Below are 144,179 nucleotides of genomic sequence, written 5' to 3' on the forward strand. Positions count from 1 at the left end.
TTCCTAACATTGGGAAGGGATTTCCCACATTGTCAGTCCATTCTCATTTGCACTAGTCTTCGACACACACACACACACACACACACACACACACACACACACACACACAGACACACACACACACACACACACACACACAGACACACACGTCTACATCATACTTCAGATTTCAGACACTCCTTAAACACATGTGTAGATACTAAAAGTAATATATGTTCAACATAAATCAAGTGCCAATCATTATATTCTTACATAATCCATGCTGTAGGATGTCTCTGCTGCATTCCAAATCACCCATCTGTGTCCGCGTTCTCTATTAGTCATTGCGCATGTGCTAGCAGATAGGAAAGGTCAATGAACTTCTTACTACTACATTACGCAAGCGCAACTAACGTATTGCAGTATATCGTGATCCTGACAGGCACCTATTAAGCCCTGCCTGAGGCAGGGCTTAATAGGTGCAGAAATATGGCGGACCTGGGGGCCTTCATTAGGCCCCCAGGCAGCCATAGCAACCATCGCCCCGCGATTGCGTTGCGGGGGGGGGGGGGCGCGATGAGCTGTTAGAGGGGGTCGCTCCCCTCTTTCTAATGATTTAAATGCTGCAGTCGCTATTAACCGCAGCATTAAACGAGTTAAATGAGCGGGATTTGTAACAAACAGCTGACACCGGCATCGTATGGCATCCGTACTTCCCCTACCCAACTTTGGCATATGGATATGTCAAATGTCGGGAAGGGGTTAAAAATAACTAGCCTACAAAAAGACTCTAATACCGCCATATGATGTCCATAATGTTATTTATTTTCAATACACAATGTCCCTAAATGGGGCCAGTTTGGAAAATTATTGTCAATATTGAGCATATGTCAATACACGCTTCTTGATCAGTTGGGTCAAAATGAAGCAGCATCCCGACATCCTTAAGCATGTGTGGTGTCTACAAAAAATGAAATAGTCATTAGAAACATAATTAGTGAGTGTTATTTACCCATTAAAAAAACAGAGCGTAAATGCAGCAAGAATTGGATCTAAATGCAAGTACCTATGGCATATCCTAAATTGAGACCCTTAGGCTGCAGACTGTCTAACTGGAATGTCCATTTCAATTCCTTTTTCTTCAAATGTCCTTGTCTATCCCCTCTTTTACGCAAAATCGGTATGTGATCTATCACTCTATATCTCAATTGATTAAGTATTTAGATTTTATAAAATGTTTAGCCACTGGCAAGTCTATCTGTTTTTTACGTATGGTGCTTTTGTGTTTATTTATGCGATCTGTCACCTCATTGATCGTTTCTCCCACATAGATTACACTACACGGGCAGGTAATCATATAGCCCACAAAGCTAGTGGCACAAGTAAACCTAAAAGGTATACACATTTTTTTTCTGTATATGGATGGGAAAAGTTGGAACCTTTAAGAAGATTTCCACAGCAAGAGCACACCAAGCAGGGAAAATTGCCCTTCTTAGGAGTATATAAGTATATCTGTATAGAACCCTTGGATCCCCTATATCTGAACGCATTAGAGAATCACTCCGATTTTTACTATGTCGATAAGACATTATTGGCGGTTGATTAAAAGAAGGTATGTTAGGACATCGTCTCCTGATCACTGACCAATTCTTTCTAATGGCTTGTTAAAATTGTCCACTCATAGGACCTTATGTAGAAACAAATGGTATTCTATCTGTACTGGTCTCTTAATCTTTTCTAGTAAGAAGTGTATCCCAATTCATATTTCCGATCGTATGCCTATGTTTGGAGACCAATCTGGTGGTATATCCTCTTTCTAGAAACTTCTTGCACATCGTTTCAAGTCTTGCATTCAATATTTCCTCACTATGCACTATCCGCTTAACTCTGAGTAATTGACTCTGTGGTAGAGAATCCATCATTTTTCATAAATTGTTGTATCTAGGAATTGGATATTATTATCAGACCAACATAATGTGAATTATAACTCAACATACCTACTATTTAATTCCTGATGGAACAAATTTAACTCACCTAATGTGCCTTGCCACACTAGGAACACATCATCGATGTACCTAAGCCAGCATCGGACATGTCTCCAGTATTTAGAGGCGTACACAAACCTGTCCTGGAACGCGGCCATATAGATGTTAGCGTATGTGGGGACCACATTGGACCCCATGGCTGTGCCGCAGATCTGTAAATAGAGGTCGCTTACAAAAACAAAGTCATTTTTCCTGAGGCCAAGCTCCAACAGCTCCAAGATCAGGTGTGTACGCCCTGGGGACATTCCCGAGCTGGCCAAAACCTGAGTGACCACTGATAAGCCTTTGTCATGTTCTATCGATGTATAGAGGGAAACTATATCCAGAGAAGCCAATATACTCCTTTCACTGCCTTTTATGGTCTTAAGCTTATTTAAGAAATCAGTAGTGTCTTGAACAAAAGATCTAGTATTCATAGCAAATGTCCTCAGTATGCGGTCTAAAAAGATTGCTAAATGGTTGAAGGGGGAACCCCGGCCTGATACAATCGGACGGCTCGGTGGATCTATCAAGCTTTTATGAACCTTATGTAAGATGTGCAAGATTGGTATAATAGGGGATGGCAAAACTAGATAATCGGCCAAAGCTTCATTCACAATGCCATCCAACCTAGCTTCCTCTATAAATAACCTGAGTTCACAATTCAATTTGGAAGTGGGGTCTACTGACAATTTCTCATACACACTCATATCCATCAACTGTCGATGTACCTCTCTAACATATTTTTCTGTGTCCATCACTACCAGGGCTCCTCCCTTGTCGGCCCTTTTAATAGTGATGGACTTTTTAGTTGACAATTCAGAGAGATCTTCTCCAGTTACATTGGGTCTCACTAAATACGACATTTCTGAGTCCCTCAATTTTTTTAATTCCTGTTGAGTAAATTGAATATATGTCTCAATACAATGGTTATCTTGTGGCGGTTGAAACTTGCTCTTAACATACAGGCCAGTTTCTCTCAGTGTAAAGGGGTAACAATCATTGCTGATAGTGGATGTTACAGTATCATGTACCTTAGCTCTATGTTGTCTAATATCTCCCTGTGTCACATCAGGAGAGCCAATGCTACTGGAGAAAAACTATTTCAATCTCAATCTGCGGAAAAAAGCAAAAGAGATCAAGTTCCATCTGGAACCAGTCTTTGTTAGAAATAGGACAAATGATAACCCTTTAGACAAAAGATTTGTTTGTACCGGGGATAGAGAAAGAGAAGAAATATTGATCACAAGATCTAATTTGGGGGTTTCTTGCCCATATATCTGGTCTGTCTGATGTCGTTTTACTTGTGTTGTCCGCCGATGATTCCACGGGGCAGACCTCCCCTTTATCCAGAAAAGGTTGTCTGGTGATGTTACTACTTGAATCATCCGTAGATTCTGATTCAGGTGTTGTAAATCCAAAGTTGCCTCTGGGTTTTCGTCTGGGTCGTCCTCTGGGTTGTGCCCTTCTCCCACTTCGTCCGGTAGAATAAGTGGTCTCCTGTGGGGGAACAATAATGTCCTGGCCAATTGAAAACTCTACCATTACTGTAAACTTCTGTGTCTCTAAACCACTTGATTATTTTTGTGTGCTCTATATCTTTACGGAATTTGTCCAGATGCTGATCTGCTTTCTCTTTATATGCAATCCAATCCTGATTGGTCAGAATATTAGTCAGCTGTTGCTCCAGATCCTTGATTATTTGGTCACAATTTTTATTTTCTTCACCAAGAAACACGATATTCAACGATATTATGTCGAAAGAATATTTATAAGAAATACTTTCAAACCTGCTACAGAATTGCGCATTATTAGGAAGCAGATTTGGCCTCAAATGGGGTTGCAGCCCTCTGGGAATCCTTCTCACTTTATAATACTCTGTAAGAGTGGAAATATGCAAATCAGGGGAGGTGGAATGTTTTCTCTCACCTTCCCATTTTCTTATTAGCATCTCCAGGGAATGAATTTTTAATGAGTAAATAACACTCACTAATTATGTTTCTAATGACTATTTCATTTTTTGTTTGCACTTCACACATGCTTGAGGATGTTAGGATGCTGCTTCATTGTGACCCAACTGATCAAGAAGCGTGTATTGACTTATACTCAATATTGACAATAATATTCCAAAATGGTCCCAAAATGGCCCCAAAATAAATAAAATTATGGACGTCATATGGTGTTATTACGCTGGGTTCACACTGAGTTTTTTGCAGCCAGAAAATCTGCATCAAAATTCCATTTGTAATTTTGAGGCAGATTTTGCTCTGCCTGCACGCCGATTTTTGCGGCGTTTTTCGCCCGCGGCCAAAAAACGCAGCGAAATACGCTTTCTCTGCCTTCCATTGATATCAATGGGTGGGTAGAGATGTAAACACCTGAAGATAGGGCATGCGGCTTCTTTTTCCCGCGAGACGGTTTTTCCGTTCACGGGAAAAAAACGCCTCCGCTTCCCATTGAAATCAATGGGAGGCATTTTCGGCCGTTTTTTGGCACGTTTTCCGACGCGGTTTCCGCGTCAAGAAACTCAGTGTGAACTTACCCTTAGAGTCTTTTTGTAAGCTAGTTATTTTTAAACAATGCTATTTTTAAACAAATTATAATGTAATAGAGAATGATGTTCCCTTGAGAATTAAAACAGTGATATTTTTCAATGGATGTAGGAAGGTGAGAGATATATTAAACAGTATTGAGGCATAGGTGAGATATATTTAGATTCTTTATAAATAATCATTTTTGTGTTGATACTATGAAGGTTTTTTGCACACTCCACTCGATGGTGATCTATGATCGCCATCTAATGGTTAAATGTGCGCTACTGCTTGTTGCTCGCACCATAGTAGTTATAAATACTAGCTTTTCAAAGTATTTCTGATTAAACACATAACGATCTATATATTTATATATATATTCCTCTATACTAGCTTTTCAGAGTAGTTTCTATTAGATATGTAATGGTCTTTATATTAGTAGTGTCAGATTTGCCTACGTCACTTCCTCTAACAGACAAGCTTATATTATTATTCTTGCCTTTTTGTATAAATTAATATATCAATAATGACTAAATCTATCCACTATTGATAGCCAATATTTGATGATAAACTTGATTGCCATGTGTGGATTTATTATCATGAGAAGATCGTTATTTACAGCTTCTGACGATTTAGAGTCCAGTGCTTGGTGAATGGGGTTGCTAGGCCACCGAATATTGACATTGTGAGCCTCCCCATTGCGCAGACGCAGCTATAGTGAGCGGGCTTTAGCCAGAAGTAAAGATGGCCGCTGCGCTTGCGTAATGTAGTAGTAAGAAGTTTATTGACCTTTAATATCTGCTAGCGCATGCGCAATGACTAATAGAGAACGCGGACACAGATGGGTGATTTGGAATGCAGCAGAGACATCCTACAGCATGGATTATGTAAGAATATAATGATTGGCACTTGATTTATGTTGAATATATATTACATTTAGTATCTACACATGTATTTAAGGGGTGTCTGAAATACTATTTTGGTTTGGATGTATTCACCTTTGGGAGGTGTATTTATAACCCACATGTTATAAGAAAAGGTACAATGCACACCAGAAGTCGTTATCCAAAGATTGATTTTTAATATTAGTAATTATGCCAGTATAAGTGCGACGTTTCGGTCCTGTCTCTGACCTTCATCAGGCACTATAAATTCCTGGGTGCTGCGTAATGGCGCCTAGTGTATGGCGGCTTGCCGCATGTGGAGGCGCATGAATTTTATGCTTGAGAATAACTCCTGCGGAGTCGAAACGTAGCTTTTTTATATATATTTGAGATGTGTTAATAAACACCAGTACATTTTTGCCACATGAATGCTGTCCTCAATTTTTTGTATCAATAGTCCGTCCGGATGGGATTACTGGACATGGAATTTGCATCTTTTTAAATTGAAGTGGAGAAATCCCGATAAAGTGATTGATGTGGATTTACTTTTTTACATCATATTTCTCGTCATAGTCCATATTTCTCACTGCAATGTTCCTAACTGTATTAGTCTTCATCATCACTAGAACAATCACTCTTCTTGTCAAAATCTATGCCTGCATACACATACTATTCATATCAACTTCCTTGTAACCACCTTCTTCAACGTTCATTGACACACTCATCCATAGCTCTGCTGTTCCATTCTTGTTCTATAAAAGTTTTCCATCATGAACGATCGAAACAACTTCCCTTTGACATTCCTGCTCATTTTAACATTCTGTCACAACCTTCTACCGCCTCCTCTCCTTCTCTAGTGGCAACTATATCAACTGCTAGATGGTGCCCGTGTTAACTTCAAGAATTTTCCATTTGAAGTTCTTATTAATACCAGTTCCCAGAATTTGGAATTCTATTCCAGTCAGTACTTTTTATAGTCTTTTCAGTCTCTCTAAAACAACAAGGTGGTATGATATCTTTACTGGCCACTATATAAACCGCTAGATGACCATCGTCCCCCGGATGGTGTTTACTTGAAGAACTACACTTTTGGAGTTCTTCTTAACTACCAGTTCCCCAGAACGTGGAATTAATGTCACTTTCTAGCCAGTACTTTTTATAGTCTTACAGTAGGATATCTGTCACGTTGGGTACGTGGACCCACTGGGCCATACCACCTTAACGGTATGGCAGCTGGCCAACAGGACACAGGTCACAGTCTATAGTTCGTATAGGTGTAACTGGGGTAGCTCAGACAGTAGCAAGACAGGCTCAGCTGGGACTAGGCAGCAGGCAGGCACCAGGCGTGGTGTAGCAGGACATGCGTGGTACTCAGCGCAGCACGACTCCAACTCAATACGGCACTTGGTCCGGGGATAACAGGGGATACAGGTTACAGGTAGCAGAAACTGGAAACACTGGGAACTGGAAAACACTTAGGAGACTATTTGCAAAGACAGACTAGGGTAACGACAACAAAGCTCAGGCAATGCAGGGAGGGGCAGAGCCCTTCTTATAGTCCAGGGTGATCTGGGAGCAATCAGCTCAATCTCACACATGTGTGCGCGCTTTAGCTCCTTATGGCTGGACTGATCTCCCGAGCGCACCCTAGTGGTGGCTGCGGACAGGATGGCCGCATGTGCAGACATCTCTGGAGAGAAGGGCGTCGACGGGATGGGAGGAGTTCGTGGTCAGCGAGCACGGACGTTACAATATCCTTTTCTCTTGTCTCTTGTGATCTTTATCATCAAACAGTACAAACAGAAAGAAACAACCTCCAAACAAGACAAATGCAGACACACACAGTCAAGGGTTACAAGAGACCAATTCTGATCACAGCACATCACATTCATACCGTTCCGCAGGCTGGAGACTATAGGACCCAACTCTGGAAACAGTCCACTGGCTAATGCCACAGGCACGAGGGATGCGTAAAACGGTTTGTAAGAATCAAATGCTCTTACTTACCGTGGTTTTGTAGTTTCACAGATCCTTAGTTTAGCAGAGAGCGACCGGTTAAAATGGCCCGTTGTGGGTCCCGGGTTTGGGCACCAATGAAATGTCGGAGAAGCCTGGGTTTGGGAGAGCTAAAGGTACTATAAGAATCCAGCCTTGGAGTCCAAATCAGATAATATGCCGAATTCCAGGGTTAAAAAATGAGCATTAGAATGTACAGAAATGGAAAAAACTAATTTTTACTTTTCTATGTAAGACACCTATAATAATCACTAGTAAAGGTACTATAAGAATCCAGCCTCGGAGTCCAAATCAGATAACGATGCATTGAAGAGATGACACAGACAAGTGCTTCAGTATCTTATGTGACATTCTCTTTAGAGTGATACCGTGTTCAATTTATTTATACAGGACAAGATGCCAAAGAGAGATCACATACAAAAGCCAACCGAAAATAGACATGATTACAAGTATATACTTAAACGATGAGGGAGCCTGTCTGACATACCCTGAGCCCCCACCTTTGGTAAAAACAAGTTAAACTGAACTTTAAACTTTCCTGGGGGTTTTACAGATCAGGTACACAAAAACAATCATTACCTCTTTATCTCATTCTCATAGTCTGAATTATACAGGGTAAACCACTTAACGGGGTTGGCCACTACCAGACAACCTATGCACCGCATAGGACATCATTACATGATCTGTGGGGGTCCGACACCTGGACCCCGCACCATTAAGCCGCTCTGGCTGCCTCGGTGCACCCGATGTAGATCCCGGAAGCAGGTGGCTCTGGCCACGGAATAGCAGCCGAGCTGCAGTACTGCAGCTTTGCTCCTATTCAAGTGAATAGGAGCAGAGCTGCAGTACTGCAGCACGGTCGCTATACTATGTACGGAGCCAACTGCTTCCGGCTTCCTACATCGCATAATGGGCAATAACATCCAGTGCCCGTAGGCCACTGTAGCGGCTGATCGGGTGTCGGACCTGCACCGATGATATACACCGGTGGATAGGTCATCAGTTGTCCAGTAGTGGACAACCCCTTTAACCCTTTGGTTACTTTCATACAAACTTTACAGAAGCAGAATCATGGACTTATATTTAGTGGTTTTTTATTTATGAGAAAATGCTTTGGGAAAGAGCTGCTAGGCAAAACCGTTGTCCACTGAGTCTCCATACATTGTATTATTGGCTGACTTGATAACAAACTCTCTCTTTTCAGCACACCTGAACCTGTGTATGATTATCCGTACCAAAAAACTTCCAGTTCCCCATCTCCCAGAGGCTCCCCAACTTCTCCCAGTATCTCAGAGAGGCTTCTTCTCACACAGAGCGTCTGGCTTCATCTCAGTGTAAACTCAGCCACTGCCCTGCACATACTGCAGAGGGAGCGACCCGGGGTAAGTACCGGTCATCTGGATTTGCTTACTATAAAATATACTTTTCACACTGAAGAAATCCTGATACATGGGATAAAGACTGGATATATGGGATTAATTTAGGTAGCAGAAGCATTCATAAGGGACCAGGGCCCCGTAGCAAAGAAAAAATGAGGCCCCTTTCAGGAGTCACTTCACACCACCACACTCCAAACCTCTGGTGCCCCATAGCATTTTCATGACTCAGAAACAATGAAATGTAAAATTTATTAAATTTTTCAGACCACATCTCTGTCTAGGTTCTTACTATCCATTAAAATAGGGATGAGACCAACCTTAAATGGGACCCATCTCTCTGTAGATGTCCCTCAAAAATGGTGAACTTTCCCTAACCATAGCATCATACCTCCCAACTTTGAAGTATATTAAAGACAGACAACTGATGCTGCAATTTTTTTTCCTTTAAGCCGCGCCTCTAGCCCCGCCCATACACACCCCATTCAGCCCACACATTATCATGCTCCCATAGTGCCTTCCGACAGTATCATGCTCCCATAGTGCCTTTCCGACAGTATAATGCCCCATGACGGGGTTTAACAGGAGCACAAAAATGGCAGACCTGGGGGCCTTCATTAGATAGCGTTGTGGAGGGTAACACTTAAATTATGAATGTGAGTCCCCCCATACAGTAGAATACCCCATAGTGCCCCCACACAGTCTAACCCCTCCATAGTGGCCTCCACACAGTTTAATGCCCCAATAGCTGCCCCCATACAGTATGATGCCCCTATAGTGCCTCTAACACACACAGCATAATGTCCCATAGTTCCCATAACGCAGTATAAGGCCACCATAGTTGCCCCCACACAGTATAGTTCACCATTGTGCCCTACACACATTATAATGCCCCTATAGTGCCCCCCACACAGTATAATGCCCTATGGTATCCATCACACAGTATAATGCCTCATAGCACCCCCATGCAGCATAATGCCCCCATAGCAGCCCCCACACAGTATAATGCTCCAAAGTGCCCCCCACACAAAGTGAAATGCCCTATAGTGCCCTCCCCACACAGTATAATGCCCCTATGGTGCACCCCACACATAGTATAAAGCCCCATAGCTGCTTCCACACAGTATAATGCCCCATAGCTACCCCCGCACAGTATAATGCTTCAAAGTGCCCCCTACACAAAGTAAAATGCCCTATAGTGCACTCCCCACACAGTATAATGCCCATATAGTGCTCCGCACACAGTATAATGCCACATTGCTGCTCCCACACAGTATAATGCCCCATAGCTGCATCCACACTTTAAAATGCCTATATAGTGCTCCACACAGTTTAATGCCCCTATAGCTGTCCCCACACAGTATAATGTCTCATAGCTGCCCCCACACCCAGTATAATGCCCACATAGTACCTAATAAAAATAATAATAAAACAAATACTCACGCAGGCAGATGTGATGTCGTCACTGCATCGTGTGTGTTTGCACCAAACCACTCACATCTTGCGTTATATAGTGAATGTTGGAGCAGGGAGCTGACGGCTCCCTGCCCCACCATTGGATTCAACTGTATCTGCGTCATAAGGATGCACATATAATTTAAACTGGAACAAGCCACCGCTCCAAAGTTAAACATTCACTTTGGAGTGTCTGGCTGACGCCATAACAGGACAAAGACATCCTTCTCTTATACAGCGATTGTGACAAAGGCCTGGGATGGGCCGAAATGTCTTTTGAAAATCGCCTGACAAAAAGACAAAAAACAAAATAACAAAGAGTTGAATTACTTTGAATAAAAAAACCAATGCACTTCAAATAGTGCTGTGCCCGGGGAGTCCTCGGCGAGCGCAAGAGCTCCCTATGCTCCACCGCTATGAACTAATTCTGAAGCAGGGAGCTGATGGTTCTCTGCTTCAGAATTAGGTTGACCGAGGGACATACCCCCTGCCAACCCGGACAGCGCCTGGAATCCGGGACTGTCCTGCTGAATTCGGGATAGTTGGGAGGTATAGTTATGATAGGCTTTGTTAGAGGGGTCTCTGTTGTGTTTAAGGGGTTGTCTCTGATAATACAACCCCTTTATTGGTGGAATAACTACTACTGATATGAAGTAAATCGCTGCTTTTCCAGAGTATGCACAAGAGTCATTTAAAGATCGGTACAATTATACATATGCAGAAATGACAATGTACAGGAAATCAACAATGTGCAGTAAATGAGTGATATGAGCATGGTACATACTGTATATATTACACATAACACCCAGATAATGATATATTTTGGCAGGCACCACATGCAGCAGAGCTTTGCGTAAACTGTTCCCTAATGTGCTCTGATTTTATCTCAGTGTGAAGTTTATGCCTAATTCCAGGGTTAGAAAATAAGATTTAGAATGTACAGAAATGGAAAAAAACTAATTTTTACTTTCTATATAAGACACCGATAATAATCACTAGACTGACCACATACGATATATTGTGCAAAGTTCTAGGCACCAAATTACAAAAAAGATATAGTACAGCTTGAGCGTGTTCAAAGGCGGGCAACCAAAGTAATAAATGGAAATGATGGACTGCAGTACCCAGAAAAATCATCAAAATTAGGATTATTTAGTTTGAAAAAACCCCTCCTATTTTTCAACCTTACTAACTATGATGCTATGTTACCAATAATCCATTTTTATTTTAGGATTTTTGTTATTGTACATTTGGGTGTACATACAGGAAAGATCAACAAACAATGGAGAGCAAGACCCAAATAGTTGGCGGGCAAATTAACGTTCAATAGAAATGGATGCCTCCAGGCAAAATAGGCCCTTTTTATCAACTATAAGTGAAATAAAATTTTATTATGCTATTGAAGCAAAAGACACACTACATAGAAATTAACAGATCCATGTCCACTGCTAACATTGACCAGCGTAGTGTAATGTGTAACGGTGAGGAAATACAGAGTGTCAGCGGCTGCAGCACGCTGCACTCAGGCCAAGGTTCAATATCAGAAGTCAGCAGTTAACAAGTATTAAAATTTCAAGAAAGCCCCCCCGACATGTTTCACTGCAGATGCAGCGTCTTCAGGGGTATCGGGGCTAATGACGGCGCGCCGCGGATTTCTCAGCATTAAATACACGGGAGATTGGCTGCAGCTGTGACCTCGTTAGGGTGGTTGGCCGATAGAAGTGAGAGCTGACGGTCGAGCCTCCACATCCAGGATGGACATAAGAAGGAACGAATAGCAAGTACAGTATAAGGCAGCCAATAACGTGTAGTCTGGTGGCGCATGCGTAATGGCCCAGTACAGGGAAATAGAATATCGCAGTCAGGAGAGGAGTCCTGCTGAGCGCATGCGCAGAAATCAGCATTTATGTGCCGGAAGAAATCAAGCTTTGCCAACTGTAATGAGAGTAAACATGACCCTCCGTAAGGACAGTAGTGTCTAAAATACGAATGCGGACTAGATATTCCAGCAAAGATCGCAAATAGATAGGAGGAAGCATATTTAGTACTAACATCGTTGAGATAGAATTATTACGATTATGTCATTAGTGACATATATCAGTGAAGACAGCAACTATCAACAAAACCCGTAGCAATAGCCATCAAAAAGATGTAGTGATACGTGTCATTAGTCATAGACAAAAGAGATTATACTGTAAAGATGTAGGGAATGATGGGAGGAGGTAGGTAAGTTTTATTCACTGCTAATCAAGCAATGTTAAGGAATATCAACCTAATAAGTATTAGCGTGTTTCCATAAGGAAAAAAACACTTACCATGGCTGGCCACCAACGGGTGATCAGACTTTGTCAATGCCATGTTCGTAATGGTAACATAGTAGGACTATAGTGGGTGATAAAAACCAAATGTCCAAAAGGTCAGAGAAACGCCGCAAAGGTGAACCCCTCATTGAGACCACCCGGGCTGAGGGTGCCCAACTGGTGGATCCAGCGGGCTTCCACCTGTAGCAATCTACGATCCAGATTGCTAGCTCTGGGTCTTAATTTAATCTGAGTGATGCCCAGGAATTGTAAAGAGCGGGTATCACCCCCATGTGTGAATCGAATATGTCTAGACAATGGTGTGTCTTCTTTCTGGTTTACGGTACTCAGATGTTTAGAGATTCTTCTCAATTCCTGGACAGTTTTTCCTACATATAGCTTAGGACATGGACATTTGGCGATATAAATTACCCCTTTACTTTGGCAATTGATGAATGTCTAATTTGATAAGATCTACCATCAAGTGGGTTGATAAATTGCTTAACAGTAGGCATCAAGTGACAAAAGGAACAGCGGCCACAGGGATGGGAGCCCACAGTTGACGATTTGAGCCAGCATTTCGATGCCACAGTAGGTCTAGAGTGATGGTTATGTACCAGTATGGGGGTGATACTCGCTCTTTACAATTCCTGGGCATCACTCAGATTAAATTAGGCCCCAGAGCTGGCAATCTGGATCGTAGATTGCTACAGGAGGAAACCCGCTGGATCCACCGGTTGAGCACCTTCAGCCCGGGTGGTCTCAATGAGGGGTTCACCTTTGCGGCGTTTCTCTGACCTTTTGGACATTTGGTTTTTATCACCCACTTTTGTCCTACTATTTTATCATTACGAACATGGCATTGACAAAGTCTGATCACCCATTGGTGGCCAGCCATGGTAAGTGTTTTTTTCCTTATGGAAACACGCTAAGGCTGGGTTCACACACACTATTTACGGACGTAATTCGGACGAAAATGCGGCTCAATAGCGTCGGCAAACATCTGCCCATTCATTTGAATGGGTCTTACGATGTTCTGTTCCGACGGTCATTTTTTTACGCCCCGCTGTCAAAAGGCGGGGCGTAAAAAAGACGCAGGCGTCAAAGAAGTGCCTGTCACTTCTTCAGACGTAAATGGAGCCGTTTTCCATTGACTCCATGGAAACACAGCTCCATTTACGTCCGTAATGGACGCAGCGAAAAGCGCCTCAACATGCCATTACGGCTGAAATTACGGAGCTGTTTTCTCCTGAAAACAGCCCCGTAATTTCAGCCGTAACGGACGCTGCCGTGTGAACATACCCTCATACTTATTAGGTTGATATTCCTTAACATTGCTTGATTAGCAGTGAATAGAACTTACCTACCTCCTCCCATCATTCCCTACCTCTTTACAGTATAATCTCTTTTGTCTATGACTAATGACACGTATAACTACATCTTTTTGATGGCTATTGCTACGGGTTTTGTTGATAGTTGCTGTCTTCACTGATATATGTCACTAATGACATAATCGTAATAATTCTATCTCAACGATGTTAGTACTAAACATGCATCCTCCTATCTATTTGCGATCTTTGCTGGAATATCTAGTCCGCATTCGTATTTTTGCACACTACTGTCCTTACGGAGGGTCATGTTTACTCTCATTACAGCTGTCAAAGCTTGATTTCTTCCGGCACATAAATGCAGATTTCTGCGCATGCGCTCAGCGGGACTCCTCTCCTGACTGCGATATTCCATTTCCCTGTAGTGGGCCATTACGCATGCGCCACCAGACTACACGTTTTTGGCTGCCCTATACTGTACTTGCTATTCATTCCTTCTTATGTCCATCCTGGATGTGGAGGCTCGACCATCAGCTCTCACTTCTATTGGCCAACCACCCTAACGAGGTCACAGCTGCAGCCAAACTCCCGTGTATTTAATGCTGAGAAATCCGCGCCGCGCCGTCATTAGCCCCGATACCCCGGAAAGACGCTGCATCTGCAGTGAAACATGTCAGGGGGGCTCTCTTGAAATTTTAATACTTGTTACCTGCTGACTTCTGATATTTAACCTTGGCCTGAGTGCAGCGTGCTGCAGCTGCTGACACTCTGTATTTCCTCACCGTTACACAATACACTACGCTGGTCAATGTTAGCAGTGGACATGAATCTTTTAATTTCTATGTAGTGTGTCTTTTGCTTCAATAGCATAATAAAATTTTGTTATTTTACTTCACTTATAGTTGATAAAAAGGGCCTATTTTGCCGGCATGCATCCATTTCTATCATACAGGAAAGATGGCCCAGGGCAAAAATCAAAATAGGGCATTCCTCCTTGTAGTGCCACAAATCTAGGTGGAGCAGGCACCTATTCCAGAGGCATAGCTAGGTTCTCCAGCACCCGGGGCAAAGATTCAGTTTGGCGCCCCCCCCCAACCTCTTTCCCGACATCGCCTTCCCCCTCGCCGTGTTTGTTTCCTCTACCAATCAATGACGTGTCATTTCTTTTCCTACATTTCTTTTTATGTAACTCAAGCATAAAAACATTTGTACATTTTACAAGCAATATAGTTCTATACACAACACCAGAACCAAGCTCAGTACATATATACAGCCCCAGAACCAAGCTCATTACATATATGCAGCACCAGCACAAATACAGCTCAATTTAGTGCAACCCCTGCCGTATAGGTATGTACGGCGTAAAAAACTACAGCTCCCAGCATGGCCCGAACAATGGTAAGGATATGCTGGGAGATGCTATTTCACAAAAAATAAATTATATCATAATCATCTTGCTGCAGATCATACAGTGACTACAGTGCTGATTAGAGGCAGAATAAACATTTACAGTAAGTGACTCACCGGTGACGTCTCAGATTCTAGTTCTTTTCCTCCATCCGGTCCAGACCTCTATGATGACTTCTCCCGCTCACAGCCCATTTCTGCAGTTTGCCGCTCAGATGTCTTCAGCTTCTCACTTTTCCAACATTTCTACACCTATAAATAAAGATAAAGTTATTATTATAGTACACACTACGCCCCCTAAATATAATAGCGCCATACACTGCACCTCTAATTATAATAGCACCATACACCATGTCCCACACACACACCATGCCCCCTGTAGATAGAGCCCCCTGTAGATAAAGCCCCCCGTAGATAAATCCCCCCGTAGATAAATCCCACCGTAGATAAAGCCCCCCCGTAGATAAAGCTCCACCCCGTAGATAGAGCCCCCCTTGTAGATAATGCCACACACTTTTTATTACAATAAAATAAACAATTTAAACTCACCTTAATCCCGCTCCCACGCCGTCCGGCAGCCATGGAGACCTGCTCTCTTCTGCGCAGGTCTCCTGGGGGTTGAACGAAGCGTCTATGAAAGGCGCTGATTGGCTGGGCAGGATGACTTTCCCTGTCACTCCGCGCCTTTCAGCGACGGAAGCGCAATAGCGCTTCTCTGGTACAAAAGAGCTGAATAGCTGGGAATGGAACGTACCCGTCTATTCATTGCTTCTAATTGTACCTGTGTCCTATAGACACAGGTACAATTATAGTGCAGGAGGAGGTGGCGCTGGCGCCCCCCTCTAAGTTGCGCCCGGGGCACATGCCCCGCCTGCCCCCCCTTGCTACGCCCCTGCCTATTCACCCATCTTCCTTCCCATCGCTTGTGGGAAAGATGGATGGTGTTTTACCCTGGCCAATTCTCCATCTCTTTTGTTTGCCTACATGGCAGTGCTTGTCACTGAGAGTGAGTTGTTACCACTCGTGGGAATGAGATCAGTTAGTATTATCTCCCTGTGTTTGTTTGGGTTTTCTTTGGGTTCTCTGGCTTCTTCCATACTCCAAAAATATACTGATAAAAAAAGGATGATGAGGAAAAGGGAATGATGGGAACAGCGCTGCAGAATATGTTGGCACTGTATAAGAAACAGTAAATTAACCTCCCTCCTTCCCCATGACTGCTTAGACAAAAACATGCAAAATCTTTTATTTTAAGACATTCCTTGTGAGAAGATCAAACACTCGGCAGCAGTTGGTCCTGTGCGTGCGATTATCAGATGATTGTGGACCAAGTTTCATTCATCAGTCGTACATACATGAAGGGCCCTCAGGTAAGCTAAGAAGCAGATTTCCAACAATATCTGACGATGCATATTTTATAAATAGCCACGTACAGTTGCTGGGGTGCACCCAGAAATCTGGGCTGGAGGGGGTTGTCTGTAAAGCAATGCTAAACATTTGTATACTTGAGCACCACATTCATTTGTATCTGAGTCCTCAGGACTCAGATACAAATTAATATTATAGGCTGCAGGCCACGTTAGGCCTGCAGCCTATAAGGGGCTGGGAAGCCTCCATGCGCAGGTCGGCGTGATGAGGTACTGCATCACGCTGGTCTGCGCATGCGTCTAGTCTGGAGGATTCACATGCATCCAGCTGGAGCGGCCGCCACAAGGCAAGGTAAGTAAAATATATATTTTTTTTTTCGGTGGGGGAAGCGCTCTGTATATATTCAAGGATGGGGGGGGGGGAGTGCTCTGTTACACTATATACAAGGGGGAGTTCTGGGTGGCTCTATATGCAAGGGGGAGGGTAGCGCTGTGTGGGCCTATATACAAGGGGGAGGGTAGCGCTGTGTGGGCCTATATACAAGGGGGAGGGGAGCACTGTGTGACACTATATACAAGGGGGGAGTGCTGTGTGGCCCTATATACAAAGGGGGAGCGCTGTGTGCACTATATACAAAGGAGGAGTGCTGTGTGCACTATATACAAAGGGGGAGCACTGTGTGCACTATATACAAAGGGGGAGCGCTGTGTGCACTATATACAAGGGGGGAGTGCTATGTGGCTCTATATACAAGGAGGGAAGCACTGTGTAGCCCTTATATACAAGGGGGGGAAGTGCTGTGTGACCCTATATACAAGGGGGGAAAGGAGCGCTATCTGGTCCTATATACAAGGGGGTGCGCTAAGTGGCCCTATATGCAAGGGGGGAGCGCTAAGTGGCCCTATATGCAAATGGGGGAGCACTGTTTTAAACTATATACAAGGGGGGGCGAGTGCTGTGTGACTATATACAAGGGGGGAAGGGAGCGCTGTGTGGCACTATATACAAAGGAGGGAGCGCTGTGTGCACCATATACAAGGGGGAGCGCTATGTGGCCCTATATACAAGGGGGAGCGCTAAGTGGCCCTATATGCAAGGGGGAGCGCTGTGTGGCCTTATATACAAAGGGGGAGGTCTGTGTAGCAATATATACAATGGGGGGCTGTGTGGCGCTATTCACAGTGGTATGTGTGTGCCGCTCTTTACAGGGGGACTCTGTTATTTACAAGAGGGGGAGGGCTGTATGGTGCTATCTATAGGGGGCTGTGTGTAACGCTCTCTACGGGGGGGGGGTGCTAGCTATAGGGGAGATGTGTGATATATACAGGGGGCTGTGTGTGGCACTACGTACAGGGGGCTGTGTGTATGTGGTGTTTTACAGTGTATGGTATTATTATATTCAGGCGCGCAGTGTTTGGCGGTATTATATTTAGGGGCACAGTATGTGGCACCATGATAGTTTTATTTTCGTTTATAGGTGTGGAAATGTTGGAAAAGTGAGGAGCCAAAGACATCTGAGTGGCAGATTCTGCAGAAATGGGTCATGGCCGGGAGAAGTCATCATGAGCTCTGGACCGGATGGAGAAGAAAAGAGGAAAAAAACTATGTCGTTACCTGTGAGTCACTAGATTTATAGAGAATCTGTAACCTGTCCTGACATGTTTATTATAGGAAATCCTTGTAGTTCGCAAAAAGTCTTTTTGCAGTCCATGACTGATAGACAATTCCCCTTGTCAGGAGGATGTGTCCCTGCACATAGTGATACTGTCAGTATGTAGGGACACAGCCCTGTGACCAGGGCCGGCTCCAGGTTTATGTGGGCCCTTGGGCGACACAGACTTAGTGGGCCCCTTTGCGAGGGAACACACGGCGGCAGTAAAATGCCAAAAATCTTCACTTTGTGCCCCCATATAGACGTTAGGCCCTATTTATGCCCCATCTAGAAGTTAGGCCCCCAGTTTGTACCCCCATAAATTTAGTGCCCTCTGTAGATAGTGCCACACAGCCCCCCCTCCCAGGTATATATGGACAGTGTTGTCAGGAGCAACCCCAGATCCATAGTCCCAGGCAGAGCACTACTAGCACTCTGCCTGGGAGTGGTGTAGCTAAAGGCTCATGGGCCCTGGTGCAAGAATTCAGCTTAGGCCCCCCTACCCAACACCACCAGACCCCTGCGCACACCTATGCCCAGCTGCCTTGCCCGACAGACCCCATGAATGCCCCTACAGTATAATGCCCCCATAGCTGCCCCCACAGTATAATGACCCCCCCATAGCTGCCCCCACACAGTGTAATTCCCCTATAGCTGACCTCCCACAGTTAATGCCCCATAGCTGCCCCCCACACAGTATAATGCTCCACATAGCTGCCCCCACACAGCATAATGCCCCCATAGCTGCCCCCACACAGTATAATGCACCCTATAGCTGCCCCCACACAGAATAATGCCCTCATAGCTGACCACCACAGTAATGCTGCCATAACTGCTCCCACAGTATAAATCCACCACACAGTATAATGCCCCCCATAGCTGCCCCCACACAGTATAATGCCCCTATAGCTGCCCCCCACACAGTATCATGCCCCCCATAGCTGACCACCACAGTATAATGCTCACCGTAGCTGCACCACACACAGTATAATGCCCCTCATACCATATAATGCCCCCCATAGCTGCACCATACAGTATAGTGCCCCCATAGCTGCACCATACTGTATAGTGCCCCCATAATAATAATAATAATAATAATCTTTATTTATATAGCGCCAACATATTATGCAGCACTTTACAATTTAGATGTAGCTGCCCCATACCATATAATGCCCACCATAGCTGCACCATACAGTATAATGCCCCCCATAGCTGCACCATACCGTATAATGCCACCATAGCTGCACCATACAGTATAATGCCCCCATAGCTGCCTCATACAGAATAATGCCCCCATAGCTGCACCATACAGTATAATGCTCCCCATAGCTGCACCATACAGTGCAATGCCCCCCATAGCTGCCCATACAGTACAATGCCCCCCATAGCTGTCCCATACAGTATAATGCCCCCATACAGTATAATGCACTCCATAGCTGCCACATACAGTATAATGCACCCCACAGCTGTCCCATACAGTACAATGCCCCCTGAGCAGCTACAATAGCTAGCCTCCCATACCTAGTATAATGCTCCCATATGTACCTAATAGAAAAATAATAGCATAATTACTTACCTACCCCCCGTTCCCACGACGTGTGGAGGATGCTTCTTCTCCTCTGCATTGTGCTTTGAGTGGCTCGTCGCGGACAAGCACGATGTAGTGATGTCACTACATCGTGCCTGCCTGTGCCGAGCTGCTCACGGCACAGAGAATGCTGGAGCGAGGCTCCAGCATTCAAACCAACTGAATCTGCGTCCTGCAGACACAGGCTCAGTTGGAGGCGGGACCAGCGCGGTCGGGCTGGGACACTGCTCTGGTCATGACATCGATGTCAGGGGCTTTGCTCTCCTTCTTACATCACTGTCCATATATGGACAGTGATGCCTTAACGACGGCAGCGTCAGCACCCTGCGGCCGAGTGGGCCCCCCCCAAGTGGAGTGGGCCTTGGCACTTGCCCGGTTTTGCCAGGTGCTGACGCCGTCCCTGCCTGTGACAAGGGGAATCGTAACACCCATTTGTTAATGCTTGCCCAAAAAGGTGAAATATCAGTAAAACCCCAAACAGAACTACTACCAAGCTAAATCTGCACTCCAAAATTCAAATGGCGCTCCCTCCCTTCTGAGCCCTACAGTGTGCCCAAACAGATGTTTACATCCACATATATTTCATTACCGTACCCGGGAGAACTTGCTTAACAGTTCATGAGGTATTTGTTTTCAGTAGCACAAACTGGGCAGTACATATAGCACACTAAAATGGCATATCAGTGGAAAATAGGCATTCATTTCAAGTAAAAAAAAAAACAACACGTGTAGGATCAAAATGTTTGCTAAATATGCATTGAGGGGTGTAGCTTCCAAAATGGGGTCACTTTTTGGTGGTTTGTTTTACTATTCGACTTCAGAGCCCTGCAATTGTGGGCCAATACTGTGTAAATCTACAAAATAGTCCTCAAATGTGCATGGGGCTTTTTCACCCCTGAACCATGTCATATGTCCAGGCAAATGATAAATGCCTTAGGCCCCATGCACACGACCGTGCCCGCAATTGCGTGCACGGCCGGCCGCCGACTGCCACCCGCATTTTCGGGCCGTGCTCCCATACAAAGTATAGGAGCACGGCCCGTAAAATACAAAAAATTGGACATGCTCCATAATTCCCGGCACGGTTCTACGGCACGGACACCCATCCGTAGCACTACGGAACGGTGTCCGCGTTCAATGAAAGTGAATGAGTCCATTTTTGCGGCCCGCAATTGCGGTCCGCAAAAACTGAGTTTTTTTTACGGTCGTGTGCATGGGGCCTTAATGGGTATACTTTCCAAAATGGAGTCACTTCTAAGGGGTTTCTACTGTACCTTGGTACCTCAGGGGCTCTGCAAAAGCGACATGGCGCCCGGACACTAATCCATCAAAATCTGCGCTCCAAAAGACGAATGGCGCTTATTCCATTCTGAGCCCTGCCATGTGCCCAAACAGCAGTTTATGGCCACATATGGGGTATTGTCGTATTAGGGAGATATTGAGTAACACATTGTTTGGTGTTTTTTCTCCTATTGAACTTTGCGAAAATTACAAATTGGTAGCTAAATCTACATATTTTCTTCTAATAAAATCTATGAAACACCTGTGGGGTCAAAATTCTCACTACAACACTCTGCAAATGCAAAAACCAATCCAGCAAAATAAAGCTCCTACCTTTCTGAGCCCTGCTGTGTATCCAAACAGCAGGAGAAATTGCTTTACAAATATTGGGGTGCTTTTTCTCCTTTATCCCTTGTGAAAATGAAAAAATTCTACATTATAGTGGAAAAAAATGTTGATTTTCATGGCCTAATTCCAATAAATTCTGCAAAACATCTGTGGGGTCTAAATGCTCTATACCCCTAGATAGATTCCTTAAAGGGGTTTGCCCATCAAATACATGTATGGCATATCCACAGGTTATGGCATTAATGTCAGATAGATGCGGGGCCCAACTCTGGTACCCGCACCTATCTCTAGAACGGGGCCACCTAATTTTCGACTACGTAATCAGAAAACAGCTTAACTCGCTGCGCTACACAGTTTCCGTAACTCCCATAGAAGTGTATAGCAGTTACGTGCTACGCTGCTTCCGTAAATACCATTCACTGCTACACTCAATGTGAGCAGGGCCGGCCTCAGGATAAATGGCGCCCCGTGCAAAAATATCTTTCAGCGCCACCCCCATTATAAAAAACAATCCCCCATAAAAAAGTATAATGCCCCTTTAGTGTCCCCCATACAGTATAATAATAATAATATTTCATAATAAAATATATTATAATCCTTTAATTACACCGTATTTTGTCTTCTAATTGTGCCGACATAGTATTATGCCCCCTAAGTACCACACCCAATATATTGCCCCTTGTAGTGCCTCCACACAGTATAATGCTCCCCTCCCCTGGCTACCACACACAGCCCCCCTGTAGATTGTGCCATACAGCCTCCCTGTAGACAGTGCCATAATCCCCCACCTCCTCCCTACAGAGAGTGCCATACAGCCCCCATCTCCCACTTGTAGACAGTGCCCCCCCAAACAAAAAAATTGTACTCACCTAGGGCGTTCCGACGACGAACTGAGCTGCTCCACAATGCCGACGACCGGATCCTTGTGTAGGCCGGCGTGATGCTGTAGCATAGTACAGAGTTTCCCAACCTTTTCAGACTCGAGGCACCCCTGGAAAAAAAATCAACCCCCAACTCACAGTAAAATGACCATCAGCCCCCCCAATGAAGTGACAATCAGCCCCTCACTCACAGTAAAAGAACCATCAGCCCGCCACTCACAGTAAAATGACCATCATCCCGCCACTCTCATTAAAATGACCATCAGCCCACCACTCACAGATGCCCCTTGTAGATAGTGCCACACAGCCCTCTGTAGATAGTGCCACACAGCCCCCTTGTAGGTAGTGCCACACAGCCCCCTTGTAGGTAGTGCCACACAGCCCACTTGTAGGTAGCACCCCCCATTCCTGTAGATAGCGCCACTGTAGTTCCCTGAAGGAGCGGAATCCCCCTGTGGCCGGGGATTCTGCTACTGGATGGAGCGCTTGATGTCTCTGTCCATATATGGACAGGGACATTAGTGGCAACTCCTGAAGCAGGATGCCCATTCACAGCGTTTTCGACCCTGTGACCGGGGATTCCACTCGAGGAGAAGTCCCTGACGTCTCTCCTGGAGAGGAATCCCCAGTCACAGCGTCGGCAACGATGGATGGGGATTCCGCTTCAGGAGTTGCCCCTGATGTCACTGTCCATATATGGACAGAGACATCAAGCGCACCGTCCAGAAGCGGAATCCCTGGACACACGGGGATTCTGCTCCTTCAGGGAGCTACAGTGGCGCTAGTAGACCGCAGAGCGGGGAGATACCGCCCTGGTCTGCTATAGTGTTTAATAGTATTTGGAACGGGTGCCCTCATGCCCCCCGGAGTCGCCGCTAGCAGCCGCTATGGCTGCTACAGCGGTAGCGACGCCACTCAGAGAAGAAGCGTCCAGATGGAAAGTCAGCTGCTGAGTCGCCGGGCCCTTGCGCTTCTGAAACACAAGCAGGGGAAGGGAGCCAGCGCAGCGCCCCCTTTCATCTGCTGGAGTGATGTGTCCTGTGCAATGGCACAGGTCACAAACCCCTAAGGCCGGCCCTGAATGTGAGTCTCACAGGAATGTATAGAGAATGACTTCTGGTCCACACCGCAAAGGCTGTATGAATCGGTCGGTCACATGACTGCATTGCAAACCGGGATATTTCTAAAACAAAGCGCCGGTAAGAGAATAGCCTGTCCATCCTTTTACCAGGTGTACTGTACAAACGGTAGCAATAATATAAAAAATAAAAAATAAATCGCTGGAGTGTCTCTTTAACCCCTTCACGACTGAGCCTGTTTTGGCCTTCGGGACGAAGCCGATTTTTCAAATCTGACATGTGTCACTTTATGTGGTAATAACTCCGGAATGATTTTACCTATCCAAGCGATTCTGAGATTGTTTTCTCGTGACATATTGTACTTTATGTTAGTGAAAAAATTTGGTTGATAAATTCAATATTTATTTGTAAAAAACACCAAGATTTGGAGAAAATTAGCAAAAATTAGCATTTTTCTAAATTTAAATGTATCTGCTTGTAAAACAGATCGTAATACCACACAAAATAGTTACTAGTTAACAGTTCCCATATGTCTACTTTAGTTTGGCATCGTTTTTTGAACATTCTTTTATTTTTCTAGGCCGTTACAAGACTTACAACTTTAGCAGTGATTTCTCATATTTTCAAGAAAATTTCAAAAGGCGATTTTTACAAGGACCAGTTCAGTTCTGAAGTGGCTTTGAGAGCCTTATATATTAGAAAGTCCCCATAAATCACCCCATTTAGAAAACTGCACCCCTCAAAGTATTCAAAACAGCATTCAGAAAGTGTATTAACCCTTTAGGCATTTCACAGGAATTAAAGCAAAGTAGAGGTGAAAGTTACAAATTTCATTTTTTTTTACAAAATTCATTTGTAATACATTTTTTTCTATACCACAGAAGGTTTTACCCGAGAAATGTAACTTATTATTTATTGCCCAGATTGTGCAGTTTTTAGAAATACCCCACATGTGGCCCTAGTGCGGTCATGGACTGAAACACAGGCCTCAGAAGCAAAGGAGCACCTAGAGGATTTTGGGGCCTCCTTTTTTTAGCATATATTTTAGGTACCATGTCAGGTTTGAAGAGGTCTTGTGGGGTCAAAACAATAAAGACCCCCACAAGTGACCTCATTTTGGAAACTACACCCCTCAGGGAATTTATCTAGGGGTATAGTTAGCATTTTGAACCCACAGTTTTTTTGCTAAATTTATTTGAATTAGTTTGTGAAGATGAAAATCTACTTTTTTTTCTGAAAAAACGTAGAAATGTTTAATTTTTTCAAGGAATAAAAGAAAAGAGAAAACACACCCCAACATATGTAAAGCAATTTCTCCTGATTATAGCAATACCCCATATGTGGTAATAAACTGCTGTTTGGACCCACAGCAGGACTCAGAAGGGAAGGAGCACCATTTGGATTTTGAAATTCTGATTTTGCTGGAATAGTTTTCAGTGCCATGTCGCGTTTGAAATGCACGGGAGGGAACAAAATAGTGGAAACCCCCGGAAAGTGACTCCATTTTGGAAACTACACTCATCAAGGAATTTTTCTAGGGGTAAAGTTAGCATTTTGACCCCACGGTTGTTTTGCTGAATTCATTGGAATTATTCTGTAAAGGTAAAAATCGACTTTTTTTCTGAAAAAAGGTAGCCATTTTTAATTTTAACAAGGAATAAAGGAGAAAAGGCACCCCAACATTTGTAAAACAATTTCTCCCGATTACGGAAATATGCCATATGTGGTAATAAACTGCTGTTTGGACCCACAGCAAGGCTTAGAAGGGAAGGGGCTTTTGGAGCTCAAATTGAGCTGAAATGGTTTTTGGGTGCCATGTCGCATTTGCAAAGCCCCTGAGAGGCCAAAACAGTGGAAACCCCCCAAAAGTGGAAATTACACCACTTAAAGAATCTATCTAGGGATATAGTGGGCATTTAGACCCCACATGTCTTTTGCAGGATTTATTAGAATTAGGCCGTGAAAATGAATATCAACATTTCTTCCACTAAAAAAAAAGCAATTTCTCCCGAGTACGGCTATACCCCACGTGTGGTCATAAATGGTTTTTCATTAGAAAGTAATTAACCCTTTCTGGACTGATCCATTTTTTTCTTTTCCTTTTTAGTTTTTTCCTCCCCGCGTTCCAAGAGCCACAACTTTTTTATTTTTCAGTCAATAGAGCGGTATGAGGGCTTATTTATTGAGGGACGAGCGGTCGTTTTTATTGGTACAATTTTTTGGTACATACAACTTTTTGAGCACTTTTTATTACATTTTTAGGTAGAGCCAAGGTGACCAAAAAAACAGTGATTTTGCCGTTTTAAATTCTTTATTTTTCACGTGAGACGCTCCATACATCACCCCCCACACTAAGACATGCTATGTTGTGGTGCGCGAAGGGGTTAATGTGCAGCGCATGGTGCGGAGTGAAAATTAAAATTTTCCACTCATATGCCATTTTAGTGCACTATATGTTGTGCCCAGTTTGTGCCACTGAAGACAAATACCTCATAAAATATTAACCGGGTTCTCCCAGGTATGGCGATGCCATATCTGTGGACGTAAATTGGTGTTTAGGCACGCTGCAGGGCTCAGAAGGGAGGGACGCCATTTGGCTTTTGGGGCGCAGATGTAGCTTGGTAGTTGTTCTGTTTATAATGTGGGGGTATATGTAATCTGTGCGGGGTACATCAGGGTATAATAAGAGGGTATAATAATGCAGTAAATAAATAATAATCCGCAGATATGTGGCCGGTGTCGCACTGATAAATGGCGCCCGATCTTACCTGCTTTTGGAACACTCTGCACGTTTTCCATCGCTATATTCTGAGGGCCAGAACTGTTTTATTTTTTCTCCACCGGAGCTGTGTGAGGGTTTATTCTTTGCGGGACAATCTGTAGTTTTCATTGGTACCATTTTGGGGTACCAGAAATTTTTTTGATCACGTTTTATTCCATTTTTTGGCAAGCAAGGTGACCAAAAACCATCAATTCTGACAATGTTTTTTATTCTTTTTTTTATGGCCGTCACCCTGGGCTATAAATGACCATTATACTTTATTCTGCGGGTCGATACGATTACAGCGATACCAGATGTATATAATTTTTTTATGTTTTGCAGCGTTTGTGCAATAAAATCACTTATTTATAAAATAAATAAATTTTTGTCACCATATTCTGAGAGCCATAACGTTTTTATTTTTCAGTCAAAAAAGCGGTGTAAGGGCTTGCTTTTTGCGGGATGGGATGTAGTTTGTATTGGTACCATTTTGGCGTACATGCGACTTTTTGATCACTTTTTATTGTATATTTTGGGAGGGTTGGTAACCAAAAAATTGTGATTCGGGCACTGTTTTTCGTTTATTTTTTTCGCGGTGTTCACCTTGCGGGAAAAATAATATTACAGTTTTATAGTTGGGGTCGTTACGAATGCGGCGATACCAAATATGTGTACTTTTTTTAACGTGTTAATATTTTTCCTATAATAAAAGACTTATTATAGGAAAAAAAGCATTCTTTGTTTAGGTCACTTATAACTTTTATTTTTACACTTTTTAAAAACATTTCTATTATCTTTTTTTTACTTTTTTTACTTTTTTTACTTGTCCCACTAGGGGACACTTAGACTTGCAGCTCTGATCGCTGCTAGAACACATTACACTACACACATAGTGTAATGTGTTCTAACTGTCATTGTGACGTGACAGTCACACTGACAGGAAGCATCGGAGGACCGGCCAGAGGCTGATCCTCCGAGGCTTCCGTACATGGCAACCCGGAGGTCATTGTCTGGCCTCTGGTTGCCATGATAAGGATCGCCAGCCCCCGCAAATTCATGTGGGGGGCTGCCGATCCGCTGTAAACCTCTTCGATGTGGTGATCGCAATCAACCACCGCATCGAAGGGGTTAATTGCCGATTTCAGCGGCGACAGGCCGCTGATCGGCAACGGGGAGAGCAGGGCTGACACCCTGCACAGTTACCCGCTGCAGCGGTGTAGCGCCGCGTGGCGGTTAACTGTTAAAGCGCGGACGTAACTGCACGCCCAGGTGCGCAAACTTACTGCTCACATGGACGTGCATTTACGCCAAGGTGCGGGAAGGGGTTAACATGTCTATTGATCCTGTGATTTCCACAATTCCAAAACTTTTCCTTCCTGGTGTTGCAATTTCAATGTTGAGGAGTGTATATACAAAAAAATACATCTGACGTGCAAAATGAGTTGTGAAGAGAGCCTAAGGCCTTATTCACACGACACTGAAAAACGGCGGTGTGACGGTTGTTCTTTTAACGGCCGTCGCACGGCCGTTTTCAGAACAATGATGTTCTATGGGTGTATTCACACGCCCGCTTTTTTAACAGTCCCTGAATAATGGGCGTCAAAAAATAGAACATGTCCTATTTTTGGACATTTTGGCCTGACGGCCCCCATAGAAGTCAATGGATCTGTTTTTAACGGCTGTCAATACATGTAACAACCATTAGAAACGGATCTGTGACATGGGGATTGGCAAGGGAACACCTAGTTCCCTGCTGGCTATCTGCGACGCGATGACACTCACCAATGCAGCACCGACCTTTTCAGGTGTGGTTTCTCGTCTTCCCGCGTTCTGCGAAGGCGACGCGATGACGTCATCGCGCCGCCTTCTCAGATCTCGTGAAGACGAGAGACCACTCAGGAAGACGAGCTGCATTGGTTAGTGTTATCGCGTCGCCGCAGATCCCGTGAAGACAGTGCTGCATCGGTGAGTATATAGGGCATTCATGTCGGGCTGTGTGGCATATACAGGGAGGATGTGTGGTATATACAGGGAGGTGTGTGGCATCATATACAGGGGGTCTGTGTGGCATAATATACAGGGGGTTGTGTGGCATATACAGGGAGGCTGTGTGGCATCATTTATAGGGGGTCTGTGTGGCATCATATACAGGGGGTCTGTGTGGCATCATATACAGGGAGGTGTCTGGCATCATTTACAGGGAGGTGTGTGGCATCATATACAGGGAGGTGTGTGGCATCATATACAGGGAGGTGTGTGGCATCATATACAGGGAGGTGTATGCCACGCACTACCCTCTATATGCCACACAGCCTCCCTGTATATGCCACACAGCCTCCCTGTATATGCCACACAGCCTCCCTGTATATGCCACACAGCCTCCCTGTATATGCCACACAGCATCCCTGTATATGCTACACACCTCCCTGTACATGCCACACAGCCCCCTGTATATCATGCCACACAGCCCCGATGTAGATGATGCCACACAGCCCGATATGAGTGCCCTACATACTCACCGATGCAGCGCTGTCTTCAGGTAAGGTCTCTCGTCTTCACGGGATCTGCGGCGACGTGATGACACTCACCGATGCAGCTCGACATCATGCGTGGTCTCTTGTCTTCACGCGATCTGCGAAGGCGGCGCAATAACGTCAACGCGTCGCCTTCACAGAACCCAAGAAGACGAGAGACCACACCTGAAGAGGTCGGTGCTGCATCGGTGAGTGCCATCAAGCCGCCGATAGCCAGCAAGGGAACTAGTAGTTCACTTGCCAATCCCTGTGTCACAGATCAGTTTTTAACAGTTGTTACATGTATTGACAGCTGTTAAAAACTAATCCATTGTCTTCGATGGGGGCCGTCATTGCTGTGAAAATGGCCAAAAATAGGACCTGTCCTATTTTTTGATGCCCATTATTCACGGGCTGTTAAAAAAACGGCCATGTGAACACACCCATAGAACATCATTGTTCTGAAAACGGCCGTGTGGGAAGTTTAGTAGCTTTGGTCTGTCGAACTCTTGGTTTCTTGTTTTTCCACAATTCAAGATTGTTTTTTTTTGTCTCCATACAGGTCTCTCTTTGGAAAACTGCCCACTTACCTTTCCAGACCCTATAACACTTGTGTCGTACTACAGTACTAAAAGGTGATTTTATTTTTTATTCAGGCTTTGGCCTTGTTTACAGTTTTTTGCAGGAAGAAAAAATATGCCTCAGAATTCCTTCAGGAATTTTGATGCAGATCTTGACCTGCCTGCGCCTTTTTGTTGCGTTTTTTTGCCCTCGGCCATTGAAGCTAATGCAAGGACCGTGGACAAAAAACGCTGCAAAAAATTATCGGAAACGAGCGCCGCAGGTTTCTTTTGCAACCTATTGATTCAATTGGAGGTCAGAGGCGGAAACAGTGGCATGAAAGGAAATGCCGCTTTTTTTTCCCGTGTGCAGCTCAAAACCGCCCAAGAAAAAAAACACCTCTGCTGTTTTTTTTCACGGAATCAAAAATGCTACAGACTGCACTTTTGCTTCATTTAGAAAAACGGAAATCTAGCGAACGTAGGCAAACGGAATGAATCTGAAACAAAAGAATTACCATTTGAAATCAATGGTAATTCTAACGGAAGCGATTCTTTCCGTTTGGACTCTTGTTCATCTCTTCCTCTGACAGAAGAGAACTAAACGAAGCTTAAAGGGAATGTGTTGCCAGCAAAACATGTTGTTTTTTTTTAGTTAAACAATTAGTGTATAGGTGATTAAACATTGTTCTAATTTTTTTTTTTTTTTCACGAGTCAGGAAATATTATAAATTGGATTCAATTGGATTCTAATTTATAATATTTCCCATTGCTGGTCACTAGATGGAGCCATTCCCAAAATTGCAGCATTGCATGTGGTAAAGCAACCACATTGCTTTATGCTGCAAAATTGGGTAAAAAGCCCTCGCTCTAGTGAGCTCTCAGCATCCCCCCCTCCTTTATCCTGGCTAGTGCCGGGAGAAACGAGGGGTTTGAACGGTCTAACCTCCTACACTGTGTGTCGCCATTTTTTGAGCTAACACACAGTGTAGAAGGTTTACATACAGTAGTAAACACACACTGAAACACAAACATACATAGAAATCCCTTACCTGCTCCAGTCGCCGCCGCTCCCTCCGGTCCATCCGCTCCGTCTGCTGCCGCTGCTACATGTGCACAAGTCCGGAAGCCGCGACCGGAAGTAGTAATCTTACTGTCCGGCCGCGACTTCCGGTCCACAGGAAAATGGCGCCGGATGGCGCGCATTTCAAATTGAACTGTGTGGGAGCGGCGCATGCGCCGTTCCCACACAGCGGCGTACATGTTAGTGGATGGAACGGGCCCCGTTCGCAGTCCCTATGGGACTGGAGCTGCCGTATTCCATGTCTGTATGTGTCGTTAATCGACACATACAGAAATGGAAAAAAAAATGGCAGCCCCCATAGGGAAGAAAAAGTGTAAAAATAAGAAAAAGTAACACACAAACACACAAATTAATCTAAACGTTTTTAATAAAGCACTAACATCTTTAACATATTAAAAAAAAAATTGTGGTGACACTGTTCCTTTAATGGTAGTGTGAACTTAGCATTACGTAACTCCCATACTTGTGACTGGACTTCAATGGGAGTCCTGCCTACAGTGCAGCTCAGCGGTGCAATGAAGCAGCAAACTACCATTCTGAGGTAGTGTAGCAAAAGTGTAGCTTAGCATGCTGCTGTTTCTGGAAAACCAGTGGTGCTGTGCAAAGATGTGTCCATAAATGTCTGGCATGACACAACCCCTAAACGGCCCGAAAAACAGCTGAAAAATCAGAAGCAGAATGCCTCCAAACATCTGCCCATTGATTTCAATGGAAAAAACGCTGTTTTCTTCCGACTGGGAGTTTTTTACGCGCCCTTTTTTCAATTAAAAAAAATGCACAAAAGCCGTGTGGAATGTATTCTGCAGTGCGTTTTTTCAATTCCGCAGCATGTCAATTTATGCTGCGTGTTCTGTGCAGAGATGCTGCGTGTTTGGCCCAAAGACATCAATGGGGAGCAGAAATTCTGCAACAAATTTATATTGCGGATTTTACGTCGATTACGCAGCGGAAACGCAGTGAAAAAATAAAATATACAAAAATCGCTGGAAATCCGCAGGTGCATATATACTGTATGGCACTGTCTACAGGAGGAGCTGTATGGCACTATTTACAGGGGGGGTACAAGGGCAGACTATGTGTGGCACCCAGGGGGGGAGCCCAGTCAAAAGTTTGCTATAGGGCCCAGTGTTTCCTAGTTACGCTCCTGGTTGCTGGTACTCCCCATTGAATTCAATGGGGAGCTAAATTCTGCAACAAATAGCAGTTGTTGCGTTTTTTGCAGCGCAAAACACGCAACTCTGAAAAAAAATAAAAATGTTGTACTTACCCAGAAGTCTGTTTTCCTCCCTCCAGCGCGGCCTCCAGGCTGCAGCAGCGGTCACATGGGATGAAACATCATCCCAGGAGGCCGGCCTGGGTGACGTCAGAAGGCCGCCCTCCTGGGAATGACGCTTCATCTCATGTGACTGCCGCTGCAGCCAATCACAGGCTGCAGTATTCTCCTGGGATGACTAGCAGGCTAGCTAAGTGCTGCAATTTTCCGCAGCGGACATTCTGGGCGAAAAACTGCACCACAGTTTGGTGCGCTTTTTCACTTGGAATTCCCTGCGGCGCACAGGACGGATATGCTGCGCGCTTTTACACAGCATATCCGTCCCGTGTGAACTCTAAATAAGCAGGTAAAACCACTGCGGAAAAAACTCACTGTTTCCGCATGAATATAAGCAGAAAAAATGCACTATTTGGAGCAGATTTCTGTGACAGATTTACCAAAGTTTTTCTAGAGAATCTGCTGCATATTTTCTGTTGTAGAGAATCTCCAGCGTATCCTGTGTGTGGGAACATACTCTAATTACCACCAAATGGAGTGCAGTAGTGTATGCAGTCTGCAGAGTATTATCACACTGCAAACTATACAAGTGAATTCAGGGCTGATCCAACACAGTCAGCGTCAGAGTAGATTACAATTAGGCTATGTTCACACGCTTACTAAAAAATGTCTGAATATACGGAGCTGTTTTCAAGGGAAAACAGCTCTTGATTTTCAGCCGTTTTATTAGCAACTCGCGTTGTTCACGGCCGCTTTTGGAGCTGTTTTTCTATAGAGTCAATGAAAAACGGCTCCAGAAACGGCTCAAGAAGTGACATGCACTTCTTTTTTGCGCCCGTTTTTTTACGTGGCCGTTTTTCAACACAACCGTGTAAAAAAACGGCCCGTCGCAACAGAACGCCGTTTTTTTACATTGAAATCAATGGGCAGATGTTTGGAGGTGTTCTGCTTCCAACTTTTCAGCCGTTTACGGCCCGAAAAACAGCCGAAAAAAGCCGTGTGAACATACCCCCAGTGATTTAGAGGTGACGTCTTTACTAAGTTGTTTGCTTTCCTTTTTCTTCTCCATTGGACCCAGACCGCCATGACGACTTCTCCTGCCCACACATAGTCTCTGCAGGATTTACTGCACAGACATCTTTACAGTTCACTTTTAAAGCACACTCCACACCTATTATGCTGCCCACCTTTAGGGCACGAATACACACAGCATAAACACTGCAGATTTTCTGCAACGGATTAATTGCGGAAAATCTGCAGAATATTACAGTAGCAGCAGTGTAGGTGAGATTTTAACAACTCTCGTCCCCACACTGTGGAAAAATGCAGCCGAAAAACGCACATAAATTGACCTGCGTTTCGTTTTTTTCAACTGTAGCATGTCAATTAATGCTGCGGAACCGCAGTTCTTCTGTTGCGGGTTTTCCCATTGAATTAAATGCGGTGCTTAAACCCACAACAAAATGGTGTGTGCTGCGATATTTGCGGCGGAATCGCTAGTAAGAAAAAAATTAGAATAACGTTATACTTACCCAGAGGTCCCTTTTTCTTCTCCAGTCCGGCCTCCCTGCAGCGGTCACATGACCTGCAACGTCATCCTGGGAGGCTGGAGCGGACGTCGGAGGAGGGAGGGGGTATGTGTGATAATTTACTCACATAGGGGGTATGTGTGATAATTTACGCACCACGTTTGACGCACTGTATCCGCCCTGAATGCACCGTGTGTGTTCGTACCCTAAGGCCTCATTCACACGGCAGGGTTTCCCGGCCGGGTGCCGGCCGTTCATAAATCGGCCGGCACCCGGCTGCATTAGGAATAATAGACCCCTAATGGGGCTATTCACACGACCGATTTTTTGACGGCCGGGAAAACCGGCCGTAAAAAATAGGACATGCTCTATTTTCGGCCGGGTACCCGGCCGCCCGGCTCCCATAGAAGTCTATGGGGCCGGGTAATACATGGCCATCACCGGGATGTGTCCCGAGTGATGGCCGGGTTTTCCGGCACTTGCGCTCTATCTCCTCCTCCTCACAGCGCAGAGTGCATGTGAGGAGGAGTTGATGCCATTCGGACGAATGGCTGTACACTGTGTGGCAGGGCCGGGGTGTACAGCAGGTGGAGGGAGCGCTGCGCTGGCTCCCTTCCCCTGCTTGTTTTAAAAGCGCCCTGGCCCGACGACACCTTCGATGGCGCCGCTAGCAGCTGCTGCTGCTGCGGCTGCTACTACTGTAGCGACGCCACTATAGCAGAGCGGGGAGGTATCTCCCCGCTCTGCTATGTGCTAGCCGCACTTTAGCTCCTTGAAGGAATCCGTTCCGCGCTTGTCCATATCTGGGCAGTGACATCAGGGGAAACTCCTGAAGCGGAATCCCCGAACACATGGGGATTCCCCTTCAGGAGTTGCCGCTGATGTCACTGTCCAGATCTGCCTGGCCCGGAACGGATGCAAAACTTTATGCAAACCGGCCGGGCAAAATGGCCGATTTTACCGGCCGACACTCGGGCACGGGCGGGACCCGGTCGTGTGAATCTCGCCTAAAGGCTATGTACAACTTTTAAATATTTTTTTAATAAAAATATCTATCATTGTGTTTTGTGCAACTTTTTAAATGCTTTTTTATAAATATTTTAATATTTAAATATATAACTTTGAGATACAGCTCCTTTGTATCCTGTATATAAACCAGCTGTATGGTGCGCTAAAACCTGAATCTGTCAAGTCCACGGGACTGACGGCTTCAGTGTCAGCGGGGCCTGCGTGTCTCTAACATGCAGGATCCACCTGTTAGGGCTTGTTCTCATGTAATGTAATTGTTGCAAAAAAATTCTACAGCAATTCCTGCAGAAACTAGCAGGATTTCCGCTATGGAAAAACCACACCATTTCATGCGTTTTTTATTGCAAAAAATGTTGCTGTGTTTTTCTCAATGTTGGGAAATGATGACGTCTCCTGAAAAACGCAGCTATTCCGTCCAGTTTCTGGAGCAGGAATTTACATGCTGCGGTACGAAAAATACGCACCACAGGTCAATTTCTGGTCGGAAATAAAAATGTTCATACTTACATATGTTGCGGGTTTTGCATCCCCGTAGAATTCAATAGGGAAAACCCACAACAGAAAATCAACGATAATGTAGCATAAATTGACATGCTGCAGCTTTAAGTTCCGCACCGCAGGTCAATTTAATAACGTTTACGCAACGTTTTTTTCTGCAGCGTGGGCATTAGATTTTCTAGATCTCATCCAATTTGCTGGTACTATAAATGCTGTGGAATTTCCGCACAGAATTTTACGCTACGTGGGAATCCAGCCTAAAGCTGGGTTTTCCTGCCGCAGTCCAGACACATTCTGACCGCGACGTGTGAACCCACAGTTATAGAACAGGGGACAGAAGCGGCGCATATTCAGTAAGCTGGGTTCACAGGCCACAGTCAAAATGCGTTTTTTACCGTACCATTTTGCCGTGATTTTCTGAATACCGCAGCATTTTGACTGTGGCATGTGAAACCAGCCGTTTGAGTGGCGCGATTTTTTTTTTTACTTCTCACCTGCCCCAGCACATTAAATATAATCAGGCATTGCCACCCAACATTATTCTTACTTTTAGTAGTACGTTGCAGCCTGGCTCTTTCACCATCTCCTGTAATTTGCCTGCATTAACTTGCCAGGCCACCCTCTCATCATGGCTCCGCCACTGTCACTCCAATGATTCTCCCATAGCCGCAAGAGGACCTGCTGATTGCATAAATGCCTGTCAGCTAGGGAGACTGACATGCTCTCATCCAATCAGCAATTCCAAGTGGCACAGAGTGTGTTGCGTGCAGGGGAGCCGGCAGCTGGACGGATGGGGGCCGACCACTGACTGACCGGCCCACTGGGAATCTTCCTGTTAGGTTACATTGCCAATCCGCCCCTGGGTGGTCCCCTCCGACAGCCAATCGCCCCCCCCCTGTGACGCGATCGCGGGGTGCTGATGGTTGGCATAGCAGCCTAATGAAGGCCCCCAGGTCTGCCATCTTTGTACTCCTATTAAGCTTGTCAAAATCAGGCTTAATAGGAGCCTGTGAAAATTACAAGTTACTGCAATACACTAGTATTGCAGTACATAGTTTGAGCGATCCAACAATGGCTGGTTCGAGTCTCCTAGGGGGACTTATGAAAAAAATAAAAAAATTAAAAAACAGTTGAATAAAGCTTTATGTACAAATAAAAATATTAAACATTAAAAAAAAAAAGTATTGTTAATTTTTTTTAAAATAATTATAACTGGTATCCCCGCGTTCACGTTTTTTTGGTCACCTTAGTAAACTATATATAAAAAAATTGGATAGCACTCCTGGTAGAGATGTTGAGGTGCTGTGAGGGTTCGAGTTTGGCAAACCCACAATAGTCATTCAGCAAATAACCCAAGCACTCAAACGTATGAATGAATAAGATTCGTTTAATTCTTGTATTATTTAATTTTCAGTTTATTCTTCACTGAAATAAATCTTCACAAAATTTCAGTAATTGCTAACAAGCGATTGTAATCTTCAGTAATTGCTGACAAGCGATTGTAAATTTGACGTTTCGGCCGAGTCTGGCCTTTTTCAAAATCGCTTAAACTAATGTGCAATATAGAAAAGATACACACTATAAGTATGTTGCATAAAAGTATATATAAAAGAAAACAGATTTAATACAGAAAAACAAAAACTTGAAAAAATGCATAAAGAACATAAAGCATATGTAAAGACATATGGTTGAACCTATGATAACGTGGAAAAATGAAAAATTAAAAAATTTGAAGAATTGCAAGATATCTCAAGTAATCGAGACTGATACATTAATTAGATAATAGATTTAACAGAGATATTGGCCAGTCAGAGGCGTATTAAATTATTTGTTAAACTTCACAATGTTACCTAAAGGGACACAATGAAGATCTTGCGCAGTGTGTTTACGAAGTTCTTTTTCGTAATCCCTCGTTCTCAATTCCTGCGGTGGGATACGAAGGAAGTCTCTGGAACTCGTAACTTGAGACAAAATGGATGTAGTCGTCAACTGATCATATGCGAAGGTTTCGGACATCATATAGATCAGGGTGCAATTTAACCAAGACCAAATTCGTATATATAAAAAAAATTGGATAGCACTTTGGTCACCTTAGTAAACTATAGCACTGAAAAAAATATGCCCTTATACCCCTCAATCGACGGGATAATAAAAAAAGTTATGGCTCTCAGAATGTGGTGACAGAATACAAATATTGTTTTAAGGAAAAGTTTTTTCTTTGTAAAAGTGATAAAATTATATAAATTTTGTATCGCCGTAATTGTACCAACCCATAGAATAAAGTTAACATGACGTTTTTACCGCACGATGAATGTTGTAAAAACTAAACCCAAAAAAGTTTGTCAGAATCGCTGTTTTTTTGCCCATTTCACCCCATAAATAATTTCTTTGCAGTTTCCCAGTTTATTAAATGGCGCCATGAAAAACTACAACTCATCCTGCAAAAAACAAGCCCTCATATGGCTATGTCAATGGAATAATAAAAAACATTATGGCTTTTGGAATGCGGTGAGGAAAAAATTAAAAAGGAAAAAACTAAAATTGGTTGCGGAGAAGGGGTAAAGGGGCAGTCTGGTCTTAGGTCTGTATTAAGTCTGTTTTGGGATGTGATGAAGGGGATCATATCATCACTATTTGCGATTCAAATGCTATATGTTGGAGGCGTGTCCTATATAAACTGGCGGGGCATACAGCCAAAAATTTTGGCGGGTGCCAGGTTTTAGAATCTCCTTGTTGTCCGTTCTCAAAAGTTGGCAAGTATGCGATAAGGCAACGAAGATTTTCCCCAAAAACTCTTGTTTGAATTAATCATCCCGGTGTATAGTCAAATAAGACATTAATCCTGATGCTCAGCAACATTTGCAAATGCACAGTTAGGCCCCATGCACACAGTTCATGCACATTTTCACAGTATCCATATTTGCGGACCGCAATTATCGACGCATTCACTTCTATTGTCCACGGATACCTTCCAGTTTATTTACGGGAAGGTGTCCAGGCCATAGAAGTGTAATGCAAAAGATAGGACATGTCTTATATTTTGCTTTTTACGGTCCGTGCTCCCATACCCAGGCTGTGATTACGGGCAAGGCCGTGTGCATGAGGCCTTAGCTGAAATTTCTGGTAGGTACAAGAGCTAGGTACACACCTGGTTAAATGAGCTAAGCAGACTTCAATATCTAAGCTTGAGGCATTAATCACAGTTGTGTAAAGCAATGTAGAGACAAAAACAGATCTGTAAAAATAAGTTTCCCCATTGACTTCTATGGAAAACTAACGCCCTGAAAACAGCATCAGATGCTACGTATGAGAAAATCACAGTTGCCAACATTAAAAAAAAATTCCAGTGACACTTAGGGTGTGGCGTCTTTGGTGGGTGTTTCTTATGGGGGCGTGGTTTATTTAGTGGGTATGGTTAGTAGGCGTGGCTTTCCAGAATTTCTGCATACAAAAAAAAACTACTATGGTGGTCGGTATGTCTCTGGTTATCTGGTTGTTTACAGGCAGGTGATGTCTCACTATATCACTAGGGCTAGGTAATATGTGCTGACCACTATTGGTAGCATAAAAGCCAGCGTAGAAAGAGCCACACTCAATGGCCCTTGGAGATGGTGCTCCACACAGCCCCTGTAGATATTGCCACACACTGCTCCCTCTAGATATTGCCACACACTGCTTCCTGTAGATTGTACCACAAACTGCACTTTGTAGATAAAGCCACAGTGCCCCCTGTAGAGAGTTCTACATGGCCCCCTGTAGATAGTGCCACAGTGCCCTCTGTAGATAATACCACAATGCCCTCTGTAGATAGTGCCACGCAGCCCCCCTGAAGATGCCACACACATCCCCTGTATATGATGCCACACACACTCCCTGTAGATGATGCCACACGCAACCCCTGTATATGATGCCATACACCCCCGTAGATGATTAGACACGCTACCCCTGTAGATGATGCCACACACTCCCCCTGTAGATGATGCCACACACTCCCCCTGTAGATGATGCCACACAGACCCCCTGTAGATGATGCCACAAACAACCCCCTGTAGATGATGCCACACCCCCCTGTAGATGATGCCACACACCCCTGTAGATGATGCCAAACACCTCCTTGTAGATTATGCCACACACCTCCCAGTAGATAGTGCCACATACTCCCCCTGTAGATAGTGCCTAGTGCCACATACTCCCTCTGTATATAATGTCACATACTCCCCCTGAATATAGTGCCACATACTCCCCCTGTAGATAGTGCCATTGTGGCTCGCTCTATGAGCGGATGTGACGATTTGTGGGTATGTGGACCCACTGGACCATACCGCAATGTCTATATTGTCCAAGCACATGGGTACTTGTAGCAGTTCAGACAGTGGTAATGGCTAGGCTCAGATGGGACCTTGCCAGCAGACAACAGGCATGGTGTAACTCAGCAGGCGTGACCGATGGCACAACACGACTCCAACGGGCATAGGAACAACGGTAGCACAGGATACAGGCTAAAGGTGGTAGGTACGGGAACACTGGGAACTGGAAAACACTAAGGGACCATTTGCAAGACTAACACGGGTAAACACAATAATTTTTATAGTCCAGGGTGATTGTTTTCATGTGCGCGCGCTGGCCCTTTAAGGGACACAGCAGAACGAAGCAGAAGTGAGTGCTGGTGTCTCCTGGGGAGGAGATGTGGGCCAGCGCTCACAAATACATGGCTGCGGTCATCGCGAGGGTGAGTAATCCCGACGGTCAGCGGCCGTGGACGCTACAGCGGAATACCCGGCCAGGCATCGGCAATGCTCTGGCCATGGATTACGCTGCAGGAGATGCCCCTGACATCACTGCCCTTGTATGGACAGTGCAGTCATGGGTTCACTCTATGAGAGGAATCCCCGGTCAGGAGTCGGCAACACTTTGGCCAGGATTCTGGCGCTGCAGGAGGAGCCCTTGACTTCATTGTTTATATATGGACAGTGATGTCATCACTGGCTCCCTCTGAGCGGAATTCCCGGCCAGTCGTCGGCAATGCTCTGGTCGGTGATTCCTCTGCAGGTGGTGCCCCTGACATCACTGCCCTTATATGAACAGTGAAGTCAGGGCTTTCTCTATGAGCTGACCAGGGCATCAGCAATGCTTTGGCCAGTGATTCTGGCGCTCCAGGAGTAGCCAATGACTTCACTGTCTATATAAGGGCAGTGACGTCAGGGGCCCCTCCTGCAGCGGAATCACTGGCCAGAGCATTGCTGATGCCTGCCCGGGAGTGCGCTCAGTGGGAGCAACTGACTACGTCACTGTCCATATATGGACAATGAAGTCAGGGGCTCCTTCTGGAGCGCCAGAATCCTGGCCAAAGCGTTGCCGACACCTAGCCGGTGATTCCGCTCAAAGAGTGAGCCCATGACTTCACTGTCCATATAAGGGCAATGACATCAGGGGCATCTGCTACAGCAGAATCCCCGGCCAGAGCATTGCCGACACCTGGCCGGGTATTCTGCTCATAGATGGAACCACTGACGATGTTACTGTCCATATATGGACAACAAAGTCAGGGGCTCCTGGAGCGCCAGAATCCCCGGCCAAAGAATTGCTGACGCCCTGGCCGGGAATTCCACTCATAGAGAGAGCCCTGACTTCACTGTCCATATAGGGGCAGTGACGTCTGTGGCACCTCCTGCATAGGCAACGCTTTGCCCGGGGCTTTCGCTCCAGAATGAGTGAATGGCAGAGCAGGAAGAGGATAGTTTCCTGCTCTGCCATAGTATTCAATTGCACCTGTGTCCTTAGGATGCAGATACAATTAAATATAGCAGTTGCCGGAACAAGTCCCAGGACAGTAATTTGCTGGGACTGTCTCTGTAAATTTGGGACAGTCCCGGCAAATTTGGGACAGTTGGCAAGTAGGGAAAATACAAAACACAGCCAAAAATGCGACTACACAGATATATACAAGTGTGGATAGCTCTATAAATTTATTCCACTCTAAATTCTAGGCCAGACCTGCATTCACATTTCAACTAGCATTTTAGCTGAAATCTCGAATCTCTCCTTCGTTGTTCAAAGTCTGCACAGACTCTAGTGATTTGTATTCTGGGAAGTGTACTCTTTACACCAGATGCTCTATAGTAATCCAATGTAGGGAAAATTAACCAACTGCATCATAGGAGTTTAACTAAGCGGTTATGGATGAGTCCATCGACAAGTGTGTGAATTGTTAATTCAGCTCTGGACTATAATACAGGCTGCAACGCAGGACCAGTGCAAGATAAGTGATGCAATATGTTTTCTCTGTTTTTTTATGTAGAGTATAAGATCCAAATTTTAACATAAGCTTTAAAAGGGTTGTATGAGTTTAGAAAAACATGGCTATTTTCTTCCAGAAACCGTGTCACTGTTATCCATAAGCTGTGTGTAGTGTTGTACCTCCGTTTCATTCAAGTGAATGGCACTGAGCTGCAATACATGACACAGCCTATGGACAAGAGAGGCGCTGTTTCTGGACTAAAGTAACCACGTTTTTCCTATCTCATACAGCCTCTTCAAAGTCTCATCTAAAAACTACCAGGATGCTTGTAAAGGATCTGCCAGGCACTACGTCTGTGGATACTCCCAGGATTAATCAATCGACACCTGAGGCCAGACCTCTTAGACTGACACCGGCTCCCACCAATCAGGGTGGCAGGCTCAGGAGTGGGAGAGCCTATCGCGGTCTGGTCAGTCGGAGTTAGCTCCGCCCCCTGTCCATTTATACCTGCCGTTTTCTCTTCCTCATTGCTTGTAATTCTTCTGGTTTCCTGGCCCCACTGCTGCCTTGCTCCAGCCTGCTTCTGCCGTGCTTCAGCCTTGCTTCAGTTCCGCTTATCCTGCTTCGCTCTGCCCCCGGCTTGCTTCCTGCTCCGTGCTCTGCGTTTGTATACTTCATTACATCCTGATCCTGACTGCTCGTTCACCACTCTGTTCCCTCACGGTGTTCCGTGGGCTACTGCCCCTTCCCTTGCTTGTTCCCTGTTTGTATCCCCTTGCACTTAGTCAGCGTAGGGACCGCCGCCAAGTTGTACCCCGTCGCCTAGGGCGGGTCGTTGCAAGTAGGCAGGGACAGGGCGGTGGGTAGATTAGGGCTCACTTGTTCCCTTCACCTCCTTCCGCCATTACAATGCTAGTCTAGTCTAACTATCCTGTATTAAAATATTCATGGACACAAACAACTATTAAAAAATTGAATCCATCTTTACTATTGACTATATGTAATGGTTGTCTCTTTGTTCCAGGGGTGTTCTACCTTACATGCTTAGACTTCCTGCAGTTATAGAAAAAGTAACTTCACGAAAAGAACTAGAGGCCATTTCCCATTTAGGACATGGTAAATAATTATAGTAATACTGTGAAAAAGTTGTTTATCAGTACATTTTATTATATTAATACTTTTACTTTTCTTCTGTGACACAGAATTCTGGAATTCCTCTCTCAATGCTCGAAATGCGTCTTTGCCATCAACTACTACTTCCTCTCTTATGCGGTCTCTGACTCCACCACCCCAAGATCTACCCGGCACATTTAGCCTAACTCTTCTCCCATCACTGAAAACTCGAAGCCCTAAAGAAGTTTCAATAGAAGGAAAAGAGGGGGCATTGTTCTTTTTAAATCCCCTCTTCAAATCCAAAGACTCTGGAGTACTGAAGCGTTCTAACTTTCAGAAAAGCATAAAGATCAGGGTATCCACAGAAAATTCTGGTTCCCTTTCTCCCCCTCTAAATTCACCTCCTCCTGTACCATATGATGAAACTGTAAAAGAGGAGGAGGAAGTGTCACAAATCAAAGCATCAGAGGTCATCGAAGATGTGCAAACCCAGACGATACCTGAAGACCAAGAATATAGAAAACCTCGCTCATCTCTTAGATACCGTCTGAGAAAGAGACTGAGCAAAGGCAGTCGTGACCTTGGACTAAAATTGTCACCAATGCATTCCAAAGATGTGACTGACTACAATATTCCTTCTTCAGCTATGAAGACACAACAAATCAAGGATGGAAAAGAGAACCATTTAAATGATGTGTATTCCTTAGAAGAGCAGGATAGTGATTCAATTAGTAGTGCAGATGATAGGACATCAGAGGATGGAGGAACGTTTTCTCAACTTACAAGAAGGAGAAAAAAGAAAAGTGGTCGTTCCTCATTTCGGGCAGTCAGTGGAGCCTTCCTGTCCTTTTTATCCCCAGAACGCAAGATGATTATTTTCATTGAAGAAATGGGCAAAGATGTAACAACTGAATTTGGGAAGGAGCTGCAAGATTTTCTTCAAAAAGTGGATATCAATAAAAGTAAAGACAAAAAAGAGGAGGAGGAGGAAAAAAATTACCAGAGCATGTTAAAGGAAGTCAGAGACTTTATGGATAAAATGAAACATATGCTGAGAGAAAATGCAGAAACGCACCTGGAAGCACATACATCTGATGAACAAGGTGAGAAGTTGTCACATTGGGGGCGTGGACCCACTGGGCCGTAGCGGGATAGCAGCCGGCCAATGGGATGCCAAGTCAAAGTCTATAGTTCGGATAAGGGTACCTGTGGTAACTTCAGGCAGTAACGATTGTAGGCTCGGATGGGACCTTGGCAGCAGGCAGACGCCAGGCACGGTGTAACGTGGAAGGCATAGTATACGAGGCATAGTATACTTGCCAGAAGTCTAGCAAGCAAAATGGGGGAGCTGGAGGCCTTAATACTGGAAGAAGATATAGATATAGTTGGTGTTGCTGAAACATGGCTGGACTCTTCACATGACTGGGCTGTAAATCTACAGGGTTTTACACTGTTTCGGAAAGACAGGGCAAATAGGAAAGGTGGTGGTGTATGTCTGTATGTGAGAAGCGATATGAAGGTGAGTGTAAATGAGACATTAGAGGGTGAATACTGTGAGGAGGTTGAAACCTTGTGGGTGGAATTACAAAGGGAAGTAAACACTGAAAAAATTACTTTTGGTGTAATCTGTAGACGCCACAATATAACTGAGGAGATGGAAGGTCAAATATATAAACAGATGGAGCGGGCTGCACAGGCGGGTACTGTTGTGATAATGGGAGATTTTAATTTCCGGGATATTAATTGGTGTCATGGTTCGGCTTCAACTGCAAAGGGGAGACATTTCCTCAACCTGTTACAGGAAAATTTTATGGGCCAGTTTGTGGAAGACCCGACTAGAGGTGAAGCTCTGTTGGATCTGGTCATTTCTAATAATGCAGAGCTTGTTGGGAATGTCAATGTTCGTGAAAACCTCGGTAACAGTGATCATAATATAGTTACATTTTACCTATACTGTAAAAAACAAACGCAGGCTGGGAGGGCAAAAACATTTAATTTTAAGAAAGCCAATTTCCCCAGGATGAGGGCTGCAATTCAGGATATAGACTGGGAAGAACTAATGTCAAATAATGGGATAAATGGGAGATTTTCAAATCTACCTTGGGTAATTATAGTGCAAAATGTATTCCTACAGGTAACAAGTATAAACGACTAAAATTAAACCCCACATGGCTTACACCTTCTGTGAAAGGGGCAATACATGACAAAAAAAGGGCATTTAAAAAATACAAATCTGAGGGTACAGCTGTAGCCTTTGTAAAATATAAAGAGCTTAATAAAATCTGTAAAAATGTAATAAAATCAGCAAAAATACAAAATGAAAGGCAGGTGGCCAAGGATAGTAAAACAAATCCTAAAAAATTCTTCAAGCATAGAAATGCAAAAAAGCCAAGGTCTGAACATGTAGGACCCCTAGATAATGGTAATGGGAAGTTGGTCACAGGGGATCAAGAGAAGGCAGAGTTACTAAATGGGTTCTTCCGCTCTGTATATACAACAGAAGAAGGAGCAGCTGATGTAGCCGGTGCCAGTGCTGTTAATATATCAGTTGATATACTGAATTGGATGAATGTAGATATGGTCCAAGCTAAATTAAATAAAATAAATGTACACAAGGCCCCGGGACCAGATGGGTTACACCCTAGAGTTCTTAAAGAGCTTAGTTCAGTTATTTCTGTCCCCCTCTTCATAATATTTAGAGAGTCTCTCATGAGTGGTATAGTGCCAAGGGACTGGCGCAGGGCAAATGTGGTGCCTATTTTCAAAAAGGGCACTAGGTCTTCGCCGGGTAATTATAGACCAGTAAGCTTAACATCAATTGTGGGGAAAATGTTTGAGGGGCTATTGAGGGACTATATACAGAATTATGTGACAATAAATAGTATTATAAGTGACAGCCAGCATGGTTTTACAAAGGACAGAAGCTGTCAAACCAACCTGATTTGTTTTTATGAAGAGGTAAGCAGAAGTCTAGACAGAGGGGCCGCTGTGGATATAGTGTTTTTGGACTTTGCAAAGGCATTTGACACTGTCCCTCATAGACATCTAATGGGTAAATTAAGGACTATAGGTTTAGAAAGTATAGTTTGTAATTGGATTGAGAATTGGCTCAAGGACCGTATCCAGAGAGTTGTGGTCAATGATTCCTACTCTGAATGGTCCCCAGTTATAAGTGGTGTACCCCAGGGTTCAGTGCTGGGACCACTATTATTCAACTTATTTATTAATGATATAGAGGATGGGATTAATAGCACTATTTCTATTTTTGCAGATGACACCAAGCTATGTAATATAGTTCAGACTATGGAAGATGTTTGTGAATTGCAGGCAGATTTAAACAAACTAAGTGTTTGGGCGTCCACTTGGCAAATGAAGTTTAATGTAGATAAATGTAAAGTTATGCATCTGGGTACCAACAACCTGCATGCATCATACGTCCTAGGGGGAGCTACACTGGGGGAGTCAATTGTTGAGAAGGATCTGGGTGTACTTGTAAATCATAAACTAAATTTCAGCATGCAGTGTCAATCAGCTGCTTCAAAGGCCAGCAAAATATTGTCGTGTATCAAAAGAGGCATGGACTCACGGGACAGGGAGGTAATATTACCACTTTACAAAGCATTAGTGAGGCCTCATCTAGAATATGCAGTCCAGTTCTGGGCTCCAGTTCATAGAAAGGATGCCCTGGAGTTGGAAAAAATACAAAGAAGAGCAACGAAGCTAATAAGGGGCATGGAGAATCTAAGTTATGAGGAAAGATTAAAAGAACTAAACCTATTTAGCCTTGAGAAAAGACGACTAAGGGGGGACATGATTAACTTATATAAATATATGAATGGCGCATACAAAAAATATGGTGAAATCCTGTTCCATGTAAAACCCCCTCAAAAAACAAGGGGGCACTCCCTCCGTCTGGAGAAAAAAAGGTTCAACCTGCAGAGGCGACAAGCCTTCTTTACTGTGAGAACTGTGAATCTATGGAATAGCCTACCGCAGGAGCTGGTCACAGCAGGGACAGTAGATGGCTTTAAAAAAGGCTTAGATAATTTCCTAGAACAAAAAAATATTAACTGCTATGTGTAGAAATTTTTTACTTCCCCTTTCCCATCCCTTGGTTGAACTTGATGGACATGTGTCTTTTTTCAATCGTACAAACTATGTAACTATGTAACTATGACACAACACGACTCCAACTCTCAATGGCACAGGAACAAGGTAGCACGGGATGTAGGATACTGGTAGCAGGTACGGGAACACTTGGAACTGGAAAACACTTAGGGACTATTTGCAAAGACTAATATGGGTAAACACAACAACGCTCAGGCAACAAAGGAAGGGGCAGGGCCCTTCTTATAGTCTAGGGTGATCATGGGCTAATTTGATATACAATTCAGGAGCGCGCGCTGGCCCTTTAAGGCCGGGCATGAGCGTGCATGCGCACCCTACGGGACACAGCAGAGTGAAGGGGAAGTGGGCGCTGGCGTCTCTCCTGAGGAGGAGATGTGGGCCAGCACTCAGTGATCCATGGCTGCGGCCGTCGGGGGGTGAGTCATCCCGACGGTCCGCGACCATGGGTGTCACAGAAGTGTACAAAAACAGCGATGGAGGTGGATCTACCTTTTAGACTCAAGGGGCCTTATTCATGTGTGTGTGTGTGTGTGTGTGTGTGTGTGTGCGTGTGTGTGCGTGTGTGTGTGTGTGCGTGTGTGTGTGTATATGTATATATATATATATATATATATATATATATATATACACTACCGTTCAAAAGTTTAGGGTCACTTAGAAATTTCCTCATTTTTGAAAGAAAAGCACAGTTTTTTTTCAAAGAAGATAACATTAAATTAATCAGAATTACACTCTATACATTGTTAATGTGCTAAATCACTATTCTGGCTGCAAACGTCTGGTTTTTAATGCAATAACTACATAGGTGTATAGAGGCCCATTTCCAGCAACCATCACTCCAGTGTTCTAATGGTACATTGTGTTTGCTAACTGTGTTAGAAGGCTAATGGATGATTAGAAAACACTTGAAAACCCTTGTGCAATTATGTTAGCATCGCTGTAAACAGTTTTGCTGTTTAGAGGAGCTATAAAACGGACCTTCCTTTGAGCTAGTTGAGAATCTGGAGCATTACATTTGTGGGTTTGATTAAACTCTCAAAATGGCTAGAAAAAGAGAGCTTTCATGTGAAACTCAACAGTCTATTCTTGTTCTTAGAAATGAAGGCTATTCCATGCGAGAAATTGCCAAGAAACTGAAGATTTCCTACAACGGTGTGTACTACTCCCTTCAGAGGACAGCACAAACAGGCTCTAACCAGAGTAGAAAGAGAAGTGGGAGGCCCCGCTGCACAACTGAGCAACAAGACAAGTATATTAGAGTCTCTAGTTTGATAAATAGACGCCTCACAGGTCCTCAACTGGCAGCTTCATTAAATAGTATCCGCAAAACGCCAGTGTCAACGTCTACAGTGAAGAGGCGACTCCGGGATGCTGGCCTTCAGGGCAGAGTGGCAAAGAAAAAGCCATATCTGAGACTGGCTAATAAAAGGAAAATATTAATATGGGCAAAAGGACACAGACATTGGACAGAGGAAGATTGGAAAAAAGTGTTATGGACAGACGAATCGAAGTTTGGGGTGTTTGGATCACACAGAAGAACATTTGTGAGACGCAGAACAACTGAAAAGATGCTGGAAGAGTGCCTGACGCCATCTGTCAAGCATGGTGGAGGTAATGTGACGGTCTGGGGTTGCTTTGGTGCTGGTAGTGGGAGATTTGTACAAGGTAAAAGGGATTTTGAATAAGGAAGGCTATCACTCCATTTTGCAACGCCATGCCATACCCTGTGGACAGCGCTTGATTGGAGCCAATTTCATCCTACAACAGGACAATGACCCAAAGCATACCTCCAAATTATGCAAGAACTATTTAGGGAAGAAGCAGGCAGCTGGTATTCTATCTGTAATGGAATGACCAGCGCAGTCACCAGATCTCAACCCCATAGAGCTGTTGTGGGAGCAGCTTGACCGTATGGTACGCAAGAAGTGCCCATCAAGCCAATCCAACTTGTGGGAGGGGCTTCCGGAAGCATAGGGTGAAATTTCTCCCAATTACCTCAGCAAATTAATAGCTAGAATGACAAAGGTCTGCAATGCTGTAATTGCTGCAAATGTAGCATTCTTTGACGAAAGCAAAGTTTGAAGGAGAAAATTATTATTTCAAATAAAAATCATTATTTCTAACCTTATCAATGTCTTGACTATATTTTCTAGTCATTTTGAAACTCATTTGATACATATAAGTGTGAGTTTTCATGGAAAACACAAAATTGTCTGGGTGACCCCAAACTTTTAAACGGTAGTGTATATAAAGTTGGATTGGCTTGATGGGCACTTCTTGCGTACCATATGGTCAAGCTGCTCCCACAACAGCTCTATGGGGTTGAGATCTGGTGACTGCGCTGGCCACTCCATTACAGATAGAATACCAGCTGCCTGCTTCTTCCCTAAATAGTTCTTGCATAATTTGGAGGTGTGCTTTGGGTCATTGTCCTGTTGTAGGATGAAATTGGCTCCAATCAAGCACTGTCCACAGGGTATGGCATGGCGTTGCAAAATGGAGTGATAGCCTTCCTTATTCAAAATCCCTTTTACCTTGTACAAATCTCCCACTTTACCAGCACCAAAGCAACCCCAGACCATCACATTACCTCCACCATGCTTGACTGATGGCGTCAGGCACTCTTTCAGCATCTTTTCAGTTGTTCTGCGTCTCACAAATGTTCTTCTGTGTGATCCAAACACCTCAAACTTCAATTCGTCTGTCCATAACACTTTTTTCCAATCTTCCTCTGTCCAATGTCTGTGTGCTTTTGCCCATATTAATCTTTTCCTTTTATTAGCCAGACTCAGATATGGCTTTTTCTTTGCCACTCTGCCCTGAAGGCCAGCATCCCGGAGTCGCCTCTTCACTGTAGACGTTGACACTGGCGTTTTGCGGGTACTATTTAATGAAGCTGCCAGTTGAGGACCTGTGAGGCGTCTATTTATCAAACTAGAGACTCTAATGTACTTGTCTTGTTGCTCAGTTGTGCAGCGGGGCCTCCCACTTCTCTTTCTACTCTGGTTAGAGCCTGTTTGTGCTGTCCTCTGAAGGGAGTAGTACACACCGTTGTAAGAAATCTTCAGTTTCTTGGCAATTTCTCGCATGGAATAGCCTTCCTTTCTAAGAACAAGAATAGACTGCCGAGTTTCACATGAAAGCTCTCTTTTTCTAGCCATTTTGAGAGTTTAATCGAACCCACAAATGTAATGCTCCAGATTCTCAACTAGCTCAAAGAAAGGTCAGTTTTATAGCTCCTCTAAACAGCAAAACTGTTTACAGCGGTGCTAACATAATTGCACAAGGGTTTTCAAGTGTTTTCTAATCATCCATTAGCCTTCTAACACAGTTAGCAAACACAATATACCATTAGAACACTGGAGTGATGGTTGCTGGAAATGGGCCTCTATACACCTATGTAGATATTGCATTAAAAACCAGACGTTTGCAGCTAGAATAGTTATTTAGCACATTAACAATGTATAGAGTGTATTTCTGATTAATTTAATGTTATCTTCATTGAAAAAAACTGTGCTTTTCTTTCAAAAATAAGGAAATTTCTAAGTGACCCTAAACTTTTGAACGGTAGTGTATATGTATATGTATATGTATATATATATATATATATATATTTATATAATTTATATGGAAGTTCTCGGTGGCCTAGGTAGGCAACAAGTAGGTTGAGATCTACTAGTAGATCACTGATAGGTCGTGAGCAGTATTCCCTATAAGCTGCGCGGCCGCGCTCCTTCCACGATCCGCCCGCTCACTAAACTTTAATGCTGTCGCGGGCGGATGCAGTGGCGTCGCTAGCACCGGAGAGGGCTCCAGTGCTAGCGACAGCCACATTCCCTTGTATGTGTGTCCTCAGAACGCACATATAAATGAATACTATAGGCTGCAGGCAGGGCACTGCACCCTCCCAGCATGTAGGGGCGCCACTAGGCTCTGCCTCTACTCTGTGCTCTGCTTTTAGTTACACACACGGAGTAAATAAGAGCCGAGAAGCAGAGGAGGAAGCTCCGCCCACAGCCCGTCCTGCAAGAAGCCTGTGATCCTGTCAGCAAGGGGAAATGGTGAGTATCTATGTGTGTCTTGTGTATATGTGTGTGTATACAGTGCGTGTCTCTGTGTGTATACAGTATGTTTCTGTGTATACAGTGCGTGTCTCTGTGTGTATACAGTATGTTTCTGTGTATACAGTATGTGTCTCTGTGTTTCTATGTATACATGTTACAGTGTGTGTGTGTGTGTGTGTGTGTCTGTCTGTCTCTGCATGTGTATATGTCTCTTTGCAGAAGTGTGTTCAATATTAAAGTAGAATAGACAAAATTAAAATATCTGTGCTACCTATATACCCTGCTGCCCCATATATATCCTGCTACACCCAGAATATACCATGCTGCCCCTATATATCTTTCTGCCCTTATATATCCTGCTGTCCCCTATATAACCTGCTGCCCCTTATATACCCTGCTCCCCCTTATATACACTGCTGCCCCTTATATACCCTGCTCCCCCTTATATACACTGCTGCCCCTTATATACCCTGCTGACCCCTATATACCCTGCTGTCCCCTATATACCCTGCTGCCCCTTATATACTCTGCTGCCCTTATATACAGTATATGCCTCTGAGTGTGTGTGTGTGTTTATATGTGTCTGTGGGTATACTTATCACCTACGACATTATCTGTACTCAGAGAGTTATCACTGTTTTATCTGTGGTGTTAAATAGGACTGCAGGTATCATCTATTACATTATCTGTACTCAGAGCGTTATCACTGTGTGTTATCTGTGTTACATAGGACTGAAGGTAACACTACTACATTATCTGTGCTCAGTGTTATCGCTTTTATCTGTGGTTTTACATAGGACTGCAGGTAACATCTACTACATTATCTGTACTCAATGAGTTATCACTGTGTTATCTGTGGTGTTACATAGGGCTGCACATGAAATCTACAACATCATCTGTACTGGGTATATATGGATCTGTTTGTGAATGTGCATTTTATGTATTTGTATATGTTCCTGTCTGTGTATTTATTGTGTGTGTGTGTGTGTGTGTGTATAGGATAAGATATAGTGACTCAGTAGACAGTATTACACATGATTGGATTAGATATAGGACATTGCGGCTCCAGCGCTGGACCCAGGAAAGGTAAGAATAATAATTGTTTTGCTTCTTATGTATTACTAATTATTTTTGTGTGTTTGTGTTATTTTACAGGTTCGGTCGTTGGGCTACGTCGGTTTCGAGGGCTACTTCAATGGCAGCTTTTTTTTTTATTCTCAATAAAATGGTTAATGATAGTTGTGTGTGAGATTTTTATTTCAATAAAATATTTTTTCTATGTCCTTGTATTTTTGTAAACTTTATTATTACCACCTTAGTAATAGCTGCTGGCTGATTTACAGCGTCCATTACTAAGACGGGGCTTAATGTTATGCCAGTGCAGAGGCTAACACTAACCCCCATTATTACCACGGTACCCACCGCCATTATGGGTACTGGTAAGAGCCGGGTACGAACCAATAACCGACCATCTGTACTGATGGTCGGGCACTGGGGCGGCCGCAGGCTGGTAGTATTAGGCCAGGGAAGGCCAAAAACAGTGGCCTTTCCCACCCTGGTAATGCTAGACTGCTGCTGCTGTGTTGTATCTGGCTGGTTATGAAAATTGGGGGGATTGTTCTTTCCAACAATTTTTTTTTTTTTTTTAAATGACGTAGGTTTTTCATAACCAGCCAGATACAATAGAGCACCAGCAGGCAGGCAATACCGAGGGGAGGAAAGGGTCGCTGTTTCTGGCCTTTCCCAGCTTGATAATACCAGCCCGCGGCCACCCCAGTATCCGACCATCGCTACAGATGGTCAAGTACTGGATCATACCCGGCTCTTCCCGGCACCCCTGGTGGCTGCGGGTACCAGGGTAATAATGGGTGTTAGCCTCTGCACCAGCTAACATTAAGCCCTGCCTTAGTAATGGACGTTGTCAATCAGCCGGCGGCCATTAATAAGGCTGTAGTAATAAAGTTTTAAAAAACACAGACATAGAAAAAATATTTTATTGAAATAAAAAACCCACACAACCCTCATTAACCATATTATTAATAATAAAAAAAAGCCGTCATCAAAGTAGTTCTCGAATCCGACTTAGTCCAACGACCGAACCTGTAAAAAAACACAAACAAAAAAAATGATTGATAGGCTTAGATACAGAGCCCATGTGTGATACTGTCTGTTGGACCCTGTATCTAAGCCTACCATGTGGTAGGGTTAGATACAGGGTCTAGCAGACGGTAATCTTATACATTATAAGATTACTGTCTGCTGGAGCCTTGTGTCTAAGCCTACCATGTGGTAGGGTTAGACACAGGGTCCAACAGACAGTATCACATATGGGTCCTGTATATGAAATTACCATGTGGGTATGCAAGATGCTTAGATACAGGCTTCTGAGCATGTGCCATCTGCCTGGCCCTGATAGTAAGCCTTTTAGGCCCCACCTCCGGGCGGGGCCTAAAAGGCTTCCGTACTTGGCAGACAAGGCCATCATTCGGCCTCTGGTTGCCATAGCAACCATCGGCATCCTGGCGACCGCGACGCAGGGATGCCGATAGGCTAGAAACCACCTAGATGCAGCGATCGCTGCATCTAAGGGGTTAATCGTCAGGATCGAAGCCTAGCTCCGGTCCTGGCCATTACAGCGGGATGTCAGCTGTAATATACAGCTGACACTCGCTGGTGATGGCGCTGGCTCAGCCTCTGAGCCAGCTCCATCACCATCACGTACAGTTACGTGAGAAGGCGCTAACACATTAGCGATGACTACATAGAGATCATATTGCTTAGCGGAGATAGTCTTTTATTCCCATGCCCACAGCCCTTTAATATAGCTCCCATGGAGGTGCTTGGATGTTGTATGGAGGTAGTCTGACCCGAGAAACATTGCTTTTAGATGAGAATAGCTCCGTACACATGACACTTGTAGAGCAGCACAAATAGGTTGTCCAGCTACATACTAGGGAGCCATAGAACCTCTGTGCATTGCTATACATGCTTCATACACAACTCTGCTGTGTGCATGGGGCCTAACACTTATCCTTTTCTTTAAAGGGAATGTGTTGTTAGCAAAAAAATTTTTTTTTTTTTAGTTAAACAATTAGTGTGTAGGTGATTAAACATTGTTCTAATTTTTTTTATTTTTTTCACGAGTCAGGAAATATTATAAATTAGATTCTAATTTATAATATTTCCCAGCACTGGTCACTAGATGGAGCAATTCCCAAAATTGCAGCATTGCATGTGGTAAAGCAACCACATTGCTTTATGCTGCAAAATTGGGAAAAAATCCCTCGCTCTAGTGAGCTCTCAGAATCCCCCCCTCCTTTATCCTGGCTAGTGCCGGGAGAAACGAGGGGATTGAACGGTCTAACCTCCTACACTGTGTGTCGCCATTTTTTGAGTTAACACACAGTGTAGAAGGTTAACATACAGTAGTAAACACACTGAAACACGAACATACATAGAAATCACTTACCTGCTCCTGTCGCCGCCGCTCCCTCCGGTCCGTCCGCTCCGTCTGCTGCCGCTGCTCCAAGTGCACAAGTCCGGAAGCCGCGACCGGAAGTAGTAATCTTACTGTCCGGCCGCGACTTCCGGTCTACAGGAAAATGGCGCCGGACGGCGCTCAGTTCAACTTGGACTGTGTGGGAGCGGCGCATGCACCGTTCCCACACAGATGGCGTACACCATAGTGGATGGAACGGGCCCCGTTCGCATTCACTATGGGACTGTAGCTGCCGTATTCCATGTCTGTATGTGTCGTTAATTGACACATACAGAAATGGAGTAAAAAATGGCAGCCCCCATAGGGAAGAAAAAGTGAAAAAATAAAAAAAAGTAACACACAAACACACAAATAAATACAAAAGTTTTTTTTATAAAACACTAACATCAAACTGATATAAAAAAAAAAATTTGGGCGACACTATTCCTTTAAAACTGATCATGGTTTTGGATACTGATCACCCTTGGAGAAGTGATTAACCGATTTATATAAATGAGACAGAGTAGGCAGAAAAAAAAGCTGTGACTGGCTAATGTACAAAGAATAGGACTCGTCTATCTTTAGAATGTTTTGATTTGTGTATCAAAGTCATAGTAAATTACACCACAGTCTCAATTATAAATTTTTTCAGAACGTGTCTTAGAAAAGTCATTGCACCGACTTACCTTGAAGTCTCTGAGGCCTCATCTATTGTCCGCAATTCAGAAAGGAATGGAGGAAAATGGAGAGCTGAAAAGGCTTGGGGAGAATATGCAAGCAGTTAAGAGGGGTGGCCCATCTCTTCTTGGTGTGAAGCTGAAAGCTCCTGTGGTTCATGAGCTGGAAAAAATTCGTCAGAAACTGCTCAGAATGCAGGAAAAATATTCCCCATGTGACAAAGTTCGTATGTTGTTACAGGCATGTCGAGGTGTTTATAGGAGCATGGACACACAACAAGGTATGATACATAGATGGCTAATATCGTCTGGTATAACTTAATTTATGGGCAGGTAATAATGCAAATTACCTAATCATTTGAGTTTAAATTGCTACACTAGTAATCTAGAAAAAGGATTAAAGACAGTAACATAATGAGAAGGCACAGGTAAAGCAATTTACATGTATTAGGCTCTGTTCACATCATGTTTGGGCTATTCAATTGCTATATCATCGAAAGTATGCCGTGGATGTATTCTACTGTATGCCTATACTGTTGAATAGTTTCCTATTGACTCCCATTGTAAAAAAAAACTATTACTGTACGATATGTGTCATTCATTTGAATTGAAAAGTGTAGTTGTAAAAGGACTGGTAATTAGTGGGGTTCACTGGCTAGTGTCACCCACTATTACTACCTCCTTTTATTAGGGTCACTAGGGTTATGCCTAGCTCCCCTACCTTTTCCCCTGTATTGCGTTTTTCTATTTTCCTTATTAACGAAGTTTGTGTGTGCGGTGATTCACAACACAAGTGTATAATAAATAAAGGTTTATTACCAACACAAAATCACACTCAGTTATCAAACACAAAATACATATAGGAATAAAAAGGTATAAAAACGAATACTTACTCTGAGACTCTCTGTGGCGCTGTTCATCAGGGAAAATGCAAAGGCTCTTTTGTCTTCATGTATAAAAGAGTTTTATTGCATGAAAAGTAATTGCAGTGCACAAGATTACGCGTTTTGAGCCTGAACCAGGCTCTTCATCAGATACAAACTACTCCTTTTTATACCTTTTTATTCCTATTGAATTACCGGCTTCTTTCGAGAGACCCGGGAACGACTCAAGGCTGACAGTTCCGTGGATGGGATACATTGACTATAACACGTGTTGAGTAGTTGTGCCTCACTACACAACTAAAAGAGGTGAGCATAACTACAAACAACACCCCCCCCCCCAAATAACCTAAGGGCCGCACACATGAAGCGCTTCTCTTTCGCTATCTAACAAAATACATATAATAACTATTAATATGTATTAAGTATAAACACACACACACACACACATATATACTCACACACATATATATATATATACTCACGCACACATATATATATATACACACACACATAAAGAATTTCCCTTTACAATTCTCCTGTTGTCGGGAACTGGACAATTAAATTTGGAGAAGTGTTTGTCAGTCTGCATTTACCCCCTCAACCTTATTTGTTACTGGTAATGGTCTTAGATTAAATGAAGTATGCTTTTGGAATTAGATAATCTATACATCACTTATCCCCTCAGGTTCACCTTCCTGCCAGTCATAAAACTCAAAGTGCATAGAACACACACACACACACACACACACACACACACACACACACACACACACACACACACACACACGTCCTTCTCAATGAATTTGAATATCATCAAAAAGTTTATTTATTTCACTAATTTAATTCAAAAAGTGAATCTCATATATTATATAGATTCTTTAAAGCAGAGTGATCTATTTCCAGCATTTTTATCTTTAGTGTTGATGATTATGGCTACCGGTTAATAGATGATTATGGCTACCGGTTAATAAAAGCCAAAAATGTTTGGTTCAGTAGGCTACATAATCAAGGGGAAGACTGCTGACTTGACATTTGTCCAGAAGACAGCCATCGACACCCTCCACAAGGAGGGTAAGCCACAAAAGGATGTTGCTAAAGAAGCTGGCTGTTCACAGAGTGCTGTATCCAAGCATATTAATGGAAAGTTGAGAGGAAGGCAAAAGTGTGGTAGAAAATGGTGCACAAGCAACAGGGATAACTGCAGCATGGAAAGGATAGTCAAGAAACGGCCATTTAAGAATCTGGAGGAAATTCACAAAGAGTGGACTGCGGCTGGAGTCAGTGCTTCAAGAGCCACCACACACAGACGTATCCAGGACATGGGCTACAACTGTTGCATAATTCCTTGAGACAACTTCAGAAGCGTCTTACCTGGGCTAAGGAGAAAAATGACTGGTCTGTTGCTCAGTGGCCCAAAGTCCTGTTTTCAGATGAAAGTAAATTTTTCATTTAATTTGGAAATCAAGGTCCCAGAGTCTGGAGGAAGAGTGACGAGGCATTCAATCCAAGTTGCTTGCGATCCAGTGTGAAGTTTCCACAGTCTGTTATGGTTCGGGAACCATGTCATCTGCTGGTGTTGGTCCACTGTGTTATATCAAGTCCAGAGTCAACACAGCCGTCTACCAGGAAATTTTAGAGCACCTCATGCTTCCCTCTGCAGACAAGCTTTATGGAGCTTGATTGGCCAGCAAACTCGCCTGACCTAAACCCTATAGAGAATCGAAGATGAGAGACACCAGACCCAACAATGCAGACGGACTGAAGGCCGCTATCAAAGCAACATGGAAGCCCTAACACCTCAGCAGTGCCACAGGCTGATCGCCTCCATGTCACGCCGCATTGATGCAGTAATTCATGCAAAAGGTGCCCCGACCAAGTATTGAGTGCATATACTGTACATACTATTCAGTAGGCCAACATTTCGGTATTAAAAATAATTTTTGAAATTGGGCTTCTTTAATATTCTAATTTTCTGAGAGACAATTCTGTGTTTTCATTAACTGTTAGCCATAGTCTTCAACATTAAAAGAAAAAATGCTGGAAATAGATCACTCTGTGTGTAATGAATCTATATAATATAGGAGTTGAACTTTTTGAATTGAATTACTGAAATAAATGAACTATTTGATGATATTTTAATTAATTGAGAAGGACTAGTATGTATATATATATATATATATATATATATATATATATATATATATATATATATATGTATATATATATATATATATATATATATATATACAGTGAAGGTAATAAGTATTTGATCCCTTGCTAATTTTGTAAGTTTGCCCACTGTCAAAGACATGAACAGTCTAGAATTTTTAGGCTAGGTTAATTTTACCAGTGAGAGATAGATTATATAGAAAAAAACAAACTGAAAATCACATAGTCAAAATGATATATATTTATTTGTATTGTGCACAGAGAAATAAGTATTTGATCCCCTACCAACCATTAAGAGTTCAGCCTCCTCCAGACCAGTTACACGCTCCAAATCAACTTGGTGCCTGCATTAAAGATAGCTGTCTTAAATGGTCACCTGTATAAAAGACTCCTGTCCACAGACTCAATTAATCCGTCTGACTCTAACCTCTACAATATGGGCAAGACCAAAGAGCTTTCTAAGGATGCCAGGGACAAGATCATAGACCTGCACAAGGCGGGAATGGGTTACAAAACCATAAGTAAAACGCTGGGTGAGAAGGAGACAACTGTTGGTGCAATAGTAAGAAAATGGAAGACATACAAAATGACTGTCAATCGACATCGATCTGGGGCTCCATGCAAAATCTCACCTCGTGGGGTATCCTTGATCCTGAGGAAGGTCAGAGCTCAGCCGAAAACTACACAGGGGGGGAACTTGTTAATGATCTCAAGGCAGCTGGGACCACAATCACCAAGAAAACCATTGGTAACACATTACGCCGTAATGGATTAAAATCCTGCAGTGCCCGCAAGGTCCCCCTGCTCAAGAAGGCACATGTACAGGCCCGTCTGAAGTTTGCAAATGAACATCTGGATGATTCTGAGAGTGATTGGGAGAAGGTGCTGTGGTCCGATGAGACTAAAATTGAGCTCTTTGGCATTAACTCAACTCGCCGTGTTTGGAGAAAGAGAAATGCTGCCTATGACCCAAAGAACACCGTCCCCACTGTCAAGCATGGAGGTGGAAACATTATGTTTTGGGGGTGTTTCTCTGCTAAGGGCACAGGACTATTTCACCGCATCAATGGGAGAATGGATGGAGCCATGTACCGTCAAATCCTGAGTGACAACCTCCTTCCCTCCACCAGGACATTAAAAATGGCTCGTGGCTGGGTCTTCCAGCACGACAATGACTCGAAACATACAGCAAAAGGCAACAAAGGAGTGGCTCAAAAAGAAGCACATTAAGGTCATGGAGTGGCCTAGCCAGTCTCCAGACCTTAATCCCATCGAAAACTTATGGAGGGAGCTGAAGATCCGAGTTTCCAAGCGACAGCCTCGAACTCTTAATGATTTACAGATGATCTGCAAAGAGGAGTGGGCCAAAATTCCATCTAACATGTGTGCAAACCTCATCATCAACTACAAAAAAACTTCTGACTGCTGTGCTTGCCAACAAGGGTTTTGCCACCAAGTATTAAGTCTTGTTTGCCAAAGGGATCAAATACTTATTTCTCTGTGCACAATGCAAATAAATATATATAATTTTGACTATGTGATTTTCAGTTTTTTTTTAAATATAATCTATCTCTCACTGGTAAAATTAACCAAGCCTAAAAATTCTAGACTGTTCATGTCTTTGACAGTGGGCAAACTTACAAAATCAGCAAGGGATCAAATACTTATTTCCTTCACTGTATATATACACACACATATAAATACATAAAACACTTCCTTTTACAGTAGTCAACTACCCTCTTCAGTAATGCCCCATGAAATCGGCCATAATTTCGATCCGTAATTGCGGACCCATTCATTGCTATTGCCTACGAATATATATCTAAAGGAAGGTGTCTGGGCCGTGCAAATGACCTGCAAAAAATAGGACCGTGCTCCCTTACTTAATAATGGGAGCACGACCCGCAAATGCGAGTGACTGTCTGCGGCCGGGCACGGCAGTATGCAGAGGGCTTAAAGTTGTAAAAAGTTATACTGATGGTCTGGCCAAAAGAGCTCCATCGACAGGTTAGTGAGAAAAAGACCAAAATTGGACCTATAACGGCGCTGCTAAGATGAAGTTTAAAACATCGAAGTATATAAATAAATAAATATGTTTTATTAATAGATAGGCTACGCGTTACGACATCGAACTGATGTCTTCATCAGGCCAAAAGACAGGTTAGTCATATATGTCAAAAGCATTCAAACTTGATGTGAACACAGCCTTAAAGGGTAACTAAACGTTCAACAAACTTCTGACATGTCATAGTGACATGTCAGAAGTTTTGATTGGTGGGGGTCTGAGCACTGAGACCCCGACCAATCGCTAAAACAAAGAGGCAGAAGCACTCGTGAAAAGTGCTGTACCGCTTCGTTTCTGTACGGCTTTTTCTGGAAATCAATGCAGCGGTATACGGGCTCAAGAAAATGTCTGACTCCGTACACCGCTACATCAACTTTCCAGAAAAAGCTGAATAGAAAGCGCTTACACGCTTCGTTTTAGCGATTGGTTGGGGACTCAGTGCCCCACCAATAATAACTTCTGACATGTCACTATGACATATCAGAAGTTTGTTACCGGTTTATTAATTCCCTATCTCAAAACTATTCTAATAGGAACTATGATGCTGACAACTGCAGTGTGATTTGTTTTAAAAAAAAGTTTATTATTGTAAAAGGTATGCTAATTTTTGCACATATGCTAATTTGGCTCTAATAGTCAAATAGGAGGTTACATTTTATTTTCACTCTGGGCGGTGTAAAGGCAAAAATATGACGCTGTCCAATCAGCGTCATAGAGGTCTCTTCTTCGCAGCCCAGCATGATCTCAGCTTCGATAGTGAGATCACGCTGTGTTGTCACTACCGGCCGCAGGTCCTTCACCACAGCGACTCAGTGGTACTCCAAGAAGACAGTCCCTACATCGCCTCCAGCCGTGACAGACGACTCTCATCCACAGCAGCAGCAACGTTGTCTTTACACCGCCCAGAGTTAAAATAAAATGTAATATCCTATTTGGCTATTAGAGCCAAACTAGCATATGTATAAAAATCAACACAAAATATATAATTTTTAAAACAAATCAAACTGTAGTTATCAGCATCAAAGCACCTATTAGATTAGTTAGGAGATAGGAAATTAATAAACTGGGGACAGAGCCTCTTTAATGTCATGGTGAATGAATGTTTAGAAGTTATGAGTTTATTCATCATTGACCACTGAATTTACTTAAAATAATGCAGACAGTAAACTGAATGCACTTTTGCTCTTGTCCTCTAAAGATGATGCGTGTGGTGCTGATGAGTTCCTCCCCGCTTTGTGCTATGTCTTGGCTCTGTGTGACCTGCCCCACCTTCTAATTGACATACACTACACCACAGAACTTCTGCCTCAGGGAGCTCTCATAGGAGAAGGTAAGAATCCCTGTCACTATCTATTATGTTACTGTACCTTGTAATCTTCTATCCACATATCTGTAAAAAATCAGTGATGATAGATTAGTGACTTTTAAGGCCCTTTTACACTGGTAAATTATCACAGAAGGCTCGTTCCCGATAATTGCCCTGTCGTCGGAAATGTTTTGGCTGGGGATTCCACTCCAGGAGGAGTGAATGGCAGAGCAGGAAGCGGATAGTTTCCTGCTCTGCCACTTATTCAATTGTATCTGCGTCCTGAGGACGCAGATACAATTGAATAACCACCCTCATGCTGTTAATCTGCCTCGCTGCCTCTCCTCCGCCTCTTCTGCTTGCTTTCTCTAGTTTGCAGCTTTCATTCAGAGGTATTGTCTCTAGTGCCTCTATTGCCACTGCCACTAATAAATGATCCTGATGACGGAGGTATAACGACTGCTGGTCTCATTTGTGCTAATATGGGCACCTGAACGCTGACACAGCCTGATACAGCTTACACTGCCTGATACATCTTGACAAAGTCTGATACAGCTTGATATATTTCGATACAGCCTGATACATCTCGACATAGCCTGATACAGCCTTATACATTTCGATACAGTCTGATATAGCCTGATACAGTTTGACACAGCCTGATACAGTCTTATACAGACTGATACAGCCATAATGATTTCTATAATGATGCATGAAGTTTTGGGGAACCTTATTGCTGAAAGCTATCTGCTAACGCCTGCCTATGCTCCATTTGTTGAATCTAAAGGAACTTGGTTGTTTGCTTTGCAGATCTATTAGAGCGTGGGATAGCGAAGTGCAGGGATGGCACCTAAACCTGTCATTAGAAAATCTTTGGGTAGTGGTCCCCCGAAAGATAAAGAAAAATTTGCCAAAGCTGAAATGCAGGGTAAAACGGATACATTTTGCAAATCACCTCAGGGAAAAACCCGATTTGCTCACAAAATCTAAATGTAGAGCCTATACAGGAGCCCCCACAATGCAATGTTTCAGGCTCTAGATATGCAGCCTTGAGGTTGAGGAGGCTGATTTTCCTAGTAATATTCACGGTGAGATCTTGGCTTGACTCTATTATTAGGGGAACAGATAGGACAATCTGTCGCAAAGAGCGGGACAGTTTCTGTCTTCCGGGTGCTTGTGTTCAGCATATCGCAGATCGAGTTGACAGATTATTTGGAGGGGCTGGTGAAGACCCAGCGGTCATTGTGCACATTGGCACAAATTACAAAGTTAGCGGTAGGTGGAAGGTCTTAAAACAAGATTTCAGGGACCTCGGTAACAAGCTCAGGGCAAGGAGTTCAAATGTAGTATTTTCAGAAATCCTACCTGTACCACGTGCCACACCAGAGAGACAGCGGGAGATTAGGGAGGTGAATAAGTGGCTAAAGTATTGGTGTAGGAAGGAGGGGTTTGGGTTCTTGGAGAACTGGGTCGACTTTTTTGTTGGCTACAGACTTTTTGGTAGGGATCGGCTGCACCTAAATGGGGAGGGTGCAGCTGTGTTAGGGAAAAGATGGCTAGAAGGTTGGAGGAGTGTTTAAACCAGGGAATGGGGAGGGCAACTACTGTAAAGAAGCGAAGAACAGCGTAGCTAGTGAGCTGGGGCTGAGAAATGAACATATATTCCCTTTGCAAATATGAAATATATAGCCAAGGCAAAGGGGTAAAAAAATATGTGAAAAGGTGTCAAGTCACATGACTCATCGATGCCAAACACCTCTGCATGACTCATCCATGTGATTTGGCACTTTTTCCACACATTTTTTTACCACTTTGTCTTGGCTATATATTTCACCTTTGCAAGGGGAATGTATAGCATTTGTATTTTACCTGATGAAGAGACCGGTCCGGCCTTGAAACGCGTAGTAATTAAAAAAATATCTGATATTACATTTGCTTGTTTCAAATCCTCATTACTCAAGAAGGGTTTTACCAGTTAGCAGCGCCAGGGAAAATCAGTTTTTTCCTGAAACTTCTCAAATTACTATTTATTTGGCAATAGTTGCTCCTAGTCTATGTCCGGAAGTGCAGCCCTAAAGCTGGGGAAATTGTCCTTATTAAAATGTAGTGTTTTTGATTCCCAGCCTATATGCTTTTTACATGTTTATAAAGCTTGAAATATACAGTACATTAATTAGGTAACAGCTATTTCTCTCAAATCCACCATAAACATGACCACTCAGCCGAGCGTGCATGTTTATTTCAATAGTGGAAGTGGAATGAACTGCTACCAGACCCTTCTGGCAGTGGCATTTCTTCCCCGGGAACATTTCTTTCCCTGACGTGCCATCAGGTGAGAATCGGGAGGCTCCCATACACATAAGATTGTTGATCTGTTCGGCCAACTTTTCTCTTATGTGTATGGCCCATTTTAGCAATGCCTGTGTGTCTACTTTGACTAGAAATATAATGTCTTCTCTCAAGATGGTCATACACATTAAAATAATGAATGAAGTGCCGCCCGACTGTCCCCTAATGGCAGGTGTTGGAGGAAAGAAGGATCAGCTGAATAGTAAGCTACATGTGATCAGCAGCCACATGTTTGCTACTCACATGTATCTCCCTACCAGTACAGGGGTCAGCAACCTTTGGCACTCCAGTTGTGGTGAAACTACAACTCCCAACATGCTCTGACACCCATAGGCTTTCTTATTCCAGCTGAAGTTTGCTTAGCCCTGTCTTAGTAGCGTTTGGCTGTCACTTTTACTGTTATGGAGTGCTGCAGTTCTCACTGATATGAAAGCACTGTGATTGGCTCTGTTATGCGTGTACTGTGGTTGTCACTGTTTGTTTGCTATGTTGGGCACTGTGGCTATCACTGTTATGGGTCACAGTGCTTGGCTCTGTTTGAGGCTATATTCACATGTTTAGCAAAAAAAAGTCTGAAAATACGGAGCTGTTTTCAAGGGAAAACCGCTCCTGATTTTCAGGAGTTTTTTAAGCCACTCGGGTTTTTCACAGTGTTTTTTTATGGCCGTTTTTGGAGCTGTTTTCTATTGAGTCAATGAAAAATGAGGTGTAAAAAAATGCCTCGTCGGAACAGAACGCTGTATTTCCCATTGAAATCAATGAACAGATGTTTGTAGGCGTTCTGCTTCAGTTTTCTCAAGCGTTTTTCGAGGCATAAACGCCCCGAAATATACGCCTAAAAACACTACGTGTGTACATACCCTAAGGGTATGTTCACACGGCCTATTTTCGGACGTTATTAAGGCCGTAAATGGCCGAAAAACAGCCGAAAAATCGGAAGCAGAACACCTGCCCATTGATTACAATGGGAAAAACGGCATTCTGTTCCGACGGGCCACTTTTTTACGCGGCCGTTTTGAAAAAAATGCCCGTGAAAAAGAAGTGCAGGTCACTTCTTGGAACGTTTTTGGAGCCGTTTTTCATTGACTCTATAGAAAACCGCTCCAAAAACGGCCGTAATAAATGCCGCGAAAATCGCGACTGGCTTAAAAAACGTCTGAAAATGAGATGTTTTCCCTTGAAAACAGCTCCGTATTTTCAGACATTTTTGAGTTTGCGTATGTGCACACGACAACGCCAAATACGTCTGAAATTACAGAGCTGTTTTCAGGAGAAAACCGCTCCTGAATTTCAGACGTTGCACGCGTTTTTCACGGCGTCTTTTACGGACGTAATTAGAGCTGGTTTTCATTGGAGTCAATGAAAAATGGCTCCAATTACGCTTCAAGAAGTGTCCTGCACTTCTTTGCTGCGGGCGTAATTTTACGCGCTGTCTTTTGACAGCGACGTGTAAAATGACAGCTCGTCTGCACAGAACATCGTAAGACCCATTGCAAGCAATGGGCAGATGTTTGCCGACGTATTGGAGCCGTCTTTTCAGGCGTAATTTGAGGCGTAAAACGCTTCCATTACGTCTGAAAAGAGGTCGTGTGCACATACCCTAACTGTTATGGAGGCACTTTCACTGCCCAGTCCATAATCTTTTCTGCTTCCACATTATCTGTTATTTTGTCACTTTTTCTGTTTATTTGCCTATTTTTTATTTCTTTAATAGGGGGATACTACCTTACTAGTGTTTCTGCTGCTCTTTCAGTCCTGTCCACGCTAGACACTCATCCCCAGGATGCCGGACTATTAAGTGAGTGGCATCGACGGAGGCAGGGTTTTACATCTCTCAACGACTTACAGGTATTTTCCTTTTGCCTTAGGAGATACTGTACGTATATAAAGGAGAATTCTCACAGATAACACAACAGCAGAAATAATATACGGTAATAAAAATGCAATAACGAGAGGATAAAAACAGATGCAGTTCAATGGAAATTGGAATGCTATCTCTTGGTTAAATCTTAACCCCTTAGTGACCAGCCTATTTTAGGCCTTAACCCTTTCAGGACTGAGTCTGTTTTGGCCCTAAAGACGAAGCCGATTTTTTCGCATCTGACATGTGTCACTTTATGTGATAATAACAAAAACTTTGGAATGCTTTTACCTATCCAAACGATTCTGAGATGGTTTTCTCTTGACATATTGTACTTTATGTTAGTGAAAAAATTTGGTCGATAAATTCCATATATACTTGTAATAAACACCAAAATGAAGAGAAAATGTGCAAAAATTAAAATCTTTCCAAATTTAAATGTATCTGCTTGTAAAACACATAGTAATACTACACAAAATAGTTACTATTTCACATATCCCAAAGGTCTCATTTTTGTTGGCATCGTGTTTTTTTTTAACATTCTTTTCTTTTTCCAGAACGTTAGAACGCTTAGAACTTTAGCAGAAAATTTCTCACATATTCAAGAACATTTCAAAAGGCTATTTTTTCAGGGACCAGTTCAGTTGTGAAGTGGCTTTGAGGGGCCCATACAATGCAAACCCCCATAAATCACCCCATTCTGAGAACTGCACCCCTCAAAGTATTCAAAACCTTTTAGGCATTTCATAAGAATTAAAGCAAAGTAGAGGTGAAATTTACAATTTAAATTTTTTTTTGCAGAAATTTATATTTAATCCTTTATTTTTTATTTTTTGTAACACAGAGGGTTTTACCAGAGAAACGCAACTCAATATTTATTGCCCAGATTCTGCAGTTTTTAGAAATATCTCACATGTGGCCCTAGTCGGCTAAAGGAAGGAAACACAGGCCTCAGAAGCAAAGAAGCACCTAGTGGATTTTTGGGCCTTCTTTTTATTAGAATATATTTTACGCACCATGTCAGGTTTGAAGAGGTTTTGTCGGGCCAAAACAGTGGCAACACTCCCAAAAAGACACCATTTGGCAAACTACACCCCTCAAGGAATTTATCAAGGGGTATAGTGAGCATTTTGGCCCCACTGTTTTTTTTGCTGAATTTAGTAGGATGAGGCCGTGAAAATGAAAATCAAAGTTTTTTTTACAATAAAACTTAGAAATTTTACATTTTTACAAGGCATAAAAGAACAAAAAAAAAACATTTGAAAAGCAATTCCTCCCGATTACAGCAATACCCCATATGTGGTAATAAACTGCTGTTTGGACACACAGCAGAGCTCAGAAGGGAAGGAGTGCCATTTGGCTTTTGAAGCTCAAGCTTTGCTGCAATGGTTTTTGGTTGCCATGTCGCATTTGCAAAGCCCCCGTGGGACCAAAACAGTGGAAAACCCCCAAAAGTTACCCCATTTGGGAAACTACACCCCTGAAGGAACTTATTGAGGGGTTTAGTGAGCATTTTAACCCCACAGGTTTTTTTGCCCAATTTAGTGGAATTAGGCCATGAAATTGAAAAGCTACATTTTTTCCGTGGACATTTTACATTTTTACAAGGAATAAAGGAGAAAAGCACCCCAACATTTAAATATAAATTTCTCCCGATTACGGCAATACCCCATAAGTGGTCATAAACTGCTGTTTGGACACACTGCAGGCCTCAAAAGTGAAGGATCACCATTTGGAGCTCACATTTAGCTGGAATAGTTTTTGGGTGCCATGTCACATTTCAAATGCCTAGAGGTATTGTGAGCATTTTGACCCCCCAAGTGTTTTGCAAGAAATTAGTGCACAGTGGATGTTGCAGATTGAAAATTTTAATTTTTCCACTGATATGCCAATTCAGTGACCAATATGTTGTGCCCCGCTTGTGCCACTGGAGACACACACCCCATAAAATGTTAAGCGTGTTCTCCAGAACACAGTAATACCCCATAGGTGGTCATAAACTGCTGTCTAGGCACACTGTCAGGCTCAGAAGGACCACTATTTGGCTTTTGGAGCGCAGATTTTGCTTGGTAGTAGTTTTTCTGTGGTTTTACTGGTATTTCAGTTAATAATGTGGGGGCATATGTAATCTGTGCGGAGTACATCAGGGTATATGTAATCTGTGCGGATTACATCAGCGTATATGTAAGCTGTGCGGTGTAAATCAAGTTATATGTAAGCTGGGCGGAGTACATCAGGGTATATGTAAACTGGGCAGAGTACATCAGGGTATATGTAAACTGGGCGGAGTACATCAGGGTATATGTAAGCTGGGCGGAGTACATCAGGGTATATGCAAGCTGGGCGGAGTACATCAGGGTATATGTAAACTGGGCGGAGTACATCAGGGTATATGTAAGCTGGGCGGAGTGCATCAGGGCATAATAGGATGATGTAATAATGGGGTGAATGAATAATCCATGAATTGGTGTGGTACGCTTTGAACCAATCCTTTATGCACAGGCCGGGTTCTTTGGGTATTGTACAAAATATCTGCGTTCCAGTATTGCCTAATTTTAGACTTCTTCACTAGCCCTATAAGGCCCTACAGTTTCCTTATCTCCTCTGCATCTACGGGTTACACCTGTGGGGTCTAGCAAATGATGATGTGGGGTTTTTAGTGAAAAACTACTGAACCTCAAAAATGTGTCTGGGCCGTCATTTAGCATCATTTTGCATCATTGCGTTTTGAGAGTCAGAACGTGTTATTTTTCCGTTGACGGAGCTGTGTGAGGGCTTGTTTTTTCTGGAACGAACTGTAATTTTTATTGGTTCCGTTTTGGTGTACATGCGATTTTATTTATTTATTTTTTTCACTATTTATTCCATTTTTTGGGAGAAGAGGAAAACAAAAAACAGCACTTCTAGCATTGTTTTTCTTTTTTCTTTTTTACAGTGTTAACCGTGCAGTATAAAGAACATGTTCAGTTTATTCTGTGGGTCGATACGATTACAGCGATACCACATTTATATTGTTTTTTTTTTTCCGTTTTATTACTTTCCCACAATAAAAATACTCTTTTCTAAAAAAAAAAATCATGTTTTAGTGGCGCCATATTCTGTCAGCCATAACTTTTGTATTTTTCAGTTGATATCGCTGTGAGAGAGAGGGCTTGTTTTTTGCGTGACGAACTGTAATTTTTATGTGTACCATTTTTGGGTACTTGCGACTTTTGATCACTTTTTATTACATTTTATCTAAAACAAGGTGACCAAAAAAAGAAATTCTGTCATTGTTTTTTCTTGAATTTTTTTACGGTGTTCACCGTGCGATAAAATTAATATGATATTTTCATAGTTCAGGCCGTTCTGAATGCGGCAATACCTTTTTATGTATAGTTTTGTTTTTAGAAATGACTTGATCAGGGAAACAGGGTGATTATTGTTTTTATTACTCAAAACTTTAATTTATTTTGTTTTTCTTAAACATTTTTTTTTTTACACTTACGACGGGACTTAGAGATCTGGTCTTCTGATCCCTGGTACAATACACTGCAATACTTATGTAGTGCAATGTATTGTAACTGTCATTTTTCATCTGACAGTCGCCGCATTGAAAAGGTTAAACGGCGGCAATCGGCGGTAACTGCCATCGCCGCTGGTGCATTTTGTTTTTCTTAAACATTTTTTTTTTTACTTTTTTACTTTTTTCCCTTTTTTTTTTTTTTTTTTTACACTTACGACGGGACTTAGAGATCTGGTCTTCTGATCCCTGGTACAATACGCTGCAATACTTATGTAGTGCAATGTATTGTAACTGTCATTTTTCATCTGACAGTCGAGCCTATTAGGTCCTGCCTTGGGCAGGGCCTAATAGGCTTCCGTACCTGGCCACCAGGAAGCCGTTGCTAGGCCTCCTGGTTGCCATAGCAACCATCGCAACCCACGATCTCTCGGGGGGGCCGGTAGGGTACAGCGGGAGCCCCCTCCCTCTGTCAACAACTTCAATGCGGCGGACGCCATTGGTCGCCGCATTGAAAAGGTTAAACGGCGGCAATCGGCGGTAACTGCCAGCGCCGCTGGTGCAGCGGGATGTCAGCTGTGTATTACAGCTGACACCAGCTGAAGATAAAGCCCGCACAGCTCCTATGCCCGCTTCATCTTAATGACGGGTCTGGTACTTCGGATTGCGGTAAGTAACTTACAATGCCGACGTAACAGACCCGTCAATTTGCGGGAAGGGGTTAATGACAACCTAATTTTTATGTTTTTCCATCGTCTCATTAAAAGAGCTATAACTTTTTTATTTTTGCATCGACATCGCTGTATAAGGACTTGTTTTTTGTGGAACAAGTTGTATTTTTATACAGCACCATATAATTTATTGATTAACTTTTTTTTGGGGGGGGGGGGCATAGAAAAAAACCCACCAATTTCACCACACTTTTTTGCGTCCCAAATTTATATAGTTTACCGTGTGGTATGAATAACAAAATAACGTTATTCAGCAGATTGTTACTATTGCGATGATATCAAATGTATATATTTTTTTATGTTTTACTATTTTTGTACAGTAAAATTTTTTTTTTTTAATTATTTGTTTTTGTGTCTCGATATTTGAAGAGCCATAACTTTTTTTATTTTTCTGCTGATGCAGCTCTGTATGAGGGCTTTTTTTATTGGTACAATTTTGGAGTACATGCAACTTTTTGATCACTTTTTATCACGTAACATCCCTTTGGGCCGACCTCTGTAGGCAGGGTGTATTGTAGTTCTCACCTCACTATGGCGTAGTGCCTCCACCTGATCTTGCTGGGAGCTCCATTTGAATGCAGGAGGGTCTTCCTCTTCTACCAGGGGTCGACTCGGGAAATACCCGCCTGAGCTCAGTACACTCACAAGCGGTTCTGGTGAAACTACTCAACCATTTTATTATGGGAAAGGTAAACAAGTGTGATCTGAATAAGAATGATGCAAATAAATAAATAAAGCACAAATCACATAACAGTACACAGTTCTGTGTGATTGACCCCCTAGTGGTGGGAATGGACTTTATGCCAGGCCTGGCTGGCATAACACATATCAATATTCCCTGAAATGTTATGGGAAAAACAAAGGGTTAAGATGCTGTCTTCAACCAAATATATACAGTATATCAGTGACCCACAAAGGATAATGATCACTCACCCGCACTAATACTGCTGGTAATAGCTGGCACACACTTCCTAACTAACTGCACACCATGCAGACCAGGGAGCCTCCCTGGAATCAGGCTGTTTTGTAGAGGTGATGCTGCTGCAGCATTTCTTCCTCTCGTATAGTGAGCTGGTGGACTGTCAGGACTGTCTCTGGGTCTCTGTGCTGTGTGCACCAGTGCAAGACTCTCTTCTCTCTGCAATACACTCACAGTCTCCCTATCTCCTGACCATGTGACTCTCCCCAAGATGGCCACTGTCTCTCCTCCCTGCTCAGCCTTGTCCCACAATCCCCTGCTTCCCTCTGCCAATTCATGCTCCCCTCTGCTTCTCCTCTCCTAGGCTCCATTGGTGTACAAAAGCAAGTAGTGCTGGGACATGTAGTCTACTGAACTTCAGAAGAAAAAGTTCTAATGTCTGGTGATGTCAGTCCCTGCTTGGTATTAAAGGGGTATTCCCGTTACAACAAGTTACCCCCTATCCTATCATGCTCACAGCCGCTCCATTCATTCTCTATGGGAGCGCCGGGGATAGCTGAATGCAGTATTTGGATTTTTCCTCTCATGTCTCCAGCCCCTTTTTCTATAAAGCGGCAGTGCGCATGAGTGACCTGCTGCCCTCTCAAAACGAGGGGTTCTGGCAACTTTGGAAAGGGGGTAACTTGTTGTAACCGGAATACCCCTTTAACTGCAGCATCCACTATACACAATGCTTTCTCTGCAGGTGTTACACTCTCCCCCCTGGTGAGTCGCTGCTAGTATCTGAGCACAAAGTGAAGACTCACCACCTGAAATACAAATGGGCATTAAGGCATCCTGACTATCACCACAATCAGTCACACACATACCATTTCCATGCCACATGGGCATAGAGGGGAAATATGGCCACATGTCAAAGAAAATAAATTGGGGTGTAATACCCTTGGTACCTCAGTAGCATGCCTTATTCTAGAATAGGTTAGCATCATTGGGGGCCTAGTGTCCCATCTGGGATGAGTGTGTGCTGTGGGAGCCCCCTCCTCGACCCCTAACTCTTGACTTTCAGGCTCAGGTTCCATGATGGTTACTTCTTCACCTGGTGATTCTATTTCTTCTAAATTCTCCCCGACTGGGGGCACTGTATGCTGGCTTCTAGACTGGATTCTTCCTGGTTGTTCACATAAAGCATCCGATCTGTACCATCTTTGATTATAGGGCCTGGCTTGCTTACCCATCTGTAGTCTGGAAACCATTCATCATTGGATTCAACTATCACTTCCTTCAGGGGGAAGCACTGGGCTGATCCCTCGACGATGGTGACCACTCCTTCTAGGAGGCCGGGCGGGCATCTTGGCTCCATTTGCTTGTGGCTGTTGCAAACTGACATTTTGTCCTACAGGCAACACATGCTGGTGATGATAGGTCTGATGGTCCTACTTCCATTCTCGGGCTTCACTCTGTAGGCTGGAACACCAGGCAGCTTTTCTACCCCCACATAGGGTTTTGGACGCCACCGATCAGCAAGTTTGTGCTTTCCATGAAGGCCCAGCTGTTGAATGAGGACCCTATTCCCAGGCTGCAGTACTTGCTCTCAGACTCATAACGGTTCTTGTTTCACCTTCCTGATCGACCGGAAGCTTCGTCAGCCAATCCGTAAGCCTCCTTCAATACTACCTTTAACTGTAACACATACTTCAAATGGGTCTTCCCCGATGACTGGTCAGGGGATACTCCAAAACTTATATCCACTGGTAGTCGGGTTCAGGGGCGTAGCTAGAGGCTCATGGGCCCCGATGCAAAAATTCTTACTGGGCCCCCCCCCCACAAACTTCTCATGGCCGACGGTCCGCTTTCAGCTGCACCGCTGGGTCTCCTAAGTGACCCAACAATGCAGCACTAGCAGCCGGGGCGTCACTAAGGCTGGGTTCACACACACTATTTACGGACGTAATTCGGGCGTTTTAGCATTGAATTACGTCCGAAAATGCGGCTCAAAAGCGTCGGCAAACATCTGCCCATTCATTTGAATGGGTCTTACGATGTGCCGACGGTCATTTTTTTTACGAGCCGCTGTCAAAAGGCGGCGCGTAAAAAAGTGCCTGTCACTTCTTCAGACGTAAATGGAGCCGTTTTCCATGGACTCCATGGAAAACCAGCTTCAATTACGTCCGTAATGGACGCAGCAAAAGACGCCTGCACATGCCATTACGGTGCTGTTTTCTCCTGAAAACAGCACAGTAATTTCAGCCGTAACAGACGCTGCCGTGTGAACATACCCTCAGTGCTTAAAATGTCCGGGAAATAGCCCCAATACATGTGTCCGCCCCAAAAAAAAGTGTGTATATGAGACAGCATAGCATATCTATAGCACTACGACCCTATAAACTATGGATAGGATTAGATACAGTGGCTGAGCAGACAGTATCACACATGATAGGATTAGATACAGTGGCTCAGAAGGCAGTATCACACATGATAGGATTAGATACACAGCTCAGCAGACAGTATCACACATGATAGGATTAGATACAGTGGCTCAGCAGACAGTACCACACATGATAGGATTAGATACAGTGGCTCAGCAGACAGTACCACACATGATAGGATTAGATACAGTGGCTCAGCAGACAGTATCACACATGATAGGATTAGATACAGTGGCTCAGCAGACAGTACCACACATGATAGGATTAGATACAGTGGCTCAGCAGACAGTATCACACATGATAGGATTAGATACAGTGGCTCAGCAGACAGTATCACACATGATCGGATTAGATATAGGGCCCAGCAGACAGTATCATACATGATTGGATTAGATACACAGCTCAGCAGACTGTATCACACATGATAGGATTAGATACAGGGCCCAGCTCGTTGACATTGCGGCTCCAGCGCTTGACCCAGGATAGGTAAGAATAATAATTTTGCTTCTTTATGTGTTACTGATTATTTTTGTGTTTGTGTTTTTTTTACAGGTTCGGTTGTTGGACTTCGGATTCGAGGACTTCAATGACGGCGTTTTTTTTATTCTCAATAAAATGGTTAATGAGGGTTGTGTTTTTTTATTTCAATAAAATATTTTTTCTATGTGCTTGTATCTTTTTAAACTTTATTATCACCGCCTTAGTAATGGCCGCTGGCTGATTGACAACCTCCATTACTAAGGCGAGGCTTAATGTTAGCCGGTGCAGAGGTTACACTAACCCCCATTATTACCCCGGTACCAACCGCCACCAGGGGTATTGGGAAGAGCCGGGTACAAACCAGTACCCGACCATCTGTAGTGACGGGCAGGCACCGGGGTGGCCGCAGGCTGGTATTAGGCTGGGGAAGGCCAAAAACAGTGGCCCTTCCCACCCTTGTAATGCTGCCTGCTGCTGCTGTGTTGTATCTGGCTGGTTATGAAAATTGGGGGGGACCCGAAATCGTTCTTTCCAATTATTATTTTTTTTTTGTTTTTTTTAAATGACGTGGGGTCCCCCCCATTTTTCATAACCAGCCAGATACAATAAAGCAGCAGCAGCCTAGCATCACCAGGGTAGGAAGGGCCACTGTTTTTGCCTTTCCCCTCCTGATAATACCAGCCTGCGGCCACCCCAGTGGCCGACCATCACTACAGATGGTCAGGTACTGGATCGTACCCGGCTCTTCCCAGCACCCCTGGTGGCGGTGGGTACCGGGGTAATAAAGGGGGTTAGTGTTAGCCTCTGCATCCGCTAACACTAAGTCCCGCCTTAGCAATGGATGCTGTCAATCAGCCGGCGGCCATTACTAAGGCGGTAGTAATATAGTTTAAAAAAAAAACACAAAGACATAGAAAAAATATTTTATTGAAATAAAAAAAAAACCCACACAACCCTCATTAACCATTTTATTAATAAAAAAAAAGCCGTCATCTAAGTAGTCCTGGAATCCGCCGTAGTCCAACGACCGAACCTGTAAGAAAACACACAAAATATGATTAGTAACACATGTGTTAGGGTATGTGCACACACACTAATTACGTCCGTAATTGACGGACGTATTTCGGCCGCAAGTACCGGACCGAACACAGTGCAGGGAGCCGGGCTCCTAGCATCATACTTATGTACGATGCTAGGAGTCCCTGCCTCTCCGTGGAACTACTGTCCCGTACTGAAAACATGTTTACAGTATGGGACAGTTGTCCTGCAGCGAGCCAGGGACTCCTAGCATCGTACATAACTATGATGCTAGGAGCCCGGCTCCCTGCACTGTGTTCGGTCCTTTACTTGCGGCCGAAATACGTCCGTCAATTACGGACGTAATTAGTGTCTGTGCACATACCCTAAGGCTTAGATACAGGGCCCATGTGTGATACTGTCTGTGGGACCCTGTATCTAAGCCTACCACTAGGTAGGCTTAGATACAGGGTCCAGCAGACAGTAATCTTATACAGTATAAGATTACTGTGTACTGGGGCCCTGTATCTAAACCTACAGTGTGGTAGGCTTAGATACAGGGCCCAGCAGACAGGATCACGCATGGGCCATGTATCTAAGCCTACCATGTGATTGGCTTAGATATAGGGCCCAGCAGACAGGATCACACAATCTGTGATCCTGTCTCATGGGCCCCCTAAGCCTGATACATCGTAGGCTTAGGGGTTGTGCAGTCCCTAAACATTGATGGCGTATCCACAGGATAGGCCATCAATAGCTGATGTGTCGCCCGGGACCCGCAAATCAGCTGTTTTGAAGGGGCCGCAGCACTCGTACGAGAGCTGCTTCCCCTTCATTTCACTACTCGCTCACACTGTGAATCGCCGACACCGATTCACAGTGTGACCGGAATGAAGTGACAGGAATGAAGGGGAGCAGCTCTCGTACGAGTGCTGCGGCCCCTTCAAAACAGCTGATTGGCGGGTCCCGGGAGTCGGACCCCGCCAGTCAGGGCTAACCTTACCTTCCTCTTCGGCCGCGGCGGGAGTTCTGTAGTCTCGATGCTGTGTGCGGCGCATAGCGCTGTGACGTCATGCGCTGCGCACAGCGCTTGACGTCAGGACCTCAGCTGCGATCCGGAACCAGGAAGGTAAGTAAAGTATGTTACTATAGTAACAGGGGCCCGCGGCCCGAGTTACTATAGTAACTTTTTATTGATGTGGTGCGGGGGGCCGTGGGCCCCCCTGGCTTCTGGGCCCGGTCGCAATTGCGACCGCTGCGACCCCTATAGCTACGCCAGTGGTCGGGTTTCCCTACGAAACATGAGGAAGTAGGGGGATTACTCCTTTTTGGTGCGATTGTAGACATGAACTAACTGACTTATGTGTCGACTCCAGTGTCCTTTCTGCTTGGGGGTCCAAGGTGCCCGACATGTTGAGAAGGCTACGGTTGAATCTCTCTGGTTGAGGATCCCCTTGGGGGTGGAAAGGTGTGGTTCTAGATTTCTTGATCCCACACAGCTTCTTGATCAGCCGACTCTCAAAGTCTCTTCCATGGTCAGTATGGATGCGGGCTGGCAGCCCATATGGTAAAAATTACTTCTCCCACAATTTTTTGCCCACAGTGACCGCTCTCTGATCTTTGGTGGGGTAGCCCTGCGCATATTGGGTGAAGTGGTCAGTGACCATTAGGACGTTACTGACATTGCCCTCGTCAGGCTCAATGGAGAGGATATCAATGCACACTAGCTCCAGTGGGCCATCACTGGTGATGTTAACAAGAGGGGCTGATAGAGTGGGCAAAGTATTTCTCAGAACACACCATGCACATGACTTGCAGTAACCCTCAATGTCTGCTTCCATTCTTGGCCAGTAGAATCTGTCTGCAACAAGACCAGTTGTCTTTTCAATGCCAAGATGCCGTGGTCATCATGCAAAGCCTTCATGACTATATTCCTAAACTGGACAGGTAGCACTAGATGTTTTTTCACCTCTCCATTTTGCTGTTTGGACTCTCGATACAGCAGTCCATTTCTTACTACTAGAAACTCTGACTGGCGAGCAGGCAAGATGGACTCTTTTGTTTTCAGAGCATTCCTCTCAGCTCTCCAGACCCTTTTCACTGACCACCGGACCACTCCCACAGAAGTATGTTCCTGTTGGGCCTTCTCTACTTGGCTTCTGGTCAATTGAAGCAGGGACTCTGTGTTCACCTTCGTCAACTGGCAAAACAAGTATGGAAGGGCCTCCTCTGAAACCCCTAAGAATTTGGGTGCAGCCCACGGCTTGGTGTGTGCGACACTTGGCTTTCACCTCTGGGGAAGGAACCTCTGTCCCGGCCTCTTCTTCGTCATACAGCAGTTGCCTGGGCAGAAGGGATAGGGCATCAGCATCGATGTTGGTGGTGCCCGGACGGTACTTTAAGCTGAATTTGTGCGCTGCAAGCCACCAATGCCCAGTTGCATCAAGCTTGGCTGTGGTCCTCACATATATCAGCCAGTGGCGGATTAAGTGTACAATGGGCCCTGGGCTGTTGACACAACTTGGGCCCCCTGACATGCTATTCAACCCCCCTAACCCGCTGACACTGTATCCGTCAGTGCCGCTGACCTGACAGATACAGGTTTTAGCATTACACACCGCTTCCCAGTATACAGGATACAAAGCAACTTTATCTCAAAAAGTAAAAATCTTTTTTAATAAAAAGTATTTAGAAAGTTGCACCAAACACACTGATACTGTTTTATTAAAAAATAATAATAATAATAATAAAAAATTGTAACACCTTTCTTTAAAGTGTAACTATACTTTAAAAAAACTTTTGACATGTCATTGTAATGATGGGGGTAGGGAAACAGACAAGTGAGCCTTAATCTACCCGCCACTGAGTCCCTGCCTACTTGCAACGACCCGCCCTAGGCGACGGGGTACAACTGGGCGACGGTCCCTATGCTCAAAAAGTGTACGACAGACAAACAGACAAGGGTACACAGAAGCTAAGGGAAATGGGGCAGTTGCCCACGGCAACACCGTGAGCAATAAGAGTAGTGAACGAGCCGAGTCAAACCAGGAGTGTACGAGGTACAAAACGCAGAGCAGGAGAGTAGTGAACAAGCCGAGTCAAACCAGGAGTGTACGAGGTACCAAACGCAGAGCAGGAGAATAGTCAGTAAGCCAGGGTCAATATGAAGCAGGGTCAAATAGTTCAAGAAGCTGCAGCAGGGCCAGGAAACCAAACGAGAAGAATCACAAGCAAGGAGGAACAGGAAAGGCAGGTATAAATAGCCAGAGGGCGGGAGCTAGCTCCGTCTGGCCAGGCTGTGATAGGCTCTCCCACTCCTAAGCCTGCCATCCTGAGTGGTAGAAGATGGAGTCAGTCTCACAGACATAGAAGCAGGTGCAGACTGATTACCTATAGGCGTTAACATAGAAGCTGTGCCTGGCAGATCCTTTACAGTACCCCCCCTTTTATGAGGGGCCACCAGACCCTTTCTAGGTGGACCTGGTTTATTGGGGAAACGAAGGTGGAACCTCCTGACCAATACCCCAGCGTGAACATCCCGGGCGGGTACCCAAGTCCTCTCCTCAGGCCCGTATCCTCTCCAATGGACCAGGTACTGGAGGGAGCCTTGGACCATCTTGCTGTCCACAATCTTGGCCACCTCGAATTCTACCCCCTCAGGGGGGAGAACGGGGACAGGAGGTTTCCTCGAGGGAGCCAAGGACGGGGAGCAGCGTTTAAGGAGGGAGGCATGAAACACGTCGTGTACTCGAAAAGATGGGGGCAACTCCAGTCGGAAGGAGACAGGATTGAGGACTTCAATGACCTTGTACAGCCCAATAAACCGGGGAGCAAACTTCTTGGACGGGACTTTAAGGCGCAAGTTCTTTGACGATAGCCACACCAGATCCCCGACCATAAACAAGGGGTTAGCAGAACATCTTCTATCTGCCTGAGTTTTTTGTATGCTCTGGGACGTCTCTAGGTTCTTCTGAACCTGGGCCCAGACTGTGCACAGTTCCCGATGAACGACCTCTACCTCGGGATTGTTGGAACTACCTGGTGAAAAGGAGGAGGACCGTGGATTAAACCCAAAATTACAGAAAAAGGGGGAGACCCCTGACGAGTTACTGACCCGGTTATTAAGGGAAAATTCGGCGAGGGGAATGAATGAGACCCAATCATATTGACAGTCAGAGATAAAACACCTTAAATATTGTTCTAGAGACTGATTAGCCCTCTCAGTTTGGCCATTAGTTTCAGGATGGAAGGCAGAGGAGAAGGACAGATCAATCTCCAACTTTTTACAGAAGGCTCTCCAAAACAATGAAACAAATTATACCCCTCTGTCAGAAACAATATTGACAGGGACCCCATGGAGACGCAGGATGTGTTTGACAAACAAGGTAGCTAATGTCTTAGCATTGGGTAGTTTCTTGAGGGGCACAAAGTGGCACATCTTACTGAAGCGTTCTACTACAACCCATACCACCGACTTGCCTTGAGATGGAGGCAAATTGGTGATAAAATCCATGGAGATATGGGTCCAAGGTCTCTGGGGAATGGGAAAAGAACGTAGTAAGCCCGCTGGTCGGGACCTGGGAGTCTTGGACCTAGCACAAACCTCACAAGCGGCGACGTAGGCCTTAACATCTTTAGGCAACCCAGGCCACCAATAGTTTCTGGCAATGAGGTGCTTGGTACCCAGGATGCCTGGATGACCAGATAGTGCGGAGTCATGATTTTCCCTAAGTACCCTTAGCCGGAATTGCAGGGGAACAAACAGCCTGTTCTCAGGAAGGTTCCTGGGAGCTGAACCTTGATCAGCCGCAATTTCAGAGACTAAATCAGAATCAATAGAGGAAATGATTATACCTGGAGGCAAAATACAAGCAGGATCTTCCTCCGAAGGAGGGCTGGCCATGAAGCTACGCGACAGTGCATCAGCCTTAATATTTTTAGACCCAGCCCTATAGGTAACCAAAAAGTTGAATCTGGTAAAAAATAACGCCAATCGAGCTTGTCTCGGGTTTAGCCTCCGGGCAGATTCTAGGAAAACCAGATTCTTGTGGTCGGTAAGGACCGTTACCTGGTGCCTAGCCCCCTCCAGGAAGTGGCGCCACTCTTCAAATGCCCATTTAATGGCTAAGAGTTCGCGGTTGCCAATATCATAGTTACCCTCAGTGGGCGAAAACTTCCTGGAGAAGTAGGCACAGGGACGGAGATGGGTGAGGGACCTGGTACCCTGGGACAAGACAGCCCCCACTCCCACCTCGTACGCGTCAACCTCCACGATAAATGGCTCCATTTGGTTGGGCTGAACCAGCACCAGGGCCGAGATAAAGCACTTCTTAAGGACCTCAAAAGCCTGGACAGCCTCAGGAGGCCAGTGGAGGAGATCAGCACCTTTGCGAGTGAGATCCGTAAGAGGCTTAGCGATGACCGAGAAGTTAGCAATAAATCTCCTGTAATAATTAGCGAACCCCAGGAAGCACTGTAACGCCTTCAGGGAGGCAGGTTGTACCCATTCTGCCACAGCCTGGACCTTGGCGGGGTCCATGCGGAATTCATGAGGAGTAAGGATTTGCCCCAAAAATTGTATCTCCTGTACCCCAAACACACATTTTTCGGTCTTCGCAAACAGTTTGTTTTCCCGAAGGACCTGGAGCACCTTCCTGACATGCTCAATGTGGGAGGACCAGTCCTTGGAAAACACAAGTATGTCATCAAGGTACACTACAAGAAATACCCCCAGGTAATCTCTTAAAATCTCATTTATGAAATTCTGGAAGACCGTGGGAGCATTACACAACCCAAAGGGCATGACGAGGTATTCGAAATGACCTTCGGGCGTGTTAAACGCAGTCTTCCACTCATCCCCCTCTTTGATGCGGATAAGGTTATACGCCCCCCGTAGATCAAACTTAGAGAACCATTGGGCCCCTGAACCTGATGTAAGGAACCTGGTTCCTTACAGTGACCTTATTCAAGTTACGGTAGTCAATGCATGGCCTAAGACCACCATCCTTCTTTCCTACGAAGAAGAAGCCAGCACCTACCGGAGAAGTAGAGGGGCGAATGTAACCCTTGGCCAGGCATTCCTGGATATACTCTCTCATGACTTCACGTTCGGGACAAGAGAGATTAAATATCCTACCCTTAGGGAGCTTAGCTCCTGGTACCAAATCGATAGCGCAATCGTATTCTCTATGAGGAGGTAACACTTCGGAGGCCTCCTTAGAGAAAACATCAGCGAAGTCCTGAACAAACTCAGGTAGCGTGTTCACCTCCTCAGGGGGAGAAATAGAATTAGCAGAAAAACCTGACGTCAAGCATTCATTACCCCATTTGGTAAGATCCCCAGTATTCCAGTCAAACGTGGGATTATGCAACTGCAACCAGGGAAGGCCTAAAACCAAATCGGACGATAATCCCTGCATCAACAGTACAGAGCACTGCTCCAAATGCATGGAGCCAACAAGGAGTTCAAAAACAGGGGTATGCTGTGTAAAATAACCATTAGCAAGAGGAGTGGAGTCGATACCCACTACCGGGACAGGTTTTAGCAAATCAATCAAAGGCATAGCTAGAGACATAGCAAATTCCACAGACATGATATTAGCAGAAGACCCTGAATCCACAAAGGCACTGCCGGTAGCAGACCTACCACCAAAAGAGACCTGAAAGGGAAGCAAGATTTTATTAAGTTTCATATTTACAGGAAATACCTGTGCGCCCAAGTGACCTCCCCGATGGTCACTTAGGCGCAGAAGTTTTCCGGCTGCTTATTCTTACGCCTAGGACAGTTGTTCACTTGATGCTTGTCATCCCCACAATAGAAGCAGAGACCATTCTTCCTGCGGAACTCTCTACATTGTTGGGGGGACACGGAGGCCCCGAGTTGCATAGGTACCTCCGAGTCTTCCGTGGAAGAACGAAGCAACGGAACCTTGGGAGGCATCATGGGGGAGTCAGAGGAGAAAACACAAAAACGTTCAAGTTGTCGTTCCCTGAGACGTCGGTCAAGTCGTACCGCTAAAGCCATAACCTGGTCTAGGGAGTCAGAAGAGGGATAGCTAACTAGCAGGTCTTTCAGGGCGTTCGACAGACCCAACCTAAACTGGCACCTTAAGGCAGGGTCATTCCACCGAGAAGCTACGCACCACTTCCTAAAGTCAGAACAATACTCCTCAACAGGTCTCTTACCCTGACGTAAGGTCACCAGCTGACTCTCGGCAAAGGCAGTCTTGTCAGTCTCGTCATAAATGAGTCCGAGAGCAGAAGAGAAAAGATCAACGGAGGAAAGTTCAGGCGCGTCAGGAGCCAAGGAGAAGGCCCATTCTTGGCGCCCTTCCTGGAGCCGGGACATAATTATACCCACCCGCTGACTCTCAGAACCTGAGGAGTGGGGCTTTAAGCGAAAATAGAGCCTACAACTTTCCCGAAAGGAGAGAAAAGTCTTCCGGTCCCCTGAGAACCGGTCAGGCAACTTGAGGTGGGGTTCAAGAGGTGAGGTGAGGGGCACTACCATGGTAGCATCAGGCTGGTTGACCCTCTGAGCCAGGGCCTGGACCTGTAGGGAGAGAACCTGCATGTGCTGAGCCAGGGTCTCAAGGGGGTCCATAGTAGTGTCAGGGACCAGGGTAGACTAGGTATTTGGGCTTGTGATTATGTAATGATGGGGGTAGGGAAACAGACAAGTGAGCCCTAATCTACCCGCCACTGAGTCCCTGCCTACGTGCAACGACCCGCCCTAGGTGACGGGGTACAACTGGGCGACGGTCCCTACGCTCAAAAAGTGCACGACAGACAAACAGACAAGGGTACACAGAAGCTAAGGGAAATGGGGCAGTTGCCCACGGCAACACCGTGAGCAATAAGAGTAGTGAACGAGCCGAGTCAAACCTGGAGTGTACGAGGTACAAAACGCAGAGCAGGAGAGTAGTCAGTAAGCCAGGGTCAATATGAAGCAGGGTCAAATAGTTCAAGAAGCTGCAGCCGAAACCAAACGAGAAGAATCACAAGCAAGGAGGAACAGGAAAGGCAGGTATAAATAGCCAGAGGGCGGGAGCTAGCTCCGTCTGGCCAGGCTGTGATAGGCTCTCCCACTCCTAAGCCTGCCATCCTGAGTGGTAGAAGATGGAGTCAGTCTCACAGACATAGAAGCAGGTGCAGACTGATTACCTATGGGCGTTGACACAGAAGCTGTGCCTGGCAGATCCTTTACAGTCATAGTGATATGTCAGAACTTTTAATTGGTGGGGGGTCCGAGCACGTAGAGCCCACCGATCGCTAAAATGTAGCGGCAGAAGTGCTCGGTTGAATGCTGCGCTGCTTTGTTTCTGATCAGAATGAGGAGAAAAAAGCCACGGCGCCACTTGGTATGGATCAAAGAAGATGAGGTAAGAATAGGAGGAAATATATATGCTCACCGTATGGTTTAAAAGAGTTCAGCGCCGGGGTCCACGGGGTAGCTGCTGCCAGATCCGAGCCGGTCGCCTAGGAGACCGCTTGAGTACGAGAGATGCAGATAAAACAAAAGGATCTATAATGGCGCTGCTGCTTGTTTGTGGACAAAGTAAGTATCCTTAGGTCAAGTATAGAGTTTTGTAAAAAACTATTTATTCGCAACGCGTTTCAGCACCGAACTGGCGCTTTCATCAGGCTTAGGGTTACAGAAAAAAGAGACATGTTTACGGGCTTCCGTAACTCTTCAGGTTCCCGAGGCAACGTGTAAACATTGAAAACACCGTACAGTACTACTGCCGAAAAACACTACACACAAACCCTTAATAAAATTTATGTCTACCAACCCCTGCTTCCCGATGGCACCAACTATTGTTTTTGGTAAAAATAAAATGTTACTGGTAGTATACACATTTTACGTTACACATGTTTTTAACTCACTGCGCACCGTAATCAATCTTTGACATAACATACAGCTTTTTATTATTTATACCTTTTACCTGCCCCCTATGTACTCATATTTTATTATGTTATATTAGATCGTACACTTTGAACTTTGACCTGCTGTTGCGCTTTCGCGGTTTTTTACCCAATCATCCAATCTGAACTGGCCCTATATAAACATGTCTCTTTTTTCTGTAACCCTAAGCCTGATGAAAGCGCCAGTTCGGTGCTGAAACGCGTTGCGAATAAATAGTTTTTTTACAAAACTCTATACTTGACCTAAGGATACTTACTTTGTCCACAAACAAGCAGCAGCGCCATTATAGATCCTTTTGTTTTATCTGCATCTCTTGTTTCTGATCAGCATTCCTCGGAGTGGTGTAAGTCCATACACCATTTGCTCGGCTTTCCGAGAAACGCAGATCTGAAACAAATCGGCACAGCAGTCACCTGAGCACTTCTGCCACTTTATTTTAGCGATCAAAACTTCTGACATTTCACTATGACATGTCAGATGTTATTTAGAAGTTTAGTTACACTTTAAAGGGGTTTTCCCATGAAGGACATTTGTGACATATCCACAGGATGTCAGATAGTTGCGGGTTCCACCTCTAGTACCCGCACCTATCTCTAGAACGGGGCCCCCTAAACCCTGTTCTTCCTCTTTCTGTTCTCGCTGCCTCCCAGCCACTCCATGACTTCATGGTCGGGAGTTACGATCACAGAGTAGCTCGCTTGGATACGCTGTTTCCGTGACTCTCATAGTAGTGAACGGCAGTTATACAATGACGCTGATTGGCAGGGAAGAATAACTTGCCCCGCCAATCAGCGCCTTTCAACAACGGAAGCGGTGCGATTACGCAGGTACAATTAGTGTAGCAGGGGGTGGAGGCAGCTGGTTTCAGTTGCGCCACCACCCTTATAGAGGCTGAAGGCCTCACGTTTCGGCCATGCCCTCCCCATTAGCAGCGGCCCTATTCCATCCCAGCCCACCCTTGCTATTGCTCTCCCTGTCCCTCCTCCCCATCAGCAGCGGCGTGCGGTCATTAGCTGTGCTAGTACTCTGCAATAGTGAGTTTTAAAATGATGTGTCATTCGGGCGGCCCCCCGGGAGCCTTGGGCCCATATGATGATTCGCCACTGAGTAGTCATGCAGCTTGTCGACCTCTGCCCACTTAAATTCTAGGAACTCGAGCTTGTGTGCTGGGTAGTTGCGTACACTCGGAGCCAATCCTCGACTGATGTAATAGACTGGTCGCAGAGAACCACCATAATCCTGTTACAGGACTGCTCCGAGCCAGTCAAGGGAAGCATCCACATGCAGCACGTATGGCTTGCTGTGGTCCGCATAGGCCAACACCGGAGCCTGTGTCCATCTCTCTATAATAGGCTCATTAACCTTAAAGTAGGCCTGCTTAGCTGGCTTCTTGGAGTGAGTTGTCCCTCTTGGATACCCCTGGGTGAGAGCAGTCAGAGGCTTTGTAATCTTCGAGTAATGTGGTACAAATCTTCTGTAGTACTCAGGGCCGCCATCAGAAACTTCTGGGCGTCATACAGCCAAGATGTCTGGGCCCCCCCTCCATTACCGGGGGTGGGCAACGGAAAGTGTGGCACTCCCGTTTGTACATTATACGCATTAAAAAAACACTCACGAGAAAAAGAAGCGACATGCCCTTTCTTCAGGCATTTCCATCTCTGACCTCCCATTGACATCAATGGGAGAAATAGAAAGCCTGAATGAATTTCGAGGCAGATTTTTCTGCGTGCAAAAAACTGTGTGTAAAAGGCCTAAGTCCCATTGTCATTCAAAGTTGCTTAACCCCAGCTTTTCCATGCAAAATAATTAGCATGCTGCTTACTGCTGTGGTGGATTTCTTTTCATGGTGCGGACAAAAATACACGTGGAAAATTTTTCGCACCAACTGAACTGGGTTGCGGAAACCTCATATGAATGGGATGCAGAATCATCAGCCTGTCATCGGGATCCGTATCAAATCCAACATGTGTGAACGGGGCCATGGGGGGAGTTAAAAAAGACTCTGTTAGGCCAAAAGCACACGATACTTATTACATGCAAATTTGTTGCGGGTATTTTCGTGCGGCAAATCCGCAGTGTAATACAGGACCAGCAAAGTAAATGAGATCAAGAAATCTCATCTACATGTCGCATTTTCTGCACAAAAATTGACCTGCGGTGTGTATTTGAAAATGTGATACATGTAAATTTATCTTGCGTTTCTGCTTGCGAATTGTTTCTGACTAGTTTAAAAAATATATAAAAAATCTGCAGCATAAATCCTGCACCTATTTCCGCATCAAAATGTAAAAACCGCACCTAAAAACGTATCAAAAATCGCACTATTAGGTGCAGATTTTACCTGCGGAATTACCTGCAATTTCTATGCGGATTTTGTGCACCAAATTCCTCAATGTGTGCATTACGATTTACAGCAAATTAACCCTTTACATTGTAAAGGATTAAATAAGTTACAATTCTGTAACATAATATTCATGCAGCTGATTTAACCCATTCCCTCCTCAGCCATTTTTCAGATTTTCACTTTTGTTTTTTCTTCCCCACCTTCCAAAAGCTATAATTTATCTTTTTCTGTCTATATAGCCATATGAAGGCTTGTTTTTTGCGGGACAAGTTGTCGTTTTTCATGGCACCATCTATTGCACCGCATAATGTACTGGGAAGCTGATTATTTGTGGAGTGAAATGGGCAAAAAACAGCGATTACACCATTTTTTGGGGGATTTTGTTTTTACGGCATCCATCAGGCGGTAAAAACGACATATTCACCTTATTCTATAGCTTGATACGATTACGGTGATACCAAATTTATATGTTTTGTTTTATGTTTTACCACTTTTAAAAAATAAAACTATTTGCTAAATTAAAAAAATCTTTTGTGTCGCCATATTCTGAGAGCCAGAACTTTTTCATTTTTCCATCAATTTAGCGATGTGAGGGCTTACATTTTGCAGAACGAGCTGTCGTTTTTACCGATACTATTTTGGGGTATATGCGACTTTTTGATCACTTTTTTTGGAGCGCAAGGTGACCAAAAACCAGCAATTTGCGTGTTTTATTTTTTTATTTTTTCATTGATTTAGGGAAAAAATGTGAAAAGGTGTTTTTTTTTTACTTTTAATACTTTATTATTTTATTACTTTATTTATTATTATTTTTTAGAACATAAAAAAAACTTCAACAGTTTTTTACTTTTTTTATTAGTCATAGGAGACTTGGAGTTCCCATCGTTGGATCGCTTGCATGATATACTGCAATACTAATGTATTTCAGTATGTCGTGATTCTGACAGTCTCCTTTGAAGCCCTACCGGAAGCAGCGCTTCAAAGGAGTACAAAGATGGCAGACCATGGGGCTTTCATCAGGCCCCCTGACTGCTATAACAACCGTTGTTAACAGCCGATCGTCCCGCGGGGGGGGGGGGGGGGGCGCGATGGCTTGTGAGCTCACTCTATACTTCCCATACATACCTAACCCTTATCACGCACAGTTAGGGTATGTTCACACAGGCTATTTTCGGCCATTTTTTGGGCTGTAAACGCCCAAAAAACTGCCGAAGAATCGGAAACAGAACGCCTCCAAACATCTGCCCATTGATTGCAATGGGAAAAACGGCGTTCTGTTCTGATGGGCCGTTTTTTTACGCGGCCGTTTTGAAAAACGACCGCAAAAAATAAGTGCAGGTCACTTCTTGGGACGTTTTTGGAGCTGTTTTTCATAGACTATTGAAAAAAGCTTCAAAAATGGCTGGAAAAAATGGTGCAAAAAACGCTGCGAAAATCGTGAGTGGCTTAAAAAACATCTGAAACATCAGGAGCTGTTTTCCCTTCAAAACCGCTCCATATTTTCAGACGTTTTTGAGTTTGCGTGTGAACATACCCTCACGTGATATTGCATTAAGGGGTTATAAATCAGCAGAACATCCTAAATTCCATGCAGATTTTTTTCAGCTCCATGTGCATGGGGTTTTGACAAACCCCATTCACATGAGTTAGGGCTTATTCAGACTAACGTGTTAATCGTCCATGTGAAGGACGTTTTTTTTTTACGGCCGTCACACGGCTGCATGTATTTCTATGGGGTTATTCACATGGTCGTTGCTTTAACCGACCGTGTGAAGGGCCTGTAAAAAAATAGGACATGTCCTATTTTTGTGCATTTTCACGGTTCCCTCAATAGAGTCAAGTCTATGAGGGATCTGTGAAAACGGGTCCCGCACGGGTGCAAATCGGCCGTGATAAATGGCCGTTATTCACGGCTGATTTCACACACGTTCGTCTGAATATAGCCTTATATTGTAATTTGTAGTGAATTTTCAGTGCGCAATCCACACCAAAAATAGGAGACAAGTGGCCTTATTCAGACGTCCATGTTCGGTCTGTAATATATGGACCGTGTATCGGCCATATTTCCGGGAACGACCTCTGTTCAGGGAGCCGGATTTATAGCATCAGTTATCTATAATCATAGGAGTCCCTCCCTTCCCGTGGGAACACTGTCCCCGGTCCCGTACTGAAAACATCATTACAGTACGGGACAGTATTCCCGCAGAGAGGCAGGGACACCTAGCAGCATCGATAACTGTGATTCTAGGAGTCCGGCTCCATGAATTGTGCTCAGCCTGGGAAAACGGCCGATACACGCCCCATATATCACGGACCAAACACGGCTGTCTGAATAAGGTCTTAGTCTAGTTACACAGTGCGGTCAAATCGCATTTTTTTGCCCCAATTTTTGCAAAATCGCTGCAAAAACATGATTTGACTGCACTGTTAGAATATAGCCTAACAGCACTATTTTTTCATGTTTTCTATCCTTTTTTTTAATGCAATTTTCATAATCGCGGCACAAATCATGCGGTTTTGCTGCGATTTTTATATAATCGTAGCAAAACTGTGCCATTTTTGCCGCGATTGTGTGGCAAAAAAACCCCTAGGAAAACCAAAAACAACACAAAAACATTTTAACATACTTTATATATTCTACAAGTGGGGTCAGGAGGGATGGGAAGCAGGATTCAGAGGGGGGGGGGACACTCACCAGCCTGCAGGTCCAGTCGGCTGTGTAGAGGAGCTAGCTGGGAGGGCGGGATCTCCACACGGAGCTTCTGCTTACATGCTGCATCTTCCCGTCCAGTTCGTGAAGCAACAGGTCTGCATGGGGGGCTGTGAGCGTTGCGAGGGGGGCCGCGAGCGATGCAAGGGGGGGCCGTGAGCGTTATGAGGGGCTCAAGCGAGGGTTTCGAGGGGGGGCAGACAGTCTGGGGGCGTGACGACAGCCGGGCGGGCCACTTTTCTTCAGCCATGTGGCCGGACCTCTGAGGGGAGTACTGCTAGTACAACAAACCCCTTGAGAAAGCTCATTGCGAAACGCGCGTTGGGGTCCTGTGCACGGCTGTCAGACTCTCCTACTAACCACTAATGGGTAAGACTTTTTACTAACAGAGGGAAAGGATGGCTGCATTTGTTTCTTGAACGATTTACTTATTAGCACGTTATCATACCCTTGCTACCAGTAAATACTATTGACACTGTGTCATGGCATGATATCCAGTGCTTCCTACATTGTTTACCACCCATACCTCATAGTTATCTCTTTGAGAATTCGATACGTTTCCCCATATGTTATAGGTAGTCTGTTCATAACGTGTTCTTACTGGAATTGTAACAGTGTCCTCTTGTCCATTTTGTACTTTTTTTAAGTATTTTGTACGTATGTTATTATGTGTCAATAAAGTAATATTTTAATACATGGCCTCTAAGCTCCTCTTCTCTCTCCAGTGTAAAAATAGTACTTCCCTGATGGCGGCCCTGGTAGTACCCACAGAATCCTAGAAAAGCTCCCTCAATTTGGTGGGCTTGGGCCATTTGACTACAGCTTACACTTTGGCTGGGTCTGTAGAGATCCCTTCCCGGCTGACAATGTTTTCCACATATTTCACAGTCTTCTGGCAGAAACGACACTTGTCGAGGAAGAACTTGAGCCCAGCCTTCTTCAGCCGATCCAGTACCTTGAACAATCTCTGGTTGTGCTCTTCTATTGTTTGCCCAAACAAGATCAGGTCATCTAGGTAAACCAGTACTTCCCGGAAATTCATGTCTCCCATCACCTTATGCATGCACCTTTGGAAAGTGGTTGGAGCACCAGTAACTCCTTGGGGCATCCTCTGCAACTGGAAGAATCCAATGGGGCATATGAAAGTGGTCTTCTCTTGATTCTCTTTATTCATGGGTACCTGGTAATAACCACTCCAAGATCAAGCACAGAAAACCACTTGCTTGCCCTGTAGGCAATTCAAAGCTTCATCAATCCTGGGCACATGGTATTGATCAGGAAACGTGCGCCTGCTTAAAGTGCGGTAATCCACACACATCCGGATATCCCCATTTTTCTTCCGATCGACCACTATGGGAAAAGCGTATGGGCTGTTGGACTCTAGGATGACTCCAGTATCTAGCAGACCCCTTAGGTGCTGCCTGACATCTTTAATATTGGCAAGAGCTAGCCTTCGAGACCTCTCTCGGAAAGCGTTCTAATCATTCAGTCGGATGAGGTGCTCCACTCCTTGTGCCAGGCCCAGATGCCAGTCTCCTAATGAGAAGGCGGCACTACACTCTATCAGGCCCTTTATTAGTGACCCCTTTTCTTTCGCCTGCAGATCACTATCTTCAAAACAGGGATTGAAACATTCAGGATGTAGTTTCCTTTCTTTTTCCTTCTCCTTTTGTTATGGCAGGAAGAAGGGGAAGGGGATAAGTGAGCCCTAATCTACCCACCGCCCTGTCCCTGCCTACTTGCAACGACCCGCCCTAGGCGACGGGGTACAACTGGGCGGCGGTCCCTACGCTGACTAAGTGCAAGGGAATACAAACAGGGAACAAGCAAGGGAAGGGGCAGTAGCCCACGGAACACCGTGAGGAAACCAGAGTGGTCAACGAGCCAGTCAGAATCAGGATGTCACGAAGTATACGAACGCAGAGCAAGGAGCAGGAAGAAAGCCGGGGTCAGAGCGAAGCAGGATAAGCGGAAGCTGTAGCAAGGCTGAAGCAAGGCAGTAGCAGGCTGAGCAAGGCTGTAGCAGGGCCAGGAAACCAGGAAGAATCACAAGCAATGAGGAAGAGAAAACGGCAGGTATAAATGGACAGGGGGCGGAGCTAACTCCGACTGACCAGGCCGCGATAGGCTCTCCCACTCCTGAGCCTGCCACCCTGATTGGTGGGAGCCGGAGTCAGTCTAAGAGGTCTGGCCTCAGGTGTCGATTGATTAATCCTGGGAGTATCCACAGACGTAGTGCCTGGCAGATCCTTTACAGTACCCCCCCTTTTATGAGGGGCCACCGGACCCTTACTAAGAGGACCTGGTTTAGTGGGGAAGAGAAGGTGGAACCTCCTGACCAATACCCCAGCGTGAACATCTCGAGCAGGTACCCAAGTCCTCTCCTCCGGCCCGTATCCTCTCCAATGGACCAGGTATTGGAGGGAGCCATGGATCATCCTACTGTCCAAAGTCTTGGCCACCTCGAATTCCACCCCCTCAGGGGTGAGAATGGGAACAGGAGGTTTCCTCGAGGGGGACCAGGACAGGGAGCAGCGTTTAAGGAGGGAGGCATGAAAGACGTCGTGTATGCGAAAGAATGGGGGCAGCTCCAGACGGAAGGATACAGGGTTGAGGACTTCAATGACCTTATAAGGCCCAATAAATCGGGGAGCAAACTTCCTGGACGGGACCTTAAGGCGCATGTTCCTAGACGACAACCACACCAGATCCCCGACGACAAACCGGGGGTTAGCAGAACGTCTTCTATCAGCCTGAATTTTTTGTACGCTCTGGGATGCCTCTAGGTTCTTCTGAACCTGGGCCCAGACTGTGCACAGTTCCCGATGAACGACCTCTACCTCGGGATTATTGGAACTACCAGGAGAAACGGAGGAGAACCGTGGATTAAACCCGAAATTACAGAAAAACGGGGAGACCCCTGACGAGTTACTGACCCGGTTATTCAGGGAAAATTCGGCGAGGGGAATGAATGAGACCCAATCAAATTGACAGTCAGAGATGAAACACCTTAAATATTGTTCCAGGGATTGATTAGTCCTTTCCGTTTGGCCATTAGTTTCGGGATGGAAGGCGGAGGAGAAGGACAGATCAATCTCCAACTTTTTACAAAAGGCTCTCCAAAATAAAGAAACAAATTGTACCCCTCTGTCAGAAACGATATTGACTGGGACCCCATGGAGACGCAGAATGTGTTTAACAAACAAAGAAGCTAACGTCTTGGCGTTAGGTAGTTTCTTAAGGGGCACAAAGTGGCACATCTTGCTGAAGCGGTCTACTACCACCCACACCACCGACTTGCCTTGAGATGGAGGCAAATCGGTGATAAAATCCATGGAGATATGGGTCCAAGGTCTCTGGGGAATGGGCAAAGAACGTAGTAAGCCCGCAGGTCGGGACCTAGGGGTCTTAGACCTAGCACAAACCTCACAAGTGGCGACGTAAGCCCTAACGTCTTTAGGCAACCCAGGCCACCAATAGTTTCTGGTAATGAGGTGTTTGGTACCCAAGATGCCAGGATGACCAGATAGTGCGGAGTCATGGTTTTCCCTAAGTACCCTTAGCCGGTATTGCAGGGGGACAAACAGCTTGTCCACAGGGAGGTTCCCGGGAGCTGAACATTGATCAGCCGCAATATCAGAGACTAAATCAGAATCAGTGGCAGAAACGATTATACCAGGGGGTAAAATACAAGCAGGATCCTTCTCCGAAGGAGGATTGGCCATGAAACTACGTGACAGTGCATCAGCCTTAATATTTTTGGACCCAGCCCTATAGGTAACCAAAAAGTTAAATCTGGTAAAAAATAGCGCCCATCGAGCTTGTCTCGGATTAAGCCTCCGGGCAGATTCTAGGAAAACCAGATTCTTATGGTCAGTAAGGACCGTTACCTGGTGTCTGGCCCCCTCCAGGAAGTGACGCCACTCTTCAAAAGCCCATTTAATGGCTAAAAGTTCGCGGTTGCCAATATCATAGTTACTCTCCGTGGGCGAAAACTTCCTGGAGAAGTAAGCACAGGGGCGGAGATGGGTGAGGGACCTGGTACCCTGGGACAAGACAGCCCCCACTCCCACCTCGGACGCGTCAACCTCCACGATAAATGGCTCCCTTTGGTTGGGCTGAACCAGCACAGGGGCCGAGATAAAGCACTTCTTGAGGGTCTCAAAAGCCTGGACGGCCTCAGGAGGCCAGTGGAGGACATCAGCACCCTTGCGAGTGAGGTCCGTAAGAGGCTTAGCGACGACCGAGAAGTTGGCAATAAATCTCCTGTAATAGTTAGCGAACCCCAAAAAACACTGTAGCGCCTTCAGGGAGGCAGGTTGGACCCATTCCGCCACAGCCTGAACCTTGGCAGGGTCCATGCGGAATTCATGAGGAGTGAGGATTTGACCCAAAAATGGTATCTCCTGTACCCCAAACACACATTTTTCGGTTTTCGCAAACAGATTATTTTCCCGGAGGACCTGGAGCACCTTCCTGACATGCTCCACGTGGGAGGACCAGTCCTTGGAAAACACCAGTATGTCATCAAGGTACACTACAAGAAAATTTCCCAGGTAATCTCTCAGAATTTCATTAATAAAATTCTGGAAGACAGCAGGGGCATTACACAACCCAAAGGGCATAACCAGGTATTAGAAATGACCTTCGGGCGTGTTGAACGCAGTCTTCCACTCATCCCCCTCTTTGATGCGGATAAGGTTATATGCCCCCCGTAGATCAAACTTAGAGAACCATTGGGCCCCCTGAACCTGATTAAAAAGATCCGGAATCAAAGGAAGGGGATACTGGTTCCTTACAGTGACCTTATTCAAGTTACGATAGTCAATGCACGGCCTAAGACCACCATCCTTCTTCCCCACGAATATGAAGCCAGCACCTACAGGAGAAGTAGAGGGGCGAATGTAACCCTTGGCCAGGCATTCTTGGATATATTCCCTCATGGCTTCACGTTCAGGACATGAAAGATTAAATATCCTACCCTTAGGAAGCTTAGCACCTGGTACCAAATCGATAGCGCAATCGTAATCTCTATGAGGGGGCAACACCTCGGAGGCCTCCTTAGAGAAAACATCAGCGAAGTCCTGAACAAACTCAGGTAGCGTGTTTACCTTCTCACAGGGAGAAATAGAGTTAACCAAAAGACATGACGTCAGGCATTCACTACCCCATTTGGTGAGATCCCCAGTATTCCAATCAAACGTGGGATTATGCAACTGCAACCAGGGAAGATCTAATACCAGATCGGACGATAATCCCTGCATCAACAGTACAGAGCACTGCTCCAAATGCATGGAGCCAACAAGGAGTTCAAAAACAGGAGTATGCTGAGTAAAATAACCATTAGCAAGAGGAGTGGAGTCGATACCCACTACCGGGACAGGATTAGGCAAATCAATAAAAGGCATTTTTAGAGACATAGCAAATTCCAGAGACATGATATTAGCCGATGAGCCTGAATCCACGAAGGCACTGCCGGTGGCAGACCGACCACCAAACGAGACCTGAAAGGGAAGCAAAATGTTATTGCGTTTCATATTAACGGGAAATACCTGTGCGCCCAAGTGACCTCCCCGATGATCACTTAGGTGCGGAAGTTTTCCCGCTGCTTATTCTTGCGCCTGGGACAGGTGTTCAGTTGATGCTTGTCATCCCCACAATAGAAGCAGAGACCATTCTTCCTGCGGAACTCTCTACGTTGTCGGGGGGACACGGAGGCCCCGAGTTGCATAGGTACCTCCGAGTCTTCCGTGAAAGAGCGAGGAGACGGGACCTCGGGGGGAATCGCAGGGAAGTCAGAGGGGAAAACACTGAAACGTTCAAGCTGTCGTTCCCTGAGACGTCGGTCAAGTCGTACTGCTAAGGCCATAACCTGGTCTAGGGAGTCAGAAGAGGGGTAGCTAACAAGCAGATCCTTCAGGGCGTTAGATAAGCCTAACCTAAACTGGCACCTTAGGGCAGGGTCATTCCACCGAGAAGCTACGCACCACTTTCTAAAGTCAGAACAGTATTCCTCAACAGGTCTCCTACCCTGACGTAAGGTCACCAGCTGACTCTCGGCCAAAGCAGTCCTGTCAGTCTCGTCGTAAATGAGTACGAGGGCAGAGAAAAAACAATCAACGGAGGAAAGTTCAGGGGCGTCAGGAGCCAAGGAGAAGGCCCACTCTTGGGGCCCTTCCTGGAGTCGGGATATAATGATTCCAACCCGCTGGTTCTCGGAACCTGAGGAGTGAGGTTTTAGACGGAAGTAAAGTCTGCAACTCTCCCGAAAGGAGAGAAAAGTCTTACGGTCCCCTGAGAACCGGTCAGGTAACTTGAGGTCAGGTTCTAGAGGTGAGGCGAGGGGTACTACTATGGCAGCGTCAGGCTGGTTGACCCTCTGAGCCAGGGCCTAGACCTGTAGGGAGAGGCCCTGCATCTGCTGGGTCAGGGTCTCAAGGGGCTCCATGATAGAGTAGGAGAAAGGGTAGACTAGGTATGGGCTTGTGATTATGTTATGGCAGGAAGAAGGGGAAGGGGATAAGTGAGCCCTAATCTACCCACCGCCCTGTCCCTGCCTACTTGCAACGACCCGCCCTAGGCGACGGGGTACAACTGGGCGGCGGTCCCTACGCTGACTAAGTACAAGGGAATACAAACAGGGAACAAGCAAGGGAAGGGGCAGTAGCCCACAGAACAGCGTGAGGAAACCAGAGTGGTCAACGAGCCAGTCAGAATCAGGATGTCACGAAGTATACGAACGCAGAGCAAGGAGCAGGAAGAAAGCCGGGGTCAGAGCGAAGCAGGATAAGCGGAAGCTGTAGCAAGGCTGAAGCAAGGCAGCAGCAGGCTGGAGCAAGGCTGTAGCAGGGCCAGGAAACCAGGAAGAATCACAAGCAATGAGGAAGAGAAAACGGCAGGTATAAATGGACAGGGGGCGGAGCTAACTCCGACTGACCAGGCCGCGATAGGCTCTCCCACTCCTGAGCCTGCCACCCTGATTGGTGGGAGCCGGAGTCAGTCTAAGAGGTCCGGCCTCAGGTGTCGATTGATTAATCCTGGGAGTATCCACAGACGTAGTGCCTGGCAGATCCTTTACACCTTTCCCACATAAGCAGCCAGACAGGCTGGGTGAATGGTGAGGGTCTGTGAACAATTATTGCCCCCAATTTCTCAGCACCACTGTGCTAGTGTATGAAAGATGTCTGCATTCGTCCCCACTATAATAGGCACTGATCTCTGGTCCGCTTCAGACTCTGGGCAGACTAGTGCTATGATGGGTATCCCCTTTTCCACTCCAGCAACTGTCTTCGGGAACCGTAGTATAACAGACACATATCCTCTGTATGGGTAGCTATGTTCACTCAACCCCCAAACCAGGAGTCCCGATAGGGGCTGTATGGGCACGTCTGACAGTTATTTCTTGTACCATTTCTCAAAAATAATGAAGACTTAAGATCCACTATCCAACAACACAGTACATGGTTGATCATTGATAAAGGCTGGAACATGTGGGGCCGGTTCTACTAGACCTTCAGGAAACTGTTCCAACCGAGCAACAGTAGATGGGGCAGTAGAGTATTCCTTTGATGTTGATGGGGGGCCAGTATGGGACTCTACTGATCCCCTTTCCTGTTTCCCGACAGCCTATTCTTCTGATCGGGAGGAGACAGAGACTTCTTGGAATGCCACTTCTTCAGGCACTGGCGAGCTGTGGGGCTAGATTACCCACACACAAAGCACCCCTCTGTTTTCATAGCTCTACCTTTCCATGGATCATCACTTGCCCTTCTCGGGGACTGCTGATGTTTCTCAGTGGCAACCTCAGCAACCTGTTTTAACCACTCCACTTCCTTAGCCTGGGCACTTAATAGTTGGGCAATTTGCTCTCCCTGCTTCTCAATGATTTTCAAAAGCTCCTCCTCCCGATAACCTGGCGTAGGCTTTAGAGCAACAGCAGCTACTCTCTTGGGTGTCTGCTCCCTCGCTGACAAAGTAACTTCCTCTAGTCACACTTCCTTAAGTAACCGAGGGAAGGAATGGGGAATTTTCTCTTTATCGCAGCACCTCAATCTTTGAGCGATAGGGTCCTGGGTCAGAACTCCACGTAGTACTTGATCAGTTCGGAACCGGTCAACTTCTCTAGGGCAAAGCCCACCTTTGGATACTATTCTGTGAATCTGTTTATCTTTTTCTGTAAAGATAGTCAGACATTTTCTCACCCGGATCTTGGCATGTAGTACAGAGTTTATAAAGTAGGTCTGTGGCATCCTCTGAGGACCCAAAAGCATCCTCAATAGCAGCCATATAGTCTTGGGAGGTTGCTTGTGGCTTGCTTTGCCACGCAGCCTCTACCACTTCCATAGCCGGAACCTTCAAACTCTCCAGTATTCTCTGATTCTTCGCAATATCAGTACACTGCCACTCTTCTAGGTACTACAGGGCAACATCTCTCCATGTTTCATACCCTTCTTCTCTTGCTGGGGTAGGGGTGACACCTGGGAAGGTCCTCAGACAGCGGTAGCTCCACTCAGGCTGCATCTTTGCAAATTGGCTGACTAACTTCTCCATGGCTGCCATTAGCACATTAGCAGAGGTCTCCTCTGACTTGGCCTGAGGTGGAGTAGTAGGTATACATCTACTGGGCCTCCTATTCTGAATCAATGGATCCTGATGCAAGGGTGCTGCAGGTAAACAAGGGTGATCTGAATAAGAATGATGCAAATAAAGAAATAAAGCACAAATCACATAACAGTACACAGTTCTGTGTGATTGACCCCCTAGTGGTGGGAATGGACTTTATGCCAGGCCTGGCTGGCATAACACATATCAATATTCCCTGAAATCTTATGGGAATAACAAAGGGTTAAGATACTGTCTTCACCAAATATATACAGTATATCAGTGACCCACAAAGGATAATGATCACACACCTGCACTAATACTGCTGGTAATAGCTAGCACACACTTCTCAACTAACTGCACACAATACACAATTACTAATGGCTGCTGTAATGCAATGAACACAGTCCAAACATTGGGGCTCTGTTGCCGCGGATGTTGGCGCTCTTCTCAGGAACCGTTGGTGCACTTAATTACTGAAATTCCTCACAAGAACAGTTCTCTCACTAAGTCCTCAATATCAGCACAATAAGTTCCAGCAATGTGTACTCACTACTTCTTGCAGCAAAGATAATATTCCCCCGGGGTCCAGCTGGGAGCCGCAGCGTTCAGATGCATGGGCGCCAATGGAGTGGGGGGTAAAATCCTCCTGTGATGCAGACCAGGGTACATCCCTGGAATCAGGTTTTGCAGAGGTGATGCTGCTGCACCATTTCTTCCTCTCGTACAGTGAGCCAGTGGACTGTCAGGACTGTCTCTGGGGCTGTGTGCACCAGTGCAGGACTCTCTTCTCTCTGCAATGCACTCAGTCTCCCTTTCTCCTGACCATGTGTCTCTCCCCAGGATGGCCACTGTCTCTTCTCCCTGCTCAGCCTTGTCGCACAATCCCTTGCTCAGCCAATCAGTGCTCCACTCTGCTGCTCCTCTCCTAGGCTGCATGGGTGTAAAGAAGCAAGTAGTGCTGGGACATGTAGTCCACTGCACTTCAGAAGAAGAAGTGCTAATGTCTGGCTAAGTGAGTCCCTGCTTGGTATTAACTGCAGCATCCACTATACACAATGCTTTCCCTGCAGGTGTTACAATCACATTCTCTGTAAGGCAGGATGAACAGAAAACAGCAATTCTGGCATTTTTTTTATTTTATTTTTTACGGCATTCGCCGAGTGGGTTAAATAAAATAATACTTTTATAGTCGGGGTTGTTATGGACGCGGCGATACCAAATATGTGTAACTTTTTTTTTTTTTCATAATAAAGTAATTTGTAAGCGGAAAAAGTTGGTTTTTCATTTTTTTTTGGGAGGGATTTTTATTTATTTATTATAAACTTTATTAAACTTTTTTCAACTTATTTTTAGTCCCAGTAGGGGACTTTACTGTGCGATTATTTGAATGCTTTTATAATACACTGCAATACTTCTCTATTGCAGTGTATTACTGCCTGTCAGTATAAAAATGACAGGCATCTTTTATGCCATGCCTCTGTCAGGCGTTCAATACAGGCAGACCTGGGGGCCTTTGTTAGGACAGGCTGCCATAGAAGCCACCGGCATCCTGCGATCGCATTTCAGGATGTTGGGGGGGGGGGGGTGACAGAGGGAGCCCCCTCCCTCTCGCTATTGAGAGACACATCTAAGGGGTTAAATGGGCGTATTTCGATCCACCCCCACGAGCAGCACTCCCCAAGTACTCAGCTATCTCTGGTAGCTGAGAGCTGGGAGTTTTAACTGCTCCCGGCGGCGCAAAAAGGCGTATGCATCATAATAAACCCCGTTAGTGGTCGCCGTGAAAAGGTGTGTTGGCGGTCACTAACGGGTTAAAGCGGTATTTTTAAATTAAAGGCTTTTATGACATGTCATCAGTGATGGTAAAGCAGAAGGGAAATTAAGGAAGTTCTATTCTGTGTTCTCAGTGGAGTGGTGGGCGCATATGCACTGACACTCTACTGTGAAAATAGTGTTCTCACTGGAACAACATTATAAGAAAATACTAATAATATCTTAAGGAGAAGCAGATACAATAGCAAACCAGAGACAAGATGATAACACTGTAAAAATTGACATTTGACTCCAGAATCACATGCCTCCCAATCGCCCAGTGAAACAGTCCCGGCTTTATGAGGTGTCCTGCTTTCCCAGACACACGGGGCATGTCACATTTTCAACTGTATTTGCATCCTCCAAACACACTATGGGGGCATTACACTGTGCAGGGGGCACTATGGGGGCATGAAATGGTATGGAGGGTATTATGAAGGCAGGATTCTGTATGGGGCATGATATTGTGTGGGGGGCACTACTGGTGGCATGAAACTGTGTGGGGGCACACTGGGGGCATGACACTGTGTGGGGCCACACTGGGGGCATGACACTGTGTGGGGCACAAAGGGAACTGGGTGTGTATGGATAGGGATTAGGCGGGGTTAGGGGCTTGGCTTAATGTAAAAATAAATTGCTACGGCGCACTTCGCGGGCTGTATCAGTCATCCTTCTTTACAATGTTTGAAGTTGGGAGGTATGGAATCATACTGGCACTTAATAATTGACAGAAATACAGAAATATATGTGAGGTGAAAATTTGGGTAGAATGGTCTCCTTAACAAGTAACAGTGTGTGCCGCTATTATACTATGCTATTAATGGTGCTTTTAGGCTCTGTTTACATAAGCATGAAGGCTTCCGTTCATAAGAGATCCATGACAGCTATGCTGGATTCATTTCCAAACGCATCCCAACAAATCCTGACAGTCTTTTTTTTTTACCTATAATGCTGTCAAAAATAGCGAAACCCTTTAGGGTACCCTAAAAACTCCAGTGTGAACAGAGCATTACATAGACATAGTTACTGATCTTCAGCTACATGTTATTTGGCAGTCATATCTAATACTTCCTTCAAATTTCTAATGGTTTCGCTTTAGTTCTTAGCTTGTGTAACTTTATATGTTCCTACCTTAAAGGGGTTGGCCAGTAATAAAAATATTTTCTAAAAAGTGTCCCCCAGCCTTGGACTGCCTTCCCTAAAATCCCCTTGATATCTTCTAATCCGTTTCTGACAACCGATTTGGAGCACGTAGCGCGGAATGGCAATTTTTTTCTTTTAAGCCACGCCTCTAAACACACACTGTTCAGGCCACACAGTATCATTCTCCCATAATGCTATCCCACAGTATAATGCCCCATAGAACGCCCTACACCGTATAATGCCCCTTTAGCTACCCCCACAGTATGATACTCCATAGTGCCTCCCACACAGTATAATGCCCTCTAGCTGCCACCACAGTATAATGCCCTCTAGCTGCCCCATAAAGTATAATACCCACACAGATGTCCCCATACAGTATAATGTCCACACAGGTGCCCCCATACAATATAATGCCCGTATAGCTTCCCCCATACAGTATAATGCCCCCTTCGCTGCCCTCATACTGTATAATGCCCCATAGCTGCTCCCATACAGTATATTGCCCCCTTAGTTGCCCCTAGTGCTAGTGCCCAAATATAAAGTGCCAGTGCCCACGTATAAAGTATAAAGATCCACAGTGCCACTATATATATACCACAGTGCCCATGTAGCTAGTGCCAATCACAGTGCCCATGTAGATAGCGCCACAGTGTCCCCTGTAAATAGTGCCCATTTAGTGCCACAGTGCCCATGTAGATAGTGCCACACCCCCTTGAATATAGCGCCACTCCCCTGTAGATAGCACTACCTTTCTTCTCTGTAAATGGCGCCAGGGGGAGCCCCTGACATATATGGACAGTGACGTCAGGGGTTCCCTCTAGGAGCGGAATCCCCGGACAGAGCATCGTCAATGCTCTGGCAGGGTATTCTGCTCCAGGAGTTGCCCCTGATGTCATTGTCCATTTATGGACAATGACGTCAGAGGTTCACTTTAGGAGAGAAATCTCCAGCCGGAGTATCGGCAACACTCTGCCAGGGGCTTCCTCTCCAGGAGTAAATATATGGATAGTGAGGCCAGGGGCTTCAGCAGGAGTGGAATCCCCGGCCAGAGCATCGGCAACGCTCTTGCAGAGGATTCCGTTCCTGGAGGGGCCAATGACGTCACTGTTCATATATGGACAGTGACATCAAGAGCTTTCCCAAGCAAGAGGAGGCGGGGTCTGGGAGGCAGCGAGAGGAGGCGTGGCAGGATGCCGCAAGAGGAGGATGGGGTGTGGACGCCACGAGAGAAGGCGGGTAGGCAGTTGAACCAGAGTCGGAGCTAAATAGAGCTCAAGGAACATCCGCCCGTCCCACTGCCTGTATACGTAATTGTTGACGAGCAGTGCTTTGCTCAGCCGGAAGTGAAGGCACAAGTTAAAAATTCACAGACGGTGCTGTCACGTGACCGCGTTACAGAACACAGAAATGCTGAGACCTTGAAACAACAAGTATATTACAAACGTACTTGTAAGGGGCTAGCTAATGCTAAATAAAATGAAAAAATATTCCTGGGCAACCCCTGCAAGTAGTTTTAGGATATTAGATAGTTTTTAGAGGTTTGTCTCTCAACACATTGAATGTAATTTCCAGGTCGCAGCCAGCATAATTTTGAGTGAAGTGTTGCATGTAAATTGAGAAAACGTGGTGTAACTTGACATCAATAGAAAATTTGTAGCAGTTTGCCCCTATAATTCATTTAACAGTTACAAATTGATATACAATATCTTTTTTTTTATAGCAAAATCAACAAAAGGAACTTTCTTGTTTCCAAAAAACTTTGTGGGCACAGAAGTGGTAGTCATCTTGATGTCACATGGCCAGAGGCGTCACATGAAGCTCTTGGGCCCCAACGCAAAATCTATAACAGGGCCCCCACCTACCATATATCATTTATATAAATGATATATATATATCATTTATATTAATGGTGTCCTCTTATGCGGCTGAGGGGCTTTTGGGCCCCTCAGGCTCCAGGGCCCATGTGCAGCTGATATCTCTGCACCCCCTATAGCTATGGCCCCTGACGTGGGCTGGTGCTATACGGCTGCCACCAGCTATTGTTAGTGCATATTTTTCTAAATAATATAATACACAATGCAACACTGAGGAGGTGTGGGACAATATAAACATAGTGATATGTGATTTAAATAAAAATGTTAATGTAAACATTTATGAACAAATCGGATAAGAGAATTAAAAATTATTTTGTCTTCTTCCAGAACTTTTTACGAGTTTCACATCAAGATCCAGTTAATGGCTGCACTACAAAAATTATCTTGCTGAAGCCATCACAGACTGTTGCTGACCTTATCCGTCTCTGTGAACTCAAGTTTAAGCCTTCAAACCCAGAAGAATACTCAATTTTCCTCAACTGTGGTGGTGGTCAAGAAGTACTGCCAGCCAATGCCTTGCCACAGGAGATAAAAGCAAAGCTTAAGGAGTCTGGTTCCAGTTTCTTCTTCTGTTATCAGCAGCTAGGGGAGAAGGAGAGTACGAAACACTCTCTAGCACAAGATTATTTAAGCAATCCTTGATCTTCTACAGTTTTCTTGAAGAATCCTACCTACATGTAATAATATTATACTGTAGAAAATGGTACCATATGTAAAGTGTCTGTATCATACGGTCTTCATATGGCGATATCACAGATTCATGTAGGATTTCATATCGGTAAGAAATATAAAAAACTTTACAGTTGGCCACCGCTGTGTATGATTTGGCTTTTATAGGTGGTTATGAATTTTATGGTCAGCACTTCTTTTGGAATACTATGCTGTCTTGCACATATTTGACTTAAAATATGGAGAGGTCAAAGATACATTGGTCAAAGTATATTTGGAAATATGGATTGTGGTTAATTAACTTTGACGTATAATTGACATGAATTTGCAATTTTTAAGCACTAGCAGCATCTAAAACTAAATGAGAGGAATAAGACATTGCTCAATTACAAATTTACTTCAAATATAGGCCAATTAGACAGCAGCTATGTCTAGTAGAAGTTATACCACAGAAACGACTGTCTTGGAGTTAGAGGGGGTTTTCATGTATTATGGTTATTGATTTGTAATATTGTAATATTTCAGCTTCCCTTGAAGAAAAACTTTGAGAAAGGCTTTCCTAATCTTTAGCGACGGGTTCTGATCTCGTTCATGGCACTAAATATATGGCTCATGCACATAGCTGTAATATGGCCATGCACAGGACCCGTTAAAGTCAGTATTCTGCCACAAAACTAGAAATGCTATTTTCATTGGCGTTTGTACCTCCCAGTGTGTTTTAACATGCAGCACTTCAATGCTGTTTTCCATAGAAGCAGTTGTACGAACATTTCCTAAAATTGCTTCTTTAGAAGAAGGGGGGAAAACAAAGGAAAACCATAATTATAAACATGGATAAAGGTTATTGAAAATGAAACATAACAAACTTTTGTATAAATATATTAATATATTGTATATATACTTTTTCTTAGTAAATATGTTAGATATAACAAATAAATAGACACTGTTGAAAAAGTGAAATCATCTGAAATAATTTTTTCCTGTTCCATGACTCTGGTTTGGTTAATATGAGCTAATTTGCTAAATTTTCTCCCATGGAGCCTTTAAACAATTCTCTATACTCCCACTCGGTCTAGGATCTTTCACCCTAATCTGCATCTAAGGCATCTGATTCAGCCAACCAGTACCCTGCTCTGTACTGATAAGGGGCAAGAACCCTGAAATACAGTAGTGTTACACTTCCTTTTAGGGGAGACTGTGGTTTGGCTGATATGAGATAATTTGCATACTTTTTCTGCATAGCGCAGCATTCAAATAAATCTCCATACACCCACTGGGTCTCGGTGAGAACCATTAACACCCCCTTTCCTATTTTGTAGTAGGCAAGTTTAAGAAGATGCATTAACAGTAGCCCTGGCTTGGCAGGTCTGCTTGTCTGTTGATTAAATTGAACCTGCCTGCAATTTTGAGGCAGGTGCCTCAAAAGGAGAGGGGAAAGGCAGTTGCATGACCGAGAACAAGACGTTTGATTCCTCCGGTGCAGTGGTCGAAAGGACCACTCGCTGCTCTAAGTGATGGCCCTAGAGGCGGATTAGCAGACCGACAGATCACATCAAGTACCGCCTCAGTGGCACTTACGATTGGCACGCCGGGGTGATTAAACACCATTTGTTTTAAATGCCTTCCCCCTCCCCTATATCGCTCTGTTAGCAGTTTTGAGACATCAAAACTGCTGACAAGTTCCTTTTTAAAGCATAAATCCACTAAGGATATAGTTACACAATAAAACTTACTTTTTGGTCTTCTATAAAAATGTTTCTGCCATAACTACAAAAATTGTGGTAAAACAAATTGAGAAAAAACATCTTATGAATATAGCCATATATCCACACATTAATTTTTTTTCCTCCAATTTCAGTTTTTTTTCCCTTTCAGCTTATACAGTGACTGACTGAGTGCCATCTGTGTTGTAGAAAAAACTGCTGGTGACCACAGCTACTAAGGCCCCATGCACACGACCGTATTTTTGTCCACCCGTAAATACTGGCGTAAATACGGGTCCTTGGTCACACGTATTCGACCTGTATTGCACCAGTATTTACGGACCCGTGCCTGTAAATACGGGTCCGGTGTCACACGTATTCCACCCGTATTTACGGGCACGTTTCTGTAATAAAAGCAAAAGAAATTCATACTTACCCGGCCGTTGTCTTGGTGACGCGTCACTCTCTTCACATCCAGTCCGACCTCCCTGGATGACGCGGCAGTCCATGTGACCGCTGCAGCCAGTGATTGGCCTGTGATTGGCTGCAGTGGTCACATGGGCTGTAACGTCATCCCAGGAGGCTGGACTGGAGGAAGAAGCAGGGAGTTCTGGGTAAGTATGAACATCTTTTTTTTTTTTTTTTACAGCTTTATCTATATTGTGATCGGTAGCCACTGTCCAGGATGCTGAAACAGTTACTGCCGATCGTTTAACTCTTTCAGCACCCTGGACAGTGACTATTTACTGACGTCGCCTAGCAACGCTCCCGTAATTACGGGTGCACACACGTAGTCACCCGTAATTACGGGAGCCCCATAGACTTCTATGGGCTGCCCGTGCCGTAATTACGGCCTGAAATAGGACATGTTCTATCTTTTTCAACGGCACGGGCACCTTCCCGTAAGCATTCGGGGAGGTACCCGTGGCCAATAGAAGTCTATGGGCCCGTAATTATGGGCCGTAATTACGGGAGTTTTTACGGTCGTGTGCATGGGGCCTAACAGTGTGGTCACCAATACGGGAACTCTCTGATAGCTAGAATCATCAGAAAACACAGAAGAGAAATCTGAGGGGTGAAAGTACAACAGAAAGGGGCAACATTCTTTATTGTCATTAGTTTACAGACAAGCGGACACCCCACTTGTCTGTGTTTCGTTGTCAACCGCTGGTTTCATTATTCCCTTGTTCTGTACCTCTAATGGAGCAGAACAACAGAATTGAACAACGCAGAAGTATATCTCCAGTTATGTAGAAAAAAGACTATAGTGGAGCATTTTGCAAAATAATAATTCTTCTATATAACTTATTTGCCCTTCTATTCCTTTTCCCATTATATAGTGATTCATAACCTGGTGGTGTACACCTGTGTGGTCAATTTACACACCTATTTCTAAAGTTATTCAATTAGGTGGTGACTATTTCTAATTTAGTTGTCACAGCTATGGGGTATGTGGACCCACTAGGCCGCTCTGCCATAGCGGAGTAGCAACTGGCCGAACAACAGTCAATGATAGTCTTTAGGACAAGAGTACCTGGGTAGAAGATTTGGCAGACACTTGGCATGGCAGACACTTGGCACTAGGTTTTTGTGGGACCTTGAGCGACACTGTCACGGCGCGGGGTGTGGACCCACTGGGCCATACCGCGTAGCGGGGTAGCAGCTGGCAAAAAAGGTACAAAACAATGTCTATAGTTCGGAACGGGTACCTGAGGCAATGTAGACAGTAGCGGAAGCAGGACTTGATTTTCACAGCAGCTGGCACCGTGGGTGCAGCGGAAGGCACGACTTGACTTTTTCAGCAGGTAGCACCATGGATGCAGCGGAAGACTCGACTTGACTTTCACTGTAGATACGATAGCACGGGATACAGGGTACAGGCAGCAGGAACGGGTAACACTGGGAACTGGAAAACACTGGGAGACCATTTGCAAGACAACAACAACGCTCAGGCAAGGAACCAGTGGGCAGAGCCCCTTTTTATAGTCCAGCAGCCATTTGTGCTAATAATTGAATGACAGCTGGATGCGTACTGGACCTTTAAGGCTGTGCACGCGCGGGCGTGCGCGCCCTGCGGGAATCAGTCCGAAGACCTGGAAGTGAGTGTCGGCGTCTCCCTGGCAGGAGCCGACGCCGTAAAGGGAGATGTCCAGGGCCGGGGCCGTCAAGGGGTAAGTCTGAACGACGACCCGCGGCCATAGACGTTACAGTATCCCCCCTCTTACGTCCCCTCCTCTTGGGGCCAGAGCGGGAAAGAAATTTCTTCACGAGGACAGGAGCATCGATGTTCTCCTCTGCCTCCCAAGACCTCTCCTCTGGACCAAATCCCCTCCAATCCACCAAATAAAATGTCCTTCCTCCTACTTTCTTGGTGGCCAGGATCTCCCTCACTTTCGAAAGTTCCGGATGAACCACCAGGAGCCACTGCGGAACTAGAAGTCCTGGAGTAGCGGTTCAGGACTACGGGTTTTAGCAAGGAGACGTGGAAGGAGTTAGGGATCTTGAGGGTAGGAGGCAGTCGAAGCTTGTACGACACAGGATTGATCTGTAGTAGAATCTCGAAAGGTCCTAGGAACCTGGGAGCAAACTTGCAAGATGGCACCCTCAGCCGGATATTCCTGGAAGACAGCCAGACCTTTGTACCTGGAAGAAACTGGGGAGGTTCTCGTCTTCTAGTGTCTGCATTTCTCTTCATGCGGTCCACCACCAGCAGAATAGAAGATCGTGTCTGCTGCCATATCTGCAGAAAGTTCCTGAAGGTAGAGTCGGCTGCAGGCACCTGGGACATAGTAGAGCCAGGCAGGTGTATTCGAGGATGTTGGCCGTAGGCTATGAAGAACGGCTGGAGGTGGTGGACTCACTGGTATGGTTATTATAAGAAAACTCCGCCCACGGGAGCAGCTGCACCCAGTCATCATGTCATCTGAAGACAAAGTGCCGCAGATAGTTCCCCATAATTTGGTTAACCCTTTCAACTTGCCCATTAGACTGAAGATGGTAAGCTGAGGAGAAGTCCAACTTTACACTGAGGAGACCGCAGAGTGCTCTCCAGAACTTTGAGGTGAACTGGACCCCTCGATCCGAGACAATATGCAGGGGTAATCCGTGCAGACGGAAGATGTGTTGCATGAAGAGATCAGCCAGTCAAGCAGCAGAAGGCAGGCCAGTCAGAGGAACAAAATGAGCCAACTTAGAAAGATGATCCACCACCACCCATATCACACTACATTCCGGAGAAAGGCAGATCTGTGACAAAGTCCATAGCAATATCCCGCCAGGGGGCATCGGGCACAGGCAGTGGTTGGAGCAGACTAGCTGGTCTGGTTGGGCAACTTTGTTTGCTGCACACACCGTACAGGAGGAGACAAAGTCCATGACGTCTTTGGGCAGCGAGGGCCACCAGAACTGACGGGCAATTAGGTCTCGGTTCTTACGGGCACGCGCGTGACCTGCCAGCTTGGAACTGTGACCCCAGCGAAGGATTCTTCCTCTGTCTGCCAGACGTACAAAAGTTTTTCCCAGAGGAATGTCTCTAACCTGCAGAGGGTTAACAGAGTAGATGCAGGAAGGATCGATAATATTATGTGGGGACTCCACAGTGTCCTCTGTCTCAAATTACCTAGACAGGGCATCGGCCCTTACATTCTTGTCGGCAGGTCGGTAGTGGAGTTCGAACTGGAACCGTGCAAAAAACAGTGACCACCTGGCTTGACAAGGATTCAGCCGTTGAGCCGTCTGTAGGTAGGTCAAGTTCTTGTCGTCCGTGAAGACCAGGATAGGATGAGCTGCGCCTTCCAGTAGGTGTCTCCACTCCTGTAAGGCCAGCTTGATGGCCAGTAACTCCCGTTCTCCAATCGAGTAGTTCCGCTCTGCGGAAGAAAACAGCCTGGGTTAGTAACCACATACCACCATCTTGCCTTTCGAACCTCTCTGGAACAATAGTGCACCAGCACCAACAGAGGAGGCGTCCACCTCTAATGAAAACTGTAGAGACACATCAGGGTGATGAAGAATAGAGGCTGACGTGAAGGCCTTTTTTAAGGTTTTAAATGTGACTTCCGCCTCTGGAGTCCATACCTTGGCATTCATAATCTTTTTAGTGAGGGTGGAGATGGGGGCTGTCAAAGAAGAGAAGTTGGGAATGAACAGTCTGTAGAAGTTGGCGAATCCCAGGAAGCGTTGTATGGCCCTTAAGCCTTGGGGACGTGGCCACTCCAGAACAGCCTTTACCTTCTCAGGGTCCATCTTGAGACCCTGATCAGAGATGATATAGCCCAGGAAGAGTAGAGACTTCTCTTGGAACACGCACTTCTCCAACTTGGCGTAAAGATGATTCTCCCTTAATCGAAGCAACACCTGGCGGACATAGCCCTGATGAGTCACAAGATCTGGGGAAAAAAAATCAAGATATCACCGAGATACACCACAACACAGACATAGAGGAGATCACGAAAAATGTCATTCACAAATTCTTGAAATACTACGGGAGCGTTACACAGGCCGAAGGGCATGACCAATTATTCATAGTGTCCATCACGTGTGTTAAATGCAGTCTTCCACTCGTCACCCTGACGGATCCGGATTAGATTGTAAGCCCCCTGCAGCTCAAGCTTGGAAATTCCCCCCCCCCCCCGTATACGATCAAAGAGTTCCGAAATCAACGGCAAAGGGTACTTGCTCTTCACCGTGATCTGGTTAAGGCCTCGGTAGTCAATACAGGGTCGAAGGGATCCATCCTTCTTTTTGACAAAGAAAAACCCGGCTCCGGCCGGGGATGAAGACTTTTGTATGAAGTCCCTCTCCAGATTCTCCTTAATGTAGGCTGACATAGACTGGGTCTCTGGCAAGGAGAGAGGGTATACTCTACCGTGAGGAGGGGATGAGTCAGGAACCAAGTCGATAGGACAATTGTATTCTCGATGTGATAGCAATGTCTCTGCCTCCTTTTTGTTGAAGACATCAGCGAACTGAGAGTAACAAGGAGGCAGCCCTGCCAATGACTGATGCGGAGAAGGCTGGGATGGATGGACATGCTCCAGACAGCGGTTGAGACACTTGGGGCCCCACTGGAGAACCTCTCCGGAGTTCCAATCCAGGACTGGGGCGTGAAGACGGAGCCAAGGCAAATCCAGCAGCACAGGGTTGACAGCCTTGGACAGGACATACAGGGAGAGGAGCTCAGAATGAAGAGCTCCCACTTGAAGTCTTAATGGCTTGGTCACAGACAATACTGGGTCAGGCAAAGGCAGTCCATCTACCGAGGCAACAATCAACGGTCTCTCCAGAAAAACAGTGGGCAATTGAAGAAGATCCACAAGGTCTTCGCAGATGAAATTGGCTGCGGAGCCAGAGTCCAGGTAGGCAGAGACTGGATGAGGTCTCTCGCCAGCGACGATGGTCACAGTAATAAACAGTTTGGACGAGAGTTCTCTTTTAAGTGCAGTAGCACCCAGGGTTGTCTCTCCAACCAATCCCAGGCGTTGGGGTTTCTTAGGCCTCTGGGGACAAAGACGCACGATATGGCCAGCGAGGCCGCAATATAGACAGAGGTGCGCCTGCGCTGTTTTTCTTGAACGGACAGTTTAAGCCGATCCACCTGCATCGGAACCTCAGGTGCAGCAGAAGAACAAGGCAAGAGGGGTTGCTGTAAGTTGGGCGTCAGTCTAGGAAGCCGTTTCTCCTGTAGAATCTCTTGAGATCTCTCTCTGATCTTTATGTCCACACGGGTATCCGGTAGAATCAGGTCATCCGGGACAACTGGGAGATCTCGAGCTGCCAGTTCATCCTTGATCTCAGGCGATAGGCCATGCCAGAAGGATGCAACCAAGGCCTCATTGTTCCAGGACAATTCTCCTGCCAGAGTCCGGAACTGGATGGTGTATTCGCCCACGGAGGCGTCGTCCTGACGCAGGTTCAAGATAGCAGTGGCTGCCGACTAGGCTCGTCCAGGCTCCTCAAATACGAAATGGCACAACCGCACGAACCCCTGGAATTTACAGGTCTCGGGTCCCTGTCGTTCCCAGATTGGATTCGCTCATGCCAGGGCCTTGCCGGTGAGTAGAGATATAATGAAGGCGATCCTGGCTCCGTCCGAAAGAAATGCTTGGGCGTGCAGAGTGAAGTGGATTTGGCATTGATTCAGAAACCCCCTGCACAAAGTTGCGTCTCCATGTAACTGAGGTGGCAATGGCAGTGAGAACCAAGGGTCCAAACTGGGACTGCCAAGAGGTGTAGCAGGAGGGTAGATCGGAGGAGCTTGAATAGGAGTGGTGACGGAAGTAACTAGCGCACCTAGCTGCTGTGCCATGGAGTCTACTGCCACAAAAAGTTGATCCTGTCGTGCTTGCAGATCCTGCAAGTCTGCTTGCATGGCTTGGGATGATGACAGGCTCTTGACTTGGCCAGCGGGGTCCATGGCCTGAGCATACTGTCACGGCGCGGAGTGTGGACCCACTGGGCCGTACCGCGTAGCGGGGTAGCAGCTGGCCAACAAGGTACAAAACAATGTCTATAGTTCGGAACGGGTACCTGAGTAGACAGTAGCGGAAGCAGGACTTGACTTTCACAGCAGGTGGCACCGTGGGTGCAGCGGAAGGCACAACTTGACATTCTCAGCAGGTAGCACCGTGGATGCAGCGGAAGACTCGACTTGACTTTCACTGTAGATACGATAGCACGGGATACAGGGTACAGGCAGCAGGAACTGGTAATACTGGGAGCTGGAAAACACTGGGAGACCATTTGCAAGACAAACTTAGGTATAGAACAACGCTCAGGCAAGGAACCAGTGGGCAGAGCCCCTTTTTATAGTCCAGCAGCCATTTGGGCTAATAATTGATGGATGACAGCTGGACGTGTACTGGCCCCTTAAGGCCGTAAACGCGCGGGCGTGTGCGCCCTGCGGGAATCAGTCCGAGGACCCGGAAGTGAGTGCCGGCGTCTCCCTGGAGGGAGCTGATGCCGTGAAGAGAGATGTCCATGGCCGGGGCCATCAAGGGGTAAGTCTGAACGATGACCCCCGGCTATAGACGTTACAGATACAGACTTAGTAGGCACCATTGCGGGGGAACTCATGGCGGCAGTAAAATGGCAGAAATCTTCATTTTGTGCCCCCATATAAACGTTAAGCCCTGTTTATGCCCCCATATAGAAGTCAGGCCCCCAGTTTGTACCCCCATAAATTTTGTGTCCTTTGTTGATAGTGCCACAAAGCCCCCCCCCAGGTAGTGCCACACAACTCCTCTCCCTGGTTGTGCCCCACTGCTTCACCCCCATTAGTGCCACACAGCCCCCACCTGTCAGGCAGCGCCACACTGCACCCTCCTCCCAGGTAGCGCCACACTGCACCCTCCTCCCAGGTAGTGCCACACTGCACCCTGCTTCCAGGTAGTGCCACACAGCCACCCTCCCGGGTAGTACCACACAGCCACCCTCCCTGGTAGTACCACACAGCCTCCCTCCCTGTAGGCAGCACCTTTTGGGTTCCCTCTAGGAGTGGATTCCCCAGCCAGAGCATTGCCGATGCTCTGTTTGGGGATTCTGCTTCAGGAGAAACCCCTGACGTCACTGTCTATATATGGATAGTGTTGTCAGGGGCAACACCGGAGCCATAGTCCTGGGCAGAGCACTACTAGCACTCTACCTGGGACTTCTGGTCTGCTCCTGACATCACTGTTCATATATAGAAGGTGATGTCCAGAGCAGAGCTGAAGTCCCAAGAACAGCGCTAGTAAAGGCTCTACTCCAGTACTCTGGCTCTGGGAAAGCCCCTGACATCACTGTCCATATACGGCTAGTGATGTCACAGGCAACCCCAGAGCCAAAGTCTCAGGCAGAGCGCTACTAGCACTCTGCCTGGGACACTGCTCTGCTCCTGACAGCACTGTCTATATATGGACAGTGCTGTTAGGGGCTTCCCCAGAGATGGAGTCCCGGAGCAAAGCCGCTTGTAGCGGTCTGCTTGGGACTCCTTCTCTTACTCTGACATCACTGTCCATAAATCTACATTTTTTCCAATAAAAGGTAGGTTTAGATAATTTTTTTTTCCATTCCCACAAGGAGTTAAAGCACCACAATATTTGTAAAGCAATTTCTCCCGAGTAAAACTGTACCTTACATGTGGTCATAAACTTCTGTTTGGACACACGGCAGGGCTCAGAAGCGAAAGAGCACCATTTGGAGTTCAAATTTAACTGAAATGGTTTGCGGAGGTCATGTCACATAGGCAAAACCACTGAGTGGCCAAAACAATAGAAATCCCACAAAAGTAACTCCGTTTAGGAAACTACACCCTCAAGGATTTTATATAGGGGTATAGTGAGCATTTTGACCCCACGGGTTTTTGCAGAAATTATTGGAAGTAAGCCGTGAAAATGAAAATCTACACTTTTTTCAAATTAAATGTAGATTTAGCTAATTTTTTTTAGTCCCACAAAAATGGAAGGCGAAATAGTTCCCCAAGATCTGTAGAGCAGTTTCTCCCGAGTAAAACAATGTAGTCATAAACTGCTGTTTGGACACACAGCGGGGCTCGGAAGAGAAAGAGCACCATTTGGAGTTAAAATTTTACTGGAATTGTTTGCAGAGGCTGTGTCACATTTACAAAGCTCCTGAGTGGCCAAAACAGTGGAAACCACCCAAAAGTGACTCAATTTGGATAACTACAACCCTCAAGGAATTTATCTAGTGGTATAGTGAGCATTTAAAAAAATGTGTCAATTAAAAATCCATGGATGTGTGATAAACTTTGAAGCGCTCCTTTATGCATAGACAGGTTTGTCGGGGCAGGTTTCACAATGATAAGTTGTGTCTGGTCTTCTCCCCCTTTTGCAACACACTTTACACCCTTTTTGGCTCCTTCCCTTTTTACCAGTGGAGGGGATTTTGCAGAGAAAGTGTTGCCTTGGTACAATACGTGGACCAACGCTTCTAGAAGTACTAGGGCCCTCCCCTTCTTGGTTCCCAAATACAAGGGCCTTGATAACCGCCTCTTGAAACTGAAGGAATGCCCGTCTCCAGCCTGTGAATTGTTATAGCACGTAAGAGTTATACAATGCCATCTGTGCCATGTGCACGGCCAGCTTTTTGTATCACATCTTTGTTTTACGCATGGCATTGTACGGCTTCAGTACTTGATCAGAGAGATCAACCCCTCCCATGTAATTATTGTAGCCTAGGATGCAATCCAGCTTGGGGGTCATTGTAGTGCTATCTTGGACAGGGATAGGGGTGCTACCGGTACCGTGGTCAACGAAAGGACATCCTTCTTGCCCTTATACTGACCAGCAACATGATCTTGCTGTGTATTGTCCTGCTTTCTCCCTTTCTTATGGGTTGCCCATTAAGAGTTTTAGAGAGGCCTCTCTGGTTTTTATGCACGGTGCCGCATGCTACAGTACTTCTGGTGGCGAGGCATTTAAATAGTGGGATGCTGGTGTAGAAGTTATCCACATAAAGGTGATAACCCTGGTCCAGCAGTGGGTGCACCAAATCCAACACTATTTTCCCACTAACTCCCAGGACAAGGGGGCATTCTAGAGGTTCTATCCTGGTGTCCTTCCCTTCATAAACCCTAAACCTGTGGTTAGCTCTGGCACAGCTTGTACATTTTAATTCCATACCTCCCCCTATTGCTTGGCAGGTATTGGCAGAATTTTAGTCTCCCCTTAAAATGTACAAGGGACGAGGCGTGGCTAGTGTGCTGAAAGAAATGGCCGCTTGATTAGAGAGCTCCAACTGGTCAAGGGATCTGACACTTGTTTGGCAGTGAATTAGCTGCTTTTACATCCTCGCAGCAGCTGTATGGCTGGAGACCACTCCAAGTTGTATATCACTGTTCTCACACCAATCCCGGACTGGCTACACGGTTAGGCCCTGTAATCGCGGTCCCCGCCAGATTTTATTTGCTCTCTCCGGCTGGCTTCCCCCCTTCTCCAGACACCACGACAACGGGTGAGTGACTTCTTTCTCACCAGGACACCCTCCGGTCACACATAGACTTCATACACTCTGCTTGGGCTGCCTAACTACCACCTAGCCACTCGATGATAACTGCGGCCTAAGCCAGCCAGCAGCCGCAACCTAAATTACCGGAGGCCGGAGTGGCGCGTTCCACCTACAGACTCCATCGTGCGGTTACAATAGTGCTGAGTCACTTACAAGCTCCATAGGAGAACTTGCTGGGTTAACTGCATACCCCATCACATACTTACAAGGCTGGTGGCCTAACAATAGATATTTTATTTTATTTTGTTTTCTTGGATCATTCTTATGGCCCTATGCTGATGTGTTGAACAGAGGAGGGAGGAGGCACTGCTTTAACTTTGCTTTAACGTTACAACTGACAACTGTGACTTTTCTCTATACTAATCATGGTAAAGGGACACAAGTTGGAAACTTGTGGAACTTCTAAACAGCAAAAGAAATCCCAATCTGACATTGACAAGTTTCTTAGGAAGAGATCTCCGGCATCCAAAAGGGATACTACTAAAAATATACCTACTCCTTCTCAACCTGACAAAATGGAATCTTCAGGCGATAGCTCAGGTGAGGAGGGCTCAAGGGGGGCCACCTCCTCGATTCACCTATCCCAAAATACGATGCAAAGGATTATTGAAAATGCACTTAAACCAGTCATGAAAGAACTAATAGACATAAAACAGGAGATGCGGCATTTACATGGTAGAGTTGATCAATTACAAGAAAATCAATCCTTCTTGGTGAATCCACTAACTCTGCTTTTGAAAGTTGTCAGATTCAATTTAACAATCTACTCTCATATGTGGAAGATCAGGACAATAGAGGGAGGAGAAACAATCTTCGTCTGAGAGGCATACCTGAGTTTATTAACACACCTGGCATAATTGGAGTGCATTATTCTATTCTGAAAATCTTGCTTTCTACCGAGTCTGCTTTGGTTGTGAAGAGAGCACACCGAGCTCTAAGGCTGAAACTGAAAGAGGGAGACCCTCCACGTGATATCATATGCAGGCTTCTTAAATTCTACTCACCGAGATGTGATTCTTCGGAAAGCTAGACGCAGTCAAGAACAGGGGCGTAACTAGGAAAGACTGGGCCCCATAGCAAACTCTTGACTTCCCCCCAGGCGCCCCCTGTAGATTGTGCCATAGCTCCCCCTGTAGACAGTGCTATACAGCCCCGCCTGTAGACAGTCACACCCCACTTGTAGATAGCGCCACCACCTCACCCTTGTAGATAGTGCCATACAGCCCACCCTGTAGATATCGCCATAAAGCCCCCTGTATATAGCGTCATGCAGATCCCCCTGTATATAGTGCCACACAGCCCACCCTTTGTAGATAGTGCCACATAGCCCCCCTCTTTGTATAGTGCCACACATAGACCCCTGTAGATTGCGCCACACACAGCCCCCTGTAGATAGAGCCACAGCCCTCCCACTTGTAAATAGTGTCATACAGCCCCCCTAGTATATAGTGCCACACAGCTTCCCCATGTGTATAGTGCCACACAGCTCCCCCTTGTCTATAGTGCCACACAGCCCCCCAAGTAGTACAAGGCAATGGCGCATCCGAGAAAGTTGTATCATTCAGCGGGATGTCAATCAAACATGGAAAAGTGGGTTTGGAGGCAGGGCTATGTGACTCTTCAGGGTAGTGGCACCACCCCATGATCCTTTAATGAGTAATTAGCACATAGTGTATGCCGTTTTAAAAATAGATTTTATAGATTTTGCTGCATCTGAAAAAAACATACATTTGGAAATACTGTCAGGTCATGTATTAAAAGTTAAAAGTACCAGACTGGTTCCCATTAAATATACAATGAATTGAAAACAATTCTATCTGCCCTGCAATTTTGTTATTATAAATATATCCTATATAATTACAGCTCCAGAACAAGCTCATACATATATAGAGTACCAGAACCAAGCTCAGTACATAAATACAACACTAGAACCAATCTCATACGTATATACGGAATGAGTGCCAAGCTCAATACATATATACAGCACCAGAACCAACCTAAGTACATAAATACAGCACTAGAACCAAGCTCAGTACATATATACAATACCGGAACCAAGCTCAGTACATATATACATCCCCAGGACCAAGCTCAGTACATATATACAGTACCAGAACAAAGCTCATACATATATACAGCACCAGAACAAAGCTCAGTACATAAATACAGCATCAGAACCAAGATCAGTACATATATACAGCACCAGAACAAAGGTCAGTACAAATATACAGCCCCAGAACCAAGCTCAGTACATATATACAACACCAGAACAAATACAGCTCAATTTAGTGAAACCCCTGACGTATAGTTTTGTAAGGCATAAAATTACAGCTCCCAGCATGGTCAGAACAATGGTAAGGATATGCTGGCAAATGCTATTTTACAAAAAAAAAAAATCATACCACCCATCATCTCGCTGCAGATCACATAGTGACTACAGTACTGATTAGAGGCAGAATAATAATTGACATTAAGTGACTCACCGGTGACGTCTCAGATTCTAGTTCTTTTTCTCTTTTCTTCTCCCTCCGGTCCAGACCTCTATGGCTTTGTTCACATCTGAGTTGGGGTCCCTTCTGACGTTCCGTCGGAGCTTTCCGTCAGAACTGGACACTGAATAGACAAACGGAAACCAGAGGTTTCCTTTTCCATTACCATTGATTTCAATGGTGACGGATCTGGTGCCCATGGTTTCCATTTGTCTCTGTTGTGCACCGGACCCGTCATTTTGCAATAAGCAATAGCGTAGTCGAGACAAATGGAAATCATGGGCACCGGATCCGTCATTATTGAAACCAATGGTGATGGAAACGGAAACCTCTGTTTTCCGTTTGTGTCTGTTCATGGTCCCGTTCTGACGGAACGTCAGAACGGGACCCCAACGCAGATGTGAACGAAGCCTTAGATGGATTTCTCCCAGCCACGACCCATTTCTACAGTTATCTGCTCAGATGTCTTCAGCTTCTCACATTTAAACTTTTCTGCACGAATAAACGAAGATAAAATTCAACACCTCTAAATATAATAGCACCATACACTACACCTTTAACTATAATAACGCCATACACTGTGTCCCTGATTATAATAGTGCTATACACTGTGTCCCACACACATACCGTGCCCCCTGTAGATAGCACCCCCATAGCCCCCCTGTAGATAGTGCCCTACGAACCCTCATTAGATTCCTCTATAGGTTGCTTTCTCCCACAAAGTTTCTTCCAGGAGGTACATAGCAGAATGCACAATTATATTTGTATTAAAAAAGGTTGTCGTCTCGCATTTAGGACCTTGACCCGTCCGAAACATCTTGGTGGGCTCAGTCTTACTAATCTTAGAACTTTCTACCAAGTCGTCCAACTACACAGAGTTATGGACTAGTAGGATAGCTCCCAGAGTAGATTATACTTACCTATCGATGATGAGATGGGTGGTATCTCTCACTCATAGCTTATTGCGGTCTGCCACAGGCCTTAAAGTCAACTCCCCAAACAATAGTATGACGAAAGAGACTATGGCAGTGTTTGCTCTCTTTTGGGCTTTCTAAATTAAGTGGTTTGTATATCAAGTGGATTCACTAAACCGGATTGACTTGCTGTGTTCTCGTGTGTGATACTGTGTGTGATATATGAATTGAGTGCTTGCTAATAGAAGTTTGCAAAACGGACACATTTTAAAATGCTTTTTTCCCTCTTAGCTTCTGTCCTGCTGTGCAGCTGACTAGGGGGAGGGGTTAACTGCTCTCAGGTGTTATAAATTAGCTTGCAGGCCTCAGTTGAGCTTGCTCTATTTTGGGCTTGCTAAATCAAGTGGTTTATATATCAAGTGGAGTTACTAAACCGGAGCTAAAAAGAGGAGTTAAAGTCACTGTAAGTACTCTTCTTTTTCTTATTTTCTTTTACAATTGTTCACTGTTTTTTGTAACTTGGATAATGGACAGCAAGATTGGAGGTTTTCCTCAGTGCACAGTCTGCCATATGTATGCACGACTGGAGCCGGAGTTCCATGGTGAATACCTTTGTGGCCGATGTAAGCATGTTGTCCACCTGGAAGCTCGCATTAGAGATCTGGAGGAGTAAAATGCAACACTGAGGGAGATAGACAATCTTGAGCAGAGCATGCTCCTCAATGAGCAAGAAGGTAGTGGGGTAGAACTGGAGGGTGAAGACATGAGTAGGCAAGTAGCTGGGTTAATGTAGTTAGGGGCAGTGGAAAGGGGCCCATGAAAAAGAGAGGCCAATCCTGTTTCTGATATTCCAAGCAAAATTGCCAATTTGGGTGATGATGCGAGGTTGTCAGTCCCAGAAATGGCAGCCCTAGTGGATACTGATCTCCCTAACAGCCGGGAGAAAAAGCCCATCTAGTAGTCGGTAGGATGGTAATGCAGGTAAGGCAAGACAACTAGTAGTTGTAGGGGATTCTATAATTAGGTAGACGGATAGAATAATTTGTCGCCAAGACCACCTGCACCGAATGGCTTGCTGTCTCCCTGGTGCCAGCATTCGGCATGTGGTGGAACGGGTGGATAAATTACTGGGAAGGGCTGGCTGTGATCCAGCTGTCGTGGTCCATGTGGGAACAAATGACAGAATAAATGGTAGGTGGAGGAGCCTTAAGAATAATTTTACAAGCTGAAGGGAAGGACCTCCAAGGCTGTATTCTCTGGAATACTGCCTGTGCCATGCGCATCACAGGAAAGACAGCGGGAGCTCAGGGAGTTAAAATGCATGGCTAAAGTCTTGGTGTAGAGTAGAAAGCTTTGGGTACCTAGAGCACTGGGCTGACTTTTCATTGGGGTACAAACTGTATTCTGCAGATGATTTGAACCTAAATGGAAGGGGGTCCGCTGTGCTGGGGGAAAGAATTGTAGCTGGGGTGGCGGAGTAATTAAACTAGAGTTGAGGAGGGAGGTCAATGTAGAAAATAAAGGGCTAGTTAGGTTAGAGAGGGGTCAGACTAAATTTGTGGGGGGAGAAATAGACTGTAGGGAGAGGACTAGACAACAGGATAAGGAGATGCTTTTGTTACAAAACAGCAGTGAAAACAAAAATGCCCAAATAATCACATTTCTGATACTGAAAGTGAAAAACTGAAAGACAAGTTAAAGTGTATGTTCACAAATGGCAGAAGTCTAGCAAGCAAAATGGGGGAGCTGGAGGCCTTGGTACTGGAGGAAAATATAGATATAGTTGGTGTTGTTGAAACATGGCTAGACTCTTCACACGACTGGGCTGTAAATCGACAGGGTTTTACACTGTTTCGGAGAGACAAGACAAATAGGAAAGGCGGTGGTGTATGTCTGTATGTGAGAAGTGATATGAAGGCGAGTGTGAAAGAGACAATAGTGGGTGAAGATTGTGAGGAGATTGAAACCATGTGGGTGGAATTACAAAGGGAGGTAAACACTGGAAAAATTACTTTTGGTGTAATCTATAGACCCCCCAATATAACTGAGGAGATGGATGATCAGCTATATAAACAAATGGAGCGGGCTGCACAGCGGGGTACTGTGGTGAGAATGAGAGATTTTAATTACAGGGGTATTAATTTGTGTCATGGTTCGGCTTCAACTGCAAAGGGGAGAAATTTCCTCAACCTGTTGCAGGAAAATTTTATGGGCCAGTTTGTGGAAGTCCCGACTAGAGGTGAAGATCTATTGGATCTGGTCATTTCTAATAATGCAGAGCTTGTTGAGAATGTCAATTTTTGTGAATACCTTGGTAACAGTGATCACAATATAGTTACATTTTACCTATACTGTAAAAAACAAACACAGGCTGGGAGGGCAAAAACACTTAATTTTAAGAAGGCCAATTTCCCCAGGATGAGGGCTACAATTCAGGACATAGACTGGGAAGAACTAATGTCAAATAATGGTACAAATAAGAAATAGGAGATTTTAGAATCTACTTTGTGTAATTATAGTGCAAAATTTATTCCTATAGGTAAAAAGTATAAACTACTAAAATTAAACCCCATATGACTTACACCTTCTGTAAAAAGGGCCATATATGACAAAAAAGGGCATTTGAAAAATACAAATCTGAGGGTACAGCTGTAGCCTTTGTAAATTATAAAGAGCTTAATAAAATGTAATAAAATCAGAAAAAATACAAAATGAAAGGCAAGTGGCTAATGATAGTAAAACAAATCCCAAATATGCCAACAAATATGCCAACAAATCCCAAGTATGTAAATGCAAACAAGCCAAGGTCTGAACATGTAGGTAGTAATAGTATTGCATTTTGCTCCTTCAATAGTGGTAATGGGGAGTTGGTGACAGGGGATCAAGAGAAGGCAGAGTTACTAAATGGGTTCTTTAGCTCTGTATATACAACAGAAGAAAGAGCAGCTGATGTAGTCGGTGCCAGTGTTGTTAATATATCAGTTGATATACTGAATTGGCTGAATGTAGATATGGTCCAAGTTAAGTTAAATTACATAAATACCCCCGGGACCAGATTGGTTACACCCTAGAGTTCTTAAAGAGCTTAGTACAGTTATTTCTGTCCCCTTCTTCATAATATTTAGAGATTCTCTTGTGACTGGTATAGTGCCAAGGGACTGCCACAGGGCAAATGTGGTGCCTATTTTCAAAAAGGAATCTAGGTCTTCCCTGGGTAATTATAGACCAGTAAGCTTAACATACATTGTGGGGAAAATGTTTGAGGGACTATTGAGGGAATATATACAGGATTATGTGACAAAAAATAGTATAATAAGTGACAGCCAGCACGGTTTTACTAAGGACAGAAGTTGTCAAACCAACCTGATTTGTTTTTATGAAGAGGTGAGCAGAAGCCTAGACAGAGGGGCCGCTGTGGATATAGTGTTTTTGGACTTTGCAAAGGCATTTGACATGTCCCTCATAGACGTCTAATGGGTAAATTAAGGACTATAGGTTTAGAAAGAATCGTTTGTAATTGGATTGAGAATTGGCTCAAGGACCGTATCCAGAGAGTTGTGGTCAATGATTCCTACTCTGAATGGTCCCCGGTTATAGAGTGAAGGAAATAAGTATTTGATCCCTTGCTGATTTTGTAAGTTTGCCCACTTTCAAAGTCATGAACAGTCTAGAATTTTTAGGCTAGGTTAATTTTACCAGTGAGAGATAGATTATATTTTAAAAAAAAACAGAAAATCACATAGTTAAAATTATATATATTTATTTGCATTGTGCACAGAGAAATAAGTATTTGATCCCCTACCAACCATTAAGAGTTCAGCCTCCTCCAGACCTCCAAATCAACTTGGTGCCTGCATTAAAGACAGCTGTCTTACATGGTCACCTGTATAAAAGACTCCTGTCCACAGACTCAATTAATCAGTCTGACTCTAACCTCTACAACATGGGCAAGACCAAAGAGCTTTCTAAGGATGTCAGGGACAAGATCATAGACCTGCACAAGGCTGGAATGGGCTACAAAACCATAAGTAAGACGCTGGGTGAGAAGGAGATAACTGTTGGTGCAATAGTAAGAAAATGGAAGACATACAAAATGACTGTCAATCGACATCGATCTGGGGCTCCATGCAAAATCTCACCTCGTGGGGTATCCTTGATCCTGAGGAAGGTGAGAGCTCAGCCGAAAACTACACGGGGGGAACTTGTTAATGATCTCAAGGCAGCTCGGACCACAGTCACCAAGAAAACCATTGGTAACACATTACGCCGTAATGGATTAAAATCCTGCAGTGCCCGCAAGGTCCCCCTGCTCAAGAAGGCACATGTACAGGCCCGTCTGAAGTTTGCAAATGAACATCTGGATGATTCTGAGAGTGATTGGGAGAAGGTGCTGTGGTCAGATGAGACTAAAATTGAGCTCTTTGGCATTAACTCAACTCGCCGTGTTTGGAGGAAGAGAAATGCTGCCTATGACCCAAAGAACACCGTCCCCACTGTCAAGCATGGAGGTGGAAACATTATGTTTTGGGGGTGTTTCTCTGCTAAGGGCACAGGACTACTTCACCGCATCAATGGGAGAATGGATGGAGCCATGTACCGTCAAATCCTGAGTGGCAACCTCCTTCCCTCCACCAGGACATAAAAAATGGCTCGTGGCTGGGTCTTCCAGCACGACCATGACCTGAAACATACAGCCAAGGCAACAAAGGAGTGGCTCAAAAAGAAGCACATTAAGGTCATGGAGTGGCCTAGCCAGTCTCCAGACCTTAATCCCATCGAAAACTTATGGAGGGAGCTGAAGATCCGAGTTGCCAAGCGACAGCCTCGAAATCTTAATGATTTACAGATGATCTGCAAAGAGGAGTGGGCCAAAATTCCATCTAACATGTGTGCAAACCTCATCATCAACTACAAAAAATGTCTGACTGCTGTGCTGGCCAACAAGGGTTTTGCCACCAAGTATTAAGTCTTGTTTGCCAAAGGGATCAAATACTTATTTCTCTGTGCACAATGCAAATAAATATATATAATTTTGACTATGTGATTTTCTTTTTTTTGTTTTTTAGATAATCTATCTCTCACTGGTAAAATTAACCTAGCCTAAAAATTCTAGACTGTTCATGACTTTGACAGTGGGCAAACGTACAAAATCAGCAAGGGATCAAATACTTATTTCCTTCACTGTAAGTTGTGTACCCCAGGGTTCCGTGCTGGAACCACTATTATTCAATTTATTTATTAATGATATAGAGCAGGGGTCTCAAACTCGGCCGGGTAAGTGGGCCGCATATAGAAAAAATGGGAAGTTGACGGGCCGCATTACTTTCAAATTTGATACAGTATAAAATTATTATAATAATAATAATAATAATAATAATAATACTACATTACTATAATAATACCGCTAGGTTTAAAATGTGAGATATTTCTCCACATGCTTATTTCAACAATCCAGTTTTCCAGTTTAAGTGTCGCTAAATGCAGTCCGGTGGCTCAGTTAGCAGCGTTTGGCAGACACACATGTCAAGATTGGGCAGCCCCTTTTCAGATAGTGCCACAGTGCCCTCTGTGGATGCTGCCGCAGTGCCCTCGGTGGATGCTGCCGCAGTGCCCTCGGTGGATGCTGCCGCAGTGCCCTCTGTGGATGCTGCCGCAGTGTCCTCTGTACATACTGCTCCAGTGCCCTCTGTAGATGCTGCCACAGTGTCCTCCGTAGATGCTGCCACAGTGCCCTCCGTAGATGCTGCCATAGTGCCCTCTGTAGATGCTGCCACAGTGCCCTCTGTAGATGCTGCCCCAGTGCCCTCCGTAGATGCTGCCACAGTGCCCTCCGTAGATGCTGCCACAGTGCCCTTCGCAGATGCTGCCACAGTGCCCTTCGCAGATGCTGCCACAGTGCCCTTCGCAGATGCTGCCACAGTGCCCTTCGCAGATGCTGCCACAGTGCCCTTCTCAGATGCTGCCACAGTGCCCTCCGCAGATGCTGCCACAGTGATGTCAGTGGCTTGCCCAGAGCTGGAGTTCCGGAGCAGAGCCGCTTCTAGCACTCTGCCTGAGATTCCAGCTCTGCTCCTGACATCACTGTCCATATATGGACAGAGATGTCAGGGGCAACCCCAGAGCTGGAGTCCTGGGCAGAGCGCTAGTAGGCTCTTCCTGGGACTCCAGCTGTGCTCCTGAAATCACTGGGACTCCTGCTCTGGGGAAGCCCCTGACATCATTGTCGATGTATGGACAGCGATGTCAGAGGCTTCCCCAGATTTCCAGAGCAGAGCCTATGCTAGCGCTCTGCCCGGGACTCCGGCTCTGGGGAAGCCCCAGACATTGTGTGTCCAAACATGGACACCGATGTCAGGGAATTCCACAGAGTCCTGGAGCAGAGCCGATACTAGCGCTCTGCCCGGGTCTCCGCTCTGGGGAAGACCCTGACACACTGTCCATATATGGACAGCGGTGTCAGGGAATTCCACAAAGTCCCGGAGCAGAGCCTATACTAGCGCTCTGCACAGTACTCCGGCTCTGGGGAAGCCCCAGACATCGTGTGTCCAAACATGGACACCGATGTCAGGGAATTCGACAGAGTCCCGGAGCAGAGCCGATACTAGCGCTCTGCCCGGGACTCCGCTCTGGGGAAGACTCTGACACACTGTCCATATATGAACAGCGATGTCAGGGAAATCCACAGAGTCCCGGAGCAGAGCCGATACTAGCGCTCTGCCCGGGACTCCGATCTGGGGAAGCCCCAGACATCTCTGTTCATATGTGGACAGCAATGTCAGGGAATTCCAGAGTCTCGGAGCAGAGCCTATACTAGAGGCTCTGTGTCCCGCGGGTCGCAGATGACAGCCTCAGGGGCCGCATGTGGCTCGCGGGCCGCGTGCTTGAGACCCCTGATATAGAGGATGGGATTAATAGCACTATTTCTATTTTTGCAGATGACACCAAGCTATGTAGTATTGTTAGCTCTATGGAAGATGTTCGTAAATTGCAAGATGATTTGTACACACTAAGACCCTGTTCACAGTGAGTTTTTTTGACACGTTTTTTGACGCGGAAACTGCGTCGGAAACCGCGACAAAAAACGGCAGAAAATGCCTCCCATTGATTTCAATGGGAGGCGGAGGCATTTTTTTCCAGTGAGCGGAAAAACCATCCCGTGGGAAAAAGAAGCTACATGCCCTATCTTCGGGCGTTTACATCTCTGACCTCCCATTGACATCAATGGGAGGCAGAGAAAGCGTATTTTGAGGCCTTTTTGCCTGCGGCGCACAATTGCCGCAGACGAAAAAATGCAGCGAAAAACGACGCAAACGGCGTGCAGGCAGATCAAAACCTGAATTTAATGCCTGCAAAAATCTCTGTGTGAACAGGGCCTTAGTGTTTGGGCATCCACTTGGCAAATGAAGTTTAATGTAGATAAATGTAAAGTTATGCATCTGGGTACCAACAATCTGCATGCATCATATGTCCTACGGGGAGCTATACTGGGGAGTCACTTGTTGAGAAGGATCTGGGTGTACTTGTAGATCATGAGCGAAATAACAGCATGCAATGTCAATCAGCTGCTTCAAAGGCCAGCAAGATATTGTCGCGTATTAAAAGAGGCATGGGCTCATGGGACAGGGATATAATATTTCCACTTTACAAAGCATTAGTGAGGCCTCATCTAGAATATGCCCTTCAGTCCTGGGCTCCAGTTCATAGAAAGGATGCCCTGGAGTTGGAAAAAATACAAAGAAGAGCAACGAAGCTAATAAGGGGAATGGAGAATCTAAGTTATAAAGAAAGACTAAAATAATTAAACCTATTTAGCCTTGAAAAAAGATGACTAAGGGGGGACATGATTAACTTATATAAATATATTAATGGCACATACAAAAAATATGGTGAAATCCTGTTCCATGTAAAACCCCCTCAAACAACAAGGGGGCACTCCCTCCGCGTGGAAAAAAAAAGGTTCAATCTGCACAGGTGACAAGCCTTCTTTACTGTGGGAACTGTGAATCTATGGAATAGTCTACCGCAGGAGCTGGTCACAGCAGGGACAGTAAATGGCTTTAAAAAAGGCTTACGCTATATTCACACGGCAGTGAAAAAAAATGTCCATTAAAAACTGATCAACTGTCAGTTTTTCATGGCCATTTTGTATCAGTCTGGCTCTAAATTTTCACCCATTTCTAGTCCGTCTGTCCATTTTTTAATTCAAATAGTTTTTATTGAAATTTTGTCAGACAAATAAAACATTACAACAGTACAACATGGTGTTAATGCAAGTCTGTCTTGTTAAAAGAAAATGACACTTAGCAAAGAGTTCAGAATATATTCTTGTGTAACATACAGTAAAGCAATATTGAATATTGTAATGCTATAAGTCCACTACAACACGACCCATACGTATATGGACTCGCCACATCATACTGAACCCCTTGGCCTCATAAACCCCTTCAACCATCTGTGCTGACAGAGCATAGCATAGTACACCAACATCAGCAGTATCAGTAACGTAGAATAACCAAACAGAAAATAACAAAAGAAAACTTGTCGAGTTACCAGGTACAAAGTGTTTAGACCTATTGCGTTTGTATGTGACGTGAGCAGAAGGATGAACTGACCCAGGCTGCCCAATATTCGTTAAACGAAAGGATTGAGAAGTTCCCAAACGCTATTGCTTTTTCATATATAAAAGTGGTGTTGATTAGTGCGATGAGTTTTTGGATAGGAGGAACTTCAGGTTTTTTCCAATATCTCGTTATTACCAGTTTAGCCATTACCAGAATTTTACATATTAGTCTCCTGTTACTCCAAGGGATATTTTCCAAATCAAGGAATAGCAAGGACATGTGAGGTGTACAAGGTATTCTCATGGAGAACACGTCCTCCAAGAGCCTATACACTCCTACCCAATATTGCTGGATACTGGGGCATTCCCATAACATATGGATTAGGGAACCTTTGTGGCCACAGGTCCGCCAACACAGTGCGCTAGAAGCAGGATACATTTTCTGTAAGCGGTCTGGTGTGTAGTACCACCTAAACAAGGTTTTATTTGCGGCTTCTAAATGTGAAACACACTTGAACGACATATGTATCCATTTCAAAGCCCGAGACCATTGGTCTTGTGTGAAAGAAGTCTCCAACTCTCTTTCCCAAGCAACTATCGGGGTCGTTTTCTCGAAGACCGAGTGACAAGATATTGAGCAGTATATGTGTTTTAGGCCCCTCATACCTTTAATGAAGCTGTTCACTAATAATAAGTTCCCTTGGAACATGAGACCTGCATGACTCTGTGTAAAGTGTTTAACTCTGATATACCTGAATAGTTCATTTTGAGGGAGAGAAGAGGACTTAGTCAGGTCAGCGAAACTCAGTAATGCGTCCTTATGAAACAATTGATCACAGGTCGTGATGCCGTGTGCCTTCCATTTACTAAGGTCTAAATCTACATTTGCTAATTCTAGAAGGTCTATCGGAATGTATGATCTAGGTATGTCTAATGTGTCTGAGGCTTTCACGTGCATATGTGCCCAACATTCCACAGTCGCTTTGGTGAGAGGTGACAGTCCCCCCGGAAGTGGTAGTCCTGCAAGTGGAAGGCACAATAAGGCCTTCAGGTGCTTTGAGCCGATATATGACGCTTCAATCTGTACCCAATGTTTAGAGAGGTCTTCTTTCCACCAATACACTGCTTGTGAGGCTAGAGTCGCCACGTAGTAGCTATATATATGAGGAACGCCCAGACCCCCCGCGGCCTGAGTTTTATACATGACCTGAGTGGCAATTCTCGGCCTCTTCTTCTCCCAAATGAAGGACATTAATAAGCGTTGAGTACGTTTAAAATATGAGGCAGGGATTTCTATAGGGAGAGTCCTAAAAAGGTACAATAATTTTGGCAGAACCATCATCTTGAACGCCGCTATCCTACCCAACCAGGAGATCTCCACCTTCAGCATTCTATCAATATCCGCCTGGATCACCTTGTTGATTGGTATATAGTTGGCTTCAAATAAATCTTTGTGTTTTTTGGTCAAACGAAGACCCAAATATATTATCTCTTTCATGTTCCATACAAAATTGTATCTGGTCTGCAGAAAATGCAGGGAAGACGAGGAGATATTCAAAGGAAGGATCTGGGATTTCGTAGCATTAAGTTTATACAAGGAGACTCTGCTGAAGTGTGATAAGCAGTCCATCACTGCTTCCAAGGAGGTCTCCGGGTCAGACAATGATAGAATTACATCATCTGCATAGAGTGATATGGTGTGAGTCTTTGATCCAATTTTAATGCCCTGGACTGCCTGGTTTAATCTGAGAAGTTGGGCCAGCGGTTCCATAGAGAGAACGAATATGAGGGGTGATAGTGGACATCCCTGTCTAGTACCATTGGTAATTTTAAAGTCCTGGGATAGAACCCCATTAGTATAAATTTTTGCAGAGGGGTCCGAATACAGAGCCTGAATAGCCGCCATTATGGTCCCCGAGAAACCCATCTTCTGTAGTGTTGCAAATGCATAAGACCATGAAATACGATCGAAGGCTTTTTCAGCATCCAATGCAAGCAAAACAGAAGGGATCTGGTGTTGGTCAATATGGTGTAACAGCCCAACTATCCGTCTTGTGTTGTCTGATCCTTGTCTCCCCTTTATAAAGCCAGTCTGGTCCTCTACTATGAGGTGTGGCAGGAGAGGGGCTAATCTGTTTGCAATAGTGGAAGCATAGATTTTCAAATCAATGTTAAGTAGAGAAATCGGCCTAAAATTTTGGGGTATGTCACTAGGTTTCCCTGGTTTTGGTAAGGTGATTATTAAAGCCTCTTGATTTTCTTTGGGGAAAATACCAGACATCTGTGCTGACTGAAAAAGTTTGCATAAGTACGGAGTGAGGGTCTCCCTAAAGGATTTATAGTATGCATTCGTGAGGCCATCCGGACCAGGTGCTTTGTCCGGAGCTAATTGAAGAATAACTTTGTGTATTTCAGCTTCAGAGAACGGGGCATTCAGGCTCTGTATTTGGTCCTCCGTGAGTTTTGACAAGGGGATGTCCTGTAAGAAGGTTTGGATTTCCCCTGGAGTGGGGTGTGATACAAATGGATCTGTTTTTAGGTTATATAGGGATTCATAGTAGGTCTTAAACTGATTTGCGATTTGTAGCAGGTGTTCAATATGGGCACCAGAAGAAGGGTCTATTAAAAAGGGGATTTTTGTTTTTTGCCTCTGTTGCTTAAGGCGAGAAGCTAATAGTTTGCCGGCCTTGTTATTTTGCGAGTAGTAACGAATTTTAGTTTTGCGCAATGTCTTCTCATATTCAGAAACCATCGCTAGACGCAATTCTTGACGTACATTACGTAGATTCTCGGCATGCTGGGTTGAGGGCGAAGCTTTGTTTAACGCCTATAAGGCATATAATCGCTCCGTGAGGCCGGTAATTATGGCTACCCGTTGCTGCCTTTCGCTATGTCCCATGCGTATTAAAGACCCCCGGATATACGCCTTATGTGCATTCCACAATGTGCTAGCCTGTACATCCCCCGTGTCATTCATCATAAAATATTCATTTAGGTCTCTCAAGATGTCCTGTTTATACTTAGAGTGGGCAAGAAGGTATGGGTTGCATCTCCAGACAAAGGTATTATTGGCATTATTGTGTTCTTGTAATGTAAGGGTTATGGCTGCGTGATCTGACCAAGTAATCCCTTCAATCGTGCAATTTACCATACTGAGCAAAGAGTTCCTATCAATAAGGAACATGTCTATCCTTGAATAGCAGTTGTGTGGACTGGAGTAGAACGCATAGTCCCGTTCTGTACCATGATGCAGTCTCCAGCTATCATACAAGTCCTCCCGCTGAATTAAGGTTTTTAAAAGGGGTTGTCCTAATCTGGCACTAGAGGTGGAATCTAAAGTTGCATCCATCACCATATTAAAATCTCCGCATACAATTACCTTGACATCTTTGTGTTTGTTTAGGGCTCTAAACACTTTATGTGTGAATCGTAACTGCCGTGTATTAGGCGCATATAGGTTAACCAAGGTGATTTTTACGTTGTTAATGAGGCACACCAACACAATATAACGGCCATTAGGATCTATCTGAGCGTGAATCAAATGGAATGCTACATTGTTCCCAACAGCAATCATTACCCCTTTGGATTTACTGTGGAAGTGGGAATGGAAGACATGTGGAAAAACCGGGGATTTAACACGGTGCGCGTCCTTAGCAAGGAGGTGTGTTTCTTGTACACACAGAATGTCGCAGGCCATTTGCTCCGGGACTCTGTGGAATTCCCTGACATCGTTGCCCATATATGGACAGTGTGTCAGGGTCTTCCCCAGAGCGGAGTCCCGAGCAGAGCGCTAGTACAGGCTCTGCTCCGGGACTCTGTGGAATTCCCCAGAGCAGGAGTCCTAGTGATGTCAGGACCACAGCTGGAGTCCCAGGAAGAGCGCTCTGCCCGGGACTCCAGCTCTGGGGTTGGCCCTGACATCTCTGTCCATATATGGACAGTGATGTCAGGAGCAGAGCTGGAATCCCAGGCAGAATGCTAGAAGCGGCTCTGCTCCGGGACTCCAGCTCTGGACAAGCCCCTGATATCACTGTGGCAGCATCTGCGGAGGGCACTGCGGCAGCATCTACGGAGGGCACTGCGGCAGCATCTACGGAGGGCACTGCGGTAGCATCTACGGAGGGCACTGCGGCAGCATCTACGGAGGGCACTGGGGCAGCATCTACAGAAGACTCTGCGGCAGCATCTACAGAAGACTCCGCAATGTCAGCGAGCTAAGTCCTGTATCTAATCCGATCATGTGTGATACTGTCTGCTGGGCCACTGTATCTAATCCGATCATGTGTGATACTGCTTTCTGAGCCACTGTATCTAATCCTAGCATGTGTGATACTGTCTGCTGAGCCACTGTATCTAATCCTATCATGTGTGATACTGTCTGCTGAGCCACTGTATCTAATCCTATCATGTGTGATACTATCTGCTGGGCCCTATCTCTAATCCTATCATGTGTGATACTGCTTTCTGAGCCACTGTATCTAATCCTATCATGTGTGATACTGCTTTCTGAGCCACTGTATCTAATCCTAGCATGTGTGATACTGTCTGCTGAGTCATTGTATTTAATCCTATCATGTGTGATACAGTCTGCTGAGCCACTGTATTTAATCCTATCATGTGTGATACTGTCTGCTGAGTCATTGTATCTAATCCTATCATGTGTGATACTGTCTGCTGGGCCTCATATCTAATCCTATCATGTGTGATACTGACTGTTCAGCCACTGTATCTAATCCTATCATGTGTGATACTGTCTGCTCAGCCACTGTATCTAATCCTATCATGTGTGATACTGTCTGCTGAGCCAATGTATCTAATCCTATCCATAGTTTATAGGGTCGTAGTGCTATAGATTTGCTATACTGTCTCCTATACACACATTTTTTTTTTGGGCGGACACATATGTATTGGGGCTATTTCCCCTGACATTTTAAGCCCTGAGGGTATGTTCACACGGCAGCCTCCGTTACGGCTGAAATTCAGGAGAAAACAGCACCATAATTTCAGCCGTAAAGGCATGTGCAGGCGTCTTTCGCTGCGTCCATTACGGATGTAATTGGAGCTGTTTTTCCATGGAGTCCATGGAAAACAGCTCCATTTACGTCTGAAGAAGTGACAGGCACTTCTTTGACGCGGGCGTCTTTTTTCCGCGCTGCCTTTTGACAGCGGCGCGTAAAAAAAATGACCGTCAGCACAGAACATCGTAAAACCCATTCTAATGAATGGGCAGATGTTTACCAACGCTTTTGAGCCGCATTTGAGCCTTAGTGACGCCCCTGGCTGCTAGTGATGCATTGTTGGGTCACTTAGGAGACCCAGCGATGCAGCTGAAAGCGGCGGACCGTCGGCCATAAGAAGTTTGCGGGGGGGGGGGCGGCCAAATAAGAATTTTTGCATCGGGGCCCATGAGCCTTCAGCTGCGCCCCTGGGTCACATGTTCACCTAGACACTATTTACAGCCTCCTTGTAGATGATGCCACACACCTCCTGTATAGGATGCCACACACCTCCCTGTAGATGATGCCACACACCTCCCTGTAGATGATGCCACACACCTCCCTATGTATGATGCCACACGCCTCCCTGTATATTATGCCACACGCCTCCCTGTATATGATGCCACACGGCCTCCCTGTAGATGATGCCACACCATCCTCCCTGTAGATGATGCCACACCAGCCTCCCTGTAGATGATGCCACACCAGCATCCCTGTAGATGATGCCGCACCAGACTCCCTGTAGATGATGCCACACCAGCCTCCCTGTAGATCAGGGGTCTCAAGCACGCGGCCCGCGGGCCGCATGCGGCCCCTGGGGCTGTCATCTGCGGCCCGGGGGACACAGAGCCGCTAGACTCTGGGATTCCCTGACATCGGTGTCCACATATGAACAGCGATGTCTGGGGCTTCCCCAGAGCCGGAGTCCCGTGCAGAGCACTAGTATCGTCTCTGCTCCGGGACTCTGTGGAATTCCCTGACATCGTTGTCCATATATGGACAGTGTGTCAGGGTCTTCCCCAGAGCGGAGTCCCGAGCAGAGCGCTAGTACAGGCTCTGCTCCGGGACTCTGTAGAATTCCCTGACATCGCTGTCCATATATGGACAGTGTCGGGGTCTTCCCCAGAGCAGAGTCCCGAGCAGAGCGCTAGTACAGGCTCTGCTCCAGGACTCTGTTGAATTCCCTGACATCGCTGTCCATATATGGACAGTGTCAGGGTCTTCCCCAGAGCAGAGTCCTGAGCAGAGCGCTAGTACAGGCTCTGCTCCGGGACTCTGTGGAATTCCCCAAAGCAGGAGTCCTAGTGATGTCAGGACCACAGCTGGAGTCCCAGGAAGAGCGCTCTGCCCGGGACTCCAGCTCTGGGGTTGGCCCTGACATCTCTGTCCATATATGGACAGTGATGTCAGGAGCAGAGCTGGAATCCCAGGCAGAGTGCTAGAAGCGGCTCTGCTCCGGGACTCCAGCTCTGGACAAGCCCCTGATATCACTGTGGCAGCATCTGCGGAGGGCACTGCGGCAGCATCTACGGAGGGCACTGCGGCAGCATCTACGGAGGGCACTGCGGTAGCATCTACAGAAGACTCTGCGGCAGCATCTACAGAGGACTCTGTGGCAGCTTCCGCAGAGGGCACTGCGGCAGCAACCGCAGAGGGCACTGCGGCAGCATCCGCAGAGGGCACTGCGGCAGCATCCGCAGAGGGCACTGCGGCAGCATCCGCAGAGGGCACTGCGGCAGCATCCGCAGAGGGCACTGCGTCAGCATACGCAGAGGGCACTGAGGCAGCATCCGCAGAGGGCACTGAGGCAGCATCCGCAGAGGGCACTGAGGCAGCATCCACAGAGGGCACTGAGGCAGCATCTACAGAGGGCACAATGGCACTATCTAAAAAGGGGCTGCCCAATCTTGACATGTGTGTCTGCCAAACGCTGCCAACTGAGCCGCCGGATTGCATTTAGCGACACTTAAACTGGAAAACTGGATTGTTGAAATAAGCACGTGGAGAAATATTTCAAATTTTAAACCTAGCGGTATTATTATAGTAATGTAGTATTAATTTTATAGTAATGTAGTATTATTATAGTAATATAGTGTTATAGTAGTTCAAATAAGTAATTTATTAACAATAATTTTGTGTTGTATCAAATTTGAAAGTAATGCGGCCCACAACTTCACATTTTTTCTACATGCGGCCCATTTACCCTGCCGAGTTTGAGACCCCTGCTGTAGATCGTGCCACACCAGCCTCCCTATAGATCGTGCCACACCAGCCTCCCTGTAGATCGTGCCACACCAGCCTACCTGTAGATCATTGCCTACATACTCACGGGTGCAGCGCCGTCTCTTGTCTTCTTCTGTTGTGGTTACTCGTCTGCACGGGATCTGGCAAGGCAGCGCGACGGGGCGATGACGTCATCGAGGCGCCTTGAAACCCGTGAAGACGAGTGACCACACCTGAAGAAGCGCTGCAACAGTGAGTATTCCAACGATAGCCAGCAAAAGAAGTAGTAGTTCCCTTGCCAATCCCCATGTAACAGATCCATTTTTAACGGTTGTTACATGTATTGACAGCCGTTAAAAACTGATCCATTGACTTCTATGGGGGCCGTTAGGCCGTTAAAACGGCCCAAAAATAGGACATATCCTATTTTTTGACGGCCATTATTCACGGGCCGTTAAAAAAACATCCGTGTAAATGCACCCATGGAATATTTTTGTTCTGAAAACGGCCATGTGAAGGCCATTAAAAGGACGGCCGTCACACGGCCGTTTTTCACTGTCGTGTGAATAAGGCCTTAGATAATTTCCTAGAGCAAAAAAATATAAGCTTAAGGCCTCATTTACACGAGCGCAATATACGCGCGTGCTTTTCACGCGTGTCGTACGCATCTATATTACTCTATGGGGCAGTGCAGACGATGCGTGAATTTTGCGCAGCGTGAGTGCGTTGCGTAAAACTCACGACATGTTCTATAATCGTGCGTTTTTCGCGCATCACGCACCCATTGAAGTCAATGGGTGCGTGAAAACCATGAAGGTCGCACGGAAGCACTTCCGTGCGAACTGCGTGATTCGCGCAAGAGCTGTCAAACTGAATGTAAACAGAAAAGCACCACGTGCTTTTCTGTTTACAAACATCCGAACGGAGTGTCTTAGACATGAGCGAACCGAACTTTACCGCGTTCGGCCGAACTCGTTTTGACCGAACCCGGCAGGAGACAGTCACTGTGCAGGGTGCTGAAAGTGTTAAACTGGTTCAGCACCCTGGACAGTGACTTCCGATTCCAATATATGTGAACGTGTAAAAAAAAAAAAGTTCTGACTTACCGATAACTCCCGGCTTCTTCCTCCAGTCTGACCTCCCGGGATGACAATTCTGTCCAAGTGACAGCTGCAGCCAATCACAAGCCAAGCACAGGCTGCAGCGGTCACATGGACTGCTGCGTCATCCAGGGAGGTGGGGCCAGATGTCAAGAGAGGCGCGTCACCAAGGAAGCGTCACCAAGGACGCGTCACCAAGGCAACGGCCGGGAAGTTCTCGGTAAGTACGAACCTCTTTTTTTTTAAACAGGTTACTCGATATGGTGATCGGAATGCACTGTCGAGGGTGCTGAAAGAGTTACTGCCGATCAGTTAACTCTTTCAGCACCATGGACAGTGACTGACGTCGACTAGCCTCATCTCTATGATGGCGGCTGCGTGAAAATCACGCAGCCGCGCATCATACACGGATGACACACGGAGCTGTCAAGTGCCTTTTGCGCATGCAAAACGCTGCGTTTTTTGCGCGCGCAAAACTCACACGCTCGTGTAAATGAGGCCTTAATGTGTAGAAATTTTTCCCTTCCCTTTTCCCATCCCTTGGTTGAAGTTGATGGACATGTGTCTTTTTTCAACCGTACTAACTATGTAACTGTCTTAATTATAATAACATTCGACTTATTCAAACATTAGGATTGTTGTAAGATACATATATGAACACTTAAAGATATTAATCGAAAACCGAGCAATTACAATTATATATATACTTTTTTAACATATTATTATCCTGGGGATGGCCATCCGAAGAACACCAGCCTAGGTTTAATTTAACTTCTCTAGCCCACAAAAGGTAAAAGTTATATAGAGACCAAAAAAAAAAGAAAAGAGCTTATTTTCCACACTCCAATTATACTTTGTTAAATGAGATAGATACTGATAATTTCCTGTCCTTCTCCTTTCCTCTTTTTCTCTTCCTATTTTATAACCCTTTTCCTCATTATATTTCATTTATCACTTCCCTGGGGAAGCATACCCCAAGTCTGTTCCCCCCATAATATATCAGTATGAGGTGGGTCCAGGTCTTGGGGGGCTTCCAGCCCTCACCCTACCCACTTATGAGAGGGGAAGAGTTCAAGTGCCACTTTGGGGCATATCTAGGGGGGCAGGCGGGGCATGTGCCATCCATGAGAAGATGGAGAGAAGGTGGGGGGGCGCCAGGGCTGCACCGTCCATGACGGCGGCCTGCTGCCTCTCTGAGGGTGCGGTGGCGCCACAAAAACCAGCCGCCGCCACCCTCTCCTGGACTATAGGCGATGAATGGCAGCGTACGTTCCGTGCTCGGCCTTTCAACAACTCAAGCAGCGCGATTACTTCTTTTGCGCAGCTTGCATCATTTAAAGGCGCTGACTGACAGGGCAAGTCATAGTGCCCTGCCAATCAGCGCTTTTCATAGACGCAAGCGGTGCGATGATGTCATCGCGCCGCTTGCGTCTATGAAAGGCGCTGATTGGTAGGGCAGAATGACTTGCTCTGTCAATCAGCGCTTTTAGATGACGCTTGCGTCGTTCAACCCCAGCAGACCTGCTCAGAATAGAGCAGGTCTACATTGCCACCGGACAACGCGGGAACAGGATTAAGGGGAGTATGTAAAGTTTTTTTTTATCCTAATAAAAATGAGTGCCATTATCTACAAGGGGGGCACTATCTACAGGGGTTGGCTCTGTCTACGGGGGGGGGGGGTACATACAGGGGTGGGCTATATGTGGAGCACTATAGGGGGAGCTATATGTGAGACTCTATATAAAGAGGTGGGCTATATGTGGAGCACTATTTATAGGGGGAGATATATGCAGGGCACTATCTACAGGGGTGGGCTATATGTTGGACACTATATACAGGGGTGGGCTATATCTACAGGGGGCTTTATACAGGGGTGGGCTATACATGGAGCACTGTTGGGGGAGCTATATGTGAGGCACTATATACAGGGGTGGGCTATATGTGGAGCACTATTTATAGGGGGAGATATATGTAAGGCACTACTACAGGGGGGCTATATGTGGGCACTATCTACAGGGGGGCTACATGTGGGGTACTATTTTCAGAGGGGGCTCTATGTGGGGCACTATATTTATGGGGGCTATATGTGGGCACGAACTACAGAGGTGGCTATATGTGGCAAACTATATTCAGGGGGATGTATGTGGGGCACTATCTACAGAGGATCTATGGAGGTCACTATCTAGAGGGGGATCAATGTAGGGCACTGTGTACAGGGGCTCTATGGGGGCCAGTATCTAAAGGGGGCACGGTGTGTGTGTGTGTGCGGGACACATTGTATGGTGCTATTATAATTAGATGTGCAGTGTATGGCGCCATTATACTTAGGGGCACAGTATCTGGCACCATGAGAACATTATCTTTGTTTATAGGTGTAGAAATGTTTGATAAGTGAGAAGCTGAAGACATCTGAGTTGCAAACTGCTGAAATGGGCTGTGGCCGAGAGAAGTCGTCATAGAGGTCTAGACCGGATTGAGAAGAAAAGAGAAAAAGAACAACTAGAATCTGAAAAGACGTCACCGGTGAGTCACTTAATGTAAATGTTTAGTCTGCCTCTTATAAGCACTGTAGTCACTGTATGATCTGCAGCAGGATGATGGGTGGTCTAATTTTTTTGGGAAACAGCATCTCCCAGCTTATCCGTACCATTGTTTGGGCCATGCTAGGAGCTGTATACAATTTAGTGCACACCTATATGGCAGGGGTTGCAGTAAATTGAGCTGTATTTGTGCTGGTGTTGTATTTATGTACTGAGCATTGTTCTGGGGATGTATTTATATACTGAGCTTTGATCTGGTGCTGTATATATGTACTGAGCTTGGTTCTGGTACTGTATATACAGTGAAGGAAATAAGTATTTGATCCCTTGCTGATTTTGTAAGTTTGCCCACTGTCAAAGACATGAACAGTCTAGAATTTTTAGGCTAGGTTAATTTTACCAGTGAGAGATAGATTATATTTTTAAAAAAACAGAAAATCTCAAAATTATATATATTTATTTGCATTGTGCACAGAGAAATAAGTATTTGATCCCTTTGGCAAACAAGACTTAATACTTGGTGGCAAAACCCTTGTTGGCAAGCACAGCAGTCAGACGTTTTTTGTAGTTGATGATGAGGTTTGCACACATGTTAGATGGAATTTTGGCCCACTCCTCTTTGCAGATCATCTGTAAATCATTACGATTTCGAGACTGTCGCTTGGCAACTCGGATCTGCAGCTCCCTACATAAGTTTTCGATGGGATTAAGGTCTGGAGACTGGCTAGGCCACTCCATGACCTTAATGTGCTTCTTTTTGTGTCACTCCTTTGTTGCCTTGGCTGTATGTTTCGGGTCATTGTCGTGCTGGAAGACCCAGCCACAAGCCATTTTTAATGTCAAGGTGGAGGGAAGGAGGTTGTCACTCAGGATTTGACGGTACATGGCTCCATCCATTCTCCCATTGATGCGGTGAAGTAGTCCTGTGCCCTTAGCAGAGAAACACCCCCAAAACATAATGTTTCCACCTCCATGCTTGACAGTGGGAATGGTGTTCTTTGGGTCATAGGCAGCATTTCTCTTCCTCCAAAAACGGCGAGTTGAGTTAATGCCAAAGAGCTCAATTTTAGTCTCATCTGACCACAGCACCTTCTCCCAATCACTCTCAGAATCATCCAGATGTTCATTTGCAAACTTCAGACGGGCCTGTACATGTGCCTTCTTGAGCAGGGGGACCTTGCGGGCACTGCAGGATTTTAATCCATTACGGCGTAATGTGTTACCAATGGTTTTCTTGGTGACTTCTGGTCCCAGCTGCCTTGAGATCATTAACAAGTTCCCCCCATGTAGTTTTTGGCTGAGCTCTCACCTTCCTCAGGATCAAGGATTCCCCACGAGGTGAGATTTTGCATGGAGCCCCAGATCGATGTCGATTGACAGTCATATTGTATGTCTTCCATTTTCTTACTATTGAACCAACAGTTGTCTCCTTCTCACCCAGCGTCTAACTTATGGTTTTGTAGCCCATTCCAGCCTTGTGCAGGTCTATGATCTCTTCCCTGGCATCCTTAGAAAGCTCTTTGGTCTTGCCCATGTTGTAGAGGTTAGAGTCAGACTGATTAATTGAGTCTGTGGACAGGAGTCTTTTATACAGGTGACCATTTAAGACAGCTGTCTTTAATGCAGGCACCAAGTTGATTTGGAGCGTGTAACTGGTCTGGAGGAGGCTGAACTCTTAATGGTTGGTAGGGGATCAAATACTTATTTCTCTGTGCACAAGGCAAATAAATATATATAATTTTGACTATGTGATTTTCAGTTTTTTTTATTTTATATAATCTATCTCTCACTGGTAAAATTAACCTAGCCTAAAAATTCTAGACTGTTCATGACTTTGACAGTGGGCAAACTTACAAAATCAGCAAGGGATCAAATACTTATTTCCTTCACTGTATATATATATATATATATATATATATATATATATATATATATATAGTTTGGTTCCTGTGCTGTATATATGTACTTATCTTAGTTCTGGCACTGTATATATGTACTGAGTGTGGTTCTGGCACTGTATTTATGTACTGATCTTGGTTCAGATGCTGTACATATGCACTGAGCTTGTTTCTGTATATATGTACTGAGCCTGCTTATGGTGCTGTATATATGTAATGAGCTTTGTTTTGGTGCTGTATATATGTAATGAGGTTGTTTCTGGTGTTGTATATATGTTATTAGCTTGGTTCTGGGGCTGTATATATATATAATGAGTATGGTTCTGGTGTTGTATATATGTAATGAGTTTTGTTCTGGTGCTGTATATATGTAATGAGCTTTGTTCTGGTGCTGTATATATGTAATGAGCTTGGTTCTGGTGCTGTATACATGTAATGAGCTTGGTCCTGGTGTTGTGTGTATATATATATGCTGAGCTTTGTTCTGGTGCTGTGTATATGAAATTAGCATGGTTCTGGTGTTGTATATATGTAATGAGGTTTGTTCTGGTGCTGTATATATGTAAGGAGCTTTATTCTGGTGCTGTATATATGTAAAGAGCTTTGTTCTGGTGCTGTATATATGTAATGAGCTTTGTTCTGGTGCTGTATTTATGTACTGAGCTTTGTTCCGGTGCTGTATATATGTAATGAGCTTTGTTCTGGTGCTGTATTTATGTAATGAGCTGGTTCTGATGTTACATAGTTACGTAGTAACTATATTGCTTGTAAAATGTACAAATGGTTTTATGCTCGAGTTACATAAAAAAAATTGTGGAAAAAAAATGACCTCATTGATTGGTAGGGAAAACAAACATGGCGAGGGGAGGGAGATGTCGGTAAAGAGGATGGGGGGGGGCGCCAAATTTAATCTTTGCCCCAGGTGTTGGAGAACCTAGTTATGCCGCTGCTTAAGGTATAATCATCTTTTACTATATATTTTTTAATACCTCTTTTATTATATTTCTTTATAGAAATTCACAAAAAGTATTTCTCCTTCACTGCTATATATGCCATAAATTGTGGTCACTTCTCATACATCTGATGTCCTATTGGAGTATACCCAACACCCACTCTCCGTTTGAGAGAAAGAAAAAAAAAACACCAGGAGAAAAATATTTTTCTTGATCAAAACAGTGTCACTTTATTAGATACTTCCCTATATTAAATCGTCTTAAGATGTTCCATATACTTACCCCTCCTCCTGCCCTCCCCCCATACCTCCTCTTCCTTGCCCAAAGATACCCGACCGATGTTTCCCGGATGGCCAACCTCTTACAATCATCATAACTCATAACCTTTACTCTGCCCTCCCAACCCCCTCCCCCACCCAACCCATGCTCTACCAATGGCTGCAGGAAGAAAAAAAAAAGTACCACTCACGTAAGTAAAACAAAATTTCACTGTTAGTTTCCCTCCCAGAACTTTGTCCATAATTCCCATTGCTTTTCAATTGCTACTTAATTTTCACTCTTATAATTTATAACTACCTCATAAGCCATAATATTATTGATCAAGTTCTTAAATTTCCCCTCAGTTGGCACTGTCTCTCGAAGCCATATTTTAGTCATTTTCATTCGGGCCACAAAAATGATTTTAAAAAATACAGATGCTTTTGAAAATTCCTTCGGAGTCCCACTCATATCTCCTAATATTCCACAGGCAAGAAAGTTGGTAGGTACAAATTTATATATCCCTTCTATGTTCTTAACCGCTTCCCGACCGCCCACTGTATATTCACGTCGGCGCTTGCTGGGCTCTGTGCAGTGCCGACGTGAATTCACGGTGGGTGTTAAAAGCACGATCCGGGTGTCTCAGAGTAGCGCTGACACCCGGATCGCGCTGTTATCACCTGCCTCTGGTCCCGGAGATATGATCGGGACCTCATTAGTTCAGGTCCCGGTCATGTGATCGCAGGGAAAGTGTGTTGTAGCAATGAACTGGAAAGTTTGTTACTACAACAAACTGGAAAGTTTGTCACTACAACAAACTTTCCCGGGTACCGATTGCGGGTGCTGCAGTCGGTTATAAGGCAGAACCGGAGGCCATACAACGGCCCCCGGGTCTGCCATGCACAGCAGCCTATGAGAACCAGGCGGAGGCTGGTCCTCATAAGCTTCCTGTCAGTGTGACTCTCAGCGTCACACTGACAGTTTATAATACGTTACACTACCTAGGTAGTGTAATGTATTATAGCAGCGATCAGTGCTGCCAGTCTTCAAGTAAAACAAGTAAAAAGTAAAAAATAAAGTAATAAAAATGTTTTATAAAAGTGTAAAAACAAGTTATAAAAGTTAAAAAACAAAAAATGCTTTTTTTCCTATAATAAGTCTTTTATTATAGGAAAAAAATTAAAATGTTAAAAAAGTACACATATTTGGTATTACCGCGTTCATAACGACCCAAACTATAAAACTATAATATTATTTTTCCCGCACCGTGAACACCGCAAAAAAAAATAATTAAAAACAATGTCAGAATCACTATTTTTTGCTCATGAACCCTACCAAAATATAGAATAAAAAGTGATCAAAAAGTCGCATGTACCCCAAAATAGTACCAATAAAAACTACAACCCGTCCCGCAAAAAACAAGCCCATACAACGCTTTTTTGACTGAAAAATAAAAAAAATATGGCTCTCAGAATATGGTGACAGAAAATAAATCATTTTATCGAAAAGTGATTTTATTGCGCAATCGCCACAAAACATAAAAACCTATATACATATGGTATCGCCGTAATCGTACCAACCCGCAGAATAAAGTAAAATGTCATTTATAGCGCACGGGGAACACTGTAAAAAAAAAATACAAAAAACATTGTCAGAATTTATGTTTCTTTGTCACTTTGCTTGCCAACAAAAATCTAATAAAAAGTGATTTAAAAAAATCACACGTACCCTAAAATGGTACCAATGAAAAGTACAGATTGTCCCGCAACAAATAAGTCCTCGCACGGCTCCGGTGGAGAAAAAATAAACAATTTCTGGCTCTCAGGATATGGAAATGCAAAATGTGCAGAGTGTTCCAGAAGCGGATAAGATCGGGCGCTATTTATCAGTGCGACACCGGCCACATATCTGCGAATTATTATTTATTTACCCCATTATTATACCCTCTTATTATGCCCTGATGTACTCTGTCCAGTTTACATATGCCCCCACATTATAAATTGAAATACCAGCAAAACCCCAAACAGAACAGTTACCAAGCAAAATCTGCGCTCCAAAAGCCAAATGGTGTTCCCTCCCTTCTGAGCCCTGAAGCATGCCCAGCTTACGTCCACATATATGATATTTTATATCCGGGAGAACCCGCTCAACATTGTATGAGGTATTTGTCTTCAGTGGCACAAACTGGGCACAATATATTGTACATTAAAATGGCATATCAGTGGAAAATTTTCATTTTCAATTTGCACCATCCGCTGTGCATTAACGCCTTCGCGCACCACGACTTAATAGCATGTTGTGGTGCGAGGGGTTATATATGGAGCGGGCTCACTTGCTGCACCCGCTCCATATTCTGCAGGTGTCCGCTGTATATTACAACTGACACCCGGGACTAACGGACAGGAACAGCGATCGTGCTGTTACAGGAGCCTGTAAAATGACATTATACTGCAATACATTGGTATTGCAGTGTATTGTACCAGCGACCTAATGATCGCTCATTCCAGTCCCCTAAAGGGACTTTTGGGAGGTTTCCACTGTTTTGGTACCTCAGGGGCTTTGCAAATGCGATATGACACCCGGAAACCATTCCAGCTAAATTTGAGCTCCAAAAGCCAAATATTGTTCCTTCCCTTCTGAGTCCTGCCGTGGGTCCAAACAGCAGTTTATTACCACTGTGATCGCAATTTGAGGTCACGTTACGCCTTGATCTCCATGCAGGTTCAAATCAGGTGGGGGGGGGCGAGCTCGGAGAAGCAACAGATACACTGAGACGTTTCTCAAAGTAAAAATCCTTCTGACTTTATTTAACTGTAGTGGTCGCTTTTATAGCGTCAGAACAAAAACATTCCATAACATATGAGTCATCTGTATATTCAATAAAACCCATTGGTGGAACACAAGGTATTCCCTTTTATGCTTAGGGGGGTTGGTCAAGTGATTGACTGCCATCTGTTCGCAATTTCAAAAGAGACAGCAGAGCAGCTGCAAACTATTTCCTCTCTTACCCTTTCTAAAATACCCATTCTACTGTAACACATGCTCTCCTCTATAACATTTCACTCCTTGGGGCCCCAGATACATTATACATATATTTATTCCATAACAATCCCTCCTTTTGTGATTTTACCAACACCTAAATTCCAATGCTACTTCTATCTCCTGATAGCAAGGCTTCGATCCATTTCTTCACTTGATTCACACAGGTATGTAGGTGGGGTAATCTCACAACACTCTTTCATCATAATGTATAGGCCTCTGATTGAATGCTTCCCTTATTTTGCAAAATGTATAACAATTAAAACATGTAAGCAATATAAACAATATTATGAAACATATCAAGGGTTGGAATAACACATGCAGTATCTTAGTGGCAGTGGGGGAAAATCCTGTAAATATGTCATACCAGTGATGGGCACTAGAATCTTTTATTGCTGACGATAAATGTATTACTTCCCTAGCTGCTATTGTAGCCAATATTTTCACTTTACTTAGAGTTACATTATGGGCTGCTATCAATTTCTTTACGTCTTTAGACTTTTGTAACACTTGTTTTAACTCTTCCAGTGGCAAACTAAAATTTCCATAGGGCAAAGGTTCAGGTACCCATACAGTGGACATTATTTCTTCTAAAGTAGGCAGGAACACTATAGTTTGGTTCCCCCAAGTCAAATGCGTCACATTGTATAGACATCCTGAAAATGGTCCTATGAGATTAAACTGGCTAAGGGTCTGCTTGTTGTTAGTTATTAAGCATACATGCTGTGGACCTACTTCAATATAAACCTGTAGGTTAGCTTGTGGGATTATAGTGAGTGCGCATACATTATCCTGGTGCTGCATTAGACAGGGTTCATATATCCCTGACTGTTCATTACATACATATCCTTGCTCTGTTAACTGGCACAAATCTATATTCCTTGTCTTATTTTGAGAATCTATGTGTGTTCCTTTCATTTCTGGCATCCAATATTGTCCTAATAATGTCACCGGATCAGTCATTACCATTGGCATAACAATAAATTTGCATAATAGAGTAGGATTTTTCACATGAAATGCTATTAGTCTTCCTGCGCACCATCTAGGTGTACACTCAGTATACTCAGGCTGTAACAATAACCACGTATCATTTCTCTCTCCTATGGGCAGAATGTCTGTCCATTGCCTAACATGACTACTAAACAATTTATTCTTACAATTATTCATCTGTTCTTGTTGCCACATCGTTTTAAGCGTACATACTGTCCAATTTACAAAAGTTGATACATTCTGTAATGTTGTATATTCGGTTAGCATACTTTCATTAAAAACAT

General features: G+C 44.9%; 1 protein-coding gene across 1 annotated transcript; it reads left to right on the forward strand.

Annotated features, from left to right (window-relative positions):
• Positions 1–7,478: 7,478 nt before the first annotated feature.
• Positions 7,479–103,082, forward strand: RIN1 (Ras and Rab interactor 1). The gene is made up of 11 exons (XM_075836737.1): positions 7,479–7,550; positions 7,825–7,883; positions 8,639–8,816; positions 16,556–16,670; positions 29,333–29,405; positions 42,003–42,094; positions 42,181–43,194; positions 54,414–54,719; positions 60,755–60,886; positions 64,923–65,056; positions 101,885–103,082. The coding sequence occupies exons 1-11, from the start codon at positions 7,479–7,481 to the stop codon at positions 102,197–102,199; spliced, it is 2,490 nt and encodes an 829-aa protein (XP_075692852.1). The 3' UTR covers positions 102,200–103,082.
• The last annotated feature ends 41,097 nt before the right edge of the window (positions 103,083–144,179 follow it).

The sequence above is a fragment of the Rhinoderma darwinii genome, chromosome 9 (genome assembly GCF_050947455.1).
Source record: "Rhinoderma darwinii isolate aRhiDar2 chromosome 9, aRhiDar2.hap1, whole genome shotgun sequence".
Taxonomy (NCBI): domain Eukaryota; kingdom Metazoa; phylum Chordata; class Amphibia; order Anura; family Rhinodermatidae; genus Rhinoderma; species Rhinoderma darwinii.

Bases quoted from the DNA above. Each gene is read 5' to 3' on its own strand.
- RIN1 (XM_075836737.1), top strand. From the start codon at position 7,479: ATGGCCCGTTGTGGGTCCCGGGTTTGGGCACCAATGAAATGTCGGAGA. The intron at 8,817-16,555 runs GTAAGTACCGGT...TTTTATTTTAAG, and splicing joins TGCAGAGGGAGCGACCCGGG to ACATTCCTTGTGAGAAGATC. The intron at 65,057-101,884 runs GTATTTTCCTTT...GTCTTCTTCCAG, and splicing joins CATCTCTCAACGACTTACAG to AACTTTTTACGAGTTTCACA.